This window comes from Balaenoptera acutorostrata, chromosome 17 (genome assembly GCF_949987535.1).
Source record: "Balaenoptera acutorostrata chromosome 17, mBalAcu1.1, whole genome shotgun sequence".
Lineage (NCBI taxonomy): Eukaryota > Metazoa > Chordata > Mammalia > Artiodactyla > Balaenopteridae > Balaenoptera > Balaenoptera acutorostrata.
Window position 1 is genome coordinate 72,611,268 of NC_080080.1, and position 144,179 is coordinate 72,755,446.

The 144,179-nt window shown below is 37.5% G+C and overlaps 1 long non-coding RNA gene across 2 annotated transcripts; it reads left to right on the forward strand.

Moving 5' to 3' along the window:
- The first annotated feature begins 36,675 nt into the window (after positions 1-36,675).
- On the forward strand, positions 36,676-96,541 carry LOC103014962 (uncharacterized). 2 transcript variants are annotated; one of them, XR_449842.1, is made up of 4 exons: positions 36,676-36,719; positions 77,733-77,900; positions 79,628-79,679; positions 95,862-96,541. It is a non-coding gene; the product is annotated as an uncharacterized LOC103014962 (long non-coding RNA). The 2 variants fall into 2 exon arrangements; XR_449841.1 differs by lacking the exon at positions 36,676-36,719 and adding an exon at positions 64,555-64,725.
- Positions 96,542-144,179: the final 47,638 nt, after the last annotated feature.

A 144,179-nucleotide genomic window follows, 5' to 3' on the forward strand; every position in this document is an offset into this window, starting at 1 on the left:
AAAATTGGCCATGAGAAACCCTAACTCTACATATCTGCCCGTATAACCCTTTTGTAGCACCAGTAATGTTTCTTAACCAATTTTACCCTTTGAAATTCAAGGGTAGATTTATTTTTTTAATTTAGGTTTTGGATATCTCTTTAAGATTTTTGAATTTTGTGCCACTAAAAATGAGATATTCATGTCAGGGAGATGTCCTGCTGTTCCATGAAAGGGAGGGGGACACTATTTAAAAAAAAAAATCTTGATAATCAAGGCCACCTGTGATCCTGGGCTGCTTTCTGGAGCACAAAGGCACTGAGGAAAGCTGTTCCCCGAACCAAAGCGAAATTTCTGTGATCCACAAGACACTTCAACCTCTTCCCACTAAGAAAAAAAGAAAATCATGCTACAGCAGGATCAGCTGCTTTCTGTTCCTTCCTTTAAAAAAAAAAAAAAAAAAAAAATCGAGTTGGTTGCTATTTAGCACAAAGCCCTGTGACCTTAGTACTGGGGCTGCTTTGAAACACCGAGCTATTTAATGATGCAAATTACAAACAGAGGGAAAACATCAGAAGAGTCTGTCTGGAAATTAGCTTGTTGGACTGAAAATTAGCTAGCTTAATCGAACTTGCAGGACTCAGATTTTCTCTGCAGAAGCCTGGCTTGGAGCTTCGGTCCATTTGCATTATCTCACTATCCAGTGGAACCCTTGGAATTGTTGGAAATTAGAGACAGGAAAATCTATCTTCTATTTGCATGGTTGAAATGACCAAATTGACCTCTTGGATTTTTAGGAAGGGTCTTAAGTTTTCCAAAGAAACATTACATTAGATACTTGCAAAAAGTCAACCTAGAAAAATTCAATTAAATTATAACTATATTTTAACAGTTCCTAAAACGCTGAGTCGAATTATCCTTTCATCCTTAAGAACTAGGATGAATCATATATGTGTTGATACATAATTACATTTTTCTTTGGTTTTAGGACATGGTATTGTAACAACAGGACCCAATTCATGCAGAGAGAATCCTTGTAAACATTGAATCTAGTCAGAGACTTCAAAGTCATGCTTAAGACATAGGGCTACATTTGAGGCTTATGAATAATTCTGAAGGTCAAATAATTGTACCATGTAGAGATAACAGCATCAGGTCATCAAGATCTATATTAAAACATCAGTTTTTAAATTAAGGGAAGAACTCAACAACTTTAAAGCCATATTTTTATTTTCTAAGAGCTATGAACGGGACTGTGTGATGATTTCTCTGAATAGTTTCAGAAATATTTGTGCTTTCACATTTTTTTTGATAGATGGGATGACTATACTTGTTTTTTCTTATAAAACCAAGGGAGCAAAAATCCTAAACCATTTACCGAGCAGATCTTCTGCTTTATGTCCAGCCTAGCTATCAAACATCTCTGTCTGACAGGGGAAAATAACATATATAAGTGATGACACCCAATACAGTATATCCCTAAATTAAAAGAATTCTCTAAATGTTAAAAGTATAATTAGTTATAAAGTAGCCTCATATCCTAACATTTTTAAAAAGTTTAATTTGAGAAATGTAGTAGTTCAGAATAGAGTTGGAAGCAATATAACAGCACAGAGACAGTGGAGAGAAATTCACTGCTACTATTTGGATATCATAGTACAATAATATTGATGACCTTAGGCAGAATTCAGCAAAGTAAGATGATAAACATTTTTATCATTTTTTTATTTTTTAAAAAGTAAAATATGTCATAAATTTGTTATTTGTAAACTTTAAATTTTAAAGAATATCTCTGGTAATAGTTTCTGAATTTCTATTGAGACTACTGACAGTTCATAAATATGTCAAATTTAGTTATTAGGAACATTTCTAACTTTTAACAAAAACTTTCTAACTTTTTACAAGATGGTAACTTATTATCTTTGCAACTATTTTAGAGCAACTGAGGAAACTCAGTGTCTGTTAAATTTTTTAAGTTGAATGTTTTTCAGTGATGAAGTAGCCTATAGACTTCCACAAAATGCCAGTATCAATAGCACCAGGTAGCCAACTTATTTAATTGTGATATTCAAGTCCATCGTAGCTAAAGTAATGACAATTCTATTATTAAGCATTTGCAAACTAAACAATAGATGTTATTGGTTAATATTTTGACAAGTGTTGAATAAAATGCATTAACTATCATTAAATGCTTATAAAATCATATTTTACCAATTAATGCACAAATCTTATTTGCAAAAAAATGATGCTATCAACATCTCCAGTCTGTGTTTAAATAGCACGTACGATTTTGGGTTATTTCTTTACCTTGGTGTCTTTAAACTGATAGACAAGAGAGCGATGGTCCTCCAAGAAAATTGACTGTGAAACTGTCTTACTAAGTCTCTGGATTTCTGTGATGTACACAATCCACTGTTTGTTGATTGCGTACATCAGTGCTTTCTGGTTTCATTCTCTTATAACTATGATAAAGGCCCAATTTAAAAAAAAAACAGTTATTTAAACAAGATAATTCTTTTGATCACTGTGAAAATACATTCAGGAGATGAAAAGGTGTTTTCTTTTTCATTACCATTCAGGGTCACTTTTCGTAGTGCTACTCAAATTTAGGGGCTTGGTTCTAAACAACTTTCATTTTGTAATCTGAACAACTGTCCGAAAATATTTCACCTCTAGGGGGAAATTACCCAAGATTCCCTCTCTTCCTCTTCCCCACTGCCTACCGTTTGCTTTACCTCTCCAATTCTCTGAATAGGTGAACACTACATTGTCACCTGACTCACAGTTTAAATGTCTTGCCCTCATCTAAGTAGTGTAATACATCAGCCTTAGGTTTTATCATCCCTGGGGAATCCTAAGGTTGATGGCATGGCGCTCATGCCAACAGAGGGACTCTGAAGCACCAAGCCATCATCTTTATTCTATGAGGCGTGGTTCCCACTGTGAAATTCACATTGGTTCGTATATTTTTGTTATTATTATAGGTGGCTGGCCTTGATTCTTCTTACACATTTGGTGACAGAAACGGTCCCCACCCCATGACTTAAAAGTATCGAAGATGGAACACTTGTTTAGTGACTAAGCTAATTGTGAAGCCTAATGTGTTTACACAAAGAATGGACTATAATAGTATACCTGTAAGTATACATTATGATACATATGAATATATGTTGTAAAATATAGCAAATACAATACACATTATGATATGTTTAGACTGTATTCATAGATATGCACATATACCACTCTAGGTGGCAAATAAATTTATTTAGTGTGTGTTATTTCAAAAAAAAAAAAAAAAGACCTGTGTGCATTAAAAACTGCAAATGGTTTCTAGGCAGAGCATACATGTTACAGTGGGGGGGAAATTTTGCCATAAAAGACCATAATAGTGGTTAGCTTTTAACGTTCACGTTGATAGATTCTGAGTGAATCATCCCTAGAAAGTGGGAGATGGAGGAGGCGGGTCAGGACGCCCTCGTGTCCTTCTGTGCAGAGAAGCCGGCTTCCCTAGGTAGGGATGTGGGGCGGTTCCCAGAAACTGCATCTCGGCAGCACCAGCACATCCATCCTGAGCCCAGGCTGTGGACGGCTCCTCCGTGGAGAAGGAGCTTAGGAACGCGGTTCCTCTTTTCCACCACCACCCCCCGCCCCACTCCATCTCCTGGCTCCGTTTAGCAATCTGAGCTCTGCATGTGAGCTGCGATGTGATGTCTGACATTCTTGCAGCAAAGCCTGCGGGAAGAAACAATATTGGTGTCTGCGGGACGGGAGGGCACAGGAAGATCCGAGGGAGAGATGGGTGGCAGGGAGCTCGGGCAGGCGGGGACCTGGGGTGCAGAGGGGTCTTATCTCTTGCCACGAGATCTCCCTTTATCTCAAGGCCGAGAATAGAACCTCCTATTAATACAAGCACATCCTATTTAAACACATTGCTTTCCTCCACCGGCTAGGGCTGTGGACTTCAGGTACGGTGGCTTCACTTACCATCGCCTTAGGTGGGTTTCAAAGGCCAGGAGCCCACCAACATTGTTCTCTTTTTTCCCCTTACAGATTGCTTTTTTCTAGGAAGCTTCCACATGTTTACTTATTCTACCACCACCAGCAGGTCATTTGTGTTTCTGGCACACTCTGGTCATTACATAAGAGTAAATATTGTTAACAACAGGAATAGGAATTTGGAATTACCTTACCTGCATGTAAAATTAATGCTTTCCTTTCTGCAGGAACCGTGAAAGCTTGAGAGGCTTATATAAAACGTGCTACACAATTGTCAGAAGAAGCATTACTGCGGTGAGCATACTCTTCATTTTACAAAGTAAACATTTAAGAGGTAATTAGCAAAGAAAATACTGCTTATTTAAAGGTACAGAGATGACACTTTAGTTACATTAAGTCTGTATAGTCTAAACTTTTAACTTTACATCATGTGATTTCCCAAGGAATAGCTCTCACTTAGCATTTTCTCAGCGCGGGCATCACTCAGACTTATTCAGTGGCAGAAACTGTGCTGAGTGTACACTTACACCCTTCATGAAAAGATCTGATAGGAGGCAGACAGCCAGAGAGAACTTCAAGGATTTGGCAAAGGCAAGGACATCTCTTAACCTATCCCAAATTCTCATTTTTGAACATGTAAAATTTCAGGCATTTAAAAAAGTAAATTTAATTATGTGGAGCTCAGTACTTTCTTCACAGTACTGGTACTAGAAATAGTTTAAGAACAAACTGTTCTAGGTTTTATTTTTGCTGGATCTGTAGGTAAGACTGCCAAAACTGTCACTTAAAAAATGTTGTTTGCAACCAGATTTTGGAGTCCTCGTTTCTGGTTCAGAACTTTGAAAATAGCAGCCAAATGTTTGGATACTTGTTCAGTGATGCAGATAAAAATTCCGGGATGGTCCAAGGCATTCCTATCTCTAAATGGAAAAAAATAATAGCAATAGTAAAAGGAAGGAGAAAGGCAGGAAGGAGGGTAAAAATTCAACCTAATGAGAAAAGTTACAAACACTGTGCTTTGACCTACTTTGGAACTTTCCCTTTCTACCAGACTATATTCTCAAAGACAAAGTCAGCTTCCTCACCAGGTAACATGATTACTCTTTCACGACACCTTAGAATTCCAGGAAGAAAAGACCTCTGGGGTCACCGTGACATCTCCTGCCACTGCAGGCTTGAGTCGAGGCCTCGTGGATCATGCCCCGTGGTGCATTAAGGCAGGTTCTGATGTTAACGTAGCCCCTGTGATTAGGAGGGGAAAAGATTTCCTTTACGAAGTAGGTCTAATAGCTCCCATTTCCAAATTATTCAGTCACAGCCTCCAGTTCTACCTTCCTCCTGTCCTCGCCTCCCTCCCTCTGCAAACAAAAGGCACAGTACTCTGCACATTTTTTGTTGTTCTGTGGGTTGCTCTGGTTGGGCAAAGATCATCATGCTCTGATTTAGTGTTTTCAAATAAGTGTGCCCTGGGCTGCAGCACTCTATTGAGAGACAACACAGCCCAAGCGGGAGAGTTCAGCATGGCCACTAATAAAACACAAGTGCGGCTTTGTCAGGCCACGAGTGATTACTTGAACAAGTGCCAACGAAGAAACCAAACATTAGAGCTCAGCGCTTCAGACCCTCAAGACAAAGGGCCAATTGACTTTCCTCATTAGTTTTTGTGCCAAACATGTAAACACAGTTTCCTCTCTATCTTTGATGCTCAAAACATGCCAGCTTGTTAACATCTTGGGTGGTACTGTGGTTTATGAGGCTATAAAGACTATTATGTTGGGTTGGGTATTTTTTTTCTCTTCTTATTGGAAAAGATCAGTTTATCCTATTTAACTTTTTTTTGATGAAACGAGAGTCTTTGGGGCACATTTTACTTACCATTAGTTCCATTGATTCAAATACAATAATTCAGAAATGTAGAAAGAAAGGAAGGAAGGAAGGAAGGAGGGAAGGAGGGAAGAAAGGAAGGAAGGAAGGGAGAAAGAAAAAGAAAGAAAGAAAGGCAAACCCCAGAGAGACATGATTCTTACCGAATCCTGCTGAATGTGTACGGTGAAAAGTCTGTTATGAATGTTTCAAAAGCAAAACCTGTAAATATATCATTGTGAGAATAAGAATAAATAATCTAGAGGACTGACCAAGGAGAAGTAACTATGGTTGTCAAGTCAAGTCAAAGCTCCGTCTTGGGTTAACTGGCACTCACCTCCCCACCACACCCTCTTTCGGTGAGTGTCCTAATGGTGTCTCGGAAGTTTCACTGTGTTATTTCAGCGGTGACTCTTACTTCTCCTCTCTTCCTGTTCTCTTTGTATTTTGGCTGTTCTCTTACACCTGTGCTTACCCATACTTCAGACCCCCCTTCCTTTCACTCCTGACTTCTCATGCCAGAGGAAACAGGTGTCCACAAATGTGTTGTCATTTGTGAGGTTATACAGAAACCCCTTTTCTTAACTGTGTCTCCGGAACTAGGTTAAGACGAGAAAAAGAGCATTGGCTTAGGCGTCTGATAGTTATCATTGTGAGTCTTGACTCCATGAGTCAGCTGTGTTAACTTCTTCGATGTGAACTCATTTTCTTGCCTATTAAATTGACCAACATTAAGGCGTGATATCACAATATAGTGTCAAGGTATGTAAATTGTTCCAGATTCTGTGGATGGCCCTTTAATAGTATCTATCAATATTAAAAATGCATATATCTTTTGTTTCGACAATTCCATTTCTAGGAATTTGTTATACAGATATACTCACACTTATGTTTAAAGGCTGATTTTAAACATACCGTATATAGGGACTTCCCTGGTGGTCCAATGGTTAGGACCCCATGTTTTCACTTCCTAGGGCCCAGGTTCAATCCCTGGCTGGGGAACTAAAATCATGCAAGTGGCACGGTGCAGCAAAATAAATAAATAAATATAAAAATAAATAAATTAATTAAGTACCATATGTAGCATTGTTTGTAATAACAAAAGGTTGGGGGAGAAAACCCTCAATGTCCATCACTAGGGGCTGATTAAATAAATCATGATATTTCCATCCTAAGGAAAACTATATATCTGTTTAAAATAATGCTGCTACTCAGTATGTATTAAAATAGAATCATCCCCCACTTTATATGTTTTAGTGAAAAAAGCAAGGTGTATAAGAATATGTCTAAAAAGCTAACATTCGTATAAAAGAATTATATAAATATATTTGCATATATGTGAGCATATCTATATCATAGATTACCCATGGGAAAAGGCACAGTTAATTGGTAAGATAAGTGGCCTTAGAGAAGGGCGGATTGGACTCTAAGGATCAGATCAGGAAAGGAGACTTACGTTTTACTATCTAACTTTTTGTACCTTTTGAATTTCTTATAATATCAATGCATTTCTTGGTCTAATGAAATAAATTGCATATTTTAAAACATATCTTAGAGGGAATACATACATTCACTACTATCTATTAAAACCATTATTCAATAGTTTAACTTTATTGAATGGTTTAATGATTAATTATTAAACCATTATTAAGTAACTCACACTATTAAAACCATACTATGAGTTATTTTGTCCCTTAATAAAAACTGGCTCTATGTTTTACACTATATACAAATATTGAAACGTTATGTTGTATATCTGAAACTAATATAATGTTATATGTCAACTATACTTCAATTAAAAAAAAAAAGCTGGCTATGTTGACTCCTATGGAAATGGGACTGAATTTTGATATATTTCATCATGGAAGAATGAACACCTGGAGGCAGTGTGAGGGCTCTGGGTCCCTGGATGAATTAGATACTAGGTGAATGGGAGAGCAGATGCGAGACCTCTGAAGTTAAAATAAACTCAAAGACAATTTGATATGCTGCCAGCCTTGGCCAGAAACCTTAACAAATGTTTAAGTGTCCGGGAGGTGAAGGGTTTTTGGGAACATCCCTAAGCTTTGCAGCAAGTTTAGCACTAAGGAAGGTGCATTAGTTCTTTCGGGGCCACTGGGGTCCCATTTAGCGCAGTGTACTACTATCATCACAGCCAATGGCCTAGAAACAGAGGATTTCCAAGTAATGACACCCCAGTGGCTGGGAAGAGTTAATGTACTTCCTAAGTGACTAATTTACCATTAGGGAGTTATGTAGCCTCTGGGGAAGACAGAATTTGTTCTCACAAAGGCAGAGCAGTTTCTTCGATGACACTGAGAAATATCAATAGAACACAGAAGCGTGTTCTATTTTGACTCCTTTGTAGATTTGTTCTGCTACCTTGGTCAGCACTTAACATTTCTTTGTTCCAGCACATCTGTGAAACAGGGCCATGGTCCTTGAGCCACCCAGAGTTCAGGCATGGTATATGGATGGCTAAAATAGCACTTGAACAGCAAGTACTCTTTTCATATGGGGTGGCAAACGGTTACAGAGCCCAAAGCCATGTGCTAAAAATCAAGTGCCTAGATTTTAGTGCTAGTCACTAGCTAGCTGACCTTAGATATGTTTCTTAACATCTCTAGGCCTCAGAGTCCTTAATTGTAAAATATAAGATCAGATTTGATGACCTCTGACACTTGTTCCAACGTTCACTTTGATGAATTTTAGCCAAATACCTAAGAAACAGTGAAATAGAAGTTTGTAAAATGTACAATAAAATGTTACCATTTTCACTTTCTCCCAAGCTCCTCTATCATTAGTCAAGCAATAATACTACTAAGAATGTAAAATTTAGAAAGTACATCTTGGCCAAAAGAGATAAATATGAATTGATAAAACATGGTGCTTACTGGCAATAGATTTAACTCTCTGTTTTGAAAAAGGGGCATGTACTCATGTGAAAGGCAAAAGAAAACTTAAAACATATTCAACAGCACATATAATATAAATAATCCATAGCCACATTAAAAAATATGCAAAAATTAGGTGTGGTTAAACCAAGAAGGCTTACCAGAAGATGCAAAGAAAATAGGATATTTGGTATCTTTGACAAAGGAGCCGAGAATATACAATGGAGAAAAGACAGCCTCTTCAATAAGTGGTGCTGGGAAAACTGGACAGCTACATGTAAAAGAATGAAATTAGAACACACCCTAAAACCATACACAAAAATAAAGTCAAAATGGATTAAAGACGTAACTGTAAGACTGGACACTATAAAACTCTTAGAGGAAAACATAGGCAGAACACTCTATGACATACATCACAGCAAGATCCTTTTTGACCCACCTCCTAGGGAAATGGAAATAAAAACAAAAATAAACAAACGGGACCTAATGAAACTTAAAAGCTTTTGCACAGCCAAGGAAACCATAAACAAGACAAAAAGACAACCCTCAGAATGGGAGAAAATATTTGCAAATGAAACAACTGGCAAAGGATTAATCTCCAAAATATATAAGCAGCTCATGCAGCTCAATATCAAAAAAACAAACAACCCAATCCCCAAATGGGCAGAAGACCTAAATAGACATTTCTTCAAAGAAGATATACAGATTGCCAACAAACACATGAAAGGATGCTCAACATCACTAATCATTAGAGAAATGCAAACCAAAACTACAATGAGGTATCACCTCACACCAATCAGAATGGCCATCATCAAAAAATCTACAAACAATAAATGCTGGAGAGGGTGTGGAGAAAAGGGAACCCTTTTGCACTGTTGGTGGGAATGTAAATTGATACAGTCACTATGGAGAACAGTATGGAGGTTCCTTAAAAACTAAAAATAGAACTACCATACGACCCAGCAATCCCACTACTGGGCATATACCCTGAGAAAACCATAATTCAAAAAGAATCATGTACCACAATGTTCATTGCAGCACTATTTACAATAACCAGGACATGGAAGCAAGCTAAGTGTACATTGACAGATGAATGGATAAAGGAGATGTGGCACATATATACAATGGAATATTACTCAGCCATAAAAAGAAATGAAATTGAGTTATTTTAGTGAGGTGGATGGACCTAGAGACTGTCATACAGAGTGAAGTAAGTCAGAAAGAGAAAAACAAATACCGTATGCTAACACATATATATGGAATCTAAAAAAAAAAAAAAAGGTTCTGAAGAACCTAGGGGTAGGACAGGAATAAAGATGTAGACATGGAGAATGGACCTGAGGACATGGGTAGGGGGAAGGGTAAGCTGGGATGAAGTGAAAGAGTGGCATGGACATATATACACTACCGAATGTAAAATAGATAGCTAGTGGGAAGCAGCTGCATAGCACAGGGAGATCAGCTCAGTGCTTTGTGACCACCTAGAGGGGTGGGATAGGGAGGGTGGGAGGGAGACGCAAGAGGGATGAGATATGGGGATGTACGTATATGTATGGCTGATTCACTTTGTTATACAGCAGAAATTAACACACCATTGTAAAGCAATTATACTCCAATAAAGATGTTAAAAAATAAATAAATAAATCCATCAATTCACACTCAAGGGGAGATTTTCCAGGATGCATATACAAGGAACAGAAATCCTGGAGTCATCTCAGAATTATGCCTATCACACCATGTTAATTAATTAGAAGATTCAGTATTGTGAAGATGTCAAACCAGTGCGTATGTTATAGTGTAAGTTAACAAGAGAGTACACACTGAGTCCTCATCATGAGGAACTTCTTTTTCCCTTTCATTTCATTTTGTATTTATATGAAATAGTGGATATTCACTAAACTTATTGTGGTAATCATTTCATGATGTATATGAATCATTATGCTGTACACCTTAAACTTACACAGTGCTGAATGTCAATTATATCTCAATAAAACCGGAAGGGAAAAAAAAGAAATTAGAAGGAAAATATTTAGGGATAGAGTTTAGAGAAAGTAGGTCACCATTTCTCTTCTAATTAAGGATTAGATTGGATTGCAAGAAAAAATTGTAACATTTCGTTGTATTATGCTTCGTGCATTACGCTGAGCACCCTTAAACAGATTACTCTCAGATAAGTGATTGTCTGAAATATTTATTTCATCGTCCTAGTGAGACACTGCAGATGGAAAAAACACGAGTAAAACTCCTGAAAATATATCTAATAACTAACCTATTCAATATCTTGTTGGCACCTAACTTTGCAGAGCACCACAGCACAGGGGGCTCAGACTCAAGTAACAGTCCTCTTGCTTCAAAACAGTTTTCTATATAAATCTCCATTTGGGGATGTAAATATTCCAATAACATTGTGGTATAGTTAAATGAATTAACTAAGTACGTGAACAAATACCCTGACTAACGTACAGAGGAACACAAGCTAGTGAGCAAGCAGTCTCTGGGGAGCCAAAATAGATGCTACAATGCTCACGCATATAGCATCTGGATTTTACTCATATTATGCCCGTCAGGTCTTCACTCAGATTCTGCTTAATCTGATTTTATACATGATTATGCTCAGTCTGGTTGTATATACTTATTTCTCTCAACTCCATAGAATGATCAGAGTAAAAATCATCAGGAGAAGGGGACTGTTATTGGCAGGCACACTGCCAGCCCAGACGTGTTGAAGGCTGTCGCACGGGCTGGAGGAGGAGAGAATAAAACTACAGAACCACAGATATAGGAACTGGAACAGGTAGGCAGGGTAGGGCCATTAAGTGAAGGAGCAAATGGCTCTACAGAACTCACGAGCTCTTTGGGGCATGAAACATGGGCTGTTAGAGCTCTGTACAATAACTGATAGAAATAGCAATGAACCTGAATCACAAAAAATAAAATAAATTATGTTAAGTACATGTTGACCAACATAAATAGTTGAAACCAAAAGAACGTTGTGTTGATAGAGATTAAACTTTGGTTATCCAAAAAATTATGCTATTTGAAAAAGCTTAATCCATTGGGAATTCAGCCAGCGTTTAAATACAATATACTTTTTTTCCTATATTTTCTGAAAGAGTGCTTTATAAAAGCATCTTTTGTGATACATGGGCAAAAATCTCTCTGTCTTGAGTTCAAATTTGTTTTACTGTAATGCATGACAAGTTTATGTATTTAGTTTCCTTAGATGCAAAATGGTGGTAGTAATACCCACCTCAAAGTGATTATATAATGGTTAACTAATGATAAAATTTTTTTTAAAAATCACACTTAGAAAAATCACATTTATGTTCCAGTCTCTGTGCAAAAGCTTTATATGTATTAATTCAATTCTCACAACCACTTTATCAGGTAGGTCTGTTAGTATCACCCCCAGATTACGGTTGATGAAACTGAAGAGTAGAGTTACCATGTGTCTTGTCCAGAGTCTCACAGTTATACAGTGGCAGAGCCAGGATTCAGATTCAAGTATTTTGGCACCAGTGTTTGCTCTTTGAATCACTAATCTAACACATATATAAGGAATATGTATAAAAATCACAGTGCGTAGCATAAATTGGATTCCAACTAGCTTCTTCTAACTTTCCATTCCCTTTCTGCAAAAAGTAAATACCAAAACAGAGAATAATAATTTTATTTTTCTAATCACCATTTTTCTTATTGATGCTGGTGGCTGTTTCCCCTGTTGTATCTCACAAAGCTGTGATATGACTCTGCATTTTTCACTTATATCACTCAACACATGTTAATTATGCAACTTCTATGTACTAGGCACCAAAGATGTAGGGATGCCTCATCTATGTTCTGGTCTTTTAATTGCTTATGGCCTGGGTTAGAAGGGCACTGTTTAGAACTATTGAGCTTCCTAGTCAATGCTCTGCCTTTACAGATAGGAAAGGAATTCTGTCCATGTGGTTTTATCTGATACTGAGGATATTCAGTCAATAAGAGCATGAAGTTCCAGATCTCGTTTTGACCGTGGTATTCAAATGTGTTCTTGCTTTACTGCCTACTAGTTGAACTACATAGGAGCTGTGAGAATGCATTATTGTAAAATGAAGAACTGCTTTGAAAAAAATTTTAGGAAAAAATGAATGAGAAATATTGGGAAGGAAAGTTTAAAAAAACCTGATTAGTTGTGGGTGACGCCTTGGAATGTCTGGGGACAGCATAGGGAACAGAGATGGGATACCAGTAACCTGATTTTGGCAACCGGTATCATTGAGTTAGTGTAGTTTTACTAGAACTTGACCATTTTTCAATTTGTCTTTATGAGAAAGCATTTCTTAGGATTATATAGACATGTGATTGTGAAAGAAATGATACATATAAAAACAGGTATGCCATTGAGAATCATATGTAACCATTTGTCTCCTAAAATTAAAAAATGTAGTTAGTTATATATAAATATATATAGTTATAAAAGAAACGTGAACTTCTGACAAAAAGAAAGGAGAGGAGGTGAGGTGGAGAGAGAGAAAGAAAGAGAGAGAGAGAAAGATGGAATGAGGAGCACTTTAAATTTTAATATCCTAATGAACAAACTTTAGCAATTTGTGTATATTTTCTTTCAGGTTTTATCCTAAGTACATGTGTTTTTCCAAGTTATATGCATGGTATAAATACAGTTTTGTTTCCTGCTCTATTAATAGTTTTTATACATTGTAATATAATCTCATACCTTAAAAATCTATTTTGATAGCTGTACAGTACTTTATTACAGCTTGTTTTGTTTATTCATTTATTCCTTTAAAAAATTGAATAACAAATGCTTGTCAGGTACTACGTTACACTCTAAGAATGAAAATACAATAATACTTGTTCTTGGTCTCCAATATTTTATAGCTTTTGGGGGAGGAAAATAGTCATATAATCAAGGAAGTACAATAGGATTGTATAGGTACAATGGTAGATTTATGTAGAAAGTTGTTTGGAAAAAAAAGAGAAATGGTCCATCCTCTTTTGGAGAAAGGGTTGTAACATGCTTCTTTTCTAAAAAAGTTGATTTTCTGGGGGCAGGCAGTCAAAATGTACAGAGTTCCATTTGATAAATATGTACTAATGATGTAATGTACAACTTGATAAATATAATTAACTGCTGTTATGTTATCCATGAAAGTTAGAGTAAATCTGAGTTCTCATCACAAGAAAAAAAAATTTTTTTTCTATTTCTTTAATTTTGTATCTGTATGAAATGATGGGCGTTCCCTAAACTTACCGCGATACTTCATGATGTATGTAAATCAAATCATTATGCCGTACACCTTAAACTTAAACAGTGCTGTATGTCAGTTATATCTCAGTAAAACTGGAAGGAAAAAAAGTTGATTTTGAAGGCTGATTACAAGTCTTTGAGGTTGCAATGCTGGGGAAAAGCAAGAGAAGTTGAACTTTCAGACAGAAGGAGCAAGGGCTGAATACATCATGTGGCAAGGGCTGCAATCAGTCATTCTCAGAGAAGCTTCTGGTGTGAGAGAGCTTGCAAAAAAGAGGTGAGGTCTACTGTAAGCAGGGGCATGCTGAGGAGGTTTTATAAAACCACCGGGAGCGTCAAAGCTGGCACAGTCGCCTTTGTATTTGAGTAACGTCACCCTGGTAAGAAAGCAGCAGATGGTCAAAGGGGGGCACAACTAGAGGGAAACTGCTTAGTGAACTCTGGTTAGATTGGTCTACAGATGCTGAGTGTATGAACTACAGAGGTGGCTGGACGTATTGCCATGGAAATAAGGTAGAGAACTCTATGAGGAGACAAGTATTTGCTCTGCTATTACTGTTTGCGATAGCAATTGGATATTGGATTGGAACTCAGGAGAAACATGGGCTAGAGACAGAGATGTTAAGACTATCAGAATACATGAAAAGTGTTCAAATTGGACTCTTTTTCGTTAGAATTTAGACTGAGGTTCAGGGGTGAGAAGAGTAGGTCCTTCAGGGCTCCCAGATTTCTGTAGCAAACAGCCCCCAGACGGGGGCTGTTTGTCCAAGTTCATTCATTAACCCCTTCCAGACTATATCAGAGAAGACGAGTATTTATTATATAAAGAGTGGACAACATAGGATTTCTTTGAGGGAAACCCAAACCCAAGCGAGGGGAACCTCGACAGCTTGGCATGTGTATTTTCAATAATGGCTGGTACTTGACTCTCACCAGAAAATCGTCTGGCAGGGATCCTCTGGCGGGCAGGGTCAGCAGGACAGTGAGGCCGCACAGGGTATACCTGGTGTTTCTGAAGTTTGCCAAGGATCATTGGTCATCCTAAAAGGAGCCTCTCTTCATGCTGCAACGTGGATGAACTCTGAGGACATTACACTAGGTGAAGTAAGCCAATCACAAGAGGACAAATACGATATGCTTTCACTTACATGAGGTACCTTAAGTAGTCAAATTCATACAGACAGAAAATAGAATGGTGGTTGCCAGGAACTGTAGGGAAAGGGGATGGAGAATTATTGTTTAATGGGAGCAGAGTTTCAGTTTTGCAAGATGAAAAGAGTTATGTAGATGGATGGTGGTGATCGTAGCGCAACGGTGTGAATGTAAATGTAGTGAACTGTACACTTTAAAATGGTTAACATGGTAAAATTTATGTTATCTGTATTTCACCACAATTAAAACAATTAATTAATTACTTTAAAGCAGAGGAACCCCTCCCCAAAACAGATAAAGGCACAATATAGGTTTGAAATTTCTGGAGCTAGAAGCTGAAGAATAACAAGTAACGAGGTCCTGCGAGCCAGCTCCCATGGCCTCATAATAGCCAATTGTTAATTTTTTAGGAATTTTGTGAGCTAATTGTTAAACAGGGCCATTATTAAAACTAATTATATACTCAAATCAATTACATTATTGGTTTCAATCAAATAAAATCTATTTAAAAAGGTAATACATATTCAAAATTCATTACTTCCTTCTTATTTCATTACATTTTTACTATTACTGACATTCTTGTGTTTAAGATGGAAATACTATAAAATTTTGTGCTATTCCCCACTTAGTGACATCAGGTTGATGGCTTAAAATCCACCATGACAGGAGTATATATATCCTGGAAATCAGAGTTTTTTTCCCCAGAGATCCAATTATTAAACTTTTCACCAACATACCACTGGGCACAGTGCATATCAGAAAACTGTAGGAGATTTCCAGCAATTAGAGGTGATGTCTTCAAAGAAGTTACAAACTTCCAGAGATGTTCTAAGAGAGAAAGTATTTATTTGAGCATTAGCCCCATCCAGAGGGGTACCATTGAATCTACTCTTTCCAGGCGAATCTTGTTACCCTTTACCTCTTTGCTCATCCCCAGCTCTGATTCTCCTCAGCGGTGGAGAACATTTTAATACAAGGTACCTATTTCCCTGTACTCTAAATTTAGGTTGCTTTCAATGATTAGCTATTTTAAATAAGGATGCAATACATATTTTCATGAATATAGCTTTTTCTATACTTGGATATTTTTAAGGAAAATTCTTATGAATTAAATTACAGATTATAGATTTTTAAAAAGAAAAGAGGGGATATATGTATACATATAGCTGATTCACTTTGCTGTACAGTATAGACTAACATAATATTGCAAAGCAACTATACTCCAACAAAAAAAAGCCAAAAAAATAAACAAAATAAATAAATAAAGTGAACATTATTTTTGTAATATTAAATTGTACATGTTTTGTACATATTTTCTACAAAATTTGGTTTCTATTCTAAATTGATCTTTAATTCTGTTGATTTAATGATTTCTTTTGTATTTTTGGAAATCATTTCATATTTTGGAGGGTAGTAATTAATGGTAGGGAAGTCACTCCTCAAAATATCTTGTTTCCTTTTGTCTTTGTGAGATTTGTAAGCCATGTATTCCATTTAAAATTCTGAGTGGTTAAGATCCTTTAATAAAAATTATTCTTGTCATGAAAGTAAAACATGTATACCATGAAAACAGTTAAAATCCCCAGGATTTAAATGGAAAGAGAAGCTTTAATTCCTATCCCTCCAATGTGCACTTCAGAAGCCATTGCTCTCCATCATTTTCATGATTTTAGCTGCTCTGCTGGCCCCCACCATAATTCTAAATAATATTGCTCTTATTCGATGTCTTACTTTTTCAACTTAAGACATATCTACTCTTTCAACTCATTGCAACCATCCCCACAATTGTTAGTTAGTAATTTTCTGTTTCTAAATTATTTCATTCATGGTTTTAAATAATATTTAAAGTTTTCCATCTTACTTCATAAACCAAAGTTGTTATGTAAACAATATTCTTCATAGAATAAAGTACCTGCTGGGTCTGTACAGAGGGATGTAATTCCATATCTTTCCATTTTTGTTGCTTGAAAAAGAACATGTTCCAAGCATCAGATTCAAATGAAATCACTTTATTATTCACCATCAATTATTTATTGTTGACTACCATTATTCTGGCACAAGTTCATTCACTTCATGTTTGGACCATGACTTTATTGAACAACTTTTTTCCCTGGCATTTCCAATTTCCTTGCTTTTTAATGGATGGGGAAAGTATGTGTCTTTTTCACCATCTCATGGAGATCTTCCAGCTTATTCTTCATATAACATTTTGAATAAAATCTATTTTCTTCTTGAAAAAAAGTCTTTGGAAACCTTTGATATCCTCTGGGGATAGTTTTCTTACTAGAGTAGTTCCATTTTTTTCCCTTGTAGCTCATGCCTAGTGACTATGTCGTAACTATGTAGCAATCTACATAATTGGAAGCTACAATTTCTTTCTGGAGCTCCTCTTATTTGTTACATATTGGCATTCTAGAGTGATAAATTTTCTTAAGTTTCTATCATAGTTCCTATCAGAAGTCACAAAACTAGACTAGAATGCTGGATCCACCCTATAGATGTTTAGGAGCTGTACCTATTTTTACAATTTTAAAATTACAAACTTTTAAGGCTGAGGCGCTTTCGCACAAAAATCTGCATTTCTGGCTTCTCTTGAAGAACAACAGGCACTGTTAACCCTGAACTTCTCGATAACCCACACAAATCTGGAAATGAATTGTTAAGTAGGATATAGTATTGATACTATAGTAGCTGTCATGGGTTTCCTTTGCACGTGTGTAGTTAAATTAGGCTTTTCTCGGAACAGCAGAGCTGAGTTTGAGGTCTATGTAGTTGTCTGGGGTGTGTCCACCTGTGAGTTTTGTGTTTTGGTGCAGGCAGGACTGGACTGTGCCTTGGCCTTGTCAAAAGCAGGCGTTTATTTCAGGATATCAAAACCCATAGCCAGCTTACATTTCCCTAAGCACGTTTTTCTATATCTTTCACAATGCGGAGCTCAAGAGCAAACCCTGCCGCAGCCAGTCTGAATTTCAGAAGAAGGAAGAGATGTGCCCAGCTGGTTGACATTGGTCCCTCCTGTCACCTGGATTGCTGTCCCCTACCCAAGTCCTGTTAGTCCACAGAGGCTTTTAAGATGATATGCCTTTTCCTTTGTTCTGAATTTTTTTGCTGTTTTTGGTTTGTTTGTTATTTGAGGCTTATTCTTTCTTAAGTGAGAAGGTCATCCCAATGTCATGCTTATCCTAGTCTCCCTCTGTTCATTTGGGGGCTCAGTAGGTCTCCTTGTCATAATGCGGCTGGAGGGCAGTTTGATATATTCCCTCCTAGACGAATTTCCAGCATCAGCAAGCATTTCTCCTGTGGCTTCTATAGCACCGAGGTATAATTTTCTCCTATTCCCATTGCCTGGGTATCTTACTCTGATGCAATGGAGTTGCTGGGAAACTACAGTCCCAGGGATGCGCTCAAACCTGGGCTGCTCCCATTGCTATTCAGCTTCTAGCGACCTACTCACTGGGGATGAGGCCTCTCAACACACAACCCTGCAGTGACTGTGCTCTCTGCCCCATCGTTTTGCAGAAATTATAGTCTCCAGATGGATGTGGAAAGAAAATTTCCAAGAGAGAAAGGGAACAAAAAGTAGGAGAGAGATGGTTGGCCAGGTTTTATTAGTAGAAAAACATGGGTGTCTAGGGTGGGGTGGGCTTGGGCATCTCAGAAAAGACACTAGATTTCATCATCTTCCTTTAAACTGGTAAGTTTATTTCTTTTGAGATGGAATACTTTAAATGAGTCATCAGGTTTCATTCTAAAATTTTATGGATATAAAATTCATGGTTAATGAAAATCTCTTTGATTTTGTCCAGCAGTTGGCTGTCAGTAGCTTTTGGTCTCTTTTTCTGTTTTTGTTTTTTATTTTGTTTTTGTTTCTTCCCCATGTAAGTTATCTTTATAAGATGGGCTAGACGGAGCAAAGTGCCATTTTTTAAACACATATCTGCTGAAATCTACTGTGAACACTGTTAAAGAATTTTGTATATAACTGAGAAGCTTTCCTAATGTATGAAATGTCATTGTCACAATGCCCACAAAGAAATAATGATCATATTTACTTCCACTAATTTGATAGATTAAAAGTATTTTTCTCTTTTAAAACATCTATTAAAATAAGTTTCTACAAAATAAAGATATTTTCCCCATCTTTTCTGATATACCATATATAATGGAACAAAGGTAAAGACATACACACATATATATATATATATATATTTCAGAAGTCATTAATGTTCAGAATATTTCTGTACAATGTAGTGGTTAAGTGCCAAGGGTTTGGAGCCAACAGCGGTGAATATGAGCTCTGAAATTAACTAGGTAATCTTGGATCAATTACTTAACCTTTCTTAGCATTTGTTATCTCATTCGTAAAATGGGAATAGTAATATTACTTTTGTCATAGAAGATGTGGATATTAAATAAGGTAGCACAGGGACGTTCTTAGGACCAAACCTGACACAAAACAAGCACCAATACACACCAATCTTTGGCATGATTATTATTTTATTTCTAATTTCTTCAGTATATTTTTAATTCAGAATCAACTTTTCAGCGGTTTCTAAATATCCCATTGCTTCTTTTATTCTTTTCTGTGATAGGATATGATTTTTTTCTTATTTAATTATTTAATAGATATGGAGTTTATTTAATATATAGGATGAAGTTAGAATCTTAAATATCATCCTTCCCCAATCTTCAAAGTCATTTTTAGATACTTTATTGAATATTATTCTTCTGTACTGATGTATCATGTTAATTTCATTACATATTAAATTCTTATAAAAATAGTAACATCTGTGTGGTCTAATTATTCTGAGATGTTGAAATGACTATTCTTACCTCAGGGTCAAAATCTTTCAATTATAGTAGATTTATAATATGTTTGATTACTTAATAAGATAAATTCTATTCAGTCTCACTGACAGATATGAAGGCCTGGATTCTGGGTCCAATCTAGGGTGTCTCTTACTTTCATTTGAATTGCATGGAATAAAGAGCAGTTGATTTGAGAAGCTTCATCTTGGATAGAGGCAGAAATGAAAAGAGAAGAAAAGGAAAGGAAAGGAAAAGACAAGAAAAGGAAAGAAAATGAAAGGAAAAGAAAAGGAAGAGAAAAGAGAAAAGAAAGACAAGACAGGCTATACAAGTTTGGCATACACTCATAGGGTTAGCTGGGGAATGCAGGCAAATCGATAAGAAAGAAAGAGAAGGTTCAAGGCGAAGAATCAGAGGAATATCCAGGATAAATTGCAAGCGTCAAAAAGAGTAGCTTCACATAGGTTTTGTAGCCTTTACTATGGGAGAGTGGAGAGTGGCTAGAAGTACCAACAAAACTGGACATTACCTTTCTACCATGCTGCTTCTTTTTAAGAAGTTTAGGGCTTCCCTGGGGGCGCAGTGGTTGAGAATCTGCCTGCCAATGCAGGGGACACGGGTTCGAGCCCTGGTCTGGGAAGATCCCACATGCCACGGAGCAACTGGGCCCGTGAGCCACAATTACTGAGCCTGCGCGTCTGGAGCCTGTGCTCCGCAACAAGAGAGGCCGCGATGGTGAGAGGCCCGCGCACCGCGATGAAGAGTGGTCCCCACTTGCCGCAACTAGAGAAAGCCCTCGCACAGAAACGAAGACTCAACACAGTCATAAATAAATAAATAAATAAAGAATGAAAAAAAAAAGAAGTTCAGTTTTATTTGTACTTGTTCAGTTTTCCAAATGAGCATTCCAACCTCAGCTTTTCCATTTACTGGCCAAATAACATTCCCCAGTCCCTTAACCTAACTCTTCTTATCCTCATCTACAAGGTAGAGGTACTAAAGTCCACCTGTAGGGATGCTTAGATCTAAGAAAAAAACCTTGGCAGTGGACGTTAAAAACAAAACAGCAACTCCAACGTCGTAGTTCTTTTTTTTTTTTTTTTTTGCTTTTATTTATTTTCTGGTAACTAGAAAAATAGGCCTGAATCTCAACCCAAATGATGTGAATAAACTGATGCCTTAAAGAGAGGGAAATAGGAATGATTTTTCTTCCTCAATCCTTTATCTTTGGCTTGCAATCCTCTGTTCTCTCCTATGCCCACTCTGCTTGCCAGTTCATATTGCATATGAAAGTGGCTGAATCCAGACCCACTCTGCTGCCAGGTGTTGACTGTTCCTAATTGCTTGCTGGACGCTGGAAGAGCAATTGTTTCACATGCTTGGACTTGTCGATGAATAATTGGCTGGGGGATTCTTTTGACTAAAAAAATCTTTCGGGAATATCAAAAGTATAAAACGGAGCCTGAGAAGCTGTTGGAGAAGTCAGTCAGGACCCCAGGTCCTCGGCTTTCATCATCAGAGCGTCAATCTCTCAGCTCCCTCTTTTGGCTTTTTTCCATAGGTCAGAGGCCAGACCACCCACTTCCAGGCAGCAGAGCAAGAAGAGACGCTCGCTGAGAACCCAGCTTCTTCAATAGTTGTTAGTAGCCCACATTTTTTTTTTAACATCTTTATTGGAGTGTAATTGCTTTACAATGGTGTGTTAGTTTCTGCTTTATAACAAAGTGAATCAGCTATACATATCCATATATCCCCATATCTCCTCCCTCTTGCGTCTCCCTCCCACCCTCCCTATCCCACCCCTCTAGGTGGACACAAAGCACCAAGCTGATCTCCCTGTGCTATGCGGCTGCTTCCCACTAGCTATCTGTTTTACATTTGGTAGTGTATATATGTCCATGCCACTCTCTCACTTTGTCCCTGCTTACCCTTCCCCCTCCCCATATCCTCAAGTCCATTCTCTAGTAGGTCTGTGTCTTTATTCCTATCTTGCCCCTAGGTTCTCCTGACCATTTTCTTTTTTTTTTTTTTTTAGATTCCATATATATGTGTTAGCATACGGTAGTATCCCACTTTTAACAACATCATTTTGGTTCAAAATAACTAAACAGTAATTTTAATTTTGCTTTCGGCAAAACTCTAAGGCAGAACAGCTACTGACATAATTTATCTGGGGAGGAGTAGGTCAGCTGGCTGTAAACATCTGCGTGATCTTGCGATGTCAGTGTGATGAGATTCTGGTTCCTCCTGTTGTCAGTGGTGACAGCATTGCAGTTACTGAACATAACTTGGAAGGCAAGATTGTATTGAAATGTACTGTATTTATTGGTCACGATGAATAAACACTAAACCCTTGAGTGGGTCCTGGCCAATGTGAAAATTGAACTGCAAAGCACAAGTGCTTGACTGGAGAGTTCATTATTTTAACTTCTGGGGTTGCTTCAAACCATGTTCTTGTCATTTAAAATCCGATGCAGAAGACATGCCAAAGATCCACTTTTCTCTGTTTAGAAAACAATGCTTCCTAGCATATTTTATAAATAGATTAGAATGGTTACCAATATGCAACAAATGCTGCTCTTCATGTGTTCATGATTTTTCTAATACAAGCTTAGAACTGTGCCAGATCAACACACCAACTGTTTTCCCAACTGCTGAGAGGGAGCGAGCGATGCTGTCTCATTCTGAATCACTTAGTTTGGAATTCTCATCTTAACTTTACCTTTTAAAGTAATATTTCAGAGGCACTGTGACTGTATTCTCTGATCCAAGAGTCATTGAACGTGACCTGAAGAGAACTTGTATAAATTGGAGAACAAAATGATACATTTTTAGTTGATGTGGACTGTTCCTATAAATGACAATTGTATTATTATTTTCACTCTGTGTCTAAGTTTCTCCGTGTGTAATACGAAGAATATAGCATCATCCTCATTACCTTAATGAAGTATTTACCAGATTAACCAGATTATTACCGATGACAAATGAGACATAACTTCGTAGGAAAAAATCTTTGAGAAAATGACTAATAGTGAAAAACGTGGGGAAATGTATTATCCAAATGATCTAACAATTTAGGAAAAGAACATGGAAAATCTATTGAGTTAATCATTGGCTAAATTGATCATGTTGCTGAAATATATCAGTATGTTTATACTCACTGAGGATGGAATCATTGGATCATGTGGTGTCAGGTATGCATTTTCGGGGGGAGCAGCTGGGGTTTTGTTGGAAGTCAGTTTTCTTTCTATGAAGGGTACACTGTCAGCTGATACCCTTCTACAGCAAGAGTAATTTTGCAATCTATTGAGCCCTAACAGTGGAAATATCTGGGTAAATAATAGTACATAAAAGTTTTTATGAGATTATGTGTTTTTTAAAAGTGTACATGTTATTTTCATGGCTCTTGGATATTGCTTTGTTACCGCTTTATGGAATTTTTTTTATTCAAACACTGCAATATTTGTTGAGTACCTACTATGTGGCACTCAGCATGCTAAATGCTTTCACATACGCCATTTGATCTGAGTGAACAATAGGGCATGTTTACAAGTGAAAAGACGCGGACAAATGTGTCTAATTGTGCCTTTTCAAGGATGCAATGGGTCAGTCATATATGTGAGTTCTGAACTAATCAATCACCTTAGAACACAAGGCGAATTTTGATTAGTCCCATGCTTAGAAACCTCTTTCAAAATTTGCAAGCTTTACTATATATTGGAATTCTAAATATAAGGCTGTTCTTCCTACCTTTGTTCTTCTGCACTGATAGTTTTTAAAATGAAAGCCCTAATCTGTATTATATAGGATCATTAATTTCTGCATTTTACACTTGAGTAACAGCACTCTGATTATCTACTGCAATGAAAAGTAAGCAGCCCTGCCTTTGCTGCTAACTTAATTACCTACTGCAGGGCCTTTCTTTTACCCATACCACAAACAGTCTGGAAATGGGGTCAAAAGCATGATTAGAAACCAAATTAGCCACTGAATCCAGAAAACAAACATGGAAACAGATCCAATAAGCCACTCTGATACAGAAATCAGTTTCCTATCACACCTGAGTTTATCCAGAGAGTCTCTTAATTTCATGTTCCTTACAAGAACAAAGCCATGTAAGAAGAGCTGTACAGTGACTTCTATATCTGAAAAAATAAAATGAACTTAATAATAAACAAGGGATCAGTATTATGCGGACCAGAATCAATCTAGGTAACAGGAACTTTCAAAGAATTTGATTTATAGGTTATATAAATGCCAGAAAAATGCCCACATAGTTTTTAAAAACTATCCTCAGATTTCAGCTTAAAAATATCATAAAATAGGAAATTTCTTGATTATAAACTATTCTATAATAGTTAAAAATAATTAGTATTAGTCTTTTTTAAAAATATATCTTTCTTTTATTTGAGAATTTCATTATATACCATTTTATGAGTGTTTTCTAAAGCCCTGTCAATTGATATGACAAATCCTATCCATTTAATGTTTTTCTTTAATCACATCAAGGTTCTAAACACAGCGCTAAAGTGCTAAGAGAATTTGGCAGTATTTTCTAGCTACATATAAAAGAAAGATGTCTCAGATTAAGGTCTTCTTGTTCAGGGAGTTTAATGGACAGTTAATAGAATTTTATACCATAAATGAAATGATCGATTTATATTAACAGGGATAATAGTGTTTACTTCCAATATTGATAGGTACAGTAACATGATGATCTAATTTAAAAGATTGTAGGGCAAGACAACTATTGTTTGAAAATATGCATAGAAGGCAACAGGGAAACAGAATGATAAAATATTTAAGGAACATAGAGGGAAATGAGTCAATAAAAACCACAGTTAACATTAAGAGATCATTCAGTTCCACTTGGAATTGGCTTACTTGAATATATTGCATACAATTAAATAGTCACAGTAGCTAAAGCTTAAAATATCAAATCTAATCCTATTTTATTCATAGGATGAGTGTTCAGAAAGCAATAGTTTAACAAGTTTTACTCATCAGTAAAGTCTTGACTAAATAATCTGACTGTAGCCAAAAGTCATTGCTTTTCTATTTCAGGTGGCTATGTGCCCGTAACATACAAACAAGTGTCTTCATGACCACTTATAGCTTAATAATAGTTATTTATAAATCCCCATGTCCATTGCCAGATTCAGGAAAATGCATAGGTTTCCTCAGGTTAGCTATTCCTTTTCTGGATTTATGTCCACTTTACTTGTATTTTTATCTAATTTCTTTAATCCAGTAATAACCAGAGATGAAAAAGCTTACACTTCATAATGAAGCTATCACATTACCTTAACCAAAGTAAAGGAAAGATTTGAAAAATTATGTAGTGAATATATGGGAAATACACTGAATAGAGAGCATGAACTAGGTCACAGATCTTTTACTTTAATCAAAGTTTTCATTTTTTTTTTTCTTCTGAGGGGATGTGTATAGGGTTAGGAAAAGTTCTTTCAGTCTGTATTGTCCAATAATTTGATGGATGCTTCCATTTCGTGACTGCAGCCTTGACTAAAGTGAAGACTGAAAGCTCAGTGAATTAGTTTTGAAACAACCTTAGAGATGGCCTCCTATTTCCTGACTTTTCAGAGGATATTAGTAAAATATAATGTCCAGGTATTATTGAACTGAAGCCATTTTTTCAAGGAGAAAATGATCTCATTTTTACTAACTCATTTTTCTAGAGCTATTTTCTCTCATCAAGGGACCATTGTCCAGTGAGTATAATTTTGGAGCCAAAGAGCCTTACAGCCTCTCCAGGTTGAACACACTTCTGCTACCTGCTTATTTATTTTGAGGAATTCTGTCACAAAAATTCAACCAGTTGATCAATATTTATTGTCTGCTGAGGCACTTTGTGCTTGGATGATACAAAAGAACTCTAAGACCTCACAAAGCCTTACAGTTCATTTGAAAAGACTTTAAAAATAACAGCATTCATAATATAAAACACATCCTATAGAAGTGAGCTATGGCATCTTAGAGACTATAATCTTTGGGGCTAAGCAGGTGTAAGTTAGATTCATTCTTTCCTTATTGAGGCCTGAGACCTTACATAAATGAAAGGTTTTGACACTCAGCCTTCTCACCTATAAAATGAGAATAGAATTATCCAATTATCCAATTCAAAGAGATTTTTTGAATACTAGAAACACTACATTTTTAGCACCTGGCATATAATATGTGCTAAGTGCATAGTTGCTAATTATGACTATGATGATTACTCCTAGTAATCCTGTGTATAAGCACATTATATATAATACATATGCATGTGTTCTAGCAGCTATACATAAGGTGGTTAGGAAGACAAGAGACCGAGGCAGAAAACACACAGAAACTGAAGAAACCTAAACAAGTGGTGATAAAGGAATGAATGAAAATTCACAGAATTGAAAACAGGCCATTTTGGAAACAGAAATGAAAAGCAGGATTTAGTAGACAATATAAAGAAAGAATGAGAGAAACTTATAGCAATTTAGATATATGTACAAAGAAAACTGAGATACAAAATAAACAACAATGTAAAATTCACAATGTTTGTCATTCTAGTGAAGATTACCAGGCATACAAATAAGCACAAAAACACAGCCTATAATAAGGAAAATAATCAATCAATTGAAACTTCTCCAGAACTGACATTTGTTATAATTAGCAAGATTCTGGATATCATTTAGGTTAAAAAATAAATTGCATTTTTAAATACAAGACAAAGCTAAGAAACAAAATTTAAGGAACAATAACACTTAAAATATTATCAATATTTTAAATACATAGGGGTTAATATCTATCTGATGTAGCACTAAGATAGTACTGTGATGTAGTGTGGTGGTCTTTTCAATGATACCGAGCCAATTAGATTTCCATATGGAACAAGCATTAATTCTGATCCCTGCCTCACACTATATATAAAAATTAATTTCAGTTGGACTGTACATCTATACATGAAAGTCAAAACAATGAAGTGCCTTGAACATAACCTATATAATCATAATCTGAAGTAGAAAAGTATTCCTAAATAGAACATAATTCATAAAAGAAAAACTATATAAATGCAATTAAATTAAAATTAAGAATGTCTGTTCTTCAAAAGAGAGTGAAAAGGTAAATCACAAAGTAGAAGACATTTTCACACATATAACTAATAAGAGGCGCATATCTAAGATAAAGGAGCTCTTTCAAGTTATTAATTAAAAAGATCACACAAGAAAACAATATGCAAAAGACTTAAACTGGTACTTCACAAAAGAGGCTATCCAAATGACCAATTAATTGATATATGAGAAGCTTTCAACCATACTTGCCATCAGGGAAATATAAATTAAGACTAAAATTAGATACTACTACACATCTACCAAAATAGTTAGAATTAAAAAGGTAATACTAGAAAAAGTTAGTTGAAGATGTGGAGCAATTGTTGCTCTTATACACTGGTAGTGGAAATATGAACTGATACAATAACTTTGGAAAACCTTTTGAAACTATCCATTAAAGTTTAATGTATGCATACCTTAGAACTCAGCAAATCCAACCCTTGTTAAATATGTAACAGCAATGTGTGCAGATGTTTACCGAGAGACATGTACAAAAATATTCACAGCAGTATAGCTGGTAATAGAAAACTGGAGAGAACCAAATGTCCCCCCACAGTAGAATAAATATATTCATACAATGGAACAGGACAAAGTAATGAAATGGAGGAACTCTTTCCATATGCAATAACATGGCTGAATCTCACAAACATAATATTGAGTGAAAGAAGCCAGCCAGAAAAAAAAAAAAAAAAAAAAAATATATATATATATATATACACCTACATGTTACATAATATCAATTATACAATGCCCCAAACAAATGAAAGCAAACTATGTGTTTGTGAAGACGATTACTCAAGGCCAGGGAAAAAGCCAGCTGAAAGGACTCCAGAGAACAGTACTCAAAGCTGACAGAGGGCTGAGAATAGCACCCATTCATACCAGTCAGACTGGAGAAACTCATAATTCACAGAGAATTGAGTAGAGTTCTCAGAAGTATCAGCCTAGATAGTAGAGAATAGTTAGCCTTAGACTGAACACCATACTGGGTGTCCATACTGAATAATAAAAGCAAGACCTAAAAGGATAAAACTGTTTTCAAGTAACATAACTGCATCCCAGAACAACACTCAAGAAAATTTATGATATGCAAAAATCCCAACACCCAACAACGTAAAAGTCACAATGTCTGGCATCCAATTAAGGATTATCAGGCATGCAAAAAGTAGGAAAACACAACCCGTAATAAGGAGAATGATCAATGAATCAAAACTACCCCAGAACCGACACAGATGTTCAAATTACCAGACAGTTATATTAAGAGAGTTATTATAACTGTATTCCATATGTTCAAAAAGTTATGGAGAAACATGGAATATGTAAGAAATATTTTAAAGAAAGCTTCCTAGTTGAAAACTCTAATGTCTAAGAGGAAGATGACACTTGGAGGAGTTAACTGCAGATTAGACATTGCAGAAGAAATGATTAGTGAACTTGAAAACATAGCACTAAGAAGCTATCCAAATAAAACAGAGAGTGGAAAAATATTTTTTTAGTAAGGAAAAGAACATCAGTGAGCCATGGGACAACTTTAAGGAGACTAATATATGTGTAGTAGGAGTCCCTGAAGAAGAGAAGAAAGGAGAACAGAAAAAAATAGGGTAAATGGCTGAAAATTTTCCCAAATTGAAACTATAAACCCACATATCTAAGAAACTAATGAACCTGAAGCACAGGAAGAATAAAGAAAAGTATACCAAGGTATCCTATTCAAATTACTCAAAACCAATAATAAACAGAAAATCTATAATGCAACCAGAGACAAAAATCAGTGTTACATACTGAGGAACAAAATTTAGAATCAATGCAAATGAGAAGACAGTGGAGCAGAATTTTTAAAGTACTAAAAGAATAAAACTATCATACTAGAAATTAAGCATATATATTTATATGTGTATAAGATACATACATACATAGTTTTTATTGAGATAAAATTCACCATTTTAGCCATTTTAAAGTGCACAATTTACCAGTTTTTAGTATATTTGCAACTGTCACCACTATCTAGTTTCAAAACTTTTCTGTCACCCTAAAAGAACCCTCATACCTCTCAATCCTCCTCCCCCTTCTCCCAAAAACCACTAGCTTACTTTCTGTCCCTATAGATTTGCCTACTTTGAACATTTTATATAAATAAAATCATATAGTATGTGACCTTTTATGTCTGGCTTCATGCACTTAGTTTAATGTTTTCAACATTTATCTATGTTGTAGCATGTATCGGTACTTCATTCCTTTTTATAGTTGAATAATATTCCATTACATGCATACACCACATTCGTTTATACATTTATCAGTTGATGGACAGTTGAGTTGTTTCCACTTTTTGACTCTTATTAATAATGCTGTTAACATTCGGGTTCAATTTTTTGTGTAACACAAGTTTCATTTCTCTTGGGTGTACATCTAAGAATGGAACTGTGGAATCATAGAGTAACTCTATGTTGAACGTTTTCAGAAACTGCCAAACTATTTTCCATAGCAGCTACACCATTTTACATCTTCACCAGCAATTTATGAGGGATCTAATATCTTCACAATTCACCAACGTTCGCTATATGATATTTTGTTGGTTATAGCCATCCTGGTGTACGTGAAGTGGTATCTCATTGTAGTTTTGATTTGCATTTCCCTAATGACTACTGATGTTTAGCATCTTTTCATGTGTTTATTGCCATGTTGTATATATTATTGGGAGAAATGTCTATTCAAATCCTCTTCCCATTTTTTAGTTGGGTTGTTTGCCTTTTCATTGTTGAGCTGTGAGTTCCTTATATATTTTTGATACTAGACATTTATCAGATATATATTTTACAAATATATTGATATTATCCCATTTGTGGTTTGTCTTTTTACTTGTCTGATGGTGTCCTTTGATGCACAAAAGTTTTTAATTTTTTTTCAGGAATGTGGTTTTTTTCCTTCCAGTTTACTGAGAAATAATTGACATACAGCACTGTATAAGTTTAAGGTGCACAGCATAATGATTTTTTTTTTTAAGTTATTTATTTATTTATGGCTGTGTTGGGTCTTCATTTCTGTGTGAGGGCTTTCTCTAGTTGTGGCAAGTGGGGGCCACTCTTCATCGCGGTGCGCGGGCCTCTCACTATCGCGGCCTCTCTTGTTGCGGAGCACAGGCTCCAGACGCGCAGGCTCAGTAGTTGTGGCTCACGGGCCTAGCTGCTCCGCGGCATGTGGGATCTTCCCAGACCAGGGCTCGAACCCGTGTCCCCTGCATTGGCAGGCAGATTCTCAACCACTGCGCCACCAGGGAAGCCCACAGCATAATGATTTGACTTACATGTATCATGAAATGATGACCACAAGTTTAGTGAGCATTCATCATCTCACATAGATACAAAAGAAAAGAAAAAATTGTATAGTCATTACGAAAATGTACATTAAAAGCACAATGAGATACCAATACATATCAACTCAAATGACTATAATAAACAAGACAGACAACAACTAGTATTGACAAGAAGGCGTGGAAACTGGAACTCTCATTTGTTACTGATGAGAATATAAAACGGTACAGCCTCTTTGAAAAACTGTTTGGCAATTTCTTAAACTGTTAAACATAACCTTATAATAAGACCCAGCATTCTACCCATAGGTATCCACCCAAGAGAATTAAAAACATATTTCCGCACAAAGACTCATACTACACATTCATAAAAGTATCAGAATAGTGAAAAATTGGAAACAATCCGAAGTTCCATCAACTGATAAACAGATAAACAAGATGTGCAGATCCTGACAATGGAATACTAGTCAGCAATAAAAAGGAATGAACTACTGACAGATGCCATATCATGGATCAACCTCAAAATCATAATACTAACTGAAAAAAGCTAGACACAAAAGACTACATATTATATGATTTAATTTACATAAAAAGTGTTCAGAAAAGACAAACATCTAAAGACAAAAAGTGGACTATTTGTTGTCAGGACCAGAGGTTGGGTGTGAGTATTGACTGCAAACAAGGGATGGGGTGATAACAATGTTATAAAACTCAGTTATTGTGATGATACCACAAAAATGAATTTCATTTTATTATAAACTTACAATAGGTGATTTTTATGTCATGTCTATTATGCCTAGATTAAAAAAAAATTTTTAACTATGGGGTTTAGAAATAATTTTACTAAAGGGAAAATTCCATATGCACTTTTATTTCTAAACAAAATTAATAAAAGTAAATAAACTTACTGTTTAATTAAAAAAGCTAGAAAGAACAAATTAAACCTAAGAACTTTAAGATCGGAATTAAAATTATAAGTTGGATAATTGCCCTGAAAACTGATCTGGAATCAGCAATGGTGACAAGATAGATGATAAATAGATACATAGATAGATCGATGATATGTAGATACATAGATACAAATATACATAGATAAAGCATAGTTAAATTTAACAATAAAAAATTAATTACATACATAAGGTAAATATTTTGCAATAGGAAAAGAGAACATAAGCACAGGTACAGTGAGAATTAAAAGAACTACGAGAAAACATAGTTCTTCACAGATAAATATGAAAGCTACATATTGTAAACATATATTATATACATATGTATATAGTATGTACATATATTTTAGGAAACTTAATTCTAAGAAACAGTTTAAATGGATAGATAACCATAAAGGATGTTGAGAAAGTTTTGCAAGAACCAGTCTTAATAAAAGTACTAGATTTAGATGTTTTTATGAATTCATTTCATTTCAAGGATTTAAGGAACAAAGAATTCTTATGCTAGTAAACCTGTTATGAGACAGAAATAAGAAATGAACATGCATCAATTCATTTTCTGTAGTCATCATAATATTGACAATAAAACCTAGCAGAAACATCCCAAAACAAACAGAAAAAGACCAATCTCACTTGTAATATTGATGCAAAAAATCTACAAAAATATTTTAAAATTAGCCCAGCATGAAAACATAAAACACCATCAACCTAGGCTTATTGTAGGAATTTGCTAGGTTTTTTTAAATTTTGTTTTCGGAAACTAATATATGTCTCCATGTGATTTTTTCAATTGCCACTAAAGTCATAATTGATAAAATTCAATACCAATTCATTATTTTAAAAATAAGCTTAAAAATTATTTATAGAAGGAAAATGCCTTAACATGAAAAGATTGTACATCACAACTAATAGACAATTTGATTGGTTTAATGCATTGATTTTTAAAAATACGTATTCCAACAGTTGCAAATTTTAAAGCACTATTAATTCACAGAGAGACTCTAAGTACTCCAGAGTATTTAGATAATAATAAAACTTTATGGGATGCAACAAATTTGTACCTATAAGAATATTACATGTGCATTTTCATTTTCAAGAAAAATTAGTGGGACTTCCCTGGTGGTGCAGTGGTTAAGAATCCTCCTGCCGGGCTTCCCTGGTGGCGCAGTGGTTGAGAATCTGCCTGCCAATGCAGGGGACACGGGTTCGAGCCCTGGTCTGGGAAGATCCCACATGCCGCGGAGCAGCTGGGCCCGTGAGCCACAACTACTGAGCCTGCGCGTCTGGAGCCTGTGCTCCGCAACAAGAGAGGCCGCGATAGTGAGAGGCCCACGCACCGCGATGAAGAGTGGCCCCCGCTTGCCGCAACTAGAGAAAGCCCTCGCACAGAAACGAAGACCCAACACAGCCAAAAATAAATAAATAAATTAAAAAAAAAAAAATCCTCCTGCCAATGCAGGGGACACGGGTTCGATCCCTGGTCTGGGAAGATCCCACATGATGCAGAGCAACTAAGCCCGTGCGTCACAACTACTGAGCCTGTGCACCACAACTACTGAAGCCCGCATGCCTAGAACCCGTGCTCCACAACAAGAAAAGGCACTGCAAGGAGAAGCCCACGCACCGCAACGAAGAGTAGCCCCCGCTCACCACAACTAGAGAAAGCCCGCGCACAGCAACAAGAAAATAAATATGCAGCAGAAAATAAAATAAATAAATGCAGCAGAAAATAAAATTAATTAATTAATTTAAAATAAATAAATAAATAAATAAATAAATAAAAAGAAAAAAGAAAAATTAGTAAATGCAAGTAAATTTAGAATTCATCTATGACTCTATCATATAAATACATATAGTGGATAGGGTAATAGGGTATATATAGCATGTAAAAATATAGTACATATGTCATACCTAAATGTAGTATATATGCATATTGTGTGTGTGTATATATACATACATATGTAATAAACAGAAGGGAAATTGATAGAAATATACCATACTGTAAATGTGGTTTTCCTTAGAGAGTACAGAAAAGCATGAAATAAAGATTCAGGAGATCTTTTTACATTCTGCTTTTTTATGCTTCTGTCTTTTTTAGTTTTTTAAAATCAGTATATTCTGCTCATGTGGTTTAAAGTAATGATAAAAATAGAAAATTCAAGAGTAAAGTTATTTTTAATGTCATAATTTTGAATTTGCAATGGGTCATCTGAAATTATATAATTCAGATATGAAATTTGTAAACACAACTTCTGGTTAGTAAGAATTATATGAGAATACACATATATCTATCTTTGCCCCTTCCCTAACTCTTCCTAAAATCAAACTTATAAAAACTGGTCAAAACCTACATGTGCAAAAAGGATCGGGAGAGAGGAGAGGGCAGAGGAGAGATGCAATACATTTTTTGGACAAGTATTATGGATTGAATAAATCATACTGCTGGATAATCTGAAAACCACTTTTTCCAGGAAACACGCAAAATCATGCCAATGTACCCAGGAAAGCCTCCAGAATTAGAGATACCAATTGTGGTAGAAAACAGGGATGTACTTAAATACTGTGGGACTTAGAAGCATGATGCATCAATAAAAGATTGGTTTAAACCATCTATATTAGAAGCAGATAGATTCACAGGAACCCTTTCTCATCCCCTGTGTCCCCATGATTACCTTTCCTATATCCCAAAAGAAGGATTATTCCATGGCAAATTTGAACCAAAGTATCCCCAAAATCAGAGATACCAAGCACATTGGAGGACAGAAGCTCTGTACAAAAACAAGGAGAGCCTGTCAAAACCTACATATGAAACACTGTTTCTCTCAGAGTTTATGAACACCAACAATCATGCATAATCACTCCTGCCTCTTACCCTGAAGCAGTAGATTGTTGAATATTTCTCTGGAGAAACTGAAAACAGGGCCAGCAGAAATTGATATTGAGACATCTACCAATGAAATAACTCCTCCTGTGGTGTGTGAGAGCCAGCTATTACTGCTTTGCGAGGACCAATTGTTAGATTTTCAGGAATTTTACAGCCATTTGCAGTCAAATTGATAACATGAAATCAGCTATGGTGGGAATATTACACCATGGAAATCAGCACACACTACCTATCAGGGTTCCCCCCCGCCCCCCCACCCCGTGAGAGCCAATTGTTAAACATTTATCACTTAAACGCAAATGACTGACTCCTTACCTATTACTTAACCAATAGTGAAACTAATCATCTGATAAGTCAGACACATTAACACCTATTTTAGTGTCTTACTATTAATATGAATGCATACCCAAGAATTCCCAGTAACTTGAGGAACGTCTCCAACAGAAAGACAAAGAATCCAACAAATAAACAAAGAACTCAAAGGAAATAGGGATGTTCCTGGAAGAAAAAGGAAACTTCCAAAAACGTATTGTTAACTCTCTCAAGGAGAAAAGGAAAGGTATAGCCAGAAAACCATGAGAGTATGAAAAAGATTAAAGGACACTCAGAAAGCAAGAAAGAGCTTTTGAGTTTATTTCTCTTGTAAAAATAAAATACAGTGTGTGTGTGTGAAAAAAAAAAAAAAAAAAAGAGCTTTTGGAAATATGCTGGATGAAATGAAGAACAATCAATGGAAACATGGTTAGATATAGTTAAAGAAATTTCCCAGGACATACACATAAATGAAAGAGGTAGTTAAAGCATCACACCAGGTACGTATCATGTGACTCACTGGAAGAGAGAACAGAGCAAATGTAAAAACATACCAAAGAAATAACACAAGGAAAGTTCTCAGAACTCTAGAACATGACTTTTCATTGAAAGAGATTGCCAAATGTTCAAAACATAAATGAAAGGCATACACCTACACACAAGCCAAGGCATAGCACCATAAACTTTCAGTATAATCGAAATTAAACAAAGAAGGCCCTTCAAGCTTGTGGAGTGGGGAGATAGGTCATAGGGAGAATGAAGAGCAAGATGGGATAGGATTTCTTAATTGCAACACTGGAAATGATGCCGACACAACTCTAAAGGAAATTTTTGTTTTATATTATTCTGGACCCAACCAAACTACAAAATGTGATCAGAGAACAATTAGACATTTTAGATAGATGCCTAAAAGAATATTTCCCACAAACTCTCAGGAAGCTATTACAGCATGAGCTAAAACATGAGAGAGCAAACCAAGGAAAAGGGAGACATCAGGTCCAGGAAAGAAAAGATCCCACACAGGAGAAAATAGGAGGGAAGTCCTAGAATGAGTGCTGTGTGGACAAAGCGGCTAATCCCAAATAAAAAAAGAGGACAGAGAGCTCTAGCAGGGATGAGGTCAAAATTTACTAAATCAAGAAATAAAGTTAGAAATTATGTTATTTACAAATAAAGTTATACCATTATAAATGGCTACATTATTTATAAATAATGTTATATTATTTAGAATTATGGAAGTAAATACCAGAAGGCATGGCTAAAAGAGTGTGAGAAATGATTGCCTCTATTGAATGAGAGTGGGACAAAGTGCAGGAAAAGATGCTATTTTTCACGATAAGACTTGTAGTATTTTATGATGTTTTAAAATAGACACATGTATTACTTTGACACACACAAAAAGTAAAACAAAAAAAATTAATGTCTAAATCCACATAGCCATTTCTAATCAATAGAACTAAGTTTCACTAACAGAATATGTGTTAGCAGGGAAATATCAAAGACACAGTACTGTTAACTGAAACTTGTGCATATCTGAATCATGTCCATGCTTTGCACATCAGTTACCATGGACTTGTGCAAGGCACATACACAGTTCCAACATACATGAGTTCATTAACATGGTACTGTGCAAATCAGACTGCCTGAACCAGTCTTAATAACTCCCAATTGGAAATCGATCCTTCATTATTATTTAACCAGTATACCAGAAAGATTCGTTTTCTCCTTGATCCATATAAACAACAACTTTAGAAATTTCATTTGGAAATAAATTTCTTAGAAAAGACCACCATGTCATATATATTTTGGAAGATATTTCTGGAAGCCTCCTTCCTTGTCACAAGTACCATAATATCTTTCCTGCTTACAGTCCTCAGTAAAAATAGGGTACTTGGAAGTGCACTGATGTGTGAAAATCAATTAAAAACACAACTAAAGTTTTAGGATTTTGTTTAATTTAGTTCTAGTTTTAGATTAGGGTTCAGGTCAGTTCTTACTTTATCCCTATCAATTCATCCATCAGAAATTATAATTACCTTTTTTTCTAGTCCTTAATTACTTCTACCAATAGTCTGTATAATATTCAAGATGGTTTAAATTGTATTATCCAAAAGAAAATGTTTAATTCAGAGTGATTAGTCTGTACATTTGATAACGACATTGTTTTCCCTACAGGGAAGAGGCGTTCGTTCAGGATAAAGAGTTTTAACGCAAGCAACAAAGTAAGTCCGTTCTACATAATATGAAAGTGCAAAAAAGCTCAAATCTCATTAAATAGAGTATATATATGAATATGAAGAAATTGATACACTGAAGAGTTTAGGTATGTTTAAAAATTACATTCTTATATAATACATGTTCTGTAAATGCAGTTATGTTTTACGGTTCCTTGTTACTTTTTAATACAACTTTAATAAAGTATAATTTAAGAATAGAGAGAAAAGAGTTCTTACAGATGTGTACACCTCTGTTGTCACCACCATGAGGAGAATATAGAACATTTTTTACCTTCAAAATTTATCTTAGGCCAATTTTCTGTCAACCACACTCCCTCCCACCCCAAGAAACCACTCACTGTTCTACGTTCTGTCACTGTAGATTAGTTTTCTGATCTAGAATTTCATATAAGTGGCATTATACAGTATGTATTCTTTTTGTTTTTGACTCTTTTTGTTCGGCATAATGCTTCTGAGACTCATCCGTGTTGCTGAAGTAATCCATTGATGAGGGACATTTGTGTTCTTCCAAATTTGGCTATTGTAGGTAAAATTGCAGTAGACATCTGTGAACAAGTCTTTGTGTGGACAAATGGTTTTATTTCTGTTAACTTCCTAGCAGTAATATTGTTGGGTCATATGGTAAGTGGGTGTTAAACTTTCTAAGGAACACCAATCTGTTTTCTAAGGCGTGTGTACCATTTTATATTCCCAATAGTAATACACAAGACTTCTAGGTGCTCCCCATCCTTACCAATACTTGTTATTATCAGTATTTTAAATTTCAGTCTTCCTAGTGTGTTTAGTGATTAATCACTGAGGTTTCAACTTACATTTTCCTAATGACTGCTGATGATTAATAATATTTGGCATCATGTTATGAGCTTACCAGCCATTGATATATCCTTTCTTCGTGGTGTCTGTTCAAATCTTTTGCACTTTTTAAAAACTGAGTTGCCTAGGTTCTTACTGAGTTGGAAGACGTCTTCGTAGGTATTCTGGATACAAGTCTTTTATCAGATACATGTGTCGTTAATAGGATCTTCTTGTCTGTAACATGCTTTTTTATTTTCATAAAGGTGTCTTTTTAAAGAGATGTCAATTTTAAGAAGTCCAATCCATATGTCCATTTTTTCCTTTTATGGTCAGTGCTTTCTGTGTCCTTCTACAAAAACTGCTATCCCAAGGTAGCAAAGATTTTCTTTTATTTTTTTCACCTATATATTTTATAGTTTTAGTTTTTAAGTTCTTTTTCTCAGTAGTGGTTTCTTTCTTGGCATTAAGTCTCACTCTACACAAGAGCAGCTGAAAACTTGAGAAGCCCCCAGTGCAGATGTCTGGAGCTTTCTCGGTGTCTCTCCACTCTCTCGGTGCTCTGCCCCACGATGTCCAGACATTTCTGGCTCCTTGAACTTCAATCTGTCTCTTCAACTTGACTCTGCCTGAGTTTGCCCTCCCTGTGCCACAGTCTTTTTGGTGCCTAAAGGCAGAAAGCTTAGAACTAACTCTTGTGATTCTCTTCTCTTTGAGATTACAGTCTGAAAAACTATTGTTTAGTATATTTTGCCCAGTTTTTTAATTGTCCACAGTGGGAAGTCAGGGCCACTTTCAATAACTCAGTTATAGCCACAAGTGGAAACCCTGTTATGATTGTTCAGCTTCCAGGCAGATGAACTCACAAATAAAAAGCTATATAGCATAGACTAGAATGAACAACAAATATTCAAGTCATTTGATTTTCTTCAATTTTTACACTCCTAAATGATAACTAGTAGCAGAAGGAAATAACATGAATGCAGTGATGATTTCATGATGTTTTCTGGGTAAATAACCAACAATATTAAAAGATAAGGTATTCATATTGCAAAAAAGATATTGGGCCATTATGTTAAAAATAATGAAGCAGTGGAGACTATAATATGTACAATAATACCAGGGAGCAATTATTCTCCAGATACTATTAATATTTTTTATAAACTTTCTCTCATCAGTCAACATTGTTATAATAAATATATTATGGCTGAAGTTGATTATGAGTTTTCCTTCCCATGATGTAAGAAGTCATCCTGTGGTTATAAGACTTGAGGCTGGGTGGTTGCTTTGGATAAAAAGAAACTTAAAAATTTGAAAGGCAGAGAACTGATGTTAGTGAGGGAAAAAAGAGAATATTGTAAGAAGATTTTCCACATGTGTACTTGTGGCCGCCTGCTTATTCAAGTGATTTCGATGAATTAATCAGTTTCTTTAAGTTTACCAGCCAATTTAATCTAACATCTGTTTTGATTACCTTTTTATCACTAAAATTTGACTGTGAGCATCCAAGTATAGTTTTTAACATTATGCAGAAATGGTTGAAAGTCTTTTCAACCTTAGATAGACTATAATCTATTTCTGTCTCATTTGCATTCCCCAATCCACTCAGTTAATTTAGCCTCTTTGCAAGCATGTGAACTTTTTCAGGCCATTACTATACCATGGAAAAAAAGTGGTGAACTATTTATCAAATTCTCTTCCAAACATCCATCGTTTTATTCTACCTAAATTCAAGAACACTAAAAATAATCGTTATTAGTTATAATGACCTGCATCAGCAAAGGACCAATATAGTGAGATAATAGTCATAACTATCTTGTATTGAACACCTGCTTATGCTGCATGCTTTGCTTACATTTTCTGTCTTGTGTTACTTTATTATTTCACATGTATAACTAAGTACCTAGTAAAAGGTACTTAGTTAGATAAGTTATTCAAGGTCTCACAGCTCACCAGCACCTGAAGCCAGGATTCAAACCTAGATTTTTCTGACTCTAAAACCAATGGTTATTTTATTGTAGCGCATTGCCAGCTATTTTATTTTATTTTTTAACTTTTTATTTTATATTGGAGTATAGCCGATTAACAATGTTGTGATAGTTTCAGGTGCACAGCAAAGTGACTCAGCCATACATATACATGTATCCATTCTCCCCCAGACTCCCCTCCCATCCAGGCTGCCACATAACATTGAGCAGAGTTCCCTGCTCTATACAGTAGGTCCTTGTTGGTTATCCTTTTTAAAGATAGCAGTGTGTACATGTCAATCCCAAACTCCCTAACTATCCCTTCCCTCCACCCTTCCCCCCCCCCCCCCCCGTAACCATAAGTTCATTCTCTAAGTCTGTGAGTCCATTTCTGTTTTGTAAATACGTTCATTTGTATCATTTCTTTTTAGATTCGGCATATAAGCGATATCATATGATATTTTTGTTTCTCTGTCTGACTTAATTCACCCAGTATGACAATCCCTAGGTCCATCCATGTTGCTGCAAATGGCATTATTTCATTCTTTTTTATGGCTGAGGAATATTCCATTGTATACATGTACCACATCTTTATCCACTCCTCTGTCGATGGACATTTAGGTTGCTTCCACGTCTTGGCTATTGTAAACAGTGCTGTAATACATGCACTGGGGTGCATGTATCCTTTCAGACCATGTTGTTCTCCGGATATCTGCCCAGGAGGGGGATTGCAGGGTCATGTGGTAGCTCTATTTTTAGTTTTTTAAGGAACCTCAATACTCTTCTCCATAGTCATTGCCATCTATTTTATCTGAGTTCTTGTGGGTATAAGCTGATTCCAGTGAATTATCTTAAAGGGCATAAGAGGTTCACATGAAGAAAGCTATCAAACATTGATATTTTCCAGGAAGTTTCTTCAAGACTGCAAGTGGAAGGCCTTAAGAGTATAGAGGAGCCTCTTCACCCTACACAACAAAGAAAGGAAGAAAGGATGGCGTGGTTCCACTTCACACACTCCAGTGCATCTCAGACTGGATGCAGTTCTTCCCACACCCTAGCTTCTGCCTTCCAACTGCACTTACACTCAGGATTATATACTCCCAGTTGTGTATTCAAATTGCCAGAGAGTGAATCTTACAAATACATCACTAAGAGTTCATCCCATTTCACTAAAATATGCTCTACTCTTTTCTGTTAGCTATGTCTGAGATAAAAGGTTACTTTAATGCCATTTCACTCTCTGAAAATAGAAGAAACATTAGAATATTAACAAAATTTGTTTCATGGCCAGATTGGCTATCATGATTTTGGACAAGTCGCTAAGTATTCTGCTTCAGTTTCCACATTTCAAATATGAAAACGATAATTCTCCTACTCCAGCCAAATGATGTGTTGAGTAAATAGTGATTCAAGGGGCTTGGGATGGCTTCAATAGAGCTTTGAAGAATCCTAGAATGTGCAGGATTTGGGGTCTTGCCTATTAAATAATTTTAATGGAAAAGTGTATTGCAAAATTCATGAGCCTATGAGAGGTATGGTAATTTATGGAGGAAGATCTAGAATATTGCATAGAGAAGAAGGACTTAGGTATTTTATTGTCCAATCAGTGCATGTGAAGATTATTTAGGATACCCTGGCATCATTGCTTCATGTTCTTTCCTGTCATAGACTGTCCATGGCTTATTTCCCACTTGGAGAAAAAGGTAGAAACACAGTTATTCAAAAAGCCAGCCAGTCTGTGGATCTTTGTTACACTGGCCCTAAAAAACAAATACAGTAGTCAACTACATCAGTTATTGTATGTCTGAAAGATCCTTTATTGTGCCCTTATTCTGAAAAGTTGGTTTTACTTAATACAGAGTTCTATTCATTGCTATTTTTATCATGTTAAAGATATGACGCCCTGGAAAGGAAAAAAAAAAAACCAAAATTCCGTCTCTTCACAGAGCTTACAAACCAGTGAAGAGAAATAGACAATAAGTTATTGTACATTAGCAAGCAATAAGTTCTATGAAAGAAAGAAAAGAAAACATCAGAGTAAGGTGGATTGGGAATGCTGGCAGGGGATGAGCTGGCCTGCAACTTCAGATAAGGTGGTGAGAGAGGTCTCACCAGAGGGACATGAGGGAATCACACAATTGATATCTGGGGGAAGAGAGCTCAAGGTGAAGGTAATAGTCAGTGAAAGGCCTTAAGTCATGTTTGAGAAACTGAAGAAGGCCAATATGACTGAAGTGTTGGGAGCAAGGGAAGAGAGTAGTATGGGATAACATTCCTCAGAAGATGAAGAGACTCAGATCATGTTGACCCTTGTAATTCAGTGTAATGATTTCAGTTTTCATTCTGAGTCAAATGGGAGCCACTGGAGGGTTTTGAACACAGGAAAAGCACGATCTGATTTATGTTTTTAAAATACCTTTAGCATTGGTAAAAGAATAGACAAATGACCAATGAAGCAGAAGAAAGCCCAGAAAAATATCCGCATAAATGTAGTTAATTGATTTTTGACATGGGAGTAAAGGTTATACAGTGGAGAAGAGATAGTCTTTCAAACACTTGGTGCTGAAACGGCTGGACATCTGTGTGCAAAAAAAATGAATCTAGACGTGAACCTTATACATTCCACCCCAAATTAACTCAAAATGGATCTCATACCATTCAAATGTGTATACTTTTGAATTTTTAAATGTAAAATTCAAAAGTATACAACTCCTACAAGATAGCATAAGAGAAAATCCAGATGACCTTGAGTATGAAGATGGCTTTTTAGATACAACACCAAAGACATGATCCATGAAAGAAAGAATTGATAAGATGGACTTCATTAAAATTAAAAATTTCTGCTTGATAAAAGACACTGTTGAGAGAATGAAAAAACAAACCTCAATTCATAATTGCCAAAACTTGGAACCAACCAAGGTGTTGTTTAGTAGGTTAATGAATAAATAAATTCTAGTACATCTAACAATGCAATATTATTATTCAGCACTAATGAAAAGACATGGGCATCAAAAGAAATTATTATTCAAGCCATGAAAAAACCTGGAGGAATCTTAAATGCATATTATTAATTGAAAGAAGCCAACCAGAAAAGGCTACATACTCTATGATTCCAACTGTATGACATGCTAGAAAAGGCAAAGCTATAAAGACAGTAAAAAGCTCACTGGTTGGCAGGGGTTCTGGGGTTGGAGAAAGGGATGAATAGGCACAGAACAGAGGATTTCTAGGGCAATGAAAATACTCTGTATGGTACCATAATGATGGGTACATGTAATTATATACTTGTCCAAACCCATAGAATGTACTCAACCAAGAGTGAACCCTAATGTAAACTATGGCCTATGGGTGATGACGTGTCAATCAATGCAGGTTCATCAAATGTAAAAAGTGTCCTACTCTGGGGGGATGCTGGTAACAGGAGAGGCTGTGTGTGTGTGGAGGCAGGAGGTTTACGGGAAATCTCTGCACCTTCTGTTCGTATTGCTATGAACCTAAAACCACTCTAAAAAATAAAGTCTACTTTTAAAAATGCCCTGTGGGTGATGTGTAGATAGTCACCTAATGAGGAGCAGGGATAGAACCAGGAAGACTCTTTAGGAGTCTTACAATAATCCAAGTAAGAAATAATAGCAGCTTGGTGTTGATGGTAAAAAGAAAGGTTTGGATTCTGGTATTTTTGGACTAACAGATGTAGACTCTGACAGAGACAGAATAATAAAAGATAATTCCAAGATTTGGGATCTGAGCTACTGGAAGGATGGAGTTGCCATAAACCAAGCTGAAAAGAAGACTGTAGGTAGAACATGTAGAGTGGGGAGGGAGGTAAATGATTAGGAGTTTAGTTTTCCATCTGTTCCATTTAAGATTTTTACTAGGCCAAGTGCAGAGAGCACATCTAAAGTAGGGAATGACAAACCAAGTATCACTATTAAAAAAGAAATACATTCTGCATTGGATTTTATGATGCAGAGGTCATCAGGGACTCGACGAGCATTTTGCATGGATGGAATAGCTGGATACAACCTGATTGAAGCAGGTATAAGAGAACGGAAGGGTGTGTGTGTGTGTGTGAGAGAGAGAGAGAGAGAGACAGACAGACAGACAGACAGACAGATTTATTATAAGGACTTGGCTCATGCAGTTATGGAGGCTGAGATGTTCCAAGATCTGCAGTCAGCAAACTAAAGACCCAGGAGAGCCAAGGGTGTAGGTCCACTCTGAATTCTGTAGCCTGAAAATCAGGGGAGTTGATGGTATATGTTCCAGGCTGAAAGCCAGCAGGCTCAAGACTCCAGAAGAGCCAACATTTCCATTTGAGTCTGAAGGCATGGAAGGACTGATTTCCCAGCTCATGTAGTTAGGCAGAAAGAGTTCCCCCTTACTTATGGGAGGGCCAGCATTTTTGTTTTATTCCGGCCTTCAACTGATGAGTGCCACCCACATAAGGAAGGGCAATCTGTTTTGCTCAGTCTAACAAATTAAATGCTAATTTCATCCAAAAGCATCCTCACAGGCACACCAGAATAATGTTTGACCAAATATCTGGGCACCCTGTGGACCAGTCAAGTTGACATAAAATTAGCCATCACACACCCCTTTGTGATTTTGTTCAAATTTCTCTAGTATATACATAAAAGTGGAATTTTATGTACACACTCAACTTTAATAGATATTGTCAAATTGTTCTCTAAAGTGATTTCTCCTCTTTATATTCCCAGCACTATTTCACAAGTTTATTTAGTATTCAATGTTTCCCTTTTGTGAAATGCTGATTAATTTTTAAAATTTTTCTATTGGATTGAACATATGTATTTTACATTTTAATAACAATTGTCTAAATTCTTGGGAAAAGTGTAGCAATTCATATTCTGATCAGCAGTGCTTGATAAAACTGCTTTCATGCATCCTCCTGAGAAATTGATATCATCCTTCTTTTTCATTTTTCCTAACCTAGTGGTTTCTCATTGTTGCATTATTTTCACACTTTTATTACTAGAGAAGGTAATCATTCTCTTGTGTTTATTATTCAAATTGATTTTTTTCTTTTGTGAATGACCTGTTCATATACAATATATAAATATCTAATTTAATTTATCTAAACACTAATACTCCAAGAATACACATCAAGTTATTAGAAAGAACACTGTAGAAAAAGGAGCTAGAGATATAAATAGGCTAAATCCAAAAAATGAATAGTGAACCATCCTTGAATTTCCTTTTGATCATTAGCTTTTTTTTTTTTTTTTTTTTTTTTGATACATTAGCTTTTCAATGCATTGCTGGATTTGTTATGCTTGGAACTTTTCTTTTACATATATATTATTCTACAATTTTTAGATTTCCAACTGAAATCCATTTAACCTGGTAGTTCAGTGCTGCAATATTGTAAGGAGATTTTTCTCAAGCATTGGAACTACATATTCACTGGATTTTTTTTTTTTTTAGTGTAGATAATAATTCCAAATATCACTTTGAACTGAAATAACTCTGACCTGAATGAAAATAATCTTTCCATGATATTCTGAAATCTATGGTTCATTTATAATATGTTTTCCCCTGAACTTTGTAACTTTCAAATACATTTTTGAAGAATTCCACAAAGGGATGTTTTTAATGTCTGAATTAGCAAAGAGCGTTTATTCGTAGATTTAAGCTAAAAGTGAAAACTACTCTCTGTCATTATTGACTTACACATTTGCAGCTCTAAGTAATTAGCCCTTACATATTACTTAAGTCCCTTTTGATTTAAATATCAAATTAAAAAAAGGGTGGATGTGTTGGTTTATATAGCTCTGCCATAGTCAGTATTGTGCGGTGTATCTCACTATCACCAATAAGAGAGTAAAGCTCATTTCTAGAGGTTAATTATAAATTTTGCACCTATAGTTAAAGTGTCAGAATCTGCCTTTTTCAGTCTTGAAGAAAATGAGTCTTTTCCCCAATGGTACATTGGTCGGCTTTGTCACTACAAAGACTGCTTTTCTTTCCATGTCTTGCAAAAGCTGAAGGAAAGTCAAAAATAGAAGATTAAAAATGAATTTTTAAGTTTCCATATACCTATGTCTCATTATTTTAAGGCTGATTTCTTATAATAAAGAAATTTTGATGACAGCCATGGAAGAATGGAGCTAAAATCAATAAACATATCTAACTCTCTCATTTTTAACATATGCAATTCTATCTACTTATGGTAAACTGGTAAGCAACAATAAAAAAAATAATAAACATGTTTAATTTCCTGCTAATGTAAAAGCTTTAGAGAAAGACAATTCATGAATGAAGAAGGGAATATTTTCAGAAAACAATGTGTAAAAGATAATACATACATATACTTTTTAGATATCAATGATTTGAAATCTAAATAGATTGTGAAGAAGAATTGACTTATTGAAAGAGAGACAAAATAGTTACACTATCTAAATACATTTCCAAAGAATCTCTCTTGGGGAATATACCTTTAAAATTATATTTTAAAAATATATCTAATATGTTTCAGTACATGATAGTATTTCTGAAGTTAGGAACTGGTTTTACTTGAAAATGTTAGTCTTCAGAAAAGAAAATAACCCTAGAACACTGTATTTTGTGGCTATTTCTATTCTTGATACCTATTTTCACATTTTATCTTTGAAAAATATACATTTACTGAGTAAGGTATAAGCTGATATTTTGCCTAGGTAAAACTATATTAATTTATATAATTTATATTAGAAGAATTATAAATAATTGTTTTCATATTTTAAAGATAATTTACTAAATTACATTTTTAAGGCATTTATGCCGGATATTGGGCTCCAAAATATTCCAATAAGAATTCTGATTGTGGTGAAATAAATCTTTTAAAAATAAACAGCCGAATATGTATTTTTTAAAAATTTGAAAATATTTTTAGGTAGAAATTCAGTTAATGTTAAGAAAAGCATCTGTGATGTCTATTTATTAAAATTTAGTGTTTATTAAAATACCAAAATCTAGTATTTATTAAAATACTAGCATCATATTTGATATTTCTTTTGAAAAGAGTACTTATTATATGGTTAAGAACTTTACAAAATTTCCAGTATAAGTATATTAAAAAGTTAAACAAGCTATCAGCTGTAATCATTAACATTTTATGAATTTTAATAAACTTAAAAAATAGGAAAGACAATCTCAAACTGAAGGGAACCTTGACTGTATTGACTTTATGAAAAACTAACTCACTCTTTGCATTTTTCACATTTTTAAGAAATCAGTAAGAACTTTGTCAGGAACTGATTCCAAGTCAGGGCCTGACATTTAGCATCCGTGGTTTCCCTCTTCCTCGATTCCTCCTCTAATTTAAGCTCTGTATTAATGGGCCCCATTAAAGCAAATGTGCTTGAGAATCTGTGGGAAATCTCTCCACCACTGCCTCTACTACAATTCAACATCAAGAAGTATTGTATGGATTATAACCCCACCAAGATGTAGTATGGTAGGCACTATGAGAGAGAATTTATTATGAGACATCATTATGCCAAAATCTAAGTGTTTTGTTTAAATATCTTTTGGAAAAATAAGATGGTTTGTCTATCTGTAGGAAGAATTATACACACTGAATTAAGAGTAGAGGTTCTATTGTCAGACAATCTCTAGAGATAAGTCAAAATCCCAGGTCTATCATTTACTGGATAGAAATTCCAACTTTATTATATACTTGTTCTACAAACGTTTAGCCATTCATTTCTTACTTATAAAATGAGGATAATGTTAGTTCATCCTCCACAGATGTTATGAAGATTAAATGCCTTAATCTGGAAAAGATGCTGGGGCAAAAATTGAAAAGGCAAGGTTTTCTTGTTAAAGGGATCCTACAGGTCTCAGATTTGCATGGAACTGTCCAGCAGAGTTGCTGCTAAAATTACAGATGGGATCTGTTACTGTTATATTTACTTTTTTTCCCCCTAAGGGAAGAAATAAAAAGTATCCAATTTCAATAGATAAATGTCCTTCTGAGTTGATTTTCTATTTATAAACATCCCTAATATGTCTGACTCCTTTTTGTTTCAAACTTCCCTCTTCATCAAGTGAGCACTTCTTTCTTACATATTCACATATAGTGAACACATTAAGATTTTAGAGAATATGAAAAAATATCAGTGTTAATCAGAGATTTTCATGTTTCAAAGACACACTGATTTGAGCAAATGCAAACGTAAATTAATTTTTGGCAATATGTAGAGTGTTTCAAAGTTTACACTGAGCATTGAAATTTTAATAGAAATTTTAGGTTGCCCAAAGAAGTGGGCAATACTTGACTCTTTGGGAAGGTGTCTATTAGCTTCTGGTTTAAGCTTGACTCTATAATGCTGTAAAGAGGTTAGTTGGTCATGGTATCATCCTTGTTTGTATCCACTTTGTGCTTTTAAAATACCATAAAATACTATAACAAGCATTACATTCTTGAAAGCCATCAAGAATTTGTAAGAGAGAAATTGCCAGATTTCTTTAGGACATACACATGGATTAGAATTCCAGTCCTTTAATCCACAAACATACCTATAGCAAAGTCTACAGTGTGGCCATTTCTTTTCTTTTAATCTTTTTTTTTTTTTATTGAAGTATAGTTGATTTACAATGTTGTGTTTATTTCTGCTGTACAGCAAAGTGATTCAGTTATACATATACACACATTGTTTTACATATTCTTTTCCATTATGGTTTATCTCAGGACATTGAATATAATTCCCTGTGCTATGCAGTAGGACCTTGTTGTTTATCCATTCTATATGTAATAGTTTGCATCTGCTAACCCCAAACTCCCACTCCATCTCTCCCCCATCCCCCCTCCCTTTGGGCAACCACAAGTCTGTTCTCTATGTCTGTGAGTCTGTTTCTGTTTCATAGATAGGTTCATTTGTGTCATATTTTAGATTCCGTATATAAGTGATATTATATAGTATTTTTCTTTCTCTTTTTGACTTACTTCACTTAGTATGATCATCTCCAGCAACCATATTGCCACAAATGGCATTATTTCATTCTTTTTTATGGCTCAGTAGTATTCCATCGTGTATATGTATCACATCTTCCTTATCCATTCATCTATTGATGGACATTTAGGTTGTTTCCATGTCTTGGCTATTGTGAATAGTGCTGCTATGAACATAGGGGTGCATGTGTCTTTTTGAATTATAGTTTTGTACAGATATATGCCCAGGAGTGAGATTGCTGGATCATATGGCAGCTCTATTTTTAGTTTTTTAAGGAACCTCCATACTGTTCTCCACAGTGGCTGCACCAACTCACATTCCCACCAACAGTGTAGGAGGGCTCCCTTTTCTCTACACCCTCTCCAGCATTTGTTATTTGTAGACTTTTTAATGATGGCCATTCTGACCGGTGTGAGGTGGGACCTCATTATAGTTTTGATTTGCATTTCTCTAATAACTAGCAATGTTGAGCATCTTTTCATGTGCATGTTGGCCATTATGGTGTGGCCATTTCTTATTAACTTGTTCTCCACATAGTCCTCACATGCTCAGTTTTATGATCTTAGGCAATTGGATTATATGTGTCTCTTTTCACCCCACTAGGTCAAACCACAAACCACAGGAGACATAGTTCTACTTAGATTGAGTTACTCTAAATCCCTCAGCTTATATGAGCTCTTATAAACACCATCTATGCTTTTAAACCTACATTTTAAATACTAGAATTAATCTTGCATGTTAATATTTTGCATGTTAAAATGTGTTATTTGTCTATATGTTAAACCCACTGCATTCCTGTTGACTTGTTATCAGTAAAGATGATCTTTTTCTTAACAATATTCTATCTCACTATGCAATGGCTCTCTCATAAATTGAGACTATCATTTCAAGTTGCCTAAAAACTTTCATTCTGACATTTTGCTGAGTTGTATGCTAGAAGATGAAGAAAGAAATATTTTGACCAAAAGCCCAACTAGAATTTCCATGCTCTGTACTTTCAGTTCCAGACCACAGAAAATACTTGATTGCGTTTCTCATATTAAGGCTAAACTTTCCTATGTAAAAAATCCCTTGATATTATACCAATTCAAGCCTCAGATTTTGGATAATTGAGAATTGATAAAAACTGGGAATTGAAGATTTCCTGTGAGATTCTTTGTTTCTCCTAGTGAAAATAGGGCCAAACTAAAATTAAAAAAAGAAATTCTCTTTTATACTTCAATAATTCTGCTTTTCATAGTGACCTATGAATAAAATACGAGGAGATTGTTTTAGAATTGCAAAGTGATGGCTACCATAGAGCAATGATTTTCACTTCACATTGTCAGCCATGTTCACTCTCCCCTTGACCTGTGTGACATGTCTACCCACCAAATGACAGAATGTTACAACAGAAGAATCAGTGGGTCTGTTCCATTTCTTCCACTGATTCTACAGATGACCTTCAGGAGGACATTTGTACCCTATTGAATCTGGAGAATTTGGTGCCTCCTTCTTCAAAATAAGGAAGGTAGAACTTCCTTAGAAGTTAAATAGGGACTAATGAGATCTTGCCAGTAAAGTACTTCAAGGCTAAAGATAAAAGACCTCTTATGAGTGCAAACAATTACCTTCTCTAAACTAAGCCACCTTTCCTATTGAAACCGTGCACCTCTGATTGGGACTTGAACCGATATGCCGGGACTTGAACCCAGCCAAAACCCTGGTTGGGACTTGAACCCACGCAGCTGGGGCTCGAACCTGGCCAAAAGCCACAGTCTTCCAACTGAGATCGCACACCTGGTTTCAGGACTTAATGAAGCTCAGGTTCTTGATGTCTCATCACAAAAAGAATTCAGTGAGAGACAAAGTGATGGGTAAGAAGTGGATTTATTTAGACAGAGACACACTCCACAGAGTGTGGGCCATCTCAGAAGGTGAGAAAGGCACCAGGGTATGGGGTTGTCAGTTTTTATAGGAGTGGGTAATTTCATAGGCTAATGAGTGGGAGGAGTATTCCAGATATTTTAGGAAGGGGCGGGGATTTCCAGGAATTGGGCTACTGCCCAATTTTTTATTTTTTTTAATAAATTTATTTATTTTATTTATTTATTTCTGGCTGTGTTGGGTCTTCGTTGCTGCATTGCTGTACGTGGGCTTTCCCTAGCTGCGGCGAGCGAGGACTACTCTTCCTTGCGGTGCGTGTGCCTCTCATTGCGGTGGCCTCTCTTGCTGCAGAGCGTGGGCTCCAGGCGCGCGGGCCCCAGTAGTTGGGGTACGCGGACCCAGCTGCTCCGCAGCACGTGGGAGCCTTCCAGACCAGGGCTCGAACCTGTGTCCCCTGCATTGGCAGGCGGACTCCCAACCACTGCGCCACCAGGGAAACCCCCCTGCCCAATTTTTGATCCTTATGGTTGGTCTTGGAACTGTCATGGCACCTGTGGGTGTGTCATTTAGCTTGCTGATGTGTTATAATGAGCATATACTGAGGCTCAAGGTCTAGTGGAAGTCAACTTGTCCACCATCTCGGACCCATTTCGTTCTAATCAGTTTATGTCATGTCCTCAGGCTATGTCATTCTTTCAAAGGTTGTACCCTGCCTCCTTCCCTCCTGTTTCACTATGAAACCCTCCACACATAACAGCTGATTCAGGTCTATCTAAATTGAAGAGGTCATCTGAGGATGAGGGGTTTCGTTTTTTAATTTCTTGATGGTAAGGAAAGAAATAAAGTTTCAGCCCTTTAAGTACATAACCATTTATCTCAGTATAAATTAAATGGTTCCCATTGGAAGTAAATGAAAGAGTAAGATTTTTATCACAACTGTTTTAAAACAGGATGATATTCTTGTCAGGGAAAGTAGCAAAGAGATCTTAAACTCTTTGCCCTTCATGAAGAAATGTGAAATTGCTTTCATTTCTATTGGCATTTTACTGAGCACACTCTCTCTTCACTCTAAACTGGAGGTCACAATTTGTTTTGAATTTGAGCTGGAAATAAGATAACAAATATTGCCTAGGGCTTTCTGGGATGCCTTTTATCTCTGAATTAGATTAGACCATCAGAAACTAGTGCAAATCCTTTGTTATTTTGTTTTTAAGCCCTAAAAATCAAAAGCAATGCATACAGGCAAAGTACATTGAAAAAGTTAGCATTATACCACAAGGGCTCCATATATATCTTTTCCTATATTTCTCAATTTATATGGGGAATAAACAGAAATTTCCTTTGACTATTATACTCTAATTTTTTTAAATCATAGATTTTTGCTGTCATAGGTTACCATTCTAAAAATTCTAAATGTAGGGTTGGAAGTGGTGTAAACTTTAGTGTTATTAGAGGGGGAAAAAAAGTTTTATTTTTTCCTTTTCATTGGAAAAAATAGTGTTAATTATTCCTCTGCACCTGCCTAATGGGGCTGAAGTAATTCGATTGTCATATTGCAGATTGTTGCTTTGTGTAATGTATCACCCCTGCTGTTCCATTAAAAAAATTCTATACTCTTCCATTATTCAGCAAGGCCTAATGATTATTCCAACATTTGTACATGCTGCACTGTTATTCTGATTTTAATTGACTTCACTTTTTTAATTAAGCACATTGGTTTTAACACTGTTGTTGACAAGCTTGGCTTTGTCATTATCAGCATTTGCTCCCATATACTTTCCATACCTATTGACATTTTATTTAGATTCATTATAAATGATAAGAGCAATACATACGCTGAGTTTATCATCAACTCTAACATTAATTCATGTCACACATTATTGATACATAATGGTCTGCAGAATATTTTAAGGGATCAGTTACTCTGTTTAAAGCATCTTTTTAAATTAAATTATTAAATCTTTAGTTTTCAAATTAGAAATAAAGATTTCATTATTTCTGAATGTGTAATAATCTTTCAGTGAAAAGAACACGTTTTACTCCATCAGTAAAATATAATCACGTGTAACAAGCACACGTGGTGGTGTTATCAGTGTTTAGTGAGACATATGAAATTATCATTTGTATAAATTTGAAAAATTAACCAATTTTTGAAGGAGAATTGTTTCCTTTATTTAAATTATTTAAAGATTTATTAAAAGTAAATCTTTAAAATATTAATTTATTGTAGGCAATATGTTCTTTTAAGCATAGCATAGTACCCTAAAAGAAAATAATGCCCTTGCAAAACCCATTGAAATGTCTCCTTCTGAGTGATATCTCAGTCATTTATCACAACACAAGATAATGAAAAGTGGCCCATAGACAAAATAAGTCAAGCTTTATTTAGCTGAGATGTTAGAAATTGCTGAACTGAAGGGAAGAACTGGAAAGAGAACAAAATAATGGTAAATTTTAAGATGAGTAAATGTTTGAATATTTTTGAAAACTACATGACAATGTTTTGTGGTTTTTACATCTCTGAACACAAATCTGGCACAAATCTCTGTCTTTTAAAGCTCTGTAAGTGGTATAGACATACCTTACTTTGGAAAGGGTTGACATGCGAACTCTTATTTCCACTTTGCCATCTTCTGTCAGTGGACATGAATGAATGAATGAATGAATGAATGGGACAGTGAATGAAGAGGTCACGTGGGACTTGCCAGCCATGTGGTCATCTGAGCGACAGAAGACAATGATTTCAAAGCGGGCCTTCTGCCCCGTTTGGTGCAGCTTCATTGCTGTAGTCCCGACTGCTGATGAACCTGCTGCCCAGGGTTTATGTTCAATCTCTCCTTATGCCTTCATGCGCCTGACCCAGCTCTATTAGCGTAACTTCCATTTCCAGTGACAACATGAATAAAAGATGACTGGTGTGACCTCAGAAAGTGCCAAGATAGTATTGATGTAATGAGCCCGGTATCCACTGTTTTATGCATTGCCACACAACAGCAATCTTAATGAAAGGTTAAACAGCATTATAATGTGTGTTTCTTTGATGTCTCATTGACTTCACTTTCCCATTCACTGGTGCTCCTTTGAATTTTACCAATAATAAAAATAATAAAATTCCCCTTTATTTTTTGTAAACCTAAAACAAAACAAGACAAACAAAAAGAAAAGTTTTGCTTTCAGAGTCTTCTCAAGTTCGGAAAATAATTTTCCTTTTGCTTTGCATTGGTTTCTGTTCAACAGCAACAATTATTGCTAATAGACTAGAGAAATTACTGAACATACTCTGACTTGAATGTCCCATTTTAACCTTCAGAATTCTTCACTACCACCTCACCTTCTTGGCTTTCCACATTTTTTTTCTAATGGTGAGAATCTAAAACAAAATCTTCTCAGTGGAAGGCCTTCAATACCAGCCTTGTGTTGCATTTTTCCTTTTCACCTTGATATATTTTAAAGACCTGTTGTATATGGAAATCGTAGATGCAAATACTCTGATTATCTAGCTCTGAAAAGCCCAATGAAAAGAATTGCAAATGTGCATAGGAAAATATCAAGGAATCTCCTTTTTCTGGAGCTTCTTGACCAAAAACAATACCAGTCTGTTAAACTTTTCTTCACACTTCTCCTTAGCTGTATAAATAGGCAGGAAGTAAAAGGAAGATGGGAATATAGCAGGCGTATGTCTAAAGTAATATCACACCTTGCCAACAGCATCCTTTATTATATTTTTCTTTACAAGCAAAAGCACAACACACTAATATTCACCCTTTTAACAACAAAAAGAAAATTGTGTGCTTTTTATAACTTCTTTCGATAGCAAATCACAGGTGCTCTTGTAATATTACTCTTTGCTTTCTTGCTAGGTCTGTTACTTAGATGATCTGGAAATGTGACAATATGTTAACAGCTAACACTCTGTGCATCTTTGGGCCTTATAGGTAGATTAAAAATCATTTAAAACAAGCAGTTGCTGAAACATCTCACCACTTCAAACCCCAAATTTACTGCTTGACACATTGGTTGTGTCACTCTGCATTTTGAAAGGGTGATGGTAAAGCAACAAATAGGAAAGTTTTTCAAACATCTACTATGTTGCTTTGATGATATCATGTCTTATTGGAGTGTTGCATATCTAACATAACAGAAAATGATCAGATATAATTTGACATGACCTTATGCAAGCAGGCACTACTGTCAAAGATGTGAAACGGTAGTTTTCATATAGCAAAATGTAAAGTTAATTAGGCTACAGTCATTGGGGCTTTGTCTTGGAGAAAACAAACACCTTTGTATCTATAGCCTCTCTTGGATCCTTGAGTAATGAGAAAATCATATCGCATTTCTATATCTACTGAAGACTCATGGATGGCTTACTTAAGAAAATTCCAAAAATGATACTTCATTTGTCTCCCTTCAATTTGATAGTGACTCCAACAAATGATAGTTAATGAAATTTCTTGTATGGGTAAAAGTTGTTGGAAAATGGAGATTTGCCTAATCATAGTTAAGGTGGCATTTGATGTTGAAAAGAAGCTGTAGGAAAGAGTTGGGATTCTACCACACACAGTGCAGTGTGGATTATTACACTCCTTAGGGAAGAACCCTTGATGAGGTCTAAGTAGTTACAAACACAGCCCTACAAAATTCAACCTTGAGACTGCCAGAAAAAAAAATTGGCTGCTCGAAAAATTGAAGCAGATGTCAGATGCAAGCAGCTGTGGCCTGGGAAATTCAACAAAATTCCAATATTCAAATTGCTTCTCTAGATAAAAACTGCTTGATAGCACAGTTTCAGATTTGATCTGGACTGCCAGTGAACCATCTGCGTAAAATGAAAGTAATCTGCTGACATTGTCAATACAGGTAGGCATCAGCGTCATTTGGTCAGAAAAAGAACACTGCTAAGATGTTTTTGGGTGAGCTTGTCACAAAAGTAGTAGAATAATTAACCCCAGTTTTTAGAATAGTGAACCCAGAATAAAGAGAGACAAAAAGTGTGCTTGCCTCATTGTTTAAGCATTATTTGCCCAAAAAAAACCCCCCAAAACAAAAACAAAACAAGGTAACAACCTTTACTCTAATTTTAGGCTCAAAATGGAATATTCTGGTAGGGATTGAATTGGGGTGAGAATATTGGGGAAATTACATTCCCAGCACCAAGGAAAAAGTGATGTTCATTCTGTTAAATTTGACCTTGTGAGAATAATGGAAATGCACAGAGGGTTGGTAAGCAAATTGTTAGGCAAATTGTGAGCTTTAAAAATTTAGTATCACATGCAAAGGAATAAATCCCTAGAGGGTTAGAAAATACAATTCTAATTTTACCCAGCTATGTGTTGGATAAAATAAACATATGTAGATGCTGAAAGGTTGCTCACAAATAGGCTTGTGGCGGAAGTCTTTCATAATTCAAGATACATCAGCCTTGGCAGTAGCTGAGAATAAGAGCGAGTAATCAAAAGTGACCCAAACAATGACACCAGAGTTTCCAGATGGTATAGAAAAAAGTCCATGATTTATGATTGCCGGTGCAGTAAATAAATCTAAAACAATAGGCGTGGATGGGGAAGCAGTCACAGCTGACCAAAAGAGCAGTTGTAATGCAACCCACAGAAAGCTTGGTGCCAGAAGTAATTGACATAGTCGTCAAATCAATTTCCTAGGGTGCAGACGCTCAAGCACTCCGTCTGATTCTGTATGCTGCACAACACTTGGATTATACAGCTGCCTCTAATTCTGATAGCCTTAGCTCAATATGAATCCAATTCAAGGAACTGTCTGGAAGCGAACAGTAATTATTTAGGCTTCCTTTCTGCAAGTTTACTGTTTTCTAGTCAAATTACTATATTTTGAGATTACATACATTTCATATTAATTATTTAACATTTTGCTGATTTTTTTCTTCCCCTCCTCTGTCACCAAACTCAGTGACATCCCTGAAATACATTGTCTTTTCTCCCAGAGAACCCGGAGGTACTGCTTCAGGACAGAAAAGGCTTATGAAGAGTAAAATATTCTTTGTATTGACTACGGAATAAGCCACTTGGTTGCAAATATGCAATATCCATGCGAGGAGGATCTATCTATATCTATCTATCTCTCTCTCTATCTATCTATCTATCTATTTTTCTATATTTCAGTTCAATGCAATAATAAGATTAAATAATCTTTTGCTGCAAATAATTTCATTGGCATCCATTTATTTTTTATTCATCCAATGTTTATAGAATGTCTGCAGCACATCAGATACACAATTAGACACTGGGGTATCGAGATAAGAGACAAAGTCTCCGCCTTCAAAGAAGTCATAGCTTAGGAAACTGATGAGACAGGTAAAGAATCATGTGAGAAAAATTACAGAGAAAATACAGAGGGCAGTGAGATAGCTGCAAAGGAAGCCCTAACCCGGCTGTAGGTGGGGCGAGATTGGGAGCGTGGTAGGGGAAGGATTTTGGAGATGCCAACATTTCCATTGAAATTTGAAGATGAGGAAAATTTTGCCAGGTTGAGAGAGGATCGCTAGTATTCCAGGCAAACCCAACACCAAAAAAAAAAAAACCATGGCATTTTCAGGGAGTCACATAGTGCAGCAGGAGCATAGCGTCTAGCAGTGAAGAGAGTGAAAAGTGTTGAAGAGAGAGAAAGGGATAGGTATGGACCAGATGGCAGAGGGCAAGGGTGGTCAGTCCTTTAGAGCAGGGGTCCCCAACCCCGTGGCCGAGGACCGGTATCAGTCCGCGGCCTGTTAGGAACCGGGCCGCAGAGCAGGAGGTGAGCGGCGGGCAAGCGAGCAAGGCTTCATCTCTCCCTCCCCGGCGGTTGCATTACGGCCTGGACCATCCCGCCCTGTCCGTGGAAAAATTGTCTTCCATGAAACGGGTCCCTGGTGCCAAAATGTTGGGGACCGCTGCTTTAGAGGGTACAGAGCACTTTCACTCATGATCTTTTGCTCGATGCCTACAGAAGCTTGTGAGACTATGATTGCCCCTATTTGAAAATAAGCGAGGATCAAGGTTGAGAGAGGTTTGGTCCCTGACAGAAGTCACATAGCTGGGAATTAGGCCCAGGTCTGTCTCCTTTAAAGACCACATTCTCAACACAGCATTCACTACTTGGCTTCTCGATCAAGGGGTTCCCTGGATATGTGCTCACCACTTACGACAGTTTTCAAATTTTTGGAAAACACAAAGGCAGGATGATGGGGCTGACAGCAGTATGCGGGAGGGTGATGGAAAAAGAGTAAGCAAACTAGAAAGTAGAAGAAAAGGAGGCAGAGGAAAAGAATGTATATTAATTTCAAAACACTATAAAGACAGAACAAGCTGGCCAGTCCCCTCTGGGATATAAGGAAAGAAGATAATTCCACAGGGACTGCAGACTCCACACAATTTCTATTGTTGAAAAAGATCTTTGAGAGAGCAGATTAGAAGATGATAAATCACATCGTTAACAAGCTATTTGTTTGCTATTAATTTAAGATTCCATCTTTAGAAATAGGGAAGACTGAAGGGTCAGGAAAAAGAGATAGCAAGTTGATTATGGGTGCAAACTGGCTGAGCCATCATCAAGGGCAGAGACGAACACAAAGAACCAGGATATGACAAAAGCTGGTGGGATTAAAGAAGCAAGCAGTGAAGACAAAAGAGCAATGACAGGAGTGAGGACCCAGAGATAATTCTGAGAAGCAAATGAGAAAAGAATAATAGAGAAAATAGTATAGCTCACAAAAGCAAAAGGGTCAAAACAGAGGGGAAAAAAGGTTACACTGAGAAAAAATTTAAAGTGGAAAATAAAAGGCAAGAATTAAACCTGCATTTTAAAATAAAATGCATTATATATATATTTATAAAATAATACTGCAATGGTAGAAAATTAGATAATAAATAATAGTATAAAAGAGAAAAATTACTTCTTTTTCACTAATGGAAACAATTGCACTTTGTATTTTGAGGTACTTCCTTCCAGTCATTTTTCTCTAGACACTTACGTAACTGTGACTATAACGTAGAAGATTGTAATCTCATTTTTCTTCTAGTATTTTAGAATAAATATTTGCAATGCTATATAATCAATCTTTATAAATATTTTCTTTCAAATATGATTTAATGACATTGGAAAATAGCATCCTATTATATCTTTGGGAATAAATATTTTGGTTAATGGGTAATTTCCAGATGCACAAGATGACCTGTTTGTTATATTTTAATTTAAGATTTTTTATGGCTCCAGAAACAACTCCACTTTCGAAATTAAGAACTCTTTAAGCATACCTAATATAAATTTTAAAGAATGTGTGAAACAAACATGAACAGTATGCATAGGTATCTTCTGTTTCATCTAGTAAGTCAAATAATGAAGGAAATCTTTCTACTATTTTTCAATTTTGTTGAAACAGTTCAGAGGCAGGTTGAAGTACATGGTCCACGTTATCCACACACAAGATTATGCTTGGCATCAAGCGGCCGACGAGTGAAACAGATGTGCCGTGGGGGAGTGCACGGACTTCCCGTTAGTAATATAGAAATGTAAACCCACACAAGGCAGATAGTGTTTAGAGCGCGTAGTCCACCATCCTGTCTAATAAAACACCTGGGATTGCTCTACCCTTCGGCATATCTCAGTGGTGATCAGATTCAAATATGCTGACGCTCTGGTTGCAGAGGAATTTGTAAATCCATGGTAGATGCACTTGATCAAATTAATTTTATCTAGTTCTAAAACAAGTTTCACTTATGATTATAATAAACTCTTGCCAGAATTAACTAAAAATATTATCTTGCAGTGTCTATATCAGTTAAATTATTATTTCAAGTTGTTTCAATGCAATATATCAAATTCTTTTAATCTAGCATAAGTAACTTCTCAGAGGAAGAGAATGGCAATACTAGCATTTTTAAAAGTATGGATGATATGATCTTCTGAAACTCCCTAAAGGAGACAACTTATTAGTAAGATAATAATCAATTCAGAGTGTTTGCATTGAAATACACCACAAAGAAAGAGGCTATTCAAATTACAGTGGTATACATCGGGGTGGGGGGGGGGGAAACAACTTGTAGAAAAGAAACATGGAACTATTTGGATCACTAGATTCACGGTTCCAGATGAAGAGACTCTTTTGAGAAAAGATGCCCTTAAAATGTACCTGCTTCTCCGTAGATTTCCATCATCACGAAATGGCCACTTCAGTAGTTCATTTAACAAAATGTGTTCCTGTTACATGCCAACCACTGAGCAAACAAAAGGGAACAAAATAAACATAGTCTCTATGTAGAGCTTTGACATGATACATTTTCAAAATTTTTCCAGAATTACAAAATAGTCAAATTTATTTTATCATATGCTAAGAAAGCACATGAGCTACAGTTTTTGACATATATACATGTATGTATACACACACACACATATATGTATAGAAAAATTTGCTGAATTGGTTGCAAAAGAGGGAGGACTACAAATATTTAGAGTTTTCTGTGAGAATAATGACAAACAAGAACCCTAAACCTGAAAACATTTTGACCTTTCAAATTACACTTTTAATTGCCCTAATTGCATTATTTAATATTGAAAATTTCTGGACAATGTTTGAAGAGAAGATTTCTCTTTGACCTATAACATTTCCTGCAATGTTGGTAGTTATACTTTTTGACCATCTCATCTTTCTCAATTTCAATATATTGATTCAATTCAAAGAACACATTTTTAAACTAATGAATGACATAAAGAAGATGTTTGAAAACATCATTTTATTCATTTTAAGTCCTATTACCTATTCCTCTCAAAGGACTATCTTAAATTCTAAAGCCCTAGGAGCAATGAAACATCTTTGATGTAAATGAGAATAATCTAGTAATTAACCCCAGGTTTTCTTCTGCACTAAATGTGAAAGCAAAACGAATCAGTGTTAATGATGAAGGAAATTCCAGACCTAATGGCCCTAAGATATCAAGTTTTTTCTCTTAGTCAGGAAATGGATCAATTATATTTAGTTCTTCAGTGAGGTTTGTTTTGAAGGAAACTTCTCTAAGTAGTTTTCATGAGTAATGATCTTGCTAGTGTTACTTTCAAAGCTCATGCTGAGAAATGATTTCTTGTAATTTTTTTCTGTCCAACTGGCATAATACATTTTTTTCTGTGAGGTAGATGAGTAGCCTATAACCCCCATTGCCAGTATCTAGTTTCAGAGAGCATCTCTCACCACAGAGTAGCTGTTAAACACTTTCTATTGATATAGCTACTGGGTACAATTGCCAAACCACAGTGTGCTACAAAATAAGGATGTGAGAAACTTGGGGCTTCCTCTATCTTGCTCCCTCCACTTAAAGTGGGGTATCTCAAGATGTCACCACCATTCAGTAATTCAATGTCATCAAACATAGAATGATTCAATTGTACAATTATTCAAATGTGAATTTCAAGAAAAGAATAACATTTGTCTTTCCTACCAGACAAACGAACATAGATGTGTCAGTGGGTACTTCAAAAACATTTTTCTACCATGATCATGAAATTAACATATTGTCCAGGAGAAATGTATATTTTTATAATAGTTCCAGTAATTTATTAGTGAACATGCTTATATGTACATGTATAATAAAAGTATAAGACAATTTCTTTGAAATGAGAAGCTTACCATATATTCCCATACTGTCTAGGGAACAAGAGGTTATACAATAAGTCTAAAAGAAACTAAGTGATTAGCTAACCTATCAGTTAAGTCAGGAAAAAAAATTTTTAATTTCCAAGATTTATGTTTTTGTTTTATAAAATTAGCTGAGTATCTGCCTATAAGGAAGACATTGCAAGAACTAGGAAAAGTTTTTGTGTAGCTGAGGAAGATGGCACTGAAAAGGGTAAAAGTAGGAAGACTTGACTTTATTTGGAAGCAGAATTCACCTTCTGTATCTCTTCCCATAGCTAGTGTCTCCCTCTGGAGCAGAGGGCAGGTTTGTCCAGGAGAACAAGAATAATGTCTCCCTCTAGGATGAAGTTTGGGAAGGTTTGCATAGAAAAAGATTTGGGTTTCTTAGCGCAGGATTCCTCAGCTGTGATGGAAACCCACCGTGTGTGTAACATCCATTTGCCACCCTGCAGGGACTTAGGGGGCGGGAAGAGCCAAACCTGGAACTGAAGCTCATGCTGCCGGGTGCCGTAAGTGGTAAAGTTCTAGGATCCATGGAAGTGGTGGGCTGACCTGTTAGGTGCAGATAGGATAAAATCTCTGGCCCTGAGCAGTCTTGACACTTCCATGGAGAATTTGGGGGAGGGGGGACTTATGTAAGTATCATTTTTCACTCAGTAAACTGAAACAGTTTATTTATACGATCCTAGTATTTGAATTTACCCCCATCCTTTTTCTCTTCCACCTTTTCATTCTCTTTCTCTTCTGTACTTTACTGTTGCCATATCTGATTGATGGCATTTTCTGTACCATCCGAATTCCTCTCTAAGCCCATTAAGGTCTTTGCTGACAGCAGCGCTACGTGGCCAATATGTGCTTTCACGACATGCACTCTGCCGGCGCTCTCCTAACCCCCGTTGTAAAGGATGCAGTTGGGTTAGAATAGTCTTCCCTCATGAATAGATATAGACTGGCTCCATGCTTTCTGAACATGCTCTATAGGGGCTCCTATCAAGAACCCAGGTGGTGTCGACAGGAAGAGAAACCTCTATCTTTGTTCAAATAGGTAGCATATTGCACAGATGGGCCACATGTCTTTCAGAGTGCTAGAGCTAATAAATTCCCCTTTCACAGGATGACCAAGAAGGACCAAATGTTGTGTAGAATATACATACATGGTACCAGATAGTAGAAGGAGAGTCAAATAGGATGCAAAGTGCCTGCACAGGTTGCACAGCTGACCCCAAGGGCCACGTGTCAGCCACACTTAAAGGATTTCTGTCTCTAAAGAACATTAAGATGTCTTCCCAAGGTGATTGACATCAGGTGACTCCGTGTACCAAAATATAATTCTGAGATTTCCTAAAACTGACCAGAAAGGTGCAAGCACTAAGTTTCAGCTCAGAGAAAACACCGACCCCTTGGTATATTAGTATTCTGCACAGACACCGCCGAGGAGTTTCAAACCTCATGCTTCTCAGTGTGGCATGATATTACATTTAGTCAATGTGTGAAATCTCCGCAGAAAATAGGTGGGAGAGAGAACGCAATTTTATTCTGCCAAATAATTCCCCTGAGCCATGGAAATAAGCACTAGCCATGAGTCTGGATAAAACCAGGGTGATACTAATCAGAACATTCTATGAAGTAATTTTCCATGCTTAGGCAATTCTTTTGGTTTTCTTCTAGTTTTATTTTCCAGAGGCTCAGTTGAAGTCCCCACAGACAGGTGTCTGTCACGTGCTCTTAGCCTTTTGGAGTTTAGTGATTCAGGAAGACAAAAGGAAGGTGAAGCTGACTCCAGGAGAACACTGAGACATATCAGGGCCTTTCTAGGATGTTGCCCTTGCGGTCCATGCCCTGAAACTAGAGTAAAGAGGCTTTACACGAGGTTATTTGGGTGGCTTCCAAACTGATATCTAATGGGTACATTTTCATTTGATTAGCTTTCATTCTATTCTAGAGCAAAAGATCATCACAATAAGTTCCAAGATGTTTGTCAATGGGAGTAGAGTTAGTAGTAAATAACTAATTCAGGATGAAAGGAAACATTAAGTTCAATAATTTTCTTAAGTTTTTTTCAAGGTCAAATTAATTTAGGCCTTTGTATGAATACATCTTCCTCCTTATCCAATGCAGGGATCTCCCAGTATACGATCCTAGCATAGAAGCAAAAAGTGTTGACCAGGGCACAAAGAATGCCTGCAGGGTTCCCTCTCAGGTTAAGCTGGAGGACTCTGAGAACTTACCCACAGACCAGAAAACGCCCTTCTGAGTTACATGTACTCTGCGTTGGATCTGCCCCTGAAAAATTTCACGTCTATAATTTCCCCTTCAAAAATGACAGTTATAATCAAGGTCATGACATTTCTTCCCAATATCACACAATTGATTCCTCACTTCCATTTTGTTTTAAAAATGCAGACCAGGCTTTCAAGGGCTAAATATCAATACTATGAGAAATGGAAAGATGTCAGAAAGAACCATTTGCAGCCAACCATGTGCCTGATCTGAGAGCTGGTTACACAACTCAGCAAATATATGGCATGCACTTGTCTGGAGGAAGATGGGCTGCAAATAAATTATTAAGCTTTTCCTACTGGCGGATGGGACATTTTCACATAGACTGCAACGCGTGTCATCACATACAGCAAAAGGATAAACAGACATGGACCAACTTGAAGAAAATTGATAGTGACTTGTACATCCTTATTCATAACCACTTCTTTCCAGATTAAGGAAGTTTGAACAGAAATTTCTATAACAATCCTACAGATCTCTTTACAGCTCTCCAAAATCACACATATAAAAACCCCCAAAACACCAAAAACAAAACCAAAAACCCTCCATTGATTAAAAACTAAGAGTTTTAATTTGGTGGCTCAGATGTTTGCTAAATAGTCAAACCAGATTGTATTTTAAGGGAGGTGAGTGAGACAGAGCACATTGTTGGTTGGAAGGTTAAAGATGAAAACTTATTTTCTTACTATTCTATGCTAATAAAGAACATCTGAATGGCTCTTTTCATTCTTATGAGCAATTCTGTTTCCCCCTCAGTCACAGATGTCTGTTTGTCTCTGCCTCTGTTAAGAAAAGGAGACTATTTGAGGCAATAGGTGATCATCCACTTTGATATAAGGTAACCAGAAAGGCTAGGGTAGAAATGAGACCAAAGCAAACTTTTTTTTTTTTTTTTCTGTTTCAATGAAACAGAATAAAAACTGTTAAGAGAGAGATCCAGGAGAAAAAAACCCCAAAAAAACCCACTGTACTTGAGTGTGAAAAATGTGTCAAAGATGGAAATTGGTAGAATATAAAGAAAGAAAGTGTTGGGAATCCATCCTTTCAAAGACTAGCAGAGAAAGGCATAAAGGAGAATTTGGGGGCCAGCTAAGCCTCAGCTCAAAGCAAGACCACTGAGATGAATTTAGCCCTACACTCCGCATTCTGTTTACAGTAAGAGAGCACGTGCTGAGAAGATACTTTTGTAGCATATCTTGCCCACACTAGTTATCCAACAAATCTTACTTGAGTTTGTACGTGCACAGAGGATTTATTCTTTTCTTTTCTTCTTTTTTTAAATTATTGCCTAAAGATGAAGAATTGCTTCCGATTTGAATTGTATACAAAGTAATGGATCCTACTGAATTTACCACCTCAAAGGGTGAGAAGAGGTGCATGCCACACCTTTGCAGGTGTCTCTGAAAATACCAGGATAAAACCTAAACCCTCACTAAATTTCTCAATGTGACCTCACCATGACCGCTCACCAATTGGACAAATATACTAAGGTAAGTGACAGGAGATTGTACCTAGAGAACTTCCTATTCTCACTAGTATCTGATTCTGTAGTTCTTTGGGAAGGACACAGAAAGGATATAAAATCATGTCAGAGGGACCAGGAAGCCCATTTCCTTCTTTCTCAGAGCTCAGCTAAAAGCCGGCTCAGTGGATTTGATTTAGCTCAGTGAAGAATCTCTGACACCAGCGGCCGAGCTCAGGAAGGTTCTATTTCGAAGGCTATTTCCTGGACCAAGACTCACCCACTCTTCTCTGCCCCTCGGAAAGCTGGGTGCCTCTCCTGGAACCCCGTCCACAGTGTGTCCTGTTCAGCTCTACCTGGCTTATGCATTCCAAAGGTCATGAGAGCTAGATGACCTTGTGTGTTTTTCTGCTTCTCAGCTAAAAATTTTTCTCCCTAATGTCTATATTATATTCACACCTTGTAATGGTGATGGTGCTGGTGATGGTAGTGGTGGTGGTTGTGTACGTCCAGACCCTTTGGAGCAGCAGCTGTAGAGCCAAATTGGCAAAACTAAACTGATAGGTATCTGAATTCTCTCCCTTAGAAGTTCAGTGGCTACTATCCCAGACACTCAGTCCTGGTCTTGAATCCAACTTGGCTGTGATCTCTTTTTCTAAACTGTCCCAGTACTAAGTCCAGTCAGCTCTGCATTTTACTGATACCTGGTGTGTCTGTGTTTGTCTGTGTGTTTTACCCTATTATTTTAATGAGAAAAACGTTAATAAGGCACTTTTCTATGTCAAGTACTCTAGTTGCCATAAATGTATTAAAGAGTTGAGTCTTCATAACAGCCTTACAGGATAGGCAGGACTTTTCTTCCCATTTTAAAGATAAGGAAAATAGGCCACAGAGAGTTTAACTACTTGGCCCAAAGTCACCCGTCTGGAAGTGGCAGAGTTTGGATTGGATTTAGGTGTCCTGGCTCCTAACTTCAAGTTTATGCTGTCTCCACTGCACTACGCGGCTCTCTACACCATCCTTTTCTCTCTTTAAAATAAATAAACAAACCTATGGTATAAAATTTGGAACATAGAAAATATTCTGTGAAGATTTTTTCATGACCCTGTCTCCCAGCCTTCATGTTTCTCTCTCTAGAAGTAACCATTGCTGTTGCATCCTTGAGTATTCTTTCAAAAATATTCTATGTAAATGAGTAAATACAGCATATATGCCCTTTTCCCTTTTTTTTAAAAAACATCTTTATTGGAGTATAATTGCTTTACAATGGTATGTTAGTTTCTGATTTATAACAAAGTGAATCAGTTATACATTATACATATATCCCCATATCTCTTCCCTCTTGCATCTCCCGCCCTCCCAGCCTCCTTATCCCACCCCTCTAGGTGGTCACAAAGCACCGAGCTGATCTCCCTGTGCTATGCTGCTGCTTCCCACTAGCTATCTATTTTACATTTGGTAGTGTATATATGTCCATGCCACTCTCTCACTTTGTCCCAGGTTACCCTTCCTCCTCCCCTTGTCCTCAAGTCCATTCTCTAGTAGGTCTGTGTCTTTATTCCTGTCTTGTCCCTAGGTTCTTCATGACCATTTTTTTTTTTTAGATTCCATATATATGTGTTAGCATACAGTATTTGTTTTTCTCTTTCTGACTTACTTCACTTTGTATGACAGACTCTAGGTCCATCCACCTCACTACAAATAACTCAATTTCATTTCTTTTATGGCTGAGTAATATTCCATTGTATATATGTGCCACATCTTCTTTATCCATTCATCTGTCGATGGACACTTAGGTTGCTTCCATGTCCTGGCTATTGTAAATAGAGCTGCAACAAACATTTTGGTACATGACTCTTTTTGAATTATGGTTTTCTCAGGGTATATGCCCAGTAGTGGGATTCCTGGGTCATATGGTAGTTCTATTTTTAGTTTTTTAAGGAAGCTCCATACTGTTCTCCATAGTGGCTGTATCAATTTACATTCCCACCAACAGTGCAAGAGGGTTCCCTTTTCTCCACACCCTCTCCAGCATTTATTGTTTGTAGATTTTTTGATAATGGCCATTCTGACTGGTGTGAGATGATTTCTCATTGTAGTTTTGATTTGCATTTCTCTAATGATTAGTGATGTTGAGCATCCTTTCATGTGTTTGTTGGCAATCTGTATATCTTCTTTGGAAAAATGTCTATTTAGGTCTTCTGCCCATTTATGGATTGGGTTGTTTGTTTTTTTGATATTGAGCTGCATGAGCTGCTTATATATTTTGGAGATTAATCCTTTGTCAGTTGCTTTGTTTGCAAATATTTTCTCCCATTCTGAGGGTTGTCTTTTCGTCTAGTTTATGGTTTCCTTTGCTGTGCAAAAGCTTTTAAGTTTCAGTTGGTCCCATTTGTTTATTTTTGTTTTTATTTCCATTTCTCTAGGAGGTGGGTCAAAAAGGATCTTGCTGTGATTTATGTCATAGAGTGTTCTGCTTATGTTTTCCTCTAAGAGTTTGATAGTGTCTGGCCTTACATTTAGGTCTTTAATCCATTTTGAGTTTATTTTTGTGTATGGTGTTAGGGAGTGTTCTAATTTCATTCTTCTACATGTAGCTGTCCAGTTTTCCTAGCACCACTTATTGAAGAGGCTGTCTTTTCTCCACTGTATATTCCTGCCTCCTTTGTCATAGATAACGTGACCATATGTGCATGGGTTTATCTCTGGGTTTCTATCCTGTTCCATTGATCTATATTTCTGTTTTTGTGACAGTACCATACTGTCTTGATTACTGTAGCTTTGTAGTATAGTCTGAAGTCTGGGAGACTTATTCCTCCAGCTCCGTTTTTCTTTCTCAAGATTGCTTTGGCTATTCGGGGTCTTTTGTGTTTCCATACAAACTGTGAAATTTTTTGTTCTAGTTCTGTGAAAAATGCCAGTGGTAGTTTGATAGGGATTGCATTGAATCTGTAGATTGCTTTCACTTTTCCCTTTTTAATGCAAATTTTAGCTTACTAAATACATTATTTAGCATCCCTTTTTTTCCACTTAATTTTGCAGCTTTATAAATCAGTTTATATATCAGTCTATAAATACTGCTTTATTCTTTTTAAATGGCTGAATATTTTGTAATATACGGGTGTAACAAACTTATTTGAACCATCTTTTTTTAAATTTTACAGTTAAGTTATTGCAAATCATTTGCCACACATAACGTCTTATATATCAGGTTGCACTGATGTGAGTTTCAGTTGGATAAATTTCTAGAAGTGGAATCCCTGAGTCTAAAAATAACTGTATTTTTAATTTTTATTGCCAAATTGCCCTTTATAGAGGGTGGTATTAATTTACATTCCACCAGCAATGTGTGAGGGTGCCTGCCCCCATAGCCTTGCCAACATAAGACATCATCAGACTTTGTCGATGTGCATTTGGGTCTTTGCCAGTTGAAGAGGTGAAGACAGTTATCTCATTGTAGCTTCAGTCTGAATTTTTATTTAAGCATTTTTCCTTCTCCATGAGATGTTTTTCATATCTTTTGCATATTTTTTATTTTATTGTCAGACTTTTACTTATGGCTCTGTAGGGAAATTTTCCATGTAAGGGCTAGCCCTTTGATAGTCTATAAATTGTAATTCTTTTTCCTCAGATTGGCTTTTGACTTTATTTATTTTGAATCATGAAGGAATTATTTTTTTTAATATTTATTTTATTTATTTATTTTTATTTATTTATTTTGGCTGCACTGGGTCTTGGTTGTGGCATGCGGGATCTTCCTTGCAGCGTGTGGACTTCTTAGTTGGACCACCCTGGAAGTCCCATGAAGGAATTATTTTTAAGACATTGATTTAATCAGTCATTTGTTTTAATGACTTTGTACCATCAAGAGGTGAAAAATGTTATATTTGGAGTAAGTATAAGGAAATTGAGCCTCTTTTGCTGTCACTGCTAAATATCTCAGTTCATCTGCTCCTAATGTTTGTCATATTTTTATTGTTGAAGAAATAATTTATATAAGTACTCCTTATATATTTATATTTCTCATGGCAAGGTATTTTTTGATATGAATATTAATGTGCATTTCTTAAAGCTTTTTTATCCATGACCTAATTTACTTTGGCATTTTACTTTAAAAAATTGCAAAATTTAAGAAACACTACATGTGCATTATTTTATTATTCTGCTTATTTATCAATGGAAAACTAAGCAATTATAAAATTTAAAAATTTTAACCCGATCAGGTAATGATCTTTCTGAATCTTCTATTAATTCTTGACTTTTTCAATTAATAAAGAAAATCAAGGTTAACAACACTGTCCTTAAAAGTTTCTGTTGTTTGGCACAGAAAAACAATAAAAAGTTATAGATTCATTTCCTGCTTTTTCCTTATAACTGCAATGCATTTATTTTAATGTGTAATTTTGCTACAAGCAAGATTTAAAATACAAAGGAAACCAGAAAAAACATGTGTTAGAGTTAAGATCTATTTGCTTTTGAATCAAATCTTATTTTAGGAGGCTCTTTGGGAGACTAACCCTGAGATAGTCATCTCTGTCTGACATGTGGCTCAGAACCAAGTTGCGCCTCTAAATGTTTGCCAACATTTACGTATTGTAGTAGCGTGGAGCAAATATCAGTGTGGTAGACGCTGAACAGAGTAGCTGTGATGGGTCTACATTGATCCCAGGTCTTAAATGCAAGGTAGTCCACATAAACTATTCTGATGAATTAGGATAATGCAAGGGAGATCTGAAGGGGAGAAAGAAGAACATTTTGACCCAAATATAGATGCTAGTTGTCTATAGATCATCCAGAAATCTCTGGTTTCCCTGAAAGGAGATGGGCTGACAATGGTTTCAGTTAGCTATAAGTTTCTGAGGATTAAAACAGTGAATTGATTCTACAGCATTCCTGAATGTGCTAGACAGGAATATGAATGTTTAGCAGGTTGAATGCCATGCTTGTGAGGAATTAACTACTTATTCATTCAGTCTTTAAGCACTATTGCAACAAGAATTACATTTGAATTTTTAAAATGATTATGAACTGGCTAAAGGCTGAGAATAAACCTGCATTTCTCTACCATTGCCATGGGAAAAGGAAACCCTTAATTACAATGCTTGTCTTTGAATAATATTTCAGTTGTAATAGCACATTTTTTCCAATTTTGCATGATAAGTGCATTAATATTTATTCATATCCTGTGACCTTTACATAATTCTCCTGGGCACTATTTTCCAAACTATGATGTTTGCTCTCTTTTTTTCTTTTTTTTTGCTCTTTAATACTTACCGTTTATGCACTCTTGCTACTCCATATTTTATGAGAATGTTAGGACTACTAGGGAATCAGTTGGAATGAGGCACTGACTCTGACTCCTTTTTGTCACGTTTATCCTATAGTGGTAGGTACACAGTTTTATACACTTGTCAAAAATCATCGAAGTGACATCAGCAAAAATGGCAGAGTGGGAATTCAAAAAGTCTATCCCTTCACAAAGCAAAGGATAAACTAGCAAAAACTATCAGAATCAAACTTTTTAGAAACCTGGAAAGTAACCAGAAGTTTGCAGCAACCAGGAAAACATTTAATTACGGAAGAAAAAAAAGCTGAATTTTGGTAAGACAACTTTGTGGCATTTTAACTTACCCTGGTCACATCCCTCATCCCATTGTTTGCCGGTAGCCTTGAACAACAGCCCAGAGCTAACATAGACACTTATGCCACAGAATAGCATAATGTAGCACAATGAGCCTTATTCTGTGATCATCTGTTTTAAGCAGTCTGGTAGCTCTCAATGGGACTGGCTCCAAGAGTTTGTGCTATCTCACCTAACTCTGAGTGAGGTCTCCCAGTGTTGAGGTGGAGGATTTGTTGAAAACATTTAAAGGAAAATGTATTAGTTTCTACTGCCTAGGGCAATGGAAAAGAGCAGGGATGAACAACAGAGTAACCAGATGCCTAGGAAGAAAGGCTGGAGAACGACGAGAAGCTTAGAGGAAAAGGGGTGTGAAGAGTTCTGACATATTCCTTGGAATCTAGAAGGCCTGGCGCATGCCCAGAAAAGATCCAAGAAGGCCTACACTCTCATGTCTGGCTGACCTTCAGACTTGGTGAAAGCAGAAAGTAAAGGCTATAACACAGCTGTAAATTGCCTGGCCGAGTGTAGAATGTGTGCTTCACATACACAAAGCCCATCTACAGAGAATAAGAGAATTATTTTCCTTTTTTTATGCCAGGTTTTAAAACCCCTGTCCAATCTAGCAAACCACTAAGCTAATAAAACATAGACTTCAGTGGCCATGCATAACAAAGAATATAGACTTTACGAAATTCAATCAGAATGATTATTAAACAGATATAGAATGGCAACTCTAACAGAAACAAAAAGCCCTTGGCAAGGGGGAGAATCTGATTTCCAAAGCTGCCACACTATAATATTAAAATATACAGTTTTTCAGCAACAACAAAGTATATGAGGCATGCAAAGGAATAAGAAAATGTAGCTTATTCATAGAAAATAAAGTAATTAACATAAACTATCCTTGAAGAACCCCATAGATTGGACTTACTAGACAAAGATGTTAATTCAACTGTCTTAAATACATTCAAAGAGGTAAATTAATCCATGAACCAAGAACTGAGAGAAACCAGGAAAACATTATCTCACCAAATAGTGAATATCAATAAAGAGATAGAAACTATAAAAAGAAAAGATAGGCTCATTTTCTTATTTCAAGAAAATTAATCCACTATTTTCAAGAAAATTAATAATTTGTGTATCATTTAATTTTTGTGGCATAAAATTAACTTTCATCCTAATTTCAAATTACTATTTTGAAGCTTTCTTTATTTAAAGAAATACCAGCATCACCAGCTGTTTCAGATTCCTACTCTGATATGTTGTTCCTGGAATTAATCATCTGCTTTTTAGTCTAGAATTTTTTATCTGAAAAGGACCTAGAGTTTGCCCATTGCAACTCCTTGATATGCTACCAGAAAAAAACAGGAGACCAGATATACCAAAGTGCTTTCTCTGGTTCACATGCCTGCAATCAGAGGCCTGGCCTCTTCTTTTTTTTTTTTTTTTTAATTACTTAAATAAAAAGTCTGGATTCTTAAAAAAAGAAACTCAATTTGCTAACTCATTCACTTGTAGACTGCCCATAGGGGATTAATCTATGGCAGAAACTATGGTAACATATGTATACACTATATAAGACAGAGAAAATTTAACAGGAAACCATATCATGGGTTTTGAATATGAGAACAAAAATTGTCTTAGAAAATCTTCTAGCTCTGATAGAATCTGGTCATTCTGAAAAACAAGAAATAATTAGATCATTAAATTCAGAGAGATTATTAATTTACGATTTAACAAAATAACCAAGTTTTGTTTTTGTAATACTAAATGTCAGGAATCTGATTATAAAACAACAAAAAAATTGAGAATGAGACATTATTCTTATAATCTGGAGAATTAGACTAAGGTCAGAAAAAAATCTAAGTAAAAGAGTGCTAACTTTCCCTGACTTTAGTCATATTTTTTTTCCTATTTTGTCTCTCTTTTGCATTGCATGCTTTGTATATTTGACTCATTAATTTCTAATTATAATTTAAAATACATAACATATAAAATACTAGATATTGAAGACCTGTGCTTAGAGTTTGCATTTTCGAAGACCAAATCATATTACTCTGCATAATTAACAACATCAAAAGCCTTGAGAAATTATACAAAGTCTTAAGAAATTTACTTAAAACCTCAAATAATAATGGAAGTGTTGTTTTTCCATGTGGAAGTAAAATTTACTATACTATGGTGTTTTCTTTGGATTTTGAAGGATGTAATATCCTCTGGAAAATAGAAAGAAGTCAGGTTCTTTAGCAAAGTTTGCTCTTCATGCAATTTAAGGAGAATAAGAACAGGATGAAGATTCCAGAATTCAGAGAATGCACTGCCAGTAAGATCCTGCCTTACACTGAACTATCCTTGTGCCAGATTATTCACCAAAGTTTTCTTCAATGGCCTTATCCTTCTTACCCACATTCCCCTAGCATTCCTTCTCCTTTTTTATTGGGTGAAAATATATTTTTGACCCACCACCAATAAAAACGTGCTTCATTTCACAAGGGGAGCTATAAACCCTTTTGCATGAAGGTGATATTGATGAACGCATTTTAAAATATATCTCTTCCTGAAGGTATTTGCATTTCATCATGTAGCAGAAACCTAGCAAAGGGTTGGATCTCTATAGGTGACGTTTCAAACTTTTCATGTAGAGGGCTTTTAGATTTAGCACTAGCGTTTAGATGTTTCCAGACCCCCTAAGATCTTACCACCTGGGTGTACACCTGCTCTAACCACCTGCACAGTTAACCTTGTGTCTGTTTGATGCTCAGATCGCCCCTCACCACCTGGAATCCTCCCTCCAGCAAAGCTGTGTGATTGAAAATATTCTCATTCTGTGCTTCTGCTCTGTTCTCGGAAAGGTATTGATGTGGGTTGGGTCGGTATGAAACGTACTTTGCCTCTTCTGGAGGGACTCTTTCCATGTCCTAAGGACTTGTGGGTGCAGGATCCCCAGGCAGACACAGTCCACATCTGGGTATCTAGGAACTCTGTGGCAGGTGCTGCAGGCCACTTCTACTTGGTGCCTAGAACTTGGCAGTTCCCAGAGAAACACACAGCAGGGATACGCTGAAGGGCAAAAAGAGCAGCTGCCCTTGTCACAGGTAGGAAGGGCTTACTCTTCACGTAGAGGAAAGTAGGGCAAGCAGGGTGGTGAGGCAAGGAAAGCTGAAATGTTCTCTTTGAGCAGCAACCTCTAGGGATGCTTTTTCCTTCCTACAAGGGCTAATATGGTTCTTAACATGACATATTCTAAAGAGAATGTTTTCTTAGCCAGTATTAGCTCGTGGTGCTCTACATGGATCACCATGAAGAAAAGATAAGAGTAATTACATATTTGGGAACAGAATAGTCTCACTTTTAGGCTGACAGTAACATAAACAAAGTAGATGGAAGTGTAGAAAGAATGAAAAAAAAAAAAAGAGGAATGGTCCAGTGAGGGGCAGTGGAAAAAGTGGCGGCATTAGTTAACAAACAAGAACATAGTTTCAGGATTGAGAGTTTGGGAAACTGAAGATAGAACTGACTTGCCTTGAAATTGAAAAACCAAAATTCTGTCAGAGGAAAGGTTATTCCAAAACAAAACCAGGTATATTTGACTGGAACTTTCATTTAAATTTGAGTAGTTAATCCAGTGAAAAGTCTTTCAATGTGCAAATGGAAAACCAGAGAATTTAGAAGGGCAGGTGGAGAGAAAAACAACCAAAGCAGTCAGTAGGACTTTAAAAGAAAGTTGTGTTTTACATCTTCACATAAGTCATTGTTATTTCATTAGTTCTAGTTGGAAAATGATTAGACATTGCCCTTGGTTTTGGTCCTAACTGGGCAAGGCAGTAACTTACTTCGTTTTCAATGCCTCCATTCTGACACCCTGACAGGTCCACCCAGAGAGGGCTTTCTATCAGTACTTGAAGAGAATGAATTTCTTTTTGTGAAAAAAAGAAAGGAACTTATCGAATTTTCTTATTCCTTAAGGGTACTATCTAATATTTGATATTTATTCTCTAGGAAACAAAATTTCTCTTTTTTTTTTAGGTTCAATATTCCCAGGGTGGTGGAAAGATATTCAGGCAGGTTGGAGCTGGCTAAATAATTTATCTGCATATCAACAAATCAGCCAGTTATTTCTGGTTTGGATAATTTAGAAAAACAAAGCAGCGTTTCTTTCAAAAACAGTCCCTCTAGATAAGTGCATATCTCAGTGCTATGTTAAAGACTGTTCCTTAATGCAGAGAATCAAATTAGTATCTAACCTTGTACTTGAACCTGCACAAAAGGTTTTTGTAGAAAAGAAAAACAATGTTGGAGAAAACTATACTTCCTGAGCTTTTCAAAGTCTTTTAAATGCAACGCAATTGAAATGCTGCTTTCTAAGTAATGATCGTTTGTTTCAAACAATTACTAAACTTGTTTTAATGTAAGTTTGATAATAAAATAACTAGGAAACAAAACCAATGTTGAAGAGGCTGATCAGCTGCTAATTCTCTTGGCCGCCTGGAATCTTTAAACCTTGCCCTGGCAAACTATAAGACAATGTCTTAGAATCTTAGAATTGCCAAGTAGCCTCGAGGTTATGAAGTCCCACGCTCTTATTTTGCATATGAGTAAACTGAAGCTTAAAGAGATCAGGTAAACAGCTAGGTGTGCAAAGTTACTTGTACTGGTGTGACTTATGTCTCAAGGTTGTTTTCTTCTAGCCCCACTGTCCTCATTTCTTGGGTATCTTTCTTGGGTATCTTTTGCATGTACCTCCCCCCCACCCCCCGAAAGCACTTGGTGTATGGTTACTTAAATGCTGGTTTGCCTCTCTTTCCCACTAGGCTAAAATCTCCATGAAGGTGGTAAACAGGATTGCAGATTCAACTTTGTTTACCTCTAACCTAGTTTCTGGCAGAAAGAAGGGATCCATCAATGGCACTCAATTTATTTGAATTACACTGAATGTCGTATGCATATCAATACAGGGACTTTACCTCATCAACACTCTCCCTTGCCTCTGTCCCCAGCAATAATGTAAAATGTTTGTTTTTCTCAAATTCTGTCTAGTCTGTAAAATCTATCTAAGCAACGATGTGGTGATGTCCCCTCTGCCTTCTGATATTCCACTTCCCACTTCTGCCCAGTCCTGACACCCTACACATTGCAGTGTCTTTCTGATCCTCCCCTCCCCACCTTCTCCCTCTCCTCCTTCTTCTCTTTCTTCTCCTTCTCTCCCTCCTCCTCCTCCTGCCCCTTCCCCTCCCCTTCTTCTTCCCCTTCTTCTTCTCTTTCATCTTCTCCTTCTTCTCCTCCTCCTCATCCTTCTTCTTCTCCTTCTCCTTCTCCTCCTCCCCTCCTCCCCCTCCTCCCCCTCCTCTCCCTCCTCCCCCTTCCCCTCCTCCCCCCTCCCCTCCTCCTCCTCCCCCTCCTCCTCCTCCTCTCCTCCCCCTCCTCCTCCCCCTCCTCTTCCTTCTCCTCCTTCTCCTTCTTCTTCTTCTTCATCTTCTTCTTCCCCTTATCATTCACTATCCATACAGTTGTACCTAGAGCCATTCTTATAAAAACTGGACAGGAGTCACAGATCTTCCTAGCCTTGTCTCCTTGATTTTCCACTTATACATTCTCCCACACAACCTCCACAAACTCTATCACCACTAAAACTTACCCTTTGTTTATGAATAATGATATGCACTTTTTCTTGTATTGTTCACTTTGCATCTGGCCTTCTGTATTAGTTGCATCTCAGGTAAGTAACTCGGAGCATGCTGTTAGTGAAGCCAAGGTCCTGGCTTGATCTACTACACTGGCCCAGCCACCTGCAGCTCCAGCCTGGTTTATTCCAACAGTCTTCTCACTGCTTTTGCCTTTTCCCTCCCACTAGCATATAGTTCATACAGAAAGAAGTGTGATCCGCTCAAAATCTAAGTCAGGTCAAGAATATTCTCACTAATAGCAAAAGTCAAGGTCCCTGTAATAACCTGCAAGGCCCATCACTGTTAGCTCCCTGACTTAATATCTGACCCTTCTCCCTTGCTCACCTTCCAGCCTCTAATATTCTGACCCCACTCTCTCCTCAGGCTCCTTTCACTTGCCTTTCCTTCTGCTGGAAAGTTTTTCACACAGGTATCTCCATCACCTGCTTACCCACCTGCTTCAGGTTTTGACTCCAATACCTACTACTTATTGAGACTGCCCTGACTACTGTATTTTAAATTGTGTACATTTCTTCTCAACACTCTTTCTCTTCCCAATCATTTCTGATAACCTCCAGAAAACTCTCCCTATAAGGTTGTCCTGACATAGAGATGGTCCTTGACTTACTATGGTTCAACTTATGATTTTTTGACTACATGATGGTTTAAGAGGGGTAGGCATTCAGTAGAAATTGTACTTCGAATATTGAATTTTGATCTTTTCCCAGGCTAATGAAATGCAGTATGATACTCTCTCTCATGATGCTGGGCAGTGCAAGTGAGCCGCAGCTCCTAGTCAGCTGTGCAATCAGGAGGGTAAAAAACAGCTACACTTCCAACCATCCTGGACCCAGATGACCATTCCGTTTTTCACTTTCAGTACAGCATTCAATAAATTATGTGAGATATTCAACACTTTATTATAAAATAGTCTTTGTGTTAGATGATTTTGCCCAACTGTAGCCTAATGTAAGTGTTCTGAGCATGTTTAAGGTAGGCTAGGCTATGCTATGATGTTTGGTGTATTAAATGCAGTTTTGACTTAAAATATTTTCAATGTACATGGGTTTATCAGGACGTAACTCCGTTATAAAAGAAGATCTTGTATGCAAAGAACCTGCACACTTTTTCATATATGTTAAATGTTATCTGTCCCATGGCATTCAGTGGTATCTAGTTGCAGCATTATTTCTTACTACTTCCTTTCATACACTTCATCCTTCAGCGCCACAAAATAATTTGCTTTTCCTCATACCCTCATGATACACCCCCTTCCTTTGTTCCTTTATACATCCTTACCCCAGTCTGGAATGCTCTTCGTCTTCTCACTAGTCCAAATTCTACTCTTTTACCCCACACTAAAAGTAGTTGCAAATTTGTCCAACCAAAGGCAAATATCAACTCCTGGCAACACTTTCAGTGCATTTTATTTTGTGAAGGCACTTAGCATTTTCTGAACTATACCACAGTTAGTTCTATAAAGCCTCTCTCTCCCTCTCCTTGGCTGGACGCTCTTTAGAGAAAGTCTGTCTCTTTCATTGTTCTTTTATATACACATCTACATCCTCCATCCAGTTCCTAGAACAATGTCTTATATATGTTGGATATAAATATTTGTAGATGAAGGAAAAATCATACCCTCCTGCCAAGGAAAGAAGTGAGAGCACTACTCATTTCTCAATATCTTTCAGAGAATTGTAACAAATGGTGATTTATCTTTTCTTTCCTGTATTTTTTTTTCCCTAAAAGTTCAAATCATCAATGCGAATACAAAGCCAAATCCTTACCTTGCTTACAACACTAAAAAGAGTCATAATAAAAGAACCAACTGGAAGTCTCAAGGGTTGATTCATGGTCTCACTGCTCCAAGCTGAGAGGAAAGTTAAAACAGTTCCTGGAGTCAGCTGTGGGGTCCTGGTGAGCATCTTTGGTATCTTTTTTTGTTCTGCTCTGTCTCCACTAATTTATCTTCCTTCACCTCAATTCTATCACAAACCCTACAGAAGGAGAGTGGCTGGCATCACTAATTTTGTCATTCAGACTGATCACTGCATTCTACACTAAAGAATGAGAAGTCTAACAAAGACCATCTCCTTGGCCACCTTTAGTCAGGCTCCACTGACCCTTCTTCTTGACTAAGCCTCAGCCTTGGCCTAAGAGTACTGCAAAGTCTCAGCACAAACGATGTCATCCACACACCTCGCTGCCACCTGCCACCCGCCACACTCAGAGGCTTGACTAGCATAGTTACTAAGAGCTCACATCTTCTAAGATCCCTAGGATGACCTAGCCGTTTTAAGCTCCTGCCTGAGAAAGCTCACAACTGCCAAAAATCTTTACCATTTGAGTTACACCCTGATCCTATACCTGCCTTGCCTAACAGTTCTTGGAAACACAGCCCCCTGCCTGATTTTGGCAAATTTCCACTTCCGTGACCCTGCTCAAGCCTCCATTTGTTCCTCCTCCCTCATCCCTCATCCTCCCTTTAAAATGTCCAGTCAGCTGTGCACAGATTGGAGTTGAGCACTCCAGTTTATACTGGAGTCTCTCTCTCCTACTGCAGTAGTCTGAATAAAATCTGTCTTGCCACCTTTAACAAATGGTCAACTCTGCTTTTTTGACAATTCTCCAGTCTAAGGCTGTGAGGGAGGAAAAATAAATGACTGAGTGATCTCTTGGCTGCCTTATGCTTATGGAAATTTTTCTAGAGCAGTATTTTCCAAGAAATGTGTGGGCTTTTTTAAAAACATAAAACTTATTAAATCCTGCAATAACATTTTTGGAAAGGCTATATGGAAATACAAACGTAAAGTATGGACTTTTAAAAAAATTTATTGAAAAGAAAAGGCATTAGGGAGTAGGAATTACAGAGCCTAGTTCAATGAACAAATACATATTCACAAAAAAACAGTAATTTTGAAAAATACTCACTCAACAATTCAAGATTGTTGCCTGTATACTTTAGTTCAAGAAATACAGCTACAGGACATATGCTGTCATCTACTTCTGTTGAACAGGACTGTCTTACAATTCTTTTAATTTACCTCAATTTTCAAAGCATTTGCTTGACAGATTTTAGATGAGCAGCTAATCTGTCATTTATAGGAGGGACAGTGATGAGAGGGACCAATGCCTAATTCATTCATATGTTCTTTTATCTGTTGATTTAATTTATTTAGTTCATTTTTTTACTAAAAGTATTGACAGAGGGGGAAAATATTTAATCACAATCTTGCAGGTTTCAAAAAAAAATGCTGATATCAGGCTCAGGGCAGCAGGAGAAAGCTGGGATGTTTCTGATCCCAGGAGGAAAGAAAAATGTGATTGAGTGATGTTTATCTGACCTATTTTACTCTGAATTGTTATGGATGCAGCAATAGTAGTAGAGAGCTTCATGCATGTGACAGGTATTCACCAAAGGATTTTCCTGCACTGTGTGTAATCACAGACATGATTTCTTTACCCACATCCCACCGTAGAATTTTTGTTAGTGTTGTGATTGCAGCAAATCAGAAGCCAGAATTGTAATAATATTTTATAGAGAGAGAATGGTCATTTCACGTTGTCTAGGCTTTGAAGGGTTTTTCTTGTTGTCTGTTCTATTTTAGATGTTTATTTATTTTATTATTTTATTTGGCTTTCAGAATTCTTGATCCTCTGGCCATGGAGATATCCAAAAAGGGAACAATACAACCTGTAAGTGACAAAAACTGTTTTTGTTTTGTTTTTACTTTGTTGCTCTTGATGGTTTTAAAGGCAGGGGTAAAAATATTTGGAATAGTAGAAATAAGATTCCATTTTTATTCTTAAAAGATAATTATTTGCTTCTCAGTAAAACTGAGGAAAAACATCCCTTTTAATAATGCCGCAATTTTTTTTGGTCTTGGCTCCAGTTGACTCTTTAAAGTGGGAAGTTTAGAAATCATAAGAAATCTGCTGCATAAAAAAACAAAGTGGAGAGACCAATTTCCAGCTTTCTTAAGTGGAAGTAAGCTAAGGTCTTAGGACTTTTCTGAAGACTGGACTTGTGCTGTGGCTTGCCTCTGAATGAAGTTCTTGAAATGTTGTCCTCTAGTGGAGAGTTCTCCCTCTGAGATGTCTATTTACATAATCACATGCTCACAAAGTAGAGTCGTTTTCTTAAAAGTGCCAAGTATCTAAAAATGTTGACTGAAAGAACACACTTTATTCATTTAACAATTATGTATTGAGCACCTACTGTGCTCTGGAAACTATTAACTTCTGGGTGTTCAGTGGTGAACAAATAAGACTTGATCTCTGTTGTCATAAGTAGTGACAGAGTAGAAGAACTCAGTTACAGAGTAGTGACAGAAATAAGTTGTATACCAAATAAACAAAAGTATGCATATGATCTCAAATTGTGATAATACTATAATTAAAAGTAAGTGCAGTTTTTTTAAAGGGACTAACATAAGAAGCTAAAATCAGATTGGAGGCGGATGTCAGAGATGCTACTTGAGAAAGTGACATTTAAGCTGCAATCAGAAGGATGAATGTGAGTGAATTAAGACAAGAGATGATAAGAATAAGCGTGTAGCCAGAGGAGGAAGGAATAATATTCCACACAGAAGGAACAGCATAGGTAAAAAGAAAGGGTGTGGGATTTCTTAAGGACAAAGAGAAAGCCATTGTGACTATACCTAGTGAGCAAGGAAGAGAGCAAGTCAAGATGAAGTTAAAGAGGAAAGCAGAATCAAATCTCGCAGGGTCTCATAGACCAAGTGAGAGGATATGGAATTTTAGCCCTGATTGAAAGTTCTTAAACAGGGGGATACAGTTGTATAATTTATGTTTAAAAGAAAATTAGTCTGCTATTGTATGAAGACTATATTATAGAGTGGTAGCAGTGGAGATGGCAAGATTAGACGCAAAGACAATATTGAAAAACTACTGTGTTAGCCTACGTGATAGACAACTGTTGCTTGGACAAGAGTGGCAGCAGTCAGGACCAAAATAATTTATATTTGCCATTATGTAGAAAAAGAATTGCTAGGACTTGGTGATGCATTAGTTTGGGGACATAAGGGACAGGAATTTGTATAGAATAACTTCTGGGTTGATGGCTTAAGCAACTGGATGGATAGACCTGCCGTTTACTAAGATGAGGAAGATCAGGGTCATTTTGGGGATGTTTTAGCTTTGGAATGTCCATGACACTTCAGGAGATATGCAAATGTGCAGTTGAAACCCAGAAAAGGAATCTGTGATGGAGATAAAATTTTCAGAGATGACACATATATTAGGGTTCTCAAGAGAAACAGAACCAATAGGATATATATAGGATAGAGTGAGACAGAAAGAGATTTATTATAAGGAACTGGATCATGTGATTATGGAGGCTGGGAAGGCCAAAGACCCGCAGTTGGCAAGCTGGAGATCCAGGAGAGCCAGTGGTGTAAGTTCTAGTCCAAAAGCTGGCAGTTTCAAGACCCAAGAAGAGTCAATGTTTAAGTCCAAGGCTGAAGGTCCGAAAAGACCAATGTCCCAGTTTAATCGGTCGGGCAGGAGGATTTCCCTTTTACCCAGACTTTTTGTTCTATTTAGGTCTTCAGTTGATTGAATGAGGCCCACCTACATGAGGGAGGACAGTTTGGTCTACTGAATCTACTGATTGAAACATTAATCTCATCCAGAAACACTCTCACAGATACACCCAGAGCCATGTTTGGCCAAATGTCTGGGCACCCCATTGCCCAGTCAAGTTGACACATAAAATTAACCATCAAAACATATAAATGCCATTTAAAGCCATGGGGAGAACGAAATTACTGAGGGAAAGAGAATAATAGATAAGAGAAGAACGTCCAGGACTTGGATAAAAGATGTCCACCATTCAGAGTTTAAGGAAGGGAAAGACCGGTGCTGTGGGTACTGTGGCTATATAGCAAACTACCCCCAAATTAGTGGAATAAAATAATAGCAATCATTTCCGAGTACTGTGTCTCATGGTTCTGGGGGTTGCCTGGACTCCACAGATGTTTCTTTTTCTTTTTTTTTTTTTTTTAACGAATTTCACTTATTTATTTATTTATTTTTTGGCTGTGTTGGGTCTTCGTTTCTGTGCGAGGGCTTTCTCTAGTTGTGGCAAGTGGGGGTCACTCTTCATCGCGGTGCACGGGCCTCTCACTGTCGCGGCCTCTCTTGTTGCGGAGCACAGGCTCCAGACGCGCAGGCTCAGTAGTTGTGGCGCGTGGGCTTAGTTGCTCCGCGGCATGTGGGATCTTCCCAGACCAGGGCTCGAACCCGTGTCCCCTGCATTGGCAGGCTGACTCTCAACCACTGCGCCACCAGGGAAGCCCACAGATGTTTCTTGATCGGGTTCTCTCACGTGGCTGCAGTCAGAGAGTGATGAGGCTGGAATCGTCTCAGAGGCTCCTTCCTCCCCCGTGTGGTACTCGAGTAGCCGGTGGCTGGAAGAGCTCAGGCTCCCCGGGCTTGTCTCTATGTCTGGGTGGTCTTTCCAGCATGGCAACTTCAGCGTAGGCAGACTTCTTCCACCGCAGCTCAGGGCTCCAAAAGCATGTGCCCTGAGAAAGAGAAAGCCAGCCTTTTACGACTGGACTTAAAAGTCACATAGCTAGTTTCACTTTTGCCTCATTCTAGCATTAGAAGTGAGTCACTAAACCCGGCCCGTATTTAAAGAGAGGGTTTTTAGATGTGTCTGTTGAAGAGAAGATTGTCCAAGTAGTTGTAGATACGGTTTAAAACCCCTACCATAACTTAGAAAAAGAGGAGAATGCAGTTTTCTGGGAGCCAAAGGAAAAGTGGTTTAAGATTTTCTTTGCAAGATTTCTATTTTGGCAATTTAGAAAGTCCTCACCCTCTTCTTTCTGACCTTCCTTTGTTGTTTTATAGAGTAATCGATCTGTGGCAATTGACCTGTCTTACCTACTTTATTCCATGATTGATTATGTAAAAAAGAGAATAACTTTTGTTTTCAAGAAAAGTCGGTCAGTCAGAAGTAATTCAATTTATGAATGTAATATGGTAAAGCTATTGAGCCAGATCAGGGAGGGAGAGACAACTCTGCTTTGAAGATGGTTTGTCCTCAGCTGAATCAACTTGGTGGTATCAATCATAGTTTTCAAAGCATTTTGATGAAAAGATAATGGAATCAAAGTAAAACATTTGATTATACGTCACTGAATGAGTGAGCACAGCAGAGCCGGTCTTCCAGAGCTGCTCCACGCTCCGCCTGAAGTGCACAAGCCAGAAAGAACGAACGTCAGCTTCCGAGCGGGGAGAGTTGGAGGCTGTCAACCAACGCTTAACAGGACCTCCCCCACCCGGCCCCGTGTGCAGGCAAAGAGCATGGACAAAGGGGATGAAAAATCATTAACCCCTCACCGTCCCAGCCCAGGCGTCTCGGGCTGGTCTCTTCCCCAACTTTCGCTTAGCCCTAGCACCCCACTGCCGGCCTTTTTGTTTGTTGGTTGGTTGGTTTGATTTGATTTGATTTCAAGGGCGTGCTAGAGAACCATGAGGAGGTTATTGACATGATAGTCAGATGTGAGTCAAAAAATTGTCTCTGATTGTGCTTTATTTCTTCTCCTCGTCTGTCCTGATTTACTCTTCCCCCTCTCTGCTCTGCCCTGTATCCTAGGAGGCTCGCCTCCAGGATCATCTCAACATCATGAACAGATTTTGTTTTCTTTCTTTCTTTCTTTTCTTTATGGATTCAGAAAAAGTACAGGAGTTCTGAGTTGCCAAGTTCAGTGACTTAGAGCTGTCGTTTCCAGCCTGCACCCCGACGCTGTGCTGACGGCCACCCACATCCATTGACTGGGAGACACAGATCCTGTCAAGTCCTTTGCACACAGCCCTCCCTGCCTCAGATTTTAGGAACCGCTCTTTTCTGTTGCCCCTTCAGGCCTAGGAATGGATTCTGGGTTCTCATTGCCACTATTTCAGAGATACTGCAATATTACTTGCTGGTTTCTCTAAACGCCACCTTCACCTTTATAAATAGGTGTTTATGAAACCTTTTTTAAGTTACATAATTTGAGAATGACTTCTGGGTTTATGGCAAAAGCAACTGGATGAATAGAGATATCATTTACTAAGATGAGAAAGATCAGGGGTTGACTTTGGGATGTATTAAATTTGTAATGTCCGTGATACTTGAATAGATACGCAAATGGGAAATTAAAATCAGAAGAGAAATCTGTGCTGAAGATAAAAACTTCAGAGATGGCATATAGCTGTCCTATGCCAGAACCCTGTCTTATACAGAAGGATGTCAGTGGCCCAACTGGGTGGCCGGCACAGAGAGGAGGAGAGCTGGCGAGGTGCTGAGTGATGCAAGGCAAACTTGCCAGGCACCAAAAGTGCCACATGGCTAGTCCCTGAGCAGAAGAAAGGAGAGATGCCAGCTCCAGTGGGGGCCAGCATGAGAACTGGCCTGTGAGCTCTAGTTCAGCTCTGGTGCCTTCTGGGCCCTGGAACAAGGCCTCTCCTTGGGTCCTTTACCAGATCCAGCCCCTCAGCTGTGCCTGAGCTTTCCCTGGTTGGTCCCTCGCTCCCACTTGCTTTGAGTATCCCCTTCTATAAACCTTATCCTTCCCTCCTCCACTTTCTGACATCCTCCCTGTAGTCTCAGGGAAATTCTTTCCTCACCCTGGTGTATCCCCTTCTACCTTCCTTTAGAACCCTCTTTTCCTTCTGTTATTACTTAATACACTTGGACGGACCATTAAACGCAGAGTACAAATCATTAGCCACTGAAAAACTCATTCTTTTTCCCAAAGCCTCCCTGGAGGGAAAATATTTTCATTCTGTTCTTTCAATGCAGCCAAGAGAGAGAGGGAAAAAAAAAAAAAAGAAAACAGAGCCCAGGACCTATGCAGTACCTTAAAGAATTTCAAGGAAAATGGAAGGTATGATCTGTGAGATTTTATAACCTGATGAGAGGGGGAGTTTGGGTGGGGAAATGAAAATATAAAACTCACAACAAAATTGTAGCATAAGTAAATTAATGTATAAAAAACCACCTGAGAAGAAAAGTAGCAATCAGATATTGGCATAGTCCAACTAGGAAGGTTTTAAGGGGGAAGGAAATTTGGGATAACACCTGAAGAAGAGGAAAAAAATGTGAATCATAAGAGAGGTTATCCCTGGCAAGAAAATATATTTTGAACGTCCAAGCAGATTTTCTTTAGAGGACTGGGAATGAGGAGCAGTGGAACCAAGAAACAAAGAGTTCATTCATGAGATGGAACATTTACATCTCAGGCCCAGAATTTAGGATAGACCAATAGCATGTTCTGTCCATGGTACCATCAGTAACTGTTGTGTCGATTAAATAAGCCTTTGACTTCCCTGTGCCTCCCTGTAGATGTATATGACTTTGGTCCATCTAATTTCCTTCCTCAGGTCTGAGGGCAATACTGTGCTTCTCTAAGAGTAAAGATGAGAAGATATGGCAACCCCATATTTTCTGGGGGGGAGAACCAGAATGAGTGAATCAGGCTCATGGCGAGCCAATCAGGAAAGAGCTCACTCTACCCAGCAAAGTACCAAGCCAGCCAGAGTCTTTGGAGCGTCAGCAAATACATACAGAGGACACATGTATTACAGAAAGATAAAGATCTGGCTTGGTGAGATTTAATCAAAGTGTTCAGGACATGATAGGCTCCAGATTCAAGATAGCCTCTCTGGATTGGAGGATTATCGGACTGGGGACTGCACAGAAAGATAGTTTTCCCCGAAGACATCAATATTACATCGCATACTTAATTCTTTATGCAATGACCACCAGCAAATTTTAATTTTGAAATTCTGTGATGTCTTTATAAAACATAAGCATCTGTCAAATCAGCAACAAGCTAAGAAAAATACAATTGGATAAACTCTCTATTTGAGTGAATTGACCTGCCTTTGAATATGGGAATAATGACTGCAATCAGACGGATGTGGAAGTAACCTCGTGTTGATCTGGGCTCCTGTGATTATTAGGAAAATACCATAATCATTTTTATCTTGGAAACTTGGGTTCTTATTTTTCCCCTTGTAAATAAGTCACCTAAAAAGCATTATGTTTTCTTTTAGCTCAGAAATAAATTGCAGCTAGAAGAAAACATTTTCCTTTGAAAATGTGGTACAAACTAATGTCTAGTTTCTCTGACTATTGAATTACAGATATTAGCAAAAGAAACAGGAGAAATAAGCCCATCTGTCAGTCAGAGAAGAATAGGAAAACAAGTAGAGAGTTTAATAAAAATACAAAAGAAAAATTACAAATATATTAAAGTGCCCTACACTGCAAACACATTGTGAAAAATATACTGTTCCGTGACTACCACAATCAAATGTCCAAGGGCTACATGACCTGGAGTATGTCTCCCCAGTAGTTCTGGCTACATGTAAAGAACATATTAAGAATTATTAAACACAGGAAAATTAATAATAAAAATTGACTACAAACTCTGTTAACATTCAAATGAAGTGTAATTAATTAGTTCATTTTAAAAAATAAATAAGAAGCTCACCAGAAGGTAGGCCAAACTTCAGAAATATCAGCTGTAATATTCTTAATAATTGCTATGCTTTACGGTATCATATATTTCTTTAGTGTCACTTGCATAAAAAATATTCCTTAAAAATTGTGTTAAGGATCAGTCAAAATGATGTTCCAAGTCATTGGGAATTAGAGGACAAATTAACAAAGGAGAACCTAAAAACACCCTACATGTTGGAGGATCAGTGCAGATTATCTTCTGTGTGGAGAACGGCAGTTGCTGACATATTTCATTTGGGGCTTCAGGAAAGAATGGGATTTCCCAGGTGTGAACTAAAGATTGCAAGAACCACGAGACACTGCAGCTAAGAATTCATGGTCAAATAATTAGAGGTAAATCTGATTAAACATAACGTAATATAAATGATTTCGCTTGTTTTTTTGTTAACCACAGATCATTATAGCACGTCATGAGGTCTAGGAAGGGACAATGGCAGGCAGCATTTCCTGACCCTATTTAAACACAAAATCCTTTTTATTTATAGACCTGTCATTAGTTTTCTACGGTACTATTTTTGTTTCACAAAATGCCTCATAATCTTTCATGGAAAATACTCTGGGGAAGTTATAGTGTGGAAACACTTTGATCATCAGCAAAAGAAGCATTAGATAAATTATGCACCAACCAAGTGGTCCTGCAATTTGCTCTGCTATAAGTTAAGGATTTGGCCCAAATATAGGAAAATTAAGAAAAAATATATTTTTCTGCCAGTGTGTGCAGTGACCTAACCGTTCTGTGTGAGCAAGTAGAAAAAGTGAGGACTGAGAGGGAAGAAGAGAAGTGGGGTGGGAATTAGAGAAGGTGTGATCAAGGGTGGGAGACCAATAGCCTGTGCTGGTCCTCAACTCCTAGCCCATCAAATAGTATCTCTTTTAAATGAAAGATACTCTAATGCAGAAGTTCCTGTCCTAATAATCTATTTAGTGAGGAATATAAGACATTCAGCAAATAATCTAGTAGGATAATTTGGCTAAACACAGGGTTTTAAGGAAGCAATTGGAAGGAGGTATAACCAAATCTTGAAACAGGCAGGAGCTGGGACTTTATTCAAGGAAGGCTTTGCAAGTATGGTGTCACAGAGTAAGCTGAGTCCTGAAGGATGAGAATGAAGCAGCCAGAACAATTTGGGGAAGAAGGATACTTTATAGAGAGGGTTTAAATAATTACACATGAAAGTATAGACAACTCAAGAAGGACCTAAAATTACTGAGAACCTTGTATTCAGATAAGTGGGAAGACATTCATTATCCACATGTGTTGAGTAAAAGTAAAAGATCTTGTCTAAGAATTAGGCAATATAATTTATTTTTTTTCTGAACTAATTTTTAAAAAATTTTTATTTTATATTGAAGCATAGTTTATTAGCAATGTTGTATTACTTTCAGGCGTACAGCAAAATGATTCAGTTATACATGTATCTATTCTTTTTCAAATTCTTTTCCCATTTAGGTTGTTACAGAATACTGAGCAGCATTCCTTGTGCTATACAGTAGGTCCTTGTTCGTTATCTATTTTAAATATAATTTAGTCCTAAAGTATCTGCTGGCAGACACTGAGACTCAGGTCATGAAAACACTTGGAACCCTAGTTTCCTAGTTGGTCTATATTAAAGGTTAACTATAAGATTATATGCTCTAGGAAGCTGTTTGCAGCTTTAACAAAATATGAACTCAAACAATATTCATAGTTTATGCTTAATAAAGTTTACCAGGCACGGTTGTTAACACTGCGTATGGTAATGATGAAGGACACTGAGACCTAAGGGATTTAAGTGACTTTCTCAAGGTTTCACAACTAGTGAGACAGAACTGGGATGAAAATGAGGCAAGCTGATTTCAGAGTCTGCACTCTTAACCCTAGACTAAATTGCTGCTCAATACTGAAAGCATAGGTAATACTAAACATTATCAGATTTTTATTATTATCTTCCTTATGCTTCAAATCATGTAAATCATACCTTTGTAAGAGAAGGAAACAACGTAAGTAAACTCTGTCAAATATACCGTATTTGGTTGAAAACATTTCCCAAATATTGAAGAACTATGAGGTTAGATAGTACCAAACACATAGGTAAGTGAACATCTTAAGTACGTTCTACTCTCTCGGGGAAAATGACACCGTGTGTCAATCCTAGTTCTCTTATTTCTAGAGATTCAAGCTAACATTCCAGATAAGTTCCACATAAAAGTAGAATTGGTTAGAATTGATAGAAGCACTGGAACAAAGACAGAGAACAATAAGCAAATCCCAAATTAACTTTGCATGTAAATGTTAAAAATCACCTACCCTATAGCCTCTTTGCTACTCTGTCTTTGGGGACTGTTCCAAACGACCTCTTTAGAGGATCCACTTATTATAGAACCCTTTTGTCCTCAGCAAGTAACTCTCCATGCATGAGTTCCAAGATGGATATGTCTATTTTCCAAGCAAGTAATGGTCAAATTTCATTATTTTTCAAACAAGAGGGTGAATATATTAAGCCAGTTCTTTTAAATAGTCCTTTAACTTTTTTCTTGATATGAAGTGTTTTTATATATTGTAATGGCTAAATGTACAAACTATAAACAAACAAATACACCAAACAACACAACAAATAATGAACCTTAGATTACACAGTCATCCATGAGAATCATCTCATCTATCTTTAAAACAAGACTTTTTAACAAATGCATAACAATAAGGATATTTCTTTCTTTGCAAGAGAAGACATTTTTTGGAGACTACAGAGCAGAGTGGAAAGAACTTAAGTGTTAAAGAAACTGTACCTTTTATACTTTCTTAGGGCAAATTAACACTGTTGTGCCTCAGTTCCCCCATCTGTCAGTTAGAAGCAATAATACCTACCCTGCAACATTGAAAGAATAAATGTACACATTAAATGTGTTAAGGATACATAAATCCTGTAACATATTGTTTGACACAGAAGCAACCTTCAATAAAAAAATATTATGTTACCATTGACACTAGTAACACTATTATTAGAATTTATGCCCAAATCCCCAAATCAACTATATAACCTACTTTTTAATCTTTATTATTTTATCTGAACATTAAAAGAAAAACTTTTGCAAGAAAATAAGAAAGAAATTTGAAGTCAATCCAATTTATACAATTCTATTAGACAGCCGCATAGGTAGACATACTGATTCCACCCAAAGAATTGATGCTGAGTATTACAGAAGGTAAAAAACAAAACAAAACAAAACACACCTATTTAAACAGAGTGGGGGGAAAAAAGGAATGGGGATGTTGATGAGAGTCATTTGAGGATTTTCAGTTTCACCAGACAGTAAATACATTGCAGCTTCTTTGTTCTTGATGAAACAAAATAGTCCCTATTGAGTCATGGAACTTAGTTTCTGCCTTGAAGGAATAATTACAGAATAATAATGGGATCACTAAGAAATTTATGAGTGTAAAATAAATGTCTTTACCATAATACCAAGATTTGATGGAGTAAAGAAAGTCAACAGCTCCTTCTCATCAAAGCCACTAGAAAGTGTTAATGTCTTCCAAATGTCAAAACAATGCGACAATTTAGTTAGAAAACAGTCAAATTCCTGAAGTGTGTGTTAACAAGACACACAACATATATGCTTAAAAGACTAAAGTTTTACGTTTTCAACCAGTATCTTTGGAAGTCTTAAAAAGAATTTCAAGGCATTGCACCACTGTGTCCCTAGTGCCGGGGCCAGCTTCAGGGCATGAGACTAGTGCGGTCACACAGGGCACTGGGCTGAGAAGGGTCCCATGCTTAGGCTTTAATGCTTTGTGGTTGCCATCTTAAAATTCTTAACAATTTTATCTTTGAATTTATTTGTGCCTTGTAAGTGAAGTCCTCTGGGGCAGTGGAGCACGTACCATAGATCTGGGCTCGGCTCAGATGACCATGCCTGCTACCACCCTCCCTGGCGTGGGTTCTCCCCTACCCACCCCTGCACCCTGAGGGCTATTCAGTCTCTCCCTTGATGCCCCTTACCAACAGCCTTTGCTGCCCTCCAACCCTGGTGGGCATCTGTGTGCACGGAGAGCTGGGGTGAGATGTATGGCTTCCCGTGTCTTAGGATGGGGCATGGTGGCAGCTGTCCCAGTCTGATTCTGGGAGCCCCAAGGCCCATTCACAGGTGACTACCAAACCTCGCACGCACACCTGAAGACGTACCAAGCGTGTCCTGGTACAAAAGCTGAGGGGAAGCTGGAAGCTGTCTTGATGCCTTGGATACAATTGTGAACGCTGGCAAAGACCACAAGAAGTCAGCCTGGCACCCTAGTGGGATCCTGGAGAAAGACCTGCCTAGCATCAAGCTGCTCTGCTTCCTGCAGAAATGGGACACCCTGTGGCGCTATGTGCAGAAACAGAAGGCCAAGAACAGGCAGGTGGCAGAGCTACAGCTGCGGGGCCAGGCCTGGCAGGCTGTACGCAGAGAACAGAATGAGCCAGTGGCTGTGCTGAGAGGGCTTGGTGAGGAGAGGACAGCTGGGCCCAGGAACAGAAGCAGTCAAGGTCAAGGGCTCGTGGCCCAGCGTGCTGGGCCTGGGCAAGCTGCTCTCAGAACAGCCAAAATGGTGCCAGGCCAAAAGCAGTGATGGAATTTGCTGGAGGCCAAGGCCTGAGCAGTCCTCACTGCCACTGTGTCTTTGGGGCTCCCTTGGGCTCACACACACACTACCTTCGGATTCCTCCCTGTTTTCTTCTAACCTGAGGATTCTTGGCCTGCTGCCACTTGGGGAATCAGGCACCATGCTTTCTCTTTACTGGGTTGGGGTCAACACCAGCACTGTCCCTCCACCGCCAACATACACAAACACACACACACCAGGTTCCTGAGCCCTTCCTCCCTAGGACTGACGTGGGGCATCTGTTTTCAATCCCCACCCACTGCCCCTTTGCTGGCCAGTCCAAGGGCCCTCACCATGTTTTCTGCACATCCATAAGTAAACTTCCTCTTCTAAACTGTTTAAAAAAAAAATCCCTTGGAGTGGCCTGTCCATTGTGGGCTGTGACAGTGAGCCTGTGGGAAGAGAAGTAGCCCAGGAGGTGGAGTAGCCCATTGCCTGAGGGAGCACAACATCGAATAGCAAATAAAATACACCAGGACAAATCAAGAAAGAGAGTGGAAGAAAAGAATTGTCTATGTTAGTACCCTGAATGACATTTTCTTCCTGCTTTTTGAACAAGCAGCTCCACAGTTTATTGCTCACTTGCACTCACAGATTATGGAACCATCCCTGCCTAGCGCCTACTGTGCAAGACACAAAATAGGTAGTCAATGCATTCCTTCAGTGGTTGGTGAATGTAATTTTCATGAAAGAGACTGCCATTGTCAATGTGGACAATTTCATTGATCAAATAGCGAGAAATTACTTTATGTTTCTGCATCAAGGAGAATGTGTCCTTTTAAGTACAAGGTGAGGAGAGTAATAGTAGCTAGTGTCACATTTTTGGCTGATTTGAAAACTTGATAGAGTTCTTGTTCTTGTCCTGTATTAGCCATTAAAAAGGCCAAGATCCAGGACCATGTTATGCCTAAATTCAGCACCTTTTACTCTTGCTTCATTGCAAGAATATTAAGGAACCCGACTTATGGAGCTCAAATCATTTTTTCTTCAAATAATTCCAGTTTTCTGTCTCATTCTAAACTTGACTTTTGTATAAGACTTGGAAAGAAATTTCAAAAATTTCTACCAGAAGAGCCATCTTTAAAAAGTAAAAATCTGGAGACTTCCACTTCCGGGAAGATGAAATGTGCACAATTTTCTCTATTCCTTCCACTAAGTGCAATGAACATTATACAATGGACATTATATATAAAACAAATGTAAGAAGTATCTGAAAGATGGAGAGATAACAGAAGACCAGGCAGTGTCTTCGGGACCCGAGGAATGACACAGGAGCAAGTTCTCTGGATTTCCTTCTTGCCTCAGACTAGAAACTGAAGAAGCTGACAACCCAGAAATCCAACAGGTACAGACACACAAAAAAGTTTCAAGAAAAACCTGCTTTCTCTACCCAAAGAACTAGGAAAGGGACAGCCAACCAAGAAAGAAACCTTTTAGACAGTAACACTCTACTGTAGCTACAGAAAGAAAACAAATACTACAGAAAGAAATACTACAGAAAGAAAACAAAAAATGAATCCACCCCCATCCGTGCCAACTAAGGCTAAGTGGGGATCCTAGACTTCCATGCTCATGAGACTATACGGAGGTGCTCCAAACTTCTGCCTGGATAGTATCAGAAAGGACCAAATAGGGAGCTGGGACTTTGGTCTATCTGGTAATGATACCCCCGCATCCCCTCCCATGTCACTGAAGAGAAAAGGGGAATCCTGAAGTTTCACTCCACCCAGCATGAATGAGATGACCATCCCTCTCAACACTGGGGTGGTATCAGAACAAGCCTCAGTGGAGACTCAACACCTTCACCACCACGAAGCAGTAATAAGCTATCAGTGGAAACCATGTGGGGAGCTGGAAATCCCACTCATGTCCAGCAGTAATGAGCTCCCTACCTAGGGGGTCTACAGAGGCCACGTGGCAGTAATGAGGTGGCACCCTCTTCCCCTGCCAGAACAGGATCATAGAAGACCAGCTAAAACAGAAAGTTTAAATAAGATCCAGAGTCTCATTTCATGATACACAAAGGTCCAATTTTCAATAGAAATTTATTTGCCAAAGTAAGAACCAGGAAGATCTCAAAGTGCATGCAAAGAGGCAATGAACGGATGCCAGCACTGAGATGCCAGACATCTTAGAATGAGCTCATCATGATTTTAGAGCAGCTCTGATAAAAATGTTTCAGTGAAGAATGAAGAACATGCTAGAAACAAATGAAAAAATAGACTCAGCAAAGATATAGCAAACTTCAGTGAAGAAGTAGACGGCATTAAAAAAACACAAATAGATATTTTAGAGCTGAAGAATATAATAACACCAAAATAAAAAGACCAGTGGATGAGCCAGGAACAGAATGTAGAGGACAGAGGAAAGAATCAATGAAATGGGAGATAGAATAGTACAAATTACTCAGTCTAAGAAAACAGAGCAGAAAAAAATAATAAACAGAGCCCCAGAAATTTAAGGATTATAACAAGAGGTAAACATTCATACCATCAGAGCCTCATAAGGAGAGAAGAATCAGACTGGGACAAAAAGTACTCAAAGAAATAATGGCTGAAAAATCCCAAATTTGGTAAGAGATATAAACCTACAGATTCAAGAAACTGAAGAAAACTTAAATGGGATAAACCCAAATATATTCATGGCAAGACATATCGTGCTTGTTCTTCTGAGAACTAAAAGCAAGGGGAAAACATTGAAAACAGCTAGAGAAAAAAGAGCACCTTTACAAATAGGGGGGAAAAGAGTTTGAATGACTGCATTACTCATCAGAAACCATGGAGACCAGAATATAATGGTATAGTATATTTCAAGTGCTAAAAATAATAATAATAAAATAAAAACTCAAGCTAGAATCATATGCTGAGTGAAAAAACCTTTAGCAATAAATGAGAAATCAAGACATTCTCAGATGAAGGGAAACTGAGAGAATTTATTGCCAGCAGTTCTACTCTAAAAGAATGCCTAAAGGAAGTTCTCTAAACAGAAAGGAAATGATTAAAGAAGGAAATCTGGAAATTCAGGGAAGAAGTAAGAACATGATAAGCAAAAATATGGGTAAACTCAATTTGGTTTCCTTCTTCTCTTGAGATTTTAAAATTATGTTTGATGGTTGAACCAAAAATTGTCATATTACCTGATGTTCTAAATGTATGTACAGGAAACATAAGTACAATTATATCATAAACAGAGCAGGGTAAAAGGAGGTGAAGTTTCTATAGTTCACTTGAACTGGTAAAATGATGACATCAGTAGACTATAAGTTATGTAAATATAATTTAAAACCTAGAAAAAATACATATTATTGTAGTTAAATAGTGAGTCTTGAAATCAGACTGATTCCACCCACTTTCTTTGATTCCTGTGGTTTACTTGTATATTTCTCTCTCTCTAATATATATATATATATACCCCAATCTCCCAATTTATTCCTCCCCCCCTTTCCCTCTAGGTAACCGTAAGTTAGTTTTCTACATCTGTGACTCTCTTTCTGTTTTGTAAGTAAGTTCATTTGTTCTGCATTTTGATTGTGTTGATGTCCGTATTCCGGTTGTGATATTGTGCTATAGTTTTGCACAATGTTATCATTGGGGGAAATGGGGTAACGGTTCTCTCTGTATTATTTCTTATAACTGCTTGTGAATCTTCAATTATCTCTACATAAAATGTCTAACTTAAAAAACTAAAAATATTAAATCTTAGATTTATCAACATCTAAGAAGGGATAGATTGGGAGTTTGTGATTGACATGTACACACTGCTATGTTTAAAATAGATAACCAACAAGGACCTACTGTATAGCACAGGGAACTCTGCTCAATACTCTGTAATAAGCTAAATGGGAAAAGAATTCAAAAAAGAATAGAAACATATATGTATAACAGAATCACTTTGCTGTACATCTGAAACTAACACAACATTGTTAATCAACTATACTGCAATATAAAATAAAAATTAAAAAGAAAAGAAGGAAGGAAGGAAGAAAGGAAGAATGATAGCCACTGCACTAAACAGATTATGCTTTTCAACAATTAGGTTCATTAATACCTCAAGAATTTTGAAAGGTAAAACCTTACACCTATGTTTGGTATAGGTTCTTTCTGTCTTCAAGTGCTTCTAACATAATGAAGTGAAAAATGGAGTAATGTGACCAGAAAATCCTTGATCTAAAAATAATCATTTAGTATTTCCCCAGAAAACAATGAAATGAAAATAGCCTTGGTTCAATCAAAGTCACTGCAAAATTGCCACAAATCAAAAGGTAGTGAAAATCAGAGTGATAAGCAAACCTAGGCAGAGGAATTTTTTGGACAATACTCTATGGTCATGAAAGCGTTAATGCACATTTTTAAAAACCCTAGTTCACATGCTTATCTACTTCCCAAAGACCTTTGCATTCCAGTATTTTAATATATGCCTTGGGTGTTTATTAATAGGCACTTTGGAAAATCATTCAGGCCACTGGCTTCCTTCGTTTTAGTGACGGGAAACAGTAATTTACTAAATAGCAACTCATAATGTGAAAGAGTTAATGGAAAGACTATGTTATGCATTTTGATAATCTACTTCAATAAATATAAGCACATAATGATGATTATTTAGAAATATAAGCAGCCAGAGTATATCTAAATGAAGCCATTATTTACAAAGTTGGGGCCAGTAATATTTTTCCACGTATTATTAAGATGAAAATGATTTTTTTTTAATCTTTTTATTCTAGATTGTTGGTCATTTAGAATTAAGAAGAAAAGAAAATCATTTCTGAGGAAGTCCAGACAAAAGAACTTGGACTAAGGATGATTATAGCCGTTGTTTACCCTTGAAATTGTTCTGGGTATTAAGCTATCTATATTCCCTCTCCTTTTACTTCATTCACAAGGCAAAGCATTCCCGGCATCACAGTGTTGGTGAGTCTCCTCTGCTTTTGCTGCATAATAGTTTCCCAGTGAGAAGGGATATGAAACGTGGCAGGGGTGAAGGAGACATACTACGAGACCGTTTCTTTCTTTTCATTTCCTGGAGCCAATCTGAATGAAGACCCAGAGAGGAACGGAAGAAATGGAGCTGCCAAAACCAGACAATGGGAGAAAGAAAGTGAGGAGATGAGAAGAACGGGCACCAAAAGCATCCTGGGATGAGCATGAGAAGAAGCTGGAGATTTGTCATTTTCATTGTTATCATTTTCTGTTGTATTTTAAATCTGAGAGCTTTTATGGAGGAAGTATACACACTTTTCATATAATGGCTTAGAGGAAATTTATCTTTAGTTTAATGCACCTGTTCCTCTTTGGACTTTTTTGTCCATTTATTCCTTAGCACTGAAAAGATTCATAGGCAAAACAAAACTATAAGTGCAATAGCGAATTCTAATTATTTTTCAAGTTTATTCAATTATTATAGCCATGGAATTGCTATATATTTGTATCCATCTTTTTGTTAAATATATAATCTTAAATTCAATATTCACTAACCTGCCTAATTTACCAGTTTTTCTTTTGAGCTTTCTGGACTCCGTTTTTGTACTTCTGGGGCCTGAAGTTTGCTTCTGACAAGAGTGTTCCTCAATCTAGTAAAAGTTAACCATTTGCCCATAACCATGGATCAGCCATGGAATGATTTGTCCTTGATGATGGGGTCTTAAACCCCATCACAGTCATTTCTACCTTATGTAGGCTTAGAATCTCATTGAATTTCCTCTGATGCTCTGTGGACCGCCCTCAACCTCTTGCTCCAAACAAGCCAGTCCCAACCTAGTGATTATTAGCCAGCAGTATCACTGAGTGTGAGACTAACCCCTAAAAAGTGACTCTATTTAAGTTCTTTGATGATGCTTTACAGAGGCTGGAAGTCCAGAGCCCGTGCTCCACTGACCCCTAGGACTGAAGGAAACTGGTAGAGGTACTCTGCAAGGAAAAGACAAGAAATGTATTTGTTTCCCCAAAGAGTCCTTGGAGAAGACAGGAAGGTCTGGTGCGGATTTACAACACCGCAAAATCTGCTTTTTGCCTCTCTTTCAAAGAGGGCCTGGGACAGGCATTCTCTAGACCTGCTCCTCTTCCCTTTGCACCCTGCTCTCTGTGCCAGGAGGTTGAACCACGTGGGCTGCATCAACTGACTCCGCACAGACAAATAGCTGGGTTCAGCCAATGGGGAAGCTTGGCAAGGGACAAAGAGAGAAAAATGAGGTTAGGGCAGAGGTCCCCAACCTTTTTGGCACCAGGGGCCGGTTTCGTGGAAGACAATTTTTCCCTGGACTGGGGGGTAGGGGGAGATTAGGGGGATGGTTCAGGCAGTAATGTGAGCGATGGGGAGCGATGGGGTGCAGCAGATGAAGCTTTGCTCGCTTGCCTGCTGCTTACCTCCTGCTGTACAGCCTGATTCCTAACAGGGGTTGGGACCTGTTAGGAACCCTGGGTTAGGGCACCTATTCCCCTGGTTCCTTCCTTAAGAGGTTGCCTCAGGCTGATGGTGTCTCTTGACGGAACGTCACTTCTCCTCTCCAGGACTCTTTTCATATATACCTAACTATTCTTCTGTGTTTCAAGAATTCCTTTCAGTCGTGATTCCTCTGGACTAGGTGTTAAGAAGAGCCGACAGCTGTTAGTCCCAGTTTCTTCAACCAGGATTCCCTCCTCCCTTTGGTTTCCCTACATTCTGCGCACACCGAGTGAATAGTCTTTTGGAAAAAAATCTACAAACACTAAATGCTGGAGAGGGTGTGGAGAAAAGGGAACCCTCTTGCACTGTTGGTGGGAATGTAAATTGATACTGTCACTATGGAGAACAGTATGGAGGTTCCTTAAAAAACTAAAAATAGAGCTACCATACGACCCAGCAATCCTGCTACTGGGCATATACCCTGAGGAAACCATAATTCAAAAAGAGTCATGTACCACAATGTTCATTGAAGCTCTATTTACAATAGCCAGGACATGGAAGCAACCAAAGTGTCCATCAACAGATGAATGGATAAAGAAGATGTGGCACATATATACAATGGAATATTCCTCAGCCATAAAAAGAAACGAAATTGAGCTATTTGTAGTGAGGTGGATGGACCTAGAGTCTGTCATACAGAGTGAAGTACGTCAGAAAGAGAAAAACAAATACCGTATGCTAACACATATATATGGAATCTAAAAAAACAAAAAATGGTTCTGAAGAACCTAGGGGCAGGACAGGAATAAAGACACAGACGTAGAGAATGGACTTGAGGACACAGGGAGGGGGAAGGGTAACCTGGGACAAAGTGAGAGAGTGGCATGGACATATATACACTACCAAATGTAAAATAGATAGCTAGTGGGAAGCAGCAGCATAGCACAGGGAGATCATCTTGGTGATTTGTGACCACCTAGAGGGGTGGGTCAGGGAGGGTGGGAGGGAGACGCAAGAGGGAGGAGATATGGGGACATATATATATGCATAGCTGATTCACTTTGTTATAAAGCAGAAACTAACACACCATTGTAAAGAAATTATACTCCAATAAAGAAGTTAAAAAAATAAATTTTTAAAAATTAAAAAAAAAAGGAAAGTGGTGGGACATGATTTGCACCAAACCATTCTGTCTCCAGAGCTTGGGTGCTGCATGAGCACCCATAGGTGGGTGCCTCCAGAAAGGCATGAGGGTTGCAGTTTTACTGTTCCTTCAGAAGTACTGGGTCTGATAATTTACATTTTTTGCTAATTTAATCTATAAAGAGTTACCTCGTTTTAATTTGCATTTTGTTGATTAATGATGAATATTTATTTCCGTATGTTATCCCTAGCTATTTGTCCTCAGAAGAGATTGTCTTTTTGCAGTCTTTGACTATTTATCTATTGAGGTCTTTGGGTACTTTTCCTATTTTATGAGGTCTTTATGTAATAAAATGTTCTTAGTTACATGCATTTCAGTTTTTATTCTATTTTCAGACACAAAAATTCATATATTTTTTCTTTGTAATTTAATTCATTTAGAAAAGGTTGTTTTATTATTAAAGACGTCATTGAAATGTGTTTATTAAATACATAGAAGGAAAGGAAATAAAATAAAGCTCCCTTAGAATCACGCCAATCAGAGATAACCATTGTTCCCAGTTTGAGCTACTTTCCTTCAAACAGCTCTGTATTTCTTCTCACTGTTTCTTTTCAATTCATTTCTTCAAAGGTATGCCTGATATTGCTATCGACCCGGGTTCTTGGGCTCTTTAATCAATAGAAATTGTTAAGAGTCCAGAGGAGAAATTCAGGCAAGGCTTTATTAGGACGAGTGGGTGAAAACAATAACAGGTTCCCTTGCTCGCTCCCTGGGGGGAGGGGGAGCTGGTCCTTTAAATGGGGTGACGGTAGGTGTGGACCTGTGGGTTGGGCTGGAACAGTGGCTTAGGTGGTCTGCCCATCCCCTTGGTGGTACCATGTGCAGTACCCTGCTTTTGCTCCCAACACCTCAGATGTGGCAGCTGGGTTTTTGGCCTTTTTTTTTTTTTTTTTTTAATTGGAATATAATTGCTTTACAATGTTGTGTTACTTTCTGCTGCACAATGAAATGAATCAGCTATATGTATACATATATCCCCTCCCTCCCACCCTCTCCCCCATCCCACCCATCTAGGTCATCACAGAGCACCGAGCTGAGCTTCCCGTGCATTATAGCAGCTTCCCACTAGCTATCTATTTTACACATGGTAGTGTATATATGTCCATCCTAATCTCCCAATTCGTCCCACCCTCTCCTTCCCCCGCTGTGTCCACATGTCTGTTCTCTACGTCTGCGTCTCAATTCCTGCCCTGGAAATAGGTTCATCTAGAAAAACGGTACAGGTGTTTTTGTATCTTGTTCATAATTTACCCCAACTGCACATGCACGCAGTTATTTTTAGTCCCTTATAGTTTCATAGTTTCTTTGTATCTGTTGCTAGAGGAGACGTTTGTCCAGGTGCAGGCCCTGCAGCAAAGGGTCCCCAGTCCCAGGTCCCAGCTTGTCTCAACTTTCTAACACAACGGGAAAATGTGTTTACTAGTTTGAAGAACCATAACAACATACATATATGTAGCATTTTATATAGTTTACAAAGTGCCTTTGGACTTAAAAAAATACTCATTTGACCTCATATCATTGTTATATTTGATACCATTTCCCCATTTTATAAATAGAGATATTGAGATAAATTCACAAGGTTTTATACAAAAATGTAAGTGACAGATGCAGAAATATAGCCCAGCTTCCTGAGAAAAAATATATTCTTGAAAATTATATCCTATGGTAATATGTAATATAAATGACTGGTGGGGGGCTCTGAGTCCTCATTCCATTGATGCAAGCAGCGTCACATGGTGTCGGCAAATGGTGTAGTTAAGTACGTATTAACAGGAATTAAAATGAAGGGAAGCAACACTCAACAAAGAGTTGATTATTTGTTACCAACTATACGTATTGGATCAGAAATCTTAGGGTTCACAGAGTCCAATTTGTTAAATGAAATTTGCTATTTTTATGTTATATGTACATAAAATTTTCCACTGTAAGTCTATTTATTGACTGATTTTATGATAATTTTGGTCTCATTGTGAGATCATTTGAGATCATTTGATCTCATAATAATAAGAGGAAATGTGAAAGAAAAGGTCAGGAAGGAAGAATATTGCATGGACAGGAATGAGAGGGAAATAGACTCCATCTTCATACACTTGACCTTGAGAGGAGCCTGCCTGCTTACGGTAGGGCACCTGCACAATTGCACCTTAGCCCCCTTACCACAGAAAGCAAGCTAGCCTCTTCCTAGACAAGAAGGCACCCTCTGGGTTCTCAAATTAATCATTGTTGGGAAATGCAATCTTAACCTACAGCCTCCTTTTCTCTGCACCATTCTTCCTATTTTGCTCTAGTATTTTAAACCTGGTTGTTGGTAAGTTGCTCTTGTCTCTACTACAGAACCATGTGTCTTAAGCACACTCAATGTGAGGATGAAAGTGAGTCTTTGCTTAATAAATAATACCATGGGGAACAATGTTTCATATGGTTTGAACAGCAAAGACTAAATCCCTAACTTCTCACTTCCATTTTTCACAGAAAGATCATGTCGTGCTCTGGGGAAGGAATTCTAAATTAGCCCATTCTACATTACCTTCCAACAACATGGTTGATACAGGGCTTGCCCAGGAGAACATTGAGAAGTGAAAGGCATTGTGTGACTTATCCAGCAGAAATCAAAGAGACAGCCTCCTTCTGATACCACTATGGTTTCCTGCACATCCCATGGCAGTCTTAATGCCTCTAAATCTCTCTTTCTTCAAATTGTAATACCATCCTAGTGGGTCATTTATTGGAGTAATTACCCCATCTCTTCCTATTGTGATATCATAGGAAAATACTTAGCTTTCCAGTAGTCGCATTTTCTATGCTGTATCATATCATAATATGAGTTAATACTTCCTTTTGGCTAGTGTTTTTATTTAAGAAGCAAAATTTCTACTTTAAAAAGAATTAGAGAGGATCAGTTAAAAAAGAAAGACTAAAACATTCTATGTCAAATGCCATACCAAACACAATATAAAATAGAGAGCCACAGTCTTTGGTTCATTTATGGCTGTTAGCCCTGCTGATTATCCACAAAATGTGCATATTTGATGTCTTCTATTGAATTGCGATACATGGTTTCATATGACAGCAGAGGGAAATGACTTGGAAAATACAAAAAAAGTATAGAGCTTTAGAACAACAGCTTAAAGCGTTTAATGAACTATAAACAGCTTCCACTGTTTAAATGTCTATGAGCAGTGCAATGACAAAGAACAGCAAGGAAGGAATAGAAGACGTGCAGCTTATAATTAGCGCTATTAGGAGTACTAAAGTGAATCTAGAAAGCAGCTAGTAAAAGTGAGCTGCTCACCAAACCTTACACAAAATGCATACTCGAGGGTGTGTCTACACTAGCCCTTTAAAAGGAAACACATTAAAGCACATTTATATCTGCTTGGTGTCAGCATGTAGGCAACAAAAATGCATTACACCCAGAGAATGCTTTCTATTATGTGCAATAACATCTATATTATACATCACAATGATGGGCATTATTGTGGTGTCACTGCCGTAGCTTTCAACATTAACACTATGGGAAATGGACTCTTTCTGAGTACCTTAAGCTAAAAAAAAATGCTTGGTGGAAAACATAATGTTCATCAGTGAATTCGTGTCACTCCTAAATGAATTGTATTTGTCAATAATGCATAAATGTGCCTAATGTAGGTATGTCTAAGGTGTATCACTTTTACTTTTATACTCGGGAGATTTTGAGTAACTTCATTTATTACAAATGAGTTGTTTTAGGGTTCTAGAGAGCTCCTTGGTGTTGTTAATTATAGTGTGACTTGGAGCCTAAGATGAGCCCTGTGTGAAAAGGAACAGACAGGCTGTGCCAGAAACACGTCATCCCCCTTAGAGTGCCCATAACTCATAGTGTCCGTAATAAAACAAAACAAAACAAATGAACAGAAACCACTGCACAGTCCTTGTTCAGACCCAGTTATCTTACCTGCCTTGAAATTACTCCTTCACCAAAGTCTGTTAAAGCACAGGGTGTCTGCAAATGGCAGTGACAAAATTCAAATATGGGTAAGTTCAAATATGGATAAGCTTTTTTCCTACTTTACCAAAATCTGTCTTTATTAAAATGAACAAATCATTAGAGCACTATCCCAAACGTAATGAACGCAGGCTGTAACTTGCTCAGCTTGCCCATTGTCAACTAGGCAAATGCCAGCAAGAGTGCCATTCACTATCCTCATGATTGCATGTCAGCAAGAACCCCTCTGTACGTGCAAAAGTTATTTTAGCAGAAGACAGACTTTGAAGATTTCAGTGCTTTTAGTGAACTGGTGTTTTCAGTAAATTTTTCTGAGCAGCAAGGAACAAGAATTTTTTTTTCAGAAATCTTAGAATTGGATATAAACATTGGCAGTAGACACAATCAATACATATCATACAATTTCTCAAATGAAAATGATTTCCCCAATACAAATTCCTTTCCTACAGACATTCAAACACCCTGACCCGAGATCGAGTCTCAATCCTATAATCTCATGACATTACAGCTGGCCAACAAGAGGGGTGTCAGGTCATGTGCAAAAGGAGGTGAGGTGAGAGGCAAGAAAGCAAAGTAAATCACTGTTAACTTATACTGAAGGAGAACTTCAAGTAAAAGGAATCCGCTGCCTGGAGCTCTTGAATGGTGACCATTTATTTTGATATAAAAGATCTTTGATTGATCACAGTTGAGTTCCCTAAAGCCTTTGTTATTTGAAAGAGGGGGCTGGAGAGTCTATGACGTTGGCCTGAATCTTGTTCTATTTCTAACAAGCTGTGTGGCTTTGCACGTGGACTCAACCTCTCTGAATCTCAATCTCCTCTTTTATATAATGCAGATTATGTTATTCAGGTCAGAGGTTTTCATTAGATTGATTAGAATACCTACCTACCTACCTACATATATAATACATAGAGTATCAATAAATTATAGTTCATCTCCTCATCCATGGTTCCTAAGGCTAATTATTCCTAAAGATAATAATGCTTTTTTTACTGTCTTTATTGACCTTAGTGACAAAATCAGAAATTGTCTACTCTTCTTCCAGGAAAAGAAAATTCTATTAAGAGAACATGAGGACGTGAACTTGACTCAGCTAGAGGGAGGAGTGCAGGGAGAGGGGAGACAGCACAGTAGGAGAGCTGTATCTTCTGCTGGTTTTTCTGTGCTGGATTTTGGAAGAAGTTCAGATGCCCGTGTGTGAAAGAATCTATAGCACTGGGTACTACTGTAAAAGTATCCATAGCTCTCTAACAACTCTGGAATTGACTGGGTTATGAGTAGAACTTGGATTCTATTATTCTGTAGGCTTCAAAAGCAGCTCAGTCCCATCTTGACCTCATCTCCTTTGGCTATCAGTCCCTTGGTTTAGTAACGCTACCCTTTCCCAACCTCTGCTGCCCTAGCTCTTATGTTCTCTCTTGGAAGTGAATTCCCCTGGGTCTCTCATATAAATTATCATTCAAGCTAGGACACTTCTGAGAGTGAATGGGGATGCTATTAATAATTACTCCAATACCAAACACATAAGTCAGAAGTACACCCAGCAAACTGATAGAGGCCATGGGTCCTGATAGATGAACTAGATTATGTTTCAGCACTGTTTGTGAGCCACAGGAAGAATTAAAAAGGGTATAAAGCAAAGTTTAATTCTGGTACAGTTTAACAAATATGACAGAGTAAAAATTGTATACTGAAATATGATATAGTCTAATCTATAGGCATATGTAGTTGGACAGCAAAGGGTCTAGGTCCATCAGAGAAGGTAGGAAGTAATCCTTGAGTCAACTCTGGAGGGAAGAGTGGCCATGAATTGGCAAAGAGATAGTTTTTTGATGAGTGAACTTCAATGAAGGATGAGAGAAATAAATTTGTGTTAGTCTTCGCTCAGGTTCTCATATGAAAATTTCTAAATTTTTACCAAATTTCTCAAGGATGTTGTCTTTGCCCCCATCCCAATGTAAAGGACTAGCTTTTATTTTAGAAAGAAAAAAGCAGGCCATAAGAAGGAAAATTTTCTTCTCCCTAACTATGTAGATATACTGTGATCTATACTCAGACTCATCTTCTCTTCCATCCCCTAGAAAGATCTGCCTCTCCTTTCGTTCATGACTTCTCCTTGGTCAAATCCATCCCCTCTCATCTCTTCCATATTCGCTATAGCTGTATCATTTCTTTCCCCTCCCCCCTCTATTTTTAGCCTCTCCTTCTTTACTGGATCCTTCTGAGTCCTTCTCTGCTATTTATAAACATGCCTAAGTATCCCTCTTCTTATATATAAATAAAAGAATCCCTCCATTGCCCATGGATTTTCTCACAATGTGCGATTTCATTTCATTGTGATGCTCTTTCAAGAATATTCTCCTGTAGATCTCTGTATTTCCTCCACATGTTACCCCACCAACAGCCCAGCCCCATTATTCACCATACCATAAACACTGCTCTGGAAAAAAGTCTCAAATGCACACCAACTGGACAAATGCAAAAGCTACTCTTCCCCTGTCCTCGATGACTGGATGGTCCAAAACCCCTCTGACCACCTCCCTCTTCATGCATCTCCATTGTTTCTCAGCTACTCATTCTCTCTCTGTTGCTTCTCTTCAGCCTTCTTCACTCATTCCCATGTCTGCTTAGGTCTAAAGGCCCTCTAGTGTCTTGTCTTTACGTGCTGTCCATCTCACTCTACACACTTTCTCAGAACAAGTTCATGTCCTCCCTGACATTCAGCTACCACTCCTGTCCTGGTAAGTCCCGAACAAGCATCTACAGCCTCCATCTCTCTTGAGCACCAGACCTTTATTCCAAGTGTCTCCTGACTCCACCTCATGTCCAGAGGCACTTGAGAAGCAGAATGCCACTTCCTCCTGAATCCCTCTCTCAGGAAGCAGCATCTGTTTCACTGAGGCAGCTTAGCTGGATCTAGGGAATCATTTTTAATATTTTTTCCTTCATCCTCTCAAGCCATGAACACATCCTGCAGCTTCTATGCTTCTAGCATCTTGAGTATCTGCCAACTTTCAACCCCCATCCCCTAGTCCACACCAGTGGTTATGCTTTTAGTTTAAAATCCCATCATTTTTGGTCTGGATTCTTGAACTAACTGCTATGCCCGTCAAGTCACTTTTGGATCCATTTACCACATACCTTCAGAGATCTCCTTAGGATCATCCTGCTTAAGGATCTTGCTTATAAAAAAAAGAATTAGTCAAAAATCCCTGCTGAATTAGTTTCCTGAGGCTGTGTGACAAATTACTACAAATTTAGCGACTTAAACCAGCAGACCTTTATTCTCTCAGTGTTGTCAAGTCTGAAAGTCAAGTGTCAGCAAGGCACTGCTTTCTCCAGTGGCTCTAGGGCAGAATCCTCCCTTGCCTCCTCCAGCTTTTGGTGGCTCCAGATGCTTGCTTTGTGGCTGGATCACTCTAATCTCTGCCCCTACAGTTACACAGCCTTCTCTTCTGTCTCTCAAATTTTCTGTGTGGGGCTTCCCTGTTAGTTCAGTGGTTAAGAATCCGCCTGCCAACGCAGGGGACACAGGTTCTAGCCCTGGTCTGGGAAGATCCCACATGCCGCAGAGCAACTAAGCCCGTGCGCCACAACTACTGAGCCTGCGCTCTAGAGCCCGCGAACCACAACTACTGAGCCCACGTGCCACAACTACTGAAGCCCGTGCACCTACAGCCCGTGCTCCACAAGAGAAGCCACCGCAATGCGAAGCCCGCACACCGCAACGAAGAGTAGCCCCTGCTCACCGCAACTAGAGAAAGCCTGCGCGCAGCAACGAAGACCCAACGCAGCCAATAAATAAATTAATTAAATAAATTTTTTAAAAAAAGAAAAAGAGCCCTCTTTTTCCTCCCTAGGTCTGTGATTACAAAGTAACTCCTTCACCATAATAGAATTGGACTGGTTTTCAATTTGCCAGCTTTGCACAGTAGGGTGACTGGAAGCAAGCAATTAAAAAAAAATGTTGCCTTTTGCGGTTGATGATTTTTCAGTTTGCGTCATGCTTCACGTGTCTGTGTATGCGAGCACTGTGGCACTGTGGACCCGAAAAGGAAAAAATACAAGTGCACATGGAGCATCTTAGAAGTACTGTGCTGGCCAGTGTTGGTATCTCTTGGTGACTGAGGCTTAATTTTGAGAGCATGAGTCCTGCCAGAGCATTGCTTGCTGGAAGGTCCCTGGAGTCTGAGTGGGCCCCAGGAGCATGCTGGGTTGGGGGAAATTTTCCCCCATCCCCCTTGAGTTCTTTTAGCTGGTCTACTAGTTACATTTACACAAGACAGACTAACAAGAGAATAAAACAGTTTAATTTGTACACATGGAGGTCTCATAAAAATGGGACCCCAGAAGTGACCAAAGCAGACTGTTTCTATAACAGTTTTAGACAAAGAAAAATTATTTGTGAAGTTAACAAAACAAAAGGGCTTGTGCTTGTGGTAGCAGACTAATGAAAAAGTATCAGAAGTTGTTTATACAGCTTTCTTAGCCTTGAATTCCCTAACCCTGATAAGGATGCCTTCTATCCTCCCTGTATAGGAAGGATACCTTCACACAGGAGATTTATTTCCCACTTTTAGGGGGAAAGAGGGGAATCAGAGTGGGCTTTTTTTAATATCATATTTTTTGTCACCAGCTATTTCTCAAGTCACTTTAATTCAAAATAATTAAGCCATTAAGGCATATTTGGGGCAGCCTGCTTTGGGCCCCAACATGCACCATTTCCTTATAACTACTGTGTAAAATTCTTTCCTAGACCTGTTTTCAAATGGGAAACCAAATAGTTGCAGTTCTGCAATCAACTCAGACCTCCTTCTCCATTTTGATTGGGGATATTTCAAGAAAGGACTTATTTTCTGCTTGATAAATAAGAATACTGCACATTCACCATTTGAAGAAAGAATATAAACAGAAATTCTCATCACGTTTCGGAAGTGGTGACTGTAAAACAAGGCATGAAAACTGGTAGAATTTTCTTGATAGATAACAACCACAAAAGAGCTCTCCTAAAGTGTAGGTATTACTTGTTTAACAAGAGCAAAGGTCTTCTCTTGTGGTGGGTAGGAGAATCCCTTCTGTGAGGGACCATATCCTGTCCCCAGTCTTTGAGAAATCCTCTCTGGGGCAGTGGATGAGGCTCTGGGCCTCTGTGAATGGATGTCTGCACCTTCTAACAGAATGGAATGATTTGGAACCTGTGAAGGAGATGGAAAGGGGAGAGGGGCTGAGTTCTCTGGGCACAGTGTAACCTCCTCCCCAAAATACCCCAAATATCTAATAAAAAATTCAAACCTGCTGATCATAAGTAAGTGCTTTAACCGAACTGGGCAAGGACCCAGTTTTGAATACAGTAGAGTCAAAATAGAGCCAACCCATGGTGACAGGTTGGCAGTTGATCTCAGGGTTACACAAATAAATTCATTCACTTATACCTCACACTTCTTTTTATAATAAGATTTGGGATGCCTTGTAATAAAGGACATGAATAAAATAAAATTGTGAAATAAAAAAGGAACCTAAACCATGAGAAGAGAAAATTCATAATCAGAAATGTAAAAATCTCATTAGTGTTCCAAGAAAGGTAGATGTGTGCCTAATTCCAAAGGATGGTGCCTTCACCAAGGTGTAACCCAAAGTGATTTTAATAGGAATATTCCTTTCAACTGACCTGAATGAAAGTTGAAGAAAAGAAGGAAGGATAACTCAGGAAAGGCATGTCCGCAGAGGGGAAACAAATATGGTCTAAGTTCATAGCTTTCTGGTGATCTGATCTGATCTACTTCAAAAATTAGTAACGGGATTTCAAAAATCAGTTATAAGGTATGCATACCTTTGTCTCTGGCCCATTTTTCAATCTTCTTAATTTTTTGTTTATGGTTTGTTTTCCTTATTTTACTGTCTCTAATGTATTCAGTAATTGTTTTTGAAGTTTTCTATTTTTAAAAAAATGGCAGTGGGAAGATTGCATGACACGTAGAAACAGCCTGATTCTAGGTTTCATTTTTGGTCCAAATTTAGTACTTACTGGATGCATATTCTTGCCAGATCATTCAACCCTCTGAGCTTAAGTTTTATTGGCTTTCATTAGGAACAGTATGAATGTCTGGTTTATTTCCTTATTAAATATTGCATAAATGTCTAATTTGTAAGTGTTAAGAAATAAGCCAGTGTTCCCTTCTGTATCCACTTTCCTTTCCATAGGCAAAGACGACGTCAGGAATGTGTTTGAGTACAAAAAGGATTAAAGTAAGATTCGTGACTATCTTAAAGAGGACCCTAATTTGATGAATATCCTGGAAATTTATGAGTATTAGGAGTCCCCCAGACCTTACACTGAACCAGTCTGAGGAGAAGAGGAAGGCAGTGAGAAAGGGACTAAACCAGACAGCATCAGAAATGTAGGAGGAAAAAAGTAAAAGCAATGAAGGAAAGTCAGACGCATGGGTAGAGGATCATTTGAGTTGGATGTCAATTTGTTTATTATTTCAAACTACACATGTCTGTTGAGGTTCTGTAGTACGGGTTAGTCCTGGATGTGTCAGAGACACACAAGCATTGATTGAGGTCAGGAACTGCTGTTATGTCAATTCATATTAAAGCTTAGAGTTTTCTACCTGTACATGATGTGGTATTTGAATAAACAAAGGGATCAGTTCATGCCCCTTGGAGAATCATTAACAAGACCCGCTGTAATATCAAGACCCGCTGAACTCTGTAATGGTTTCCTTTGCTGTACTGATGACATCAGTCTTGGACCACAGTAAGGATTCTCCCAGCCTAGTGTAAGCTCATACACTACCTTCATCTTCCTCAGCCTCCAAGTCCTCTCTCCTGAGTTTCTTCAAATTTGAGGTTTATAATGCCAGCATTCACTGTTCCAGCAACCTCTCTTCTGCAGCTACAGGAAAGCCATCTATGATTTCTGATGGACACAATTCCCTAGGCTTTTGAAATATTTGCCAATAACACTTTTCTACAAATTCGCATGCCAACACATAAAAGATGGAATTGAAAGCAACTCTGCTTTACTCCTCTTGCGGTAAGACAAAAAAATAGAATAGGGCGCCAGGAAGTTGCATAAAACTGACTATATTGTTATAGAACAAAAATCTGAAGCAATTTACGAGACACTCAGTAGAGCAAACCCATTGCAGTACATGCAGAGTAGAGCCTACCAGTAATTTGATACTGGAAGAAAATACGTGTAACAATGATGGAAGAACAGATAGATGGGATTGTGGGTCAGAGGATGAGACCATTAGCGACATTTGAAGGCTCAGTAGACAGAGCTGGCAGTTGATTACATCACAAGATACATCCACCCAAATAGTTTACACGGAGTTCATCCAGATTCTTTTCATATATATTTGAATTGGTAGCAGTGTATTTTCTCTTTTCACAAGCTCGTAGACTTTCAGATTACTGAAGTATAATTTTGCACACTGAAGACAAATTTCTTAAACTGAAAAATGCTCTGGATACTCAGAAACAGTTTACCTTCTTCCACAGGGTTTAACAGATCTAAATTGGCCCCGTATGAAATGCTGGATAAGTTTATTTTATTTAGTTGCATTAACTTTCGATGAAAACTGGGCTTTCAATTTCAGGTGCAGCCGTGTGTGAATTAAATGAGTGTTATGTATGTCACACCACCTTCACATTTAACGTTCATGCTTTAGTCACAAGTTTACTGTCTCCTTTTGACTCAGAATCAGGTTTTTGTGCATCCCACGTGAGCAGCTGAGAGTGCATTGATGCATTTCAGCGGCAACCAGGAAAACAACTGAATCGAGAAAGAGAAAAAGAAAGAAACACCCATTGATTTCCACCCATGGTAATTATAAGATCTTTCTTACTTTGTACAATTCCTGTGAAAGTTAATCATCCTTTCACAATAACCAAAGTATTAATCTTTTTAACACGTTAATGATGTTTGGGCCGTATTTTAAGAAAGTCAATAAAGTGTTGTGAAATCATTTCAACATTTCCTTGGAAGCCTGTAGTTTTTTTTTCTTTAATGCCTCCTCTAATTCTGGACTGGCTAACTACCTCACTGTGGAATTTCCACCTCTTTTGCCTTTGCTGGATTTAGTCGGTACCAGCCAGACCTCTAATGTTATTTTAATGTTGGGAAGGGGGGGCTTGGTTTAATTCAAATATATTTTCATTTTAAAGTTATAATGACTAAGTACACCTGCTCACTTAAAAATTAGCACCTAGTTAGGCAGTTTTCAATAGCCTAATCATCTTTTGATTGTACTTGTATCATAGGCATTTCACCTGCTCTTCATCTAAACTTAAATGTTTCCTGTTTACACGTGTGAAAACACTGAAAGATGATAATATTTAGAAAACAAAGAAAACTGAAACTTACATTCAAATACATTATTTATATAATTATCCTGTAATTAAAATAATTATAGTTTGTGAAAAACTAGAGGTGTTTTTTTCTTTAATTTTCATTTAGATTTCTCATGGGATAAGCTGTGAACATGGAAAAAGCACACACACACAGACACACTCACAAGTTATCAATGATGCTATCTGTGCAAGAAATAAAATGTTACCTCCAGATTTAGGGATTTGAAATCTGTTTTTTTTTTTTTTTTTTTTTTTTTCTTTCCTAAAACAAATATACCAGGGAAGCCGTTCAGTGAGTTAATCCTATAGAAGGGATTACCTAGATTGAACTTTGGCAAATCTTTAATCCTCTATAGTTTCAACAGTGACAATAAGAAAAAACTCCCAGTTATACCTTGCTGAGCTACACACTGGTGCCCGGGAGAGTTGGTCGTGTCATACAAACGATGAGTCTCCAGTGTCTCCTGTGAGGCTGGGACAATGTCAGAGAAGGCCATGAGACACAAGTGTGTTTGAGGGTGTGCAGAGGAAATGCAGAATTTTCAAAGAAGCCCCAACAAGCACTCACAGTGGGATTTCTGTTATCTTCAATGGAAAGACATATCAGTCAGCTTTTGGCTACACAGTGCCATCCGCATTACTGCTTTTTATACGATTTCAAAGTGGACAGCACAGTTTGTGTCCAGTTTTTCATTCTAAATATCCTATTCAATAGTTATTCTTCTTTTCTGTACCTTGAAACCTATTTTTTTTTAACCACAGTGAGATCACATCACAAGTTGAGAACATTAGCTTGAAAGTGAGCTCATACATCTGCCTCTTAGACCATCTTCAGAGGCTCCTTTAAAGAAACACTTGGAACTGAATCACAAAAGTTTTATTTTCTCTACGTTTTTGATCAAGTTTTGGGGGAAGAAGTGAAAAGTACTCAGAATATCTTCCTGCAGTTTCCACAGAGAAATTCTGTATTCTCGTATGTACCCCCATAACACTTTCCAAATACTTGGCTTCAAGTCTGCATGTAAGGACTCAGGTTGTCACATTTATTGGTTTAAGACTAGATCATCACCTTTGAAATTCAAGGGAAAATAGACGATGAAAAAACAACTCTGCATCTTTGATCCTTACACTTTCAGGATACATTAGTGACAATACCTCAGTGACACCCAACCCCTGGAAAACATTGCCCATTGGGCACCCGATGCCTGAAGCAGCAGCCTCTGCTGTCACTCGTTCCTCAGTGTCTTGACTTCAACCATCCTGAAATACCAAGAACGAGAGAGGAGGAGAAATAAAGCACCAGCATTCCCAAACATAAACATTTTCTCAGGTCATGACCAAGGCCTTCAAGTCATGTAGAGATGAACATTCTTTGCCACCGTATCAAACTAGTGGTAAATAAGGCAGGAACCTGAACATCAAGATCTCCTCCCGGCAGAGCATCTTCCATCTTGGATCTTGCCTGGAAGTTATCCCCTGACACACACACCACTCACACCACCAACTTAGACCACTCTGATTCCTTTTCAGGTTAAAATACTGAACTCTCATTACCTGAAAATGACCTTCTGTAAAAATGACCTTTAGCAGGAACCATTAGTATTATAATCAGCAGGAAAATGACAAGAGTGTTGAAGAGATGCAAAACTGTGTCATGGGGAAAAATGAGTACAAGAGACTGGAAATGTTTTTTAGCCTGGACAAGAGTAAATTCAGATACTGAAGATGCTGATGGAGTCAGCAGTATTCTCTGCTTTTGTGAACAGCCTTTTTAGGGAGACAGGATAGCACATGATGTTTGATGCATTCAGTCTAACAGTTAGTTGGTATCATCTTGGCAAAGAAAAAAATTCAGTAGATTTGAAAATTCCTTTCCCAAGAGTACAGGTGCCATATATTCTCTGTCGGGAAGGAGAAAACTATGAGGAAGTATGGTGACTACACATTACCAACGGAAATGATATTCTGGATAGCTATCCTTGGAAGAGAAAATATAATATAAGATATATTGTTTTCTATAATTCAGAATGAAAAATTAGAAAGTAGCTATTTTGTTTTGGCAGTGGATGTGTGTTCATTCATTTATTCATACAAAAATATATGGGGTGACGATGTATCAGACACTGTTAATGTCCTGGGAATATAATTGGGAACAAAACAGACAAGTCCCCGCCTTCAAGGAACTTACATTCTCAAAAAGATACATTTGCGAAGTGATGAAGAGAGAGATTTTACAGGTTTCATGCTGTTTAGATTATATCACAGAGATACTGCTTACCAAATTCATGCCTCAGAAAATTTAAGGAAAATGAATTTTTCTAAAAGTTTAATTTTATGTCATGATATATCCTGTACTGACACACACTTGGCTTCCTCCATAATATAAGGAAAGAAATGTAATGAAAAATCAAGGAAGCATAAACTACAACTAGACATGGCATGGTCAGAAAATATCTGTCTATACATTTAGTGAGATCAGTCTTGGTAGCCAATCTCTTACAATTTCCATGAAAACAGAAACTGTGTCAGCCTGACCCTCCAATCTAGCTAGCTTCAGGGGCTAGGACACTACCTAGAACAGAATTGGTGATCAATAAATATTTGTTAAATAAATAAATGGGTGGATGGATGTTTTATGGAAAACATAAAATTAAAGTAAAAGAACACCTAATCTTCTAGTTCTAAACAGAGGATTAGTCAAGGAAGAAAACTATTTTCTGCCTTTCCCTCAAATAATAAATGCAAAGGAGAACTCGTCTGCTTAAATAGTGTTCATGACAATAATATCTTGAAAGTAGCAGATGTAGAATGGTATCTAGTCAATTCAGTGAGGACCTAAGGCTAATGTTGAAAGGAGAAAAGGCCATAAATGTTGTCAAATATGAGGCAAGTTCCCAAACTATGTAGAAGGAAGGCATGCATGTCAGTCTTGGGGTAGCAACAGTTGAATTTTGGTGACCAGTGCAAGACTGGAGAGAACCTAGGAGTAATTTGGGGGGAAAGTCTGAATGGAAAATAGAAGCAATAGTGCTTGTGAACTTAAGGGTGAGAACGGGCTTCAGATGCAGGGGATGGGCTCTGCTGTGGGTCCCACGAGAGAAGCTAAGAGTAAATATTGGGCGTCTGTCTGGGGCTTAGCTTCCTCTCCACTGTGTTCCCACCCCGCCTGTCCAAGAGCATTCCTTTTATCTAACCTTCCCTGAGGTCTTCGCTGCAGAATATGTCTACCTCAGTACTTGATGTTTGTGGGTTGCTGGCTTCCCTTGAGTCAGGAGACAGATGGGCCCCGGGGCAAACGGTTTGAGTTCATTCCCTGTGGACTGATACTCCGAGACGGGAATAACAGGACAATTGAGAGAGGAGGCTGGGCCCTGCCAGATAGAAGATAAGAGACCACATATTTCTCATTCTCCAAGTCAGGAGAGCTCCCTGACTACACATGTGCGGAAAGGCTCCTTGGAGGCCGAAAGGGAAGTGATGCTAACTGATGCTCGCTACCCATAGGCCTCTTCGGTGGCATCCACCTTGGCTAAGAGATGCACGCGCACACATGGGAAGATCCTGAGATGCACGCGCACACATGGGAAGATCCTGAGATGCACGCACACACATGGGAAGATCCTGAGATGCACGCGCACACATGGGAAGATCCTGAGATGCACGCGCACACATGGGAAGATCCTGAGATGCACGCGCACACATGGGAAGATCCTGAGATGCACGCGCATACATGGGAAGATCCTGAGATACACCAAATACGGACTCTGAACCAGGCAAATCAAAATGATTGGTTAAAGGAAACATGGAAGAAATGCCCCATATAAGTGATTTAAACTGCCACAAGGGCTCGACTCTCTCTGAGCCCGCCATTGTGTCTATCCACACATACTGTACTCTTTTCTCCTAATAAATACTTTAGTTGTTTCACTACTTTCCGTCTTTGTGGGAATTCTTTTTCTGCAAAGCTGTAGGGCCAGGGCCTTGTCACTGCCACTTGTCTAGTGGCTGGGATTTGGTGCTGTCACCGCTGAGACCCGACCTCAATCATTGGCCACGAACCGAAACCCTGCTTCAAGCCGCTGCAGGCCGAGGCCGCCCAAGATCACCCTGCAGCTGGGGAATGAAGCCACTGTCTGAAATCCCTTTTTTTAAAAAATAGTTACCATTTATTGGGCACTTGGTATGTGTCACTGTGTGAGATGCTTTACATACATTGCTTCACCTAATCAGCACAACAGGTAAGAGTTATTATTCCTATTTTACAGATGAGAAAACTAATTCTCAGAGAAGTTAAGTAAGTTGTCCAAGGTCACACAGGTAGAAAGTAGAGAAGCCAGGATACAAACTCAGGTCCACTTGACTCTGAAGTCTGTGCTTTTTGTCCTCCAATAGCTCGGCTCCACCTTGGGGTCACTCTGCTGGGGCACACTGATACCTACGGACTCTATACCTTTTCCCCCAAATGTATGAACAGATTAATGTTCAGCAAGGAACAAAAAAATAAAATACTGGCTAAGGACAGAGCAATGTATTCCCTAAACGAAATTCTGTCTTAGCCCTTGAAAAGAACCAGAGGAAGAAGATGAGGTTTTCCTTTCCTAGGCTTTCAGAAACTCCACATTCCCTGGACAAGATGAGGGAGCCTGGACCACTTTCTCTTTCCACATTTCATTTACTTGAAAAGGCTTGATTTTACATGGGACTTAGCCTGGCAACCCTACTAAAAAAAAAAAAATCTAAATGAATGTCTAAATTTAAAATCTACTTCCTCTTCCCTGATGGCTTCTGCCTAACAGAAGTCAGTGCTGGTAAATTCTTTCTGCTACCTGAAATTGACATCTTCATCTTGATTCACACATATGTATGCATATTAATTTACCCATTTTTTGCCATTTTGGGATTGCACCTAGCACACAGAGTCTTGAATCTTCCCTCCTTAGGGGTCTGGATGTGATGACGATTCTGGGTGGTGAGCCCATTCATCAAGGAGCACACATATCAGCATCAGTCCCGTGCAGTGTGTAGGCATTTTTTAATTAGCTTTTTCAGCTCAGAAAGAACCAATTAGGGGTGTGCACTAAAACAACAATCATCCTGAAGACAACAAATATTTTATCATGTTTCTTCCAGGATGGCTTTGAATAGAAATTTTGCACTTTTTTATTTCTTGATTTTAGATAGCCCAGAACCGTCTCACGTTTCCATTCACACTATATATATATATATATATATATATATATATATATATAAATTTCTCTGTTTCTCACACAGGCTCCTCTTTGTCTGCTTATTTTCTATCTCTGATAGCTAAATATTTCTTATATCTCCATGTTTGGCTGAGCCACTTAGAAGTCAGCCCCACTGTCTACTGAATCAACATGACAACAATTCATCACCAAATATTCATCAAACACTTACTAAACTGTCAATAGCACTAGACAGCTATGGGAAAAATAAAGAGATGCAAAGTAAAAGTAAAATACAAAGCTTCTGTCTAATAAGGAAGTTACTGTCAGTAGTTCATGGGCTGTGTGTTCCAATTACAAAAAAATTACATATGTAATTGGTAATATTAAACTGCTTTTTTAACCTAACAAATTAAAATTTTGTATGGTTCAAAGTAATAGGTCCACATATATAACAATTGTAAGTTTTTGTTTCAATATGGAAAATTTGAGAGTAGGATAGCATGAAGCATTACTTTTAGGTAAAAAAAAAAAAAAGAATGAAATACGAATGGAAAATTTCTGCTTAAATGAGAAATCACATCATTTCAAAAGAAGTTAACTTTTAAGGTGGACAAACATTTTACATCTCAAATTTTCACCTGCTATCCTATTTTATCCCATGCAATCAAATGACTCAAATCAAAAACTACTTAACTACAGCTACTGGGCTTCAGAAATGGAACAATTAGGACAAATTGATGAGTCCAAGTACCACCACAGGTCCATGGATATTAATGGATAGTTTTAGAAGTTCCTGTTATATTCAGTAAATGGATATTATAAATTGAAGGAATTCTACCAAACATTTATCAACAATGTCCAAATAGTTGATTTTTGTTATAAATTAAATGATACTAACTATTCAAGGATGGTAACATCTATTTCTGTTCGTGGTGTTTATACCATATTAACAAGCAACTTCCTAAACATTTCTCCCTCATGTTTACTCCTGCTATTGGGTCACAATTTCCTGGCCTGAGGCCAACAGATTATTTTACTGGGCTTCCACATTTTAAAGTTGATGGCCCATCTGTTTTCTTGTTTTAAAGAGCTATTTGTCTGATTAAACCCGTTGTTAAACAAAACAACTCAGTATGGCAACTCCGAATGGCAGTTATGTCATATTGCAATTTACACCTTTAGAAAGGGATTTAGGAGAACAATATTGTTTTGACACATTCCTTTCACTTTTAAGTCTTCATTCAGATTTACGGCTCTGCTCCTTTGTTTTAATCTTGACAATCTGGAGGAGTTTCAAACAGAAAAGAAAAAAAAAATAATGTTCATTTTGTTGTTTTAAAAAGATAAGATATTATTACCAAGAAGTTGGAAAGGACCTAAGGGACTGTTTTATAGTAATCAAGGTACAGAGTTAGGGCCTTTGTCCAAAAGTACACAGGCAGAGGCCTGAAAAGTCAAGATCCCCCGACCCACAGACCTGTCCTTTCTTTGTCCATAACTCCATGTTGAAGGCATTATCCTAGTTTCAGTGACACTCAGCTAACCTGTTCAGAAACAAGTTGCAAGGCTCACAGATTCTGCTACTTCACTTTTAAAAATTCTTTATTTGATCAAAGTATTTTAGTATTGGTGTTTAGGAGTCTCATAAAAGACTGCACTCTTTTACGGTTTTCTCAACATATTAATGCTAGTAAGATATTACAGATTATGATGAAATTAATTCTATATGTCATGTCTTTAGTCATTCCACGCTGAATTTGAAGGATACCTAAATGGCATATGGGGAAAGACCTTCCATAACTGATGTTCCATCAAAATTAGTTAATTTTTTTCTCCACAAGAAACTTGTAGAAAGTTCTTCCTCTGTACATCATTGAAGCAGAGTAAATGTTAGGTACCTTCCGGCCTAAAGGTAGGAAAATGGAATAGTTGATTTCTGGAAGCGCTAACCACCTTGTATTTATAGAACTACGCTTGTCCCAAAAGAATGCTTGTGTTGGGAAATGTTTCTTGGTTTATGGAGGTTGAATTCTAGCTTACTTCAGCTTAGTCCAATAAGCAGCTACTTCACGTAGAGAGCAGGATTAGACACCAAAGAAACACATAATTAACTTCAGTTTTCTGCTGGTCCTTTAACATGCATTGAACTTTCGCAATTTCACATGATTGTCCTCTCTACTCCTTCCACTGAGAAGCCTTCCCTCATGTTACCTATCTTAAAATTCTACTCAGTTTTCAAGGTAAACCTTGAATGTCACTCTTCCAATGAAGTTTTACCTAATATTTGTCACTTCCTAAACTAAACTCATCTTTGTCTCAATTCACCTCTATTTTTATTATACTTCTATCATCATATACCAAATATTATCTTTTATTAAAATTATTTGTGTGCATATATTTCCATAAATAGACTTGAAGTAGCTCGAGGACAAAAAATATACTCACTCAACTTTTGTTTCCTTATAGTGCCTAATACAACGTCCTGCATAGAAGATAATTGCAATAAATACTAGTTAAATAAATAAATGTTCATAATTATCTAGTCAAATAACTAAGTCCAGAGAATTCTAATGTTTCCCAGTTGTCAATATCCCTAAAAATAGTTATTTGTTCTCTCATCTGTAGGGATGGATAAAACTCCCTGTTACTTTTAACTTTTATTTATGCCTCAATATCCTCATTAAAAAACAGTACGTAGTGTACTGCAGAAGTTCAAAAATCACCAAACTTCAGGAAGAAAACAATTTCTCAGGAAGAAATTAGCTGATTCTTTATAAACAGGAAGGAAATATATGATACTTTTGAACACTCTAGGAAAAGTGGAATATCCAGTTAAAAGATTTTATTCTATGAGTGCCTTTAGTTTTAGCAGATGCATGTCCTAAAACTGGAAATATTTTATTCACCAATATTTACTGGATTGGTCACAGTTGTCAAGCATCACCTTTATATAGCAGGGTTATAGCCATTGTAAAATAATTCAGGGAGTAAACTGTACTCAGAAATTACTTCCCAGAAAAAGTCACAAAATTCTTTTGCAGCATGATAGCAACTTTTTTCCCTTCCTTTATCAAACCTTATAATGTTGTCTCCCTTCAGTAGTTCAAAGCTACCTTCCATAAATTCACGCATATCTGTCAACTGTATTCATTTATAAAAACTGCTTAACTTTGTTAAGCACTGAAAAAGAAATACTTTCACCTCTTCATTTAAAAGAGAACTGTACAGAATGTAGTTTCAATTTTCAAATTTAGGCATATTCATGAAACAGAATAGTCAGTAATTTTAATTGGCTTTAAATTTGCAAGGTACTTAACCTGTCATTGTTTATCAGCTCTGAAGATGTTACCAATTTATTGAGTGCTTATTTTGAATCAGGCTACCCAATTTCACGAGTGTGATGGTAGAACAAAAATAATACTGATCCTTTCACCTCTAAAATGCTCACCTTTTTACATGTAATACTGAGAACTGCATGTTTTCTTTTTTTTTTCAGATTATCATAGCCTTTAAATTCTTTACTACATTCCTTTGCTAGCAGATACGAATGGTTGGTTTCTCAGAAATATTCTGTTGTCCTGTAGTAGCCTCAGTCTTCTACATTTTGGCTTAACTTGCATCAGTGCTACAGTGAAGTTTTCCCCTCAGTGGAAAGTCTCTTTGTCTTTTTCTCTGTGAACTTCCAGGGTCTAGCAGAAATTCAAGTATATATGAGAGAGAAATGACTGACTGCCTTCTAGAAGGCATGTATTCAGCAGGATACCTCTAGACTACAATCATACACACTTTTAAGCTACTGGAGAAGCAAAATGGCTCTCAATAAATGGCTCTGATCCCCTCTATGTTTTTTCTTGGGTCTGCCTTGCTGTTACTGTACCTGAATAGAATTATCTGCCCCTAAAATGAAGAGATGAAGAGCTATCCTGTGGGTGATGCACCTATGGTGCAGCGCAGAGATAACCTTACAACCTATTAAACCTGAAGTTACTTTGTGTCCAGCCTGATTTGAAGAGATATTTTAATCTCTACCATCATCCCCAGTGACAAGCCCATTGCCTGGAAATTAATAGTAACAGTAATAATAATAATAATAATAAAATTCATTGAGTTCTCTTATATGTTCTGTACACTGTTAATAAATCAAATGTTCTTCAAAATAATTCTATAAGCTGGATGCCATTATTATTGACATTTTACAGATGAGGAAACTGCAACATAACAAGTTGGGGAGAAAAACTTTAAACAAATCATTATCCATATATAATACATATAAATAAATTATACAAATACATGTATAATTATGTATAAATTTATGACTATATATGTAAAATACATATATATGTAAAATTACAATTGTGATAGTGCTACCAAGAAAGTATAAGATGTGATGTAAAGGTATAACAGGGATTTGGGATCAGGACAGTCTTCCCCAAGGAATGTTGAACAAGAGTAAATTAGGAGAAAAATGGGTGTAAAAAGGCAAATATGAATACAACATTGTCTCTATTCTCAAGGTTCATTTGGATTAGTCAGGAGATATACAGTAGAGAATTAACACACGTGACTTAAACATTCTAATAGAAGTATATAGAGGAGACTATGTATGCAGAGTGAGAAAACAATTGGTTACTTAATACCTCTGGGCTTTAGTTATCATACATGCAATATGAATGGGCTTGGAGTGACCATTAAGGTTCCTTCCATTTCCAACAATCTGTTCCATAATCTCTTGTGATCGTCCCAACTCTCCCATGAAATAGGGAGAGGATCATCCTTCCTGTTTTCAGTATGAATGCAGAGGTATAATGAAGGCCAAGAACTTGCTCAAAGACACTGGGCAATTTCATGGTGGGGTGGAGTCAAAAATTCACCCCATATGTCTTCTCATAGATTTCTGTTTTCTAAATATTACACTATTGCCTGTTTTAATCAACAATTAATTTTTGAAAAGGAGATGCAGTATTTTTGTCTTGCACACATTTAAGAACACTTCTTACAATAAAAAGTTAGACAAATTAATAGGGTTTCTTTTAGTCAAATACCTCAAAATATTTACCACTACAACAGGTAAATAGGAATTGGGTAGTTTTTTGGTTTTGTTTTGTGTTTTTTTGGTTCCAGATGAGGTCATTTCATCTTCCTATGATCAGAAATTCACAAAAAGCAAACACGCATGAGTGGAAGAAAATCATCCTTCATCATCTTGATAGTCACAAAACCCACGGGTTAGTAGATGGAGAATCCCTTCTATGTCTATTTCCTGGCAAACCAAAAAAATTTTCTTTTATTCTGGCAAGTCTACTGAATACATGAGCTGTAGAGTCACTGGCAGGGTGTGGCTCTTGCTCCGTTCATAGCCTCCCTCCTTCCTTTCCATACGTTCCATGGTATTTCCCACAGCAAGTAGAAACATCTGTGAATTATCTAAGGATTTAAAAAGCACTGTGCCAGGATAGAAAGCCCAGAGATAAACCCACGCACATATGGTCACCTTATCTTTGATAAAGGAGGCAAGAATATACATTGGAGAAAAGACAGCCTCTTCATTATGTGCTGCTGGAAAAAATGGACAGCTACATGTAAAAGAATGAAATTAGAACACTCCCTAACACCATACACAAAAATAAACTCAAAATGGATTAAAGACCTAAATGTAAGGTCAGATACTGTAAAACTCTTAGAGGAAAACATAGGCAGAACACTCTAGGACATAAATCACAGCAAGATCCTTTTTGACCCACCTCCTAGAGAAATGGAAATAAAAACAAAAATAAACAAATGGGACCTAATGAAACTTAAAAGCTTTTGCACAGCAAAGGAAACCATAAGCAAGACAAAAAGACAACCCTCAGAATGGGAGAAAATATTTGCAAACAGAGCAACTGACAAAGGATTAATCTCCAAAATATATAAGCAGCTCATGCAGCTCAATATCAAAAAAACAAACAACCCAATCCATAAATGGGCAGATGACCTAAATAGACATTTTCCCAAAGAAGATATACAGATTGCCAACAAACACATGAAAGGATGCTCAACATCACTAATCATTAGAGAAATGCAAATCAAAACTACAATGAGATATCACCTCACATCGGTCAGAATGGCCATCATCAAAAAGTTTACAAACAATAAATGCTGGAGAGGGTGTGGAGAAAAGGGAACCCTCTTGCACTGTTGGTGGGAATGTAAATTGATACAGTCACTATGGAGACCAGTATGGAGGTTCCTTAAAAAACTAAAAATAGAACTACCATACGACCCAGCAATCCCACTACTGGGCATATACCCTGAGAAAACCATAATTCAAAAAGAGTCATGTACCACCATGTTCACTGCAGCTCTATTTACAATAGCCAGGACATGGAAGCAACCTAAGTGTCCATCAACAGATGAATGGATAAAGAAGATGTGGCACATATATACAATGGAATATTACTCAGCCATAAAAAGAAATGAAATTGAGTTATTTGTAGTGAGGTGGATGGAGTTAGAGTCTGTCATACAGAGTGAAGTAAGTCAGAAAGAGAAAAACAAATACCGTATGCTAACAAATATATATGGAATCTAAAAAAAAAAATGGTTCTGATGAACCTAGGGGCAGGACAGGAATAAAGATGCAGACGTAGAGAATGGACTTGAGGACATGGGGAAGGGGAAGGGTAAGCTGGGACGAAGTGAGAGAGTGGCATGGACATATATACACTACCAAATGTAAAATAGATAGCTAGTGGGAAGCAGCCGCATAGCACAGGGAGATCAGCTCGGTGCTTTGTGACCACCTAGAGGGGTGGGATAGGGAGGGTGGGAAGGAGACGCAAGAGGGAGGGGATATGGGGATATATGTATATGTATAGCTGATTCACTTAGTTATACAGCAGAAACTAACACAACATTGTAAAGCAATTATACTCCAATAAAGATGTTATAAAAAAAAAAGCATTGTGCACAATATTATTTTTCAAGAAGAAAGGATATGTTTCTGAGTAATCCCTGGTAGCGCATTGGAGCAGCCCATAAAAAGCCCTGTAAAAGTTAACAGAATTTGTGTTAATATTTACTATATGCCATTTGAGTATATACCATGGAATTAATTAAGCTCAAGACTATCTGAGACTAGTAGAGATAAAATTTCAAGACATAAATAGCCGAAAATATGTTCAAAAGAAAAGATATTATAAACATGAAATTTGAACAATAATAAAAAAGTAAATGCCTTCACATATCATAAAATATTTTTATTAAAGATTTATCTCTTCAAATCGAAATCACAATTGCTACTACATAAATGTTTTATTTGGTAAAACATTCAATAGAAAATTATTTTGCTTCTTTACATTTACAATGGCTTTTTTTTTTTTTTTTTTTTTAAGCCATGCCACGCAGCTTGTGGGATCTCAGTTCCCCAACCAGGGATTGAGACTGGGCCCTCGTCAGTGAAAGCACAGAGTCCTGACCACTGGACCGAAAGGGAATTTCCAAACTTTTTTTTAAATTACATCAAACATTTTATTTTTGAAGCATAAAAAGTTTATTTTTTTATTTAATTCTTTGCCACACGAATAAACTTTTAGCTACTGTATCATTTTCCTTATTTCTATAAAATAAATTACAAATTATTCAGAGGGAATAATCTAAATATTAAACATTCAGGAATACAAAAAACTTAACAGTTACATAGAACCTTCATCTTCTAATTCTCTTATGAGAATTAAGTGCATCATCAACATTTCCACCCTGAGAAGTCATCCTATTTTCTACCATAAACTGCATAGAAAACATCTTAGATTACTGTTTATTCTAGTCAGAGAGGTTTTGGCTATGAGAAACAGACCAATTTCAAATTAGTTCAAGAAAATGGTGAGTGCATGCGTGTGTGTGTGTGTGTGTGTGTGTGTGTGTGTGTGTGTGGTGGGAATGCGGGAGATAGGAAAGGGTTGTCAAAGAGTCAGAGTTTGGACAGCATCCAAGAATAGTAAATGCAGTACAAATGGGTCTCATGAGAATTGGAAAGCTACCAGAAACCCAGGTCATATTCTCTTTTACTTACAGGCTATGTGAGCCCTTGATTTTGCTTCTCTGCATATGTTATTCATCATTTATTTCTGGTGTTTACCAAAATTCCTCTACTTCCTCTTTAGTTTATGCATGGTTCAAAATTGTCCACTCCATCTCCCAAGACCAAATGGATTTCTAATTCTAGAATACCCTACCAACTGACTTGTATTAAAAATGTTGCCTCAATTTCAAACTCCCAAAGAAGGAGTCTGATTGGCCTTTATATCTTTGTTTAAACCAGGTCTTACATCGGTAATTAAGATATGGCCACCTCTGTTTCAATCATACATGTTGAAAGAGACTTTCTCATTTCAAAAGGGCTTTAAGTGGAGCAGAAATGACCATCGTCCCCAGCACACTCCTTTTAAAGTAGATCCTTCAAAAATGAAACATGGGATCCATGTACGGCATTTAGGAAAACATGGTGTTTACATAACAGGCTGTAAGGGATCTGTAAACCATGTTGGAGAAAGCCCACAGCTGACATCAGATTCTCAAAGTACTCCATGTCTCCTCCCCTCCCCAAATTAAGAATCATTTCTTTAAAGCAATCTTTAAGTTTATCCCCACAATTTTTTACCCCAAGTACACCTTAAATTATTGGTATAATTATTAAGAGGCATGGAACAAACTACAAATATAGATAATTATCAGGTAACACAGGAGAGTCATTTTATTGCATTGTTGTTTTAATTTTTTCTATCTATTAGTTTCTTGGTAACTGCTTTATGTCTTCACTTCTGCACTATGTTGTTGGTAGTAATGAGAAGAAAAGAAAATCTGCCCAAAAGGGCTTCAGTAAACTAATCAATGAACATTTATTGAATATCTATAATATACTTAGAACCAGCTAGAAGCTAGAAGGTAGAACAGAAAAAGAAGTCCCCGTGTACGCTCCTGGAAATCTGACAGTCTAATTAGAGAGACAGAGCATCCATTCGTGAAATTGCTGTTGAGCAAGGAACATTATGAAAATGCTAAGCTATTTGTGTAGGAAGGATTGTACAAGATTTAGAGCTTGAAGGTCCTCTCAAGTTCCTCCTCATTTTACATATCAGGCACCTGGAGCCCAGAGATATTAAGAAGTTTACTTTAGTAATTGACAAATATGAAAGTCCAAGCCAAGGCTATTTCTACTACGCCAAGATAGGTATTAATCACTGCACAAGGAGTTAAAGAACCATGATATTAATATGGGCAGAAAAATGAGAAGAGAAATGAACTGAAGTTTTAGAAACAGGTGATCCATAGAGATGAGCAAAGATGTAAGAATACACAGTTAAAGGGGCAGTAGCTTTTAGCAATGACTGGAAGTAAGAGTAAGTATGGATTGGGATGAACAAATGTATTGAAGGGAAAAAGAAGAGAGGGAAGATTTAGTACAGAAACCTGTTCAAAGAGAGATGAAGCCCACGTCGGCACAGAGGCAGCGGGTGAAACAATTATGATGCATCATTTATCTGCTTTGAGATTTATGGCCAAAGGCTGTCAACATCATCATGCATGCCTCTTGCTTTGGTTTGGTTTTAGTCTGTGCATTCACATGTGGGTGCATGCAGTAAGGGTGGATTCAGTGAAATTGTCTAGTGTTGTGAAAGGGAAAGATATGTAGCTCTTTTGGGTTCTGCACACAATTTCAGTGCGGGGTGTTCCTCCGTCCGTCAACAAGCAATTCTTGGAATACCAGCTGGGTATCTTAAAATTCAACTCAATTCAGACACTATTGACACTGAGATCAGATCCCACATGTCAAGGGTACAGGCTCACAAGACTCCCCCCTGCTCCCACTTAAGATGCTGGTCACAAGCCCAGGTTGTCACCTGCGCTTCTGATTGACCAGCCATAGATCAGAGGTTCCAATGACTCCCTCCTTGGGTTCAATTAATTTTCTAGGGTGGCTCATAGAAGTCAGAGAGACATTTTACTTCCTAGGTGACCAGTTTATTACAAAAGGATATAGCTCAGGAACAGCCAGATAAAAGAGATGCACAGGGCAAGGCACCTGGTAAGGGGCTAGGAGCTTCCATGCCCCCCCCAGACATGCCACTCTGTCCACATCTCCATGCATTCACCAACGCAGAAACTCTCTAAACCCCATCCTTTTCAGGTTTTATGGAGTCTTCATTACATATGCATGAATGATTAACTCTTTGGCCATTGGTGATTGATTCGACTCCCAACCCCTCTCCCTCCCTGGAGGTTGGCTTGCGGATGGTGGTAGGTTCTCTTGGCAATCAGCCCCCATCCCTAGGTGCTTTCCAAAAGTCACCTCATTAACATAACAAAAGACACCTTCATTGTTCTCATAACTTAGGAAATTCCAAGGATTTGAGGAACTCTGTGCCAGAAATGGGGACAAAGATCAGATATATATTTCTTATTATAAATCACAATATCACATTAGCTTTTCCCATTTCGGTGCATCCATGTGTGAATTTTGGGGGAACTAATTCAACTCGTAGCACCATATGCTAAATTACCAAATTTCCTATTCCACTCAGTTGTATGGTTTTCCAGTTTTATTTCATATAACACTGAAATTTTCTTTATACATCTTAGATTTAATTAATTTCTGGACTTTCCAAGACTAATTTTTCAAGTCACATCTTAAAAAACAGTATCACTATATCTTTTATAACAGGATAGCTAATCCAAAAGCATTAAAGTTTTTCAAGACCTCTGTGTCTTAGAACTGACGCTACACTTTTAACCAGAAAATAATTGAAAGATTTGTACCTATAAATAAGCTAAATGCTTTCAACAAGGATCCCAACGGTGTCCATTTCCTGGGAGCAAATTTTACAGTAAAACTAATCCAAAAAACCATGGTTATAAAACCCCCAAAGAAAACATCTATTTCAGCAATATCATACAAAAAAGAAAATCTATTTTAAAACAGTTTTAAAAATAGAATTTTGTGTTCAGTTATATCCTAAAACAGACACTACTTGTTTCTTTCTCTAAGACTCTTGGTCCACAGAACAGAAATATGATTAGATATATATTGGATATTCAAGACAGGACCCACCTCTGACGACTCTCCAATTTTATTGAAATTAGAGACTGTGTGAATAATAAACTTACTTTGTGTATTTTACTGACCACTTTATGAAAAAGGAAAAACTAGAGTTCAAATATCTAAACTCTTTGATTATCCTTCACATATTCACTTTCTATCATCTCAGAGGTAATTGGCTGAAATATAATTATTATTCATAGTCTATGCTGAAAAATTTAAACAGAAGGAACAAGAGGGTTTCCTCCCACCCACCCCACCCCCCATGACAAATTACTGCCGGATTCTAATTACAATTTTAACCACTAGCTGCTGATTCTTTTATGGGTAGTGAGGTAATCCAATCAGGTGGATTGGGAGCTCATGTTAAACACACCACACATAGAATTAAAGTATGACCGATGGGCTTAAAAGCTGTTAATCAATATGTAGAGATAGCGAATTCAATTCCTTTGTGTTTCCCTGCTTCTAAATCATTGTCCAAAGCTTATTGGAAGTTCTCATTCTTCAATGCAAGGAAATATAGGTGTCAGGCTCCCTTTTACCTCTTTTCCAACTTTTTAAACTGCTAGTTGGCTGAATTAGGTCTGCCTGACTTGTATTTTTTCTTTTTCTTTCTTTCTCTCTCTCTTTCTTTCTTTCTTTTTTTCTTTCTTTCTTTCTTTCTTTCTTTCAACCAAAGGCTTTGAGGTAATAGTATATTCACTAGGTATATTCATAGGTCAAGGCATTCCTGGTTTCACTAATGCATTGGTCTACACGGTAGTTTATCTGCTTTCATAACATAGTCAGTCTAAAATACACTGGGTTTATTTCTTGAAGTACCTTTTTTAACTGATACATTCAGAAGCATGAAAGTAGCTAATTATCTTTACCTGGAAGGCCATTAAGGGTCTACCTGCATGAGGGACAGGCAAGAGTGGCTAAACCACTGTTGTAAATGAGCAGCTTACCCAGCATGTAAGCACTAAGGAGGGGATGAGGCACATAAGCAATTAAAACCCTCCCCAAGTCTAAAGTATGTTTTCCTTTGAGAGTGTTGCTGGTTTTGGATGGGGCTATATATGGGGTTTTCAGCTGCACATTCTCTCGTGGTGCTTGTAAGCAAGCCATATAATTTGGAGACATCTTAAAAGAGATCCTATAGAAATAAATGGGCTTTTTTTTTTTTGGGGGGGGGGTCAGCACACTCTCATTTTTCCTAGGACTCAAAATTAATGGGGTTTGGGGGAGGTGGGGTCCAGATGGCTTTTGAGACATGTAAGAAGAATTTTGGTTTAGAGGGTTATTTTCTTTGTGATGAATTTCTGATGTTTTAAAAGATTGGGGGTGAGAAAGAAATCTTCGAATGAAAGAAAAATTAGCCATTTTAAGCAATGGTTTTTTTTTTTTTCCTCCTAAGATAGGTTTAGAACACCAGTTTTAGTATCAGTTAGAATATAGAATCTGTCACGTTGCAATGTCTGATTTTAGAAAAGCCATGCAATTCCTCATCATCTTCAAAAAAGTGAACACATACAGATTGACTTAAAATACAAGTTTATTCTCACTACTGTTCATTGTTTTGTAATTAAAGTGTGTGGCCATAAAGTGTTTTGTTTGTGATCATTAGTTCATTCTGGTTTGGTCTCTGTCTTTTAATTATTTCCACATGCTTGCCTTGAAGCATGAGCTTCACCATTGCCTGGGGGTATGGACTGACTCTTCACAGATCTACCATCCTGCCCTGCCTGTACTTCTACACCCAAAGCCATCCCTGTTCTCAAACATGTCACATGTCTATTTGTTTGACCCCAACCTCCATTTCTGACCTGAACTCCCCCATTGGGTATCATAAAAATCACACAACTTTTGCACTCAAGATTGAATGGAACACCTGCACCCTGCCATAGACCCCAGCTAGCTTGTGGTACCCACAACCTAGCATGGACAGACTTGAAGAATTTGTGCCTCTTTTCAAGGCAGTGGGAAGGATTATGGTGGCTATATCTATGATTTTATATGATACTTAGATATTGTTGCTCATAACTATCATGTATGAAAAAAGACATGACAGAAGATAAAAATATATATATATATAGCAGAGGATGATGGGGGTAAAGAAAGCGCTGCTCTAAGATCTAAGTCTGACATTTACTGTTACCGAGGTCCTCCATTCTTCCCTATGAAATGAGCATTTTCCAAGCTTGTAATAGCTTGTTCAGTGTCTACTCCGGGTACTGGTTTTTCTCATTTTATTCTCAAAACAATTCTGTAAGGTACGTACCATTTTACAGATAAGGAAAATAAAACTTAGCAAGTAAACAACAGAGCCCAGACATAATTCCTGACCTCATGTATATTCTTAGACAATGTACTAGATTCCTTCTGGGCTAAAGGAAAAAGAAGCAGTTAGTGCATCATACTTAGGGCAGATTTAAGGATATTAAGAAAAAATGGAGAAGCTTTTATTTGGAGAGATGGTTCTCAACCAGTCTGATAGACTATCTCTAAGGCCCCATCTAGAGGGAAAAGGACTAGCTGCAAACAGATGATAAAAGGGCCATTTGAAGGAGGAATGTCATGAGATTTAGGATGTAAGTGATACAGTTTCAGAGCCCCAGTGACTAGTGAAGTATCAGAAGTGGGGGATGAAATTCTCTCCATTTACACATGGAATTCAATAGCATCCAAGGAGAGTCTGAAGGACCCCCTCCCAGGACCACAGCAAGGCCAGTATGGAGGGGTTTCATCAAAGGGCTTCTAGTCAGTGGGCTTCAGTGAGGACGTCAAATGAAAAAAAAAGAGCAGGCATTCCCGAATACATGTGACACAGCCCCAGGGAACTCTCAGAAATAACTGGTGTGATTTAGTAGGAGAGCTGATGTGCTATAGCCATGTAAGGAGGGGCCACAAGCAAGCCAAATTTGGTAATTATGTTACTATGACCCCACTGATATGATACTCAAGCTAGGAATGGGATGTCTGGGGATGTTCCCTCTTCTCTCTTTTTCTTTAAATATGTATAATATAATATAATATAATATTCCCTCTAATAATACTTTTCAAATGTGGATGAAATTCCTAATGCAATGCAAATTCCAGTGTAAATGAATGCTATTTCCATTTGCATTATACTGAGAGAAACGTTGTAAACACTAATACTTTATTAATTTCCATTGAATGGTGATAATATATACCTGTTAAGTGGCTCTTTTTTGGGATTAAATCATTTCCTTTAGGTGACCTGATTTTGTTCTCCTATCACAAATGATTCACAAGGAAAATTAAAGATGCTACACAAGGTCCCTTATGTTGTCTAGTTCCTATGATAATAAGAGCTGCCACCTTGAAATGAACATGCCACATGAAGGGTTCAGTCCTCCCAGTACATCAAGTAACTATTTCTTGAATCATTAAGTGGTAATAAGAGAGCTGAGAACTACAGTTCAATTTCCCACAGTACCTGATGTATTTGAGAGGTGGGGAATGTTAATGCATCTGTATCTGTACAAGTGCCTCCTTATCTTCTACACCCTCTATTTCCGCTCTGCCAGAATCAGGCCACCATCTCTTCAAACCCCACCTCTAACCTGTGTATCAAGTACTCATGAAAATTGATAATCTGGCAAAAGGCAAACAACCTCTGCTCTAAGATCAGATTCTTTCTGTATTTTTCTTTGGTTTTGCTAATGCCTCAAAACCCCATAGCCCCCTGTCCTCCGGGTCTTGCTTGCCTTTGAGATCAGCATGGTGCTCAAGGCTGGCTTAACTCTTAGGGGTCAACTAACTCTCAGATCATCAAACACTGTCCGATCTTTCCCCGCTTGATGAATGAACTTGGATTTTCCATTTGCCTGCTTTGACTGTGGAGATGGACCTGCTAACTCAACCCTAAATTCCCACTCCCAGCCTTGTTGAATGACTTCTCTTCATTTCTTCCCAAACGAGTCACCCAGAAAAGAAGCCAAAACAAAGACATTCATAATTTAGGTTAAACCAACACTAGGAATTTAAAACTTAAAAAAAAAAGAAGCAGAACATGAAATAACAGCGTTAAAGAATAGTCAGCACCACTTCCTGGCTCTAACTTTCTCTTATTAGTTAATAAGCATTACAATAACAGCTGTCATATTTCGAGTATATACATGTACCAGCAGGGTCTGGAATTTGTCATATATAATCTCATTTAATCCTCTCTTCCATCATGCTAGGTAGGTATAAGTAATCTTACTTTACAGATGACAAAATTCTCTTTCTTTCCCCCTACAAACAATAAGGAAAGCAATCAATTCTTCCCCCCTACAAACAATAAGGAAAGCAATCAATTCTTCCCCCTACAAACAATAAGGAAAGCAATCAATTCTTCCCCCCTACAAACAATAAGGAAAGCAATCAATTCTTCCCCCCTACAAACAATAAGGAAAGCAATCAATTCTTCCCCCTACAAACAATAAGGAAAGCTTGTCACATGGCACACTTTATGTGCTATTTACGGTATGCCAATAATTCTTCAATTAAATTGATTACAAAAAATGTTGTCTTCATATACCAAGAGATATTGCAAATCAATAAGGAAAACATCTCCCGTAATTCACCCGGTGGAGAGAAGCGATCTCCCATTTTACAGCATTGCACAGCCCATCTCTAAGGATTTGGTCTGATGTGATAGGATTGCTCTCTTACCTAACCCCAAAGTCATGTGTCAGTTAATTAACTTTCAATCTCTTGACTTGCAAAAAAAGCTGACGGTTTTATCCACGGCTGTTTCAGCCAATCTGACTTCTTTCTCCTTAGCCTCCCAAACTTTTCTCAAAGGCTCAAAATTGGACTCCAGGAAATAAATAAGCAATGGGCATGATTTAGGTTGTGGATTATTAGGCAGGTTGGAAATAATTTCAACTCAAATTGAAAGCAATAAACATTTCAAGAGGAATTCATATTAAGAAATCAAAATCTGAAAAATCTAGAAGGCTAGTTTTGCTCTAGAATAATTGGATTTTCTTTTTTAGAGCAGTCATAGGTAGCACTTACTGTAGTCATAGGTAGCAGTCATAGGTAGCACTCACTGTAGGGCCAAGATTTCTGTAGTTGGAAGACATATATTGGGTAAAATCTTCTCGTGCATCCTCCCAAATCTCTCTAAGGGGGTTCAGGCCTCAGGACTCAAAAGACTGGAGATTCCGTTGCCTAAAGAGACCTGGAGGAAAAGAATAACACAGTCTTGATCTTTCCATGGAAGAAAGAATCAGGGAGGTGTTTTTGGAGTAGCCTAATGCTGTGACTTTTCTTGCTGGAATTATTAGTGTACTTCCTTTCCATCTACTGCTCTCAGAACGTTAGCCTGATTTTTTTCCCCTTGAGTTCTAATCATGGCACCTTGGTCATTATTTCTTATAATTTAAGAAGCAATATTAAAGCCTTACAGCAGGTGACAATTCCAGGGGAGCAGCAAGCTCTGAAGCCAAAATATCCTGAAAGGATGCAATCCAATAAAATGCTCAATAAATTCTGGTAAATGCTTGATCTTAAACTTATTATTATAGGTTCTAGGTATATGAGATTTGTATAAATTACATGACTTATCATAACTTATATAAGGTGAACATTTTGTTTTTTAGATTTCTAGGACGAGAAGGGAATACTGGGATGACGTTTTGCTCTGCTGGAGCCCATGTTGAGTCCTCTGCGTCCCAGACACCCAGTTGCTGGGACTGAAGGTAGCCCCTGTGGGTGTGTGCATTGTGAGTAATGCAGCCTCGAGTGTGTGACTGGCTGGGTGTAGGGGAAAATGAGATCCCTCCCCTGTGCTATGAAAAGTCCCTTGACCAATCTCAGGACAAAGAAAAACTCAAAGGGTATCAGCTAAGACCCAAGGGACAAGGTAGAAAATAAAGAGGAGGGTAAACTTCCTGAGGCAGTGGAGGAGATTGACCTACATAAATTCTGCTTCCCCACCTCCTTCAGACCTGCACTCAGCCCCTTGGGTTACATGTCCTAAAGTAGTTGAGAACTATTTTAGTCTAGGATGGTCATGGGACCATCAGTTACCTTCCCGGCCTCCACTCTTCCCTCTCCCCTGATAAGAGGGACCGGGGATGAACCCATAAATCTGTTTTTATTTCTTTCTGTGTATTCTAGCTGACCTCAGCGACTGATCACAATGGTTACTGGTAGTAACTGTTGTGGTTTAAGGAGAAAGTTTCGGCACCCCCAGCCGTCTCGCCCAAGCCTGTAATTCCAGTATTTCAGTGTGTATTTAGATTAACAAGCAAGAATTACTCTAGTAATTAATAAAACACACTGCTATGTGAATTCATCAAGTTCTGTACGTAGATGTACACACACACACACACATCCAGGAAACCATCACTATAATCAAGCTATTGAACGTATCCATCACACCCAAAAGTTTCCGAGTGCCCCTCTGTAACCCTACCCTCCTCTCCTACCTGCCTGCCTTCCTCCACTGATCTGCTTTCTGTTAGTATAGATTGGTTTGCATGTTTAAGAGTTTCGTGTAAGTGGAATCATAGTGTATCCTCTATTTTGCTCATTTTCCAGTGCCTTCAAATAGTTGTTTTTAAATATTTTGTCTAGAGTTTCTAATTGTGATGTTCTGTTGGAGAGCTGACAATCTGTCATTACCGAAAGCTGAACCCTAGCAGAAACGTTTTGATGACAAAACCCAACGACATGATGTTTTCCTTGATAATGCTCATTTAAGGAACGGTAGTGTGATTTTATCCTGATAACTATGGGTAGTTGTTGACAAATTTTAGACATTATTCGCATTTGTGTTTTCGAAACACATCACTCTAGCAGCATGGAGAGACAGATTGAAGGCCAACTCCCAGTCTGGTCTCTGGGCTAGCACTTCCTTCTTAGCGTAGCCCTCCTGAGCAGCTCCTACTGAACAACTGCTACGAGCGTCCTCAAAGCACTTTAAACTCATCATGTCCAAAACGAACTCATTAGCTTTTTCTCCAAATATTCTATCAGTTGGTTTCCATGGCCATCTATCCAGCCATCCGTGCTGTAAACCACGAGGGCATTCTTGTCTCAACCCCTTCCTTTAGCATCATACCAAATACAGTTAGAGACTGTAGAAACTTTATGGATGCTAGTAATGCATTTTAAATGTGTTTTAGGGGGAATTCCCTGGAAGTCCAGTGGTTAAGATGGCTCTTTCACTGCCATGGGCCTGGGTTCGATCCCTGGTCAGGGAACTAATATCCCGCAAGTCCTGCGGCATGGCCAAATAAATAAATAAATAAATGTGTTTTAGGGTTCAGAGGTATTGTGAAAACAAAAGGCCAGTGGATGACTCCATAGCTAGGGGAAGGGAGTGAGTAAGAAGACTGACTTTATCACATGGAATGGATTGTGAGATGAAAGATTTAAAGAAGAAGAAAAAAAAACCCGTAAGTCTCAGTTTCTGGGACTGGGAACTCTAGCAAGGAGAAATAGAGGATTGGGGCATATCAGCACTGTCCAAAGACCATGGTCCTCAACAAGGGAAAACCCCCAAGTGGGCAGGGATATGTCAGACAGAGAGAAGAGTGTACACAAAGCATCGGGATGAAAAAAATGTAAGTCTAGGAGCATGGGAGGAATGTGAAAGAAAAAGAGAGAAGAAACCCAAAGTGCTAATAGTACATTATAAGGGATGTAATATATTTTCTGTTGAGGCAACAGGTTACCAACAGATTTTTAAATGAGAGAGATTAACTTGTCCATTTGTTGTCATTTGATTTTTATTTTTATGTTTTATTAATGAAGATAACCTTGTAGGTAATTCATAGGGCTGAATGTGGTGGGTAGAAAGACCAAAGTGTTAAGGACACTGTCAGAGGGCTCTTGTAATAGTCCATGAGAGAAGGTACTGCTGTCTGAACTGCCTCAGTGGTAACGAAGCAAAGAGGAAAATCCAAACCAGTGTTAGCAATCGTTCTGAAGTACAATTGAAAAGTGATAAACACAAGTATTAAGAAAAGAGAAAGAGAAAAAAGATGACTTCAAGTGTTCTGGTTTGCATAATTAGTAGAAGGATACTAAATTTATTAACTGAAATAAAGTTATGTCTGTATATCTACTATCAAAGAAGATTAATAAGATTTAGAGAAAAGGATAAGAGATTGCTTTGTCTATATTGTAAAGGCTGGTGATGACTTTCATTTATTGGTTGAATCCGAAGCCAAGACAAGCAAGTATGTTTATCATGTCCTCAGCGTCTGTCAATAAGAACCAGAAAGTTCACCCTGTGTAGCAGCTCAGATAAACTGGTTGTACCTTCCTGGAAGCCACACTGAGTCTGAATTTACTTCCAGATTTAGTGGGGACGAATATCATGTTTGGTAACTTCTGTAATGAGTAGAAAGCAGACAGCAGTGGCATGCGTCTCTGTTCTAGATGGGCATTGCAGCATCAAGAAGAATAGAGGAAGAAGAGAAGAATGCTTAGGGCAGAATTTTTGGAACATCAATTATTTCAAATGATCAACAGAAGAGGAGATGGAGAAGAAAAGGGCAGACAATAGAAATTAACGAAGAATTTTGTTTAAAAAGCCAAGGAAAGATTTTTTTTCCTAGACAAAGGCAGGAGTAAAAATATCAAGTAGGAAGAATTTGTCACTGGATCTGACATGAGACCACTATAGCCCTAGTAAGAGTTTAAGTTCCAGCTCTAAAAGTCTGTGACTATTCTAAGCCATCCATGCTTAAGAGAATCCCCCCCCACTTCCTGTTTTCCACAGGAACCTGTCACTGGATCCCTCCAAGACTTCTAAAATTAGAACAGGAAGCTACAGGAAAATTAATTCCGAGTGCTAAATAACTATTTCGATTAAACTTTTAGGATGAAATCCACTTCTCAACTTATGGAGAGCCACTGGATGATATTAACATTGCATCTTCAGGTCTGGAGATAATTTGAATATGTAAGTATGGTGAATGCTATTTGTAAATAACAATGAATCATCAGTAACCTTTGTGCAATATACATTGTACTATAAGTAATAGGGAGTTAGCAAAGAATCAGGAGATGTTTTCCCTGCCATTGGGAAGTTTACATCGTAGATGCATGATAGTTGAAAGAAATAATATTTATAAAGAAACTCATACATTGGATAACTTTATATAAAGCTTAGATAACGTAAAAGAATTAAATGAGCATAGGAAAATGTGCTTAATGAAAAATTGGTTTCTACTATTAAGTAGTTAACTAGATTTCAAAGAAAAAAAGGACCGGGGATTAGGTGTCAGAATTAAATCAAAAAAATAGAAACCAGAAAGCAGAACTTAATGCAGAGAATTAGTTTTGTAGATGATGGAAGTTGAGAAGCCAAGCCCGAGGAGGGGACATCAGTGAGTTATTCAGAGACTGGAGAGACCAAAGTGAAGAGACAATATTCTTGGACTCCTTGAGTCAGGGACCTCGCAGGAGCCAGAACTATGGTATAACCATCCGGGAAGAGCTTAAATCATGGAAGAGATGGAGTTTTTGCCTGGTCACATCACCTGCAGCAGGGCAGAGGGGAAAGGGGAAATACTCTGGCTGCTTCTCACTCACTCTTCTCCCCAATTCCCACAACCTCCCAGCCCACCGTCCCCACCCTGCTACCTGAATCCAGCCAGAAGCCAGTTGTGCAGCAACCCACAGGGCACAGCCTTCCTGAGATACAGGAGCAGCCTGGGGAAGGGCCAGAAATGGAAGGCAGAGAGGCTCGGGACCAACACAGAGAACAGGGAGGGAAAAATTCAGATACGAGGCTTTGTATGTTTGGTTCACATGATATTTGCTAGAGAAATGCATCTGAACCCTTTCAGAGCCGGTATTTCCTGAATTAGAATACTGTAGCTGCTACGACAAATAGGCCTCAAATTGTGGAATGAATGGTTGAACGGTACTAAGCAGTGAGTACTTTCACAGGGCATTTATGCTCTGGTCTCCTTACTGAAACTCATGTACCCGGAAGCTCTGCGATCTTCAACACGTGGCTTCCTGGGTGGGCCTGGGGATTGTGCCCCATGCTGTCAGCCAGCAAGAAGGTGTGCACATGGGACAGCTCTCATGGGACAGGTCTGGAAGCATGACTCATCATTTTCATTCACATTCTATTGACTAGAACTTTGTCACGTGGCCACATCTACCTGCAAAGGAGGCTGGGAAATGTAGTTGATGGGTGGGCTTGGGGGTCAGGGAAGAAATTGGATTTGGGGGAGTAATTAGCAACCTCTGGGCCATGTATTTTTATAACAAATATTTCATGATTCTCCCATTATACATAATGTAATTTACACATACAATTTAAAAATCCCCTAACTGTATTATAAAGGTGATATAAAAGGTAAGTGATCATATCTCAATATATGAATGCATCCCAGGGCTACACTAGAAGACACAATAAAGCAGTCAGATGTCTGCATCTAGACTTAGATCTGCCTTGTGCAGCCTGAAGCAGGGGTATTTTACCTGTGACTCAAGTGCCACAAATGGCACTGCTGCAAGTGACATGATTTTTTTAAGCGATGAACAACTTTTGATAAAGCTCTAAATAAAACAAAGCAATTGTTCTATTTATAGGGTAGTCTCATTCTGATCACTTTCTTGTTTATTAAAAAGGTTCCAAAGTATTCTGTGTATATATTTAAAATGGTTTGGAGTCCAGGCTAAGATAAATATCAACACATTTATATAAATATAATATATAACATAAATATCATAAATAATTACATACATTTATTTATTTATCCTATTTGAATGTCCAGTGAGACTTCTGAAAGTTACAAGAGCTGAGGGACAATTCTCTGTGGAGGACTATTCTGGGTCCCTCCTATTATAAATATCAGCAGCATGCCCATCCCCGTGACATAAATATTTCCCCACAAATGTTAAACATTCTCCCTAGTGGGCTGCACTGTCCCCACTGAGAACCACTATGTAGAGGACCTATGTCTAACCTGCATGTCAGCTGAGGTTTTCCTGACTTAGCATATAGATCAATTACAGACCCCTTTCACAGCCCATAGAAGTTTCTTGTCCTCCAAAGGTTGATGAGAATTTCCAGGGAGAGGATTACTTTCTCAGTTTACTGCTTCTGCTGAATGAGCCCAGTTTGCGGATCATCGTTCCATCCGTTGGATCCATCTCTGTTCTGTGCTCATGAACCTCAACTGTAAGTGGAATGTTGTCATGATTTTCAGTTCCGGGAAGAAATCCTCCCCCCTCCCCCTCACATCCTCCCCGGCGCCCACCATCACACACACAAAGAATGCACTTGTCTTTGAAACAGATTTGACTGGAGGTTTGGTAAACAACCCTGCTAAGACACAAACAAATGTATGAGCTCTTAGGATTGGAAATGCTATTTTAAAAGTTCAGCATCCATCCTCAATTCTTCCTCTTCTTTCTGCTTTCACCACTCGTAATTTACCATTTATTTCTAATGCAGAACCATTTGATAAGAGTGGTTTTGTGTGTGAATGTGTGTGTGAGTCTGTCTGTCTGTCTGCCTCTGGCTACGCATACCCTTACTTTTCTATCACGGTGACTCACAAGGGTATCTTCTAGTCCTTACTATTAAGAATAACTACCTCTCTGGTATTCCTATTCACAGAAGGATTGTGTTCAAATCTATATTTTCATTTGACTCATTGAACAAAGCTGCCAATTTCTAGAAAAGTGTCCATTGATTTAAGTGCCTTTAAGGCCAGGTCTGTCATGCAAGTGTGTTCAGTTGTGTGTCTACAACTCAACAGGGTGTGATGGTCACCGTGCAGAAAGGAAGGAAGTCCTCTGCATTCATACCCAGAGGTATTAAAGTGGAATTGATTGAAAAGTCTGTACTCACCACAAATTTATGTTCTCTTTGCTGTAACTTTTACTTGTTTCCTACACATATAAATATAACACTAGATACTAATACTAATACTAAAAGAATATGAAATTGGAGAACCAAGACGATGCTTCAGCTGAATGATGACCGGAATACAAGGAGTCTAAGCCTAACATAAAAGGGTCTTCAGGCTCCGAGGGCACCCAGGAAAACCTTTTCGTAGTTATGCCTCCTGGAAACACTGGGTTGACGGAATGAGGGCGAAGTCATTTCCAGATTTCAGATTCCTAGGAAAATTTATGGAATATGGAAGTAGCAATGTGGAAGCAGATCGTGTTCTTTTCCAATTCCACCCTAAGAAATAAGTTCTAATAACACTTTATGGAGGCTAAGCCTGTCATCCTAAATGTGTTATAATATCTTTTCAGCTGAAATGCATCCTGTAATAATAAGAATAAATTTTAATAAGACACAGGAAGAGTGAACCTGAAAATTTGACCTTCAATTTCTAATTTGGAGATGTTTCCCAAGAGCTCTCATCAGGTAATCTTTTCATCTTTTGGTGAACTCTAGGTAACTACGGCATTTATCACTCACCTACTAACACTAGAAAGATATCTAGTTGCATCTGCGAACACTCAACATGCTGTCACCACAGTTAGATCACACTTAGCGCTCTCTGATATCCAGCATCTGAATTCAAGCCAAATATTCACTTAGGAATATCCTAGGCACCCTCACCTCTGTGTTAGGCTTAGGCCCTAAGAGAAGTCCAGAAAACAAAAGAATAAAGCATCAACAAGCCATTTTTACCCTGGATCCATGGTTAGACCACCTGAAAATCCAGTGATATTTAAGGGGTCAGGAGAACTCTTTTGCTGTTGTTGGTACCAGTGCCAGGGGACCCCAGAAAAACGCACATTGCCTGCACTATGGGAGGCCTAGGGTAGTGTGGGGAGATATATGGGAATTGAGGCTGGAGAAATAGATCAAGATTAGAATCTGAAGCCCTAAGAATGCCAGGCTAAGGAAACCGTGAGCTACTGGGAGTTTTTGAACTTAAAGTATTCATGACTAAAGCTGTGATATAGAAAAAAAAAATTAATCTAAAATGGATGTTAGTGATAGACTGGCCTTTCACGTTGATAAAATTATCAGAATTGTTTAAATGTTTGCATTTTGACTGTGCAGTTTTTTAATTATACTTAACTGTAGAGAGTTATATTTAAACCCTCAAAATTATTCCAGAATGAACCAGCATAAAAATGGGATTGAAAGACTCAGAAAGAGTTGCTTTCAAATTTTCTCTTAAACAAAAATAATCTCACCTATACTCCTTGCTTTAGAACTTTGGGGAGATATAAAATTCTTTCTGAAACTCTATCATAAACATGTCACAGATGACAATTTTCATAGCTTGTCTGCTGAAATCTGTGAAATTCTAAAGTAAATACTTACCAATTTAAATATACTCTACCTACTTCCAAAAAGGATGTAAAATGGCTTAAATTGGAATGGAGCTTTAGCAAAACAACAAGTAAGACATGGTTTCTTCATAAGTATTACTTACATGAAAACTTTCTGAACTATTTGTGATGCAAGGGACACATCCACAATGTTCAAATACTAGAACAATAGGGGGAAAATCAATCTCTTATTAGCTAGATACAAATTAGGTCAAAGGAAGCATGCTTTATGTTTTAGTTTCAGCTTAGATTTCATTTTTTTAAAAAACTGAGATTCAAAACCATGTGTGACATATCTAGGACGAACACACATATACAAACAATGATTTTATTATCCTGCATCATTTCCCCAGGAAGAGTCACAGAACATATTACATATCTTTAAAAGAATGAAGCTATTCAGAATTGATCTCTTTAGGCTAATATGGATTGGCATAGCATGTCAGCACAAATCCTATCATTTGGGGAAATCTCAAGATAATACAATAATTTAACTGCATGTTCTATAAAATTTCAAATGTCATTTTCCCAATCTTTGAGCACTGCCATGCTCCTTTCAAGTCCTTGTCTTCACATCTCTGAGTCTGTAGCTCTCACTTTCTCTTACTTTTGATCCATCCCTTTCTTTCTCCCTCCCTCTTTGAGATCTTCTTAAGCCTTTTCTTCTTTGAAATGAGATTGGGAAGCAGAGGCAGCCAGAAGAAAATACATAGTTCGTTTTTTTCTAAATATACTCAAATTTCTATTCAAAATAATGGCTTCCTTCTATAATTATTTTAGAAGCAGTAAGCTGACTCACAAACCACAGCTAATAACAAAAGCAACTCAATTTAGTCCTTTCTAGTAACTGCCTAAGGCCCTGGCTAATGGTGAGAGAAAGCCACAAAGAATGTTCCAAAGGGGGAAAAAGAGCTACAATTAAATAGCTTTTGTTAAGCCAATGTTTTAAAAGGCATATACTACAGTTATAAGTGGGCAGAAGCTGGCAAGAGTTTAGAGGAGAAGGAATGGAGAAGGTCATTCTCCATCCCTTTCCTCACACCCTGCACAGAAAACAGTGCTTATTGGAGCTGATAAAAGCCGGAGAGACTGATTGGTCTATAGTACTGGGAATAGAGCTTTCAAAGGAGTTAAACTGTTAGCAGTATTTGTAATTTCATAGACTGTCTCTAGGACACACAAGAAACGGATAACCCCAAGAAACAGAACTGGTGTCCTGGGGAAGATTTCGATATATTTTGAATTTCATAACATCTGAATGTCTGGCCAATATGACCTTAAATATACATCAACAGATTCTTTGATACTCTTCTCCTCAAGAGATGGTACTTAACTCACTTCTCCATGAGTGTGGGCTGGACTTTGTGATTTGCTTTTATCAATTAAAAGATTCCAGAAGAATGGGAATGTCACTTCTAACATTAGGTTATAAAAGCCTGCAGCTCCTGTCTTGAGCATTCTTTTTCTCTCCTCCTGGGAATCACTCACTGTAGAGTTCTCCAGATGTCGTGAGGTGTGAGCAGGCTAAGAGGCCCACACAGAGTCACCTGAAGCCTCCTCTCTTGACAGCCACTGGAGAGAGCTTAGAAGTAGATTTCCCAGCCCCTTCAGGTACCCTCAGCCCTGGGTCAACGACATGACTGCAAGCTCGTAAGAAACCTTAAATGAGAACCATCCAGCTAATCCCTCCCAGTTTTCTGACCTTGAGAAACCTTGAGAAGATTTGAGATCATAAATGTTTGTTGTGTAAAGTGCTAAATCTTGGAGTAATTTGTTATGCAACAATAGGTGACTAATACAATTACCAGTCTGAAAATACAAACACACACATTAGTTAGTTAATTAGTTAAATGGAAATGGAAACACACATTCCTGAGTTCTCTTTGGTCTAACTTACTTCTACTGCACTTGAATGATAACAGCAATGAAACTACTCCCGAAGGAGAGGTGATCTGACTGTTTCTCTTGTCTCAGCCCCTTTCCACTCTCTCCCAGCAGTTAAAGAACACAGGACTGGGACTTCCCTGGTGGCGCAGTGGTTAAGAATCCGCCTGCCAATGCAGGGGACATGGGTTCGAGCCCTGGTCCGGGAAGATCCCACATGCCGCGGAGCAACTAAGCCCGTGTGCCACAACTACTGAAGCCTGCCTGTGCTCCACAAGAGAAGCCACTGCAATGAGAAGCCAGCGCACCGCAACAAAGAGTAGCCCCCGCTCAATGCAACTAGAGAAAGCCCGCGCACAGCAACGAAGACCCAATGCAGCCAATAAATAAATAAATAAAATTAAAAAAAAAAAAAAAAAAGAACACAGGACTGCTCTGAGTCTGATCTCTCAAGTTACTTTCTTAGTCGGCTCCCTATGTGCCTCCCATTTGATTATGATTGCACATAGGTTACTTGACAAAATGGTCTCTTTCCTGCCTTTGAAAAGATCTGATGACACTGTAATGGGTTTTTTCCACTTGTGAAATTGAAATTAATGAAATGAAATAGTGCTTGAGTTTATTCGTGTTGTGGCATGTACAAAAAGCTTGTTATTTTTCAGTACTGGATAATAGTCCATTTTATAAACATACTACAATTTATGAAGTCATGTATTGAAGAGCATTGGAGTTATTTTTTGTTTGGGGCTATTGAAAATAATGTTACAGACATCCGTCTGCCTGTCTTTTACTGTACACAGTATATATTGCTGTTGAATGTACACTTAGGAAAGAAATCGCTGCATCAAGGAGAGTATGTATATCTACAGTTTTAGCAGATACTGCCATGATTTTAACGTTGTTAAATTAATTTTTACTCCCCCTAGCAATGTACGATAATTCTTGTTGGCCCCATATCCTGATAAGACATTGCTATTGACAGTCTTTATAACTTCAGCCATTTGGGTAGATTTATAGCAGTACCACATTTTGGTATTAATCAGCATTTTCTTGATGACTAATTGTGGTTGAGCACCTTTTCATATTTGGCCATTTTGATGTCGACTCTTGTGAAGTGAATGCTTTTTCTATTTTATTTATTAGATTGGTGGTTATTTCTTATTAATTTGTAAGGGTTTCTTCTGGACAGGAGATCTTTGGTGGACATACGCATTCCAGACATATTTCTCACTCTGTGGTTTGCATTTGCAGTTTCCTAATAGTGTTCTTTTGATGAACAAAATACTTAATTTTATTGAAGTAGAATTCTCCAATCTTTTCTTTATGGGCAAGTGTGTTTTTTGTCCAGTTTAAGAAATTTTACCCACCCAGGTCATGAGCATATCCTTCTAAGTTATTTTCTAGTAGCTTTGTTATTGTAGATTTTGTATTTAGGTCTATAGTTCATCTGGAATTTCTTTTTCCAATGGAGTAAGGTAACATCAAAGTTCAATTCCCTTATGGATAGCCAATTTACCCAGCATCATTTATTAAAATAACAATCCTTTCTTCACTGCATTATAGTAGCAACTTCATCAAAATTCAGATGACTTTATATATATTTTTGGACTGTATTCTGTTCTGTTGGTCCATCCGCTTGCCCAATGTTCTTACCATACTGTCCTAATTACAATAGTTTT